At 46.7% G+C, this 127711-nt stretch overlaps 1 protein-coding gene across 1 annotated transcript; it reads left to right on the top strand.

The window, feature by feature from the left end:
• The first annotated feature begins 8501 nt into the window (after positions 1-8501).
• Positions 8502-60364, top strand: FGF18 (fibroblast growth factor 18). Its single transcript, XM_039910158.1, has 5 exons — positions 8502-8580; positions 11057-11280; positions 20440-20620; positions 44876-44982; positions 59993-60364. The coding sequence occupies exons 1-5, from the start codon at positions 8502-8504 to the stop codon at positions 60257-60259; spliced, it is 858 nt and encodes a 285-aa protein (XP_039766092.1). The 3' UTR covers positions 60260-60364.
• Positions 60365-127711: the final 67347 nt, after the last annotated feature.

Here is a 127711-nt window from a genome sequence, read left to right as displayed (position 1 = left end):
ACGCATATTGGGCATTTGTGTCATCTGGGACACCCTGGCATCCGAGGTCACGAATCCATCTGTTTGCATAGATGCTGACACTTTCTTGTTTCAAGTCTGATTCTCTTTCCAAGAACATAGGAAGCCTGGCCCAGAGGGTCTCTGGCCTATACTGGCCACAAACCCACCCTATAGGATCAGAGGTTTGAGGACCATTTTAAAGTCTGATGGCAACTTGTCCTCTCTAGACTGTAAGATGGTTGTGGGCAGGGAATGTATCTGTTTATTGTTATAGTGAACTCTCCCAAGCACATAGTACAGTGCTCTGCACGCAATAAGCTCTCAATAAATAGGATTGACTGACTGACTCTATTTGCCCACCCACCCATGGTCCCGTCAGGTGCCTGGGCCCACAGGAGTCCGCTGTTCCTGACTGCTGAATCTAGTCAGTCTTTCTCTGCTTGATTGGCAAGGGCCTGGTGCCAATGACCCAGTTTACCTCCTGACCATCCCCCCTCCAGATAGACGGGCCAGGGCCAACAGCCCGATGGCATCGCTCAGAGGCTCTTCGTTGGATTTGCCGTGGACTCTGAGGTAGCATCTCTGCCACTCCCTGGGTCACTTGTGCTTTATGACCGCGATCAGAGCACTGGAGGGTCATGCGTGCACTGATAGATTGGGCTGACCTGGTCAAGAGCTTCATTACATGTCACAACTCAAAATGCAAGAGAAAGAAGTGAGGGAAAGGGAGAGGGACAAAAAGTTCTTTTATTTTAATCTGTTTTCTTTATGTAACTGTCTTAGCTTCTCTTTCTCAGTCTCAGAGACTGAATCAGGAAAGAAACTGAGAGACAGAAAGTCTCTGGCCATTTTCAAGACCATCATCATCGTTGCTATTTACTAAGTGCTTGCTGTGCGCAGAGCACTGTACTAAACATTTGTGAGAGTACAAGATGAGTCTGCTATTTGAGGCTGTTTGTGAGTGTGAGATTTCCCAGCCAGACAGAGCAGCGGCTTTCCCCTCATGGGTTGCTGTTGAGGAGGGGTTGGTTCTGGAGGAAGTACCAAGTCTTCAGTGTGCTCCCAATGTGGGGTTAGAGCTGGTGGAGGTTCTTGGTCCTTGTTAGGGTAGCGAAGAGCGGCGGGGGACTGGCCTTTCACACATCGCTGTACTGTTGGGAGAACTCGGATTAGAAGTGAGCCATGAGCTCAGTTTCCATATCTGCAAAATGGGAACAAAATACCTATTCTCCCTCCTTCTTAGCATGAGGCCTCTTGTAGGACAGGGACTTGGTCTAATGTGATCGTTTTGTGCCTACTAGAGAAGCAGCATGCCTTAGTGGAGTCAGGGCTCATGAGTTCGAATCCCGGCTCGGCCACTTGTCAGCTGTGTGACTGTGGGCAAATCACTTAACTTCTCTGTGCCTCAGTTCCCTCATCTGTAAAATGGGGATTAAGACTGTGAGCCCCACGTGGGACAACCTGATTCCCCTGTGTTTACCCCAGCTCTTAGAACAGTGCTCTGCACATAGTAAGCGCTTAACAAATACCAACATTATTATTATTATTAGTGGAAAGAGCACGGGCTTAGGAGTCAGAGGTCATGAGCTCTGCCTCTAATCAGCTGTGTGATTTTGGGCAGGTAACTTAACTTCTCTGCTCCTCAGTTATCTCATCTGTAAAATGGGGATTAAGAGTGGGAGCCCCATGTGGGACAACCTGATTACCGTGTATCTACCCCGGCACTTAGAACAGTGCTTGGCACATAGTAAGTGCTTAACAAGTATCAACATTATTATTATTATTATTACTTTGGTGCTTAGGACAGTGCTTGGCACATAGTCAAGTGTGTAGTACTGTCATTATTACTGTGCTTTCAGGATGGGGGCCGTGATGAGGGGAGGCCGGGAAGCAGAAGCCCAAGATGGGCCCAGGGCAGGTGAAGTCACCTGGAAGACTCAGGAATTCCAGGATTTCCTCAGGGCAGTACCTGCCAACGGAGAAGTGCACTGTGGCCTTGTGGATAGAGCAGGGGCCTGTGAGTCAGAAGGACCTGGCTTTTAATAGTGGCTCCACCACTTATCTACTAACTGACCTTGGGCAAGTCACTTAACTTCTCTGTGCCTCAGTTACCTCATCTGTAAAATGGGGATTAAGACTGTGAGCCCTCTGTGGGACATGGACTGTGTCCAACCTGATTAGTTGTATCTACCCCAGCACTTAGTATTATGTCTGGCACATAGTAAGCTCTTAGCAAGTACCATTAAATTTCTTTTCAAAAGGGAGGTACCCTCAAGGGAGCCCCGCCAGCTCTGGTACTTGCTTCCACTTATGCTTTATTCTATCAGCCAAGGGACTTGGCAAGGGGCAAGTCTGATAACTTTGGGGTGTCCTTCACCCAAAGATAGCCAGGTGCCAAAGATTTCGGGCGTAGTTCAGCAGGACCGCTCTGAGCACTGCTTCAAACTCAAGGGATAGACATCCCTGGAAGGAAAGGGAAGGCTTTGTCTCTAGGGGGAAATGGGCACATGACAGGGAGGGAAAGAAAGAGAAACTGGATAGGGAAGCCAAGGGGGAGGTTGGAAGGAGAGGAATTGGGACGAGAGAAGAAGGAAGCTCGGAAGGTGAACCCAGGATGCCGGAACCTAATGAATGTGGAAACCAGCAGGTGTTGTGTGGGAAGGTGGCTGCCAACTGCCAAAGGCGGGGGCAGAGCAGAATGGGCTGAGCTTGGTATCTGCAGGGCGGCCTGCAGCCTGCGGGCAGGGGCAGGGAAAGCCCAGCTGGCCACAGCCTGTGCCGTGGGGCATACGGGACAGAGGGGCTATGCAGGCCATATAGTGCATATGGCCTCCTTCCCTGGAGTGTGGCATCGGCGGGAAGTTGTGCCCAGAGCCAGGGCTGCCCCCGGGAACTCAGTCCAGCTGCCTCACCTTATTTAACTCAGCTGCAGCCCCGACCCCAGCTCCAACTCCAGCCCCGACCCCAACCCTAACCCTCATCCCGGTCCCGGGGATGCCAAGCGAGGCTGACAGAATGACTTCAACTGACAGCCCACTTCAGTGAGTTGTTTACGATTTTGGTGTCAAGAAGGGCCCAGGCAAGGCCCAACCAGTGCGCGAGGGCCCTATCGAAGCAGGCTCTCATTGACAGCCCGAGTCCAACCGGCTTGGGTTTCTTCTCCCGCTGCCGAACCTTGCCGGTGGACAGCGGCTCCGACTGGGGCAGCGGTTTGGACAGAGACTCCGGTCAATGTCCCGGGAATTGGAGCCGCAGCAGCAGACTTGAGACTAACTTAGCCCTTCTGGCCTAGCGGCGCAGCCCTCGGAGCTGGGAAGCAATTTCCATAGGAAAATGGAACGCGGGGAGCCTGTGTTTGCACAATTAACAAGGCTCTCTCCTTCCCCAAGAGCAGAATAGTTTATTGATTTCTCTGGTGGGCCCACCCCCACCTATTCAGGAATAATGACCCTTCCATCCCACCTCTAAATCATCCCAGCCTGACTGGCCATTAAAGCCCCATAATCTTTAGAGGTTGTTGTGAGACTGGTTATGCTTGTGAAGCTTTAGGGTCTGTCAACACTGGATGCTGCTTGGCTTTATTTGTCCATAGGTGGCCCACACAGGGAGGGCCTCGATTACCATGTCTTCCTTAAGGGGCTTCAGTTAAGGTCACGTCAGCACTTCTAGTTTAATTTTGGCCGCATGGGTTCAGGGCTCTGAGGAAGAAATCCCCGGTGGGCTCCCAGCCCTGGGGCGGGCTGACCAGTCCAGCGTGGCCTCTCGGCATTATGAGACCAAAAATATCTCATTGTAAAGGGGAGGTTTTTCCCAGAGAAGCACCCAGCTTTAAACTGGCTTTAGATTTCTATGCGCTGGTGGAAGAAATGCAGTCAAATCTAGTGATATTGGAGTTTTGGGACTGCAAGCCACTCCGAAAATGCTTTATTTTTGAAGTTGTGTGCCTCTGTACTTCCCTGACTGAAGAAACAGCTTATCTGTGAAAAAGGGACCCATTCCTTCTTAATTTCCTCTCTCTCTCTCTATTCTCTCTGGTTCCATCCCTAAAATATGCCTGCTGTTGTCTATCTCCCTGGTTTCTATTGTGAAAGAGAAAGAACTCCATTCACGCTTTCTGAAAAATGTCTCATTTCCAAATACACCTGAGCACCGACCAGCTCTTGGGCTGCTGATTTGGTAATGTTCAGTTTCTCCAACACCCTGCTTAATTTGGCCCCTGTTAGTACTGCATGTAGTGATTGCAAGGGTTGTAATTAGAATCATGTCGTGCTGATAGAAGAGGGGATGAGAGAGATAGAGAGAGAGTGAGAGTGTGTAAGCGTGGAGGGGAGCGGGACCTGGGCAACAATGGCAGTGCTGCAGAGGAGGAAATTCTACATCCTAGCTAGAGTTCATAGTCTAGTTCTCATCCTCTATCCTGTCCTGTCCTTTCCTCTGGAGGCTTGGGAAGAGGCAGCCTCAGTCCTTAGGGAATGTTGTCCTATAAGAATAGGGAATATAATATACTAACAGGCTGTATGCAGATGCTCCAGGACTAGGATAATATTGGAGGGAGACTGAGAGTCTGGCCATATTTTAACACAAAACTCTGCAGGGTCACAATCTGTTCCCCACTCCCTCAGCACTGCGGGTGAAATTCAACCGTAAATCAGGGGGCCTAAACACCTGAGTCTAGCTGGGAAAAACTCCCACAATTCTTCCTGAGGAATCAGGTTGGACAGATTGAAGAGAGTCTGGGGAACTGGGGAAGAACAGTGTGAGGGAGAGATAGAAAGAGAATCTCTCCATCACACACAAAGAGGGACAGATTGTAGTAAGCAGAAAAAGTGGATGGAGAGTTTCACTGGGCCCTGGACAGTAACTGCTTCTGAGGGGCTTGGATATGAAGGAAAAGGGCATCTTGAAGAATGCTAGGGATTATCGCCTCTTGCATAGGTGCAAAGATTTAAGGACTCACTCCTCTGTGAAGAGGAAGTTTGAAGCCTAAGGTGAGGGGAGGGAATGTGTCTACCAAGTTTATTGTGTTGTACTCTCTCAAGCGCTTAGTACAGTGCTCTGCACACAGGAAGTGTTCAATAAATACCATTTCTTGATTGACAATGAACGATGCTTGAGTGAATGGGGAGAAAGGAACAAATTAATGATGAAGGTGCCTGGGGCACCTCCTGACAGTGGGGAAGGCAGAGAGGTTAAGGAAAATGTTGGATTCATAAAACACTTAGATGCTTCTTGTCTGTATTAAATAGGGGATGAGAGGAATTTCCCATTCTTGGTTTGGGATTGTCCGTGAGTCAAGGGGCTGGGTTCTAATCATAGCTCACCACTTTCCTGCTATGTGACCTTGGACAAGACACTTCACTTCTCTGTGTCTCAATTTCCTCATCTGAAAAATGGGGATTCAATAGATGTTTTCAGACTGTGAGCCCCATGTGAGGCAGGGCCTGGGACCCACCTGATGATCTGAAATCTGCCCCAGCACTTGGTGCAGTGCTTGGCACATAATAAGTGCTTAACAAATATTATTATTATTACTTTTACTATTATTAGTCTCCTTTAAATTTGTAGGGCAGGTGTACCTCTTACTCTAGTAACCTGGATTAGGTGTGGCCTCTTTGGGAAAAAAAGTGAAGGATTGATTCATTCAAAATTGAGACTGAAGGAGATAGCATAAGCAAGCATGTATCTGACTTCCAGTGTCCAGAGGTGTCTATTCTAGGAGCCAGTGAGGATTGTTGTCCATCTATGTTATCAGCTATGGTGGCAAAGCCATCATTTTTGCTCTTGCAAATTTTTTGAGCTGGACTAAGTAGGACTGAGAAGGCCCCGAGGTGTGGCTGAAAAGATCCCCAACTAGATCTATTCTTTTTTATCTTATGGCATTTGTTAAGCACTAGCAATGTGCCAAGCACTGGGGTAGATATAAGTTATTCAGGTTGGACACAGTCCATGTTCCATGTGGGGCACACAGTCTTGATTTCCATTTTACAGATAAGGTAACAAGTGCAGAGAAGTTTAGTCACTTGCCCGAGGTCACACAGCAGTCAAGTGGCAGAACCGGGATTAATACACAGGTCTTTCTGACTCCCAGACCCATGCTCTATCCACTAGACCACATTTCTTCTTTTGCCCCACTAGCTCTCAGAAGTCTGCCTGCCTCTCTCCAACCTCATTCTGCCTGTGCTCCCCTAACTCCTTCTTTCCCCATATTTATGTTATTCCCAGCATCCCCCAAACTCAAACTATTCCCAGCATCCCCCAAACTCAAACTTTCATGCCTTTGGAGCCATGAAAGTATTAGATCGAGAGGCAGGAAAGTGTGCAACCCAGGGGTTAGTAGAAATTCTCAGGATGATTTGGAAGTGTGTGTAAGTGCTGGTCCACACAGCGCTATGGGCTGACAAGAAGACTGAGAAAACCTTTTCCCTTGATCTTCTACAACATAGCATTTGGTCCTATTCTGCTAACTTATCCAGATTCTGCTATCTATGCAGTACATAATCCAATAATGCATAGATAGACAAGTGTGAGGTTCAAAAATGACACAAGTGATGGGGAGATTTAATCAGTTTACATGAGTGTGGCTGATGATTCTTTCCACCATGTGAGCATGTAAAAATAGCCCTTTCTATGTTGTCACATTTGATTCCTGCCTTTTCTGACTTAACTTTCATTTCTGTCTCTTAGTGTCACATTTCTTTTCAAAGACTCAGTTCTAAGAGAATCGCACTATTTCTAATTGCAGCACACCAGGCCGGTCTATCTTTGGCTGCTGTCTTCCCAGCTGCCCTCAGAGCTTTCACTTTGTCTGAAGTTTGCTTCATTATGTCTTTAAAATGTTACTTCTGTTCTCTTTGTTTACTGCTTCCTCCCCACCTCCCAACTTCAGTTCACGAAACAGCAGCTGTTTGGGGTTCCGGCTGTCACCAGCTCTCAGCCAGCTGTTTCCATCCAGAGGAGGTGTGATGTAACAAGTTTTGCTTCAGTGCTGGTGAACTGACTGCAATTGAAGAATTCATTACGATCCTGCCTTTCTCTTTGATGTTGAGTTTGGCATATAGGTGGCAATAGTGAAGGAGCTCCAGATAATAAGAGGTCATAAAATTAAGGTGTCACCGTGTTTGGAAACAGTTGCTCTCTAGATCTCAGATTCTGACTGAAGTTTGATGTCAGATTGGCACCACACCGTCTTTTGGTGTTCCAAAGGAGTTTTTTCTTTGGATTTCTACTTCTTTGTATGTTCTTAGGTCACTGGATAATGCTCTACTTAGGTAGCAGAATTAAACTCTGGATTGCCAGGTTTACCAGGGATAGAATACTGATTTTCTTCAGATTACTTGTTAGTCCATAGAACTTCAAAGATCTTGGAAAACATGTCTTCTTGGGTGTGTGTGTTTCTAGTTCACAGTTGAAAGAAATAGAAAAACTTAATCAAGAAAGTCTTTGGAGGTTGACAGACAGAGGTTGGTGATAACACAAGTATTGTGAGAATATATGGCCGTGTTCATACCACTATCATACGTGTGAAGAGTGAAGATACCTCTCAGTCTCATAATTGTTAAGAATCAGTCAATCAAATGTATTTATTGAGCATTTATTGGGTGCAGAACACTATAGTAAGAAGTTAACAATTAATGTGAGTGACTTGCCTAAGGTCACATAATAGACAAGTAGCAGAGCCGGGAATAGAACCCAGGTTCTTCTGACTCGCAGGCCCAAGCCCATGCTTTAACCACTAGGCCATGCTGCTTCTCTTTTCCCACTCCCTTTTGTGTTGACCTTTCATGTAGATTTGCCTCTTTTAGTCACCCCTTCTTCAGTCCCTCAAACCCACTTACATAGATATGAGTAAATTATTTTAATGCCTGTCTCCCCCTCTAGAATGTAAACTTGTGGGCAGGGAAAATGTTTACCAACTCCACTGTATTGTACTCTCCCAAGTGTTTAGTACAGTGCTCTGCAGAGAGTAAGTGCTCAATAAATATGATTGATCGATTGATCTAGAATCCTAGAGCCTGCTGTATGCACAAGACTGTGTCCTAGAGGCACATCCTCAAGAAGACATGGAAATTACTGTAAACTACTTCACTCAATCAGCTAAACACTACTAACTGACATCTAAAGAAAATTGAAATGATGTATCTGTCTGCACCAGGCAAATCATATACATAACCAAAATTTTATATTGGCAACGCAAAGCTAAAAGGTGTCACAGATTTATTTTAATAGTAGCATTAGATATTGCTACTTATTTACTCCTTCCTACATAGTCTGTGTCCACCCTGATTAATTTATAACTACCCCAGTGCTCAGAACAGGGTTTGGCACATAGTAAGCACTTAAGAAGTACCATAATTATTCATTTTTATTTTATTGAACTCCCATTAAATGCCATGCACTGTGCTAAGTTTTGGGCAGTACCCTGGCCAGTGAAGTGGTGATAAAAAAGCAAGAAGAAAAACAAGAAGGCCAGCACATCCTTTGGTATAATTGTCAAATAGGGCATGGAGCAATGTGGTTTCAGCCATCAGATCAAACTTAAAGTTTTCAGAACTGTGGTGCTGTCCAACCTCCTCCCTGGCTGTGAGACTTTGACTTCACACAGAGAGCAAACGATGGATTTTGTTGAGCACTCACTGTGGCCCGAGCACTGTACTTGGTGCTTGGGAGAAAACAATGCAGCAGAGTGGAAAGAACCATTCCACCACACCTCAAGCAGTTCCTTCAGCATCATTTATGGGCTATATCTAACATTAAATGGCAAGACAAGATCATAAAGTATGATGTTATGCAACCAAATTAGTCTCCTAACTAGACTCATCTCAACACAACACAGGGTGAGATACATGAGAATGAAAAACAGTAGGCTACTTGCCTTGAGAGCTGAAACTGGGAAACCAAAAGTTGGGAAGATAGGGGAAACATTTTAAGGATGTGGCAAAATAAAGCCTCAGATGACGTTGCATCCCAGCTAAAACCTGGGTGTCTATTGTTGAGGATAGACCAGCTTGGCATACTACTTTCAATATAAGATTGGCTCTTTTGTAGCAGAAACGTCATAAAAATGTGATGAGGCAAAAACTAAAACAGTGATGGGCCTTGCAAATATCAAACGTGATAACACAAGGGACAACCTTTTTGTGCACCCAGTGTGACCAGCTGTGGGTCCCAGTATTGGTCTTTTTAGTCACACACACACACACACACACACACACACAATAGGTAATCTTCATCATCAGAGTAAGCATTCAATAAATATGACTGAATGAATCAGAGGCATCCTCTTCAAATAAAAAGGACAACTAAATAGGTGACAGCAGAATATCAAGCTTCTTATAAAATTGAAAGGCTAAGACACTATGATAATGGATAATCTTCTAAATGGCTTTGACACTTAGATCTGCCAAAGAAGGCATATCTTGCTTCTCAAGCATTTTTAACAGTCACCTATGAACAAATCCAACATCAAATGGCACCAATGGTGAGGTTCTGGAATGTTGCCAATTCACCAGCACTGAGGCCAGGCTTGTTGCAATACAGCCTTGACGGGGGGACAAGCGGGAAGAATAGATGAGAAGGTAATCAATTGATTGATTGTTACCTAAGAAACTGCTGTTTGGTGAACTGAACTGGGGCACCTTCAGGCAGAGACCGCAGAAGACACGATAAATTGTGGTGCTGCAAAAGAGCCTAGGGATTTCTTTCCTTGAAAGAGGAATATAAAGAAGCCGATTTGGAAACACCAACAGATGCTGCAAGTAGCAGATGATCAGCACAGCAAGTGGCACATTATATAAATTAAATCACTGAATCAATGCATTGAACTAAGCACTTAGGAGAGTAGAATACAATTAATCGAGCACTTCCTGGATGTAGATGGACTAAACACTTGGGAAAGTGTTGTTAGACAAGTCCCCTGCTCACAAACAGCTTATAGTCTAGAGGGGAAGAATAGATTTAGTAGACATGATTCCTGCCCTCAAGGAGCTCACAGCCTAGTGAGGGAGGCAGACATTAAAATAAATTACAGATAGAGGAAATAGTATTCATTCATTCATTCAATAGTATTTATTGAGTGCTTACTATGTGCAGAGTACTGTACTAAGCGCTTGGAATGTACAAATCGGTAACAGATAGAGACAGTCCCTGCCCTCTGACTGGCTTACAGTCTAATCGGGGGAGATGGACAGACAAGAACAATGGCAATAAATAGATTCAAGGAGATGAACATCTCATTAAAACAATAGCAAATAAATAGAATTAAGGTGATTTACATTTCATTAACAAAATGAATAGGGTAATGAAAATATATATAGTTGAGCAGACAAGTACAGTGCTGAGGAGATGGGAAGGGAGAGGGGGAGGAGCAGAGGGAAATGGGAGGAAAAGAGGGTTTAGCTGCAGAGAGGTGAAAGGGGGTGGTAGAGGGAGAAGAGGGAGAAGGGGAGCTCAATCTGGGAAGGCCTCTTGGAGGAGGTGAGCTGTAAGTAGGGTTTGAAGAGGGGAAGAGAATGAGTTTGGCAGAGGTGAGGAGGGAGGGCGGTCCAGGACGGCGGGAGGACGTGGCCAGGGGTCGACGGTGGGATGGGCGAGAACGAGGGACGGTGAGGAGGTGGGTGGCAGAGGAGTGGAGCGTATGAGGTGGGCAGTAGAAAGAGAGAAGGGAGGAGAGGTAAGAAGGGGCAAGGTGATGGACAGCCTTGAAGCCTAGAGTGAGAAGATTTTGTTTTGCGCGGAGCTTGATAGGCAACCACTGGAGGTTTTTAAGAAGGAGAGTGACATGCCCAGAGAGTTTACAGTGTGGAATAGATTGTCAATTGGTCATTGAGGTTTTCAGAAACAATGTAGTGTCACCTTCAAACACCAAGGACAGCTAGGTATCTTCCAGTTCTACTCCTGAAAGAAGCAAAACTGAGGCTGTGATGAAGTAGCCTGGTGGACAGTCTCATGACAGCAAAGGCATCAGATTTGTCCGCTGCCCAGTGTTTGGTAGAGGAGAGGTAGATGTATTCAGGTGTCCCTTATCCCTTATCACACCCCTTATCCCTGTCCCTGATAGTCCACTGCTACAAGGAAGCTAGTTCTGAACCAATGAGAGAACTTGCAGGCGGGACTTTGCAAAGAGCTCACAATTTGCAGGTCATTAAGATCTCCCATTACAGTGCAAGGACCCATTTCTCTAGATTCTTTAAGGGTCAGGCATCCCGGGACACTTCAGAGAGAGGGAGTTATCTGTCAACCAAGATCATAACCCAACTGCATGAGATCCTCAAGAGTCAGGATGTCAGCACAAATGGATGCAGTCTCAGTGGATTCCAAAGATTTAGAGAAGGATGAAATGATGTGGGATGACTTATTTCTCCCCGAAGTCTCAAGCTGATGAGGAAGGTTGCCAGAGTGAAACACCTTGGGAAAAGATGAGAGAACAATGGATAAAAAGGTGAAAGAGACATGGAAGTAATGGAAACTCTACTAAAGTAGCTGTTGTCGAAAATGAAAAATCCATTGTTTATTTATTTATTGCATTATTGCATTTAGTTTTTAATTGTTCATTGTATTTGAGATCCCATGTTCTCTGTTTTCAAGATATTGTAGAGAAATGTGAATAATAATAATTTATTATTATTGTTATTATGGTATTTGTTAAGGGTCTATTATGGATAATCAGGTTGTCCCACATGGGGCTTGCAGTTTTAATTCCCATTTTACAGATGAGGGAACTGAGGCACAGAGAAGTTAAGTGACTTGCCCACAGTCACACAGCAGACAAGTGGCAGAGCCAGTGTTAGAACTCACATCCTCTGATTCTTAACCCCGTGCTCTTTCCACTAAAGCGCGCTGATTCTCTTAAGAGACTAAGGGACTAGAAACCCACACATACCATAACCCAATTCCCAGAAGGGAATCTGTATCTGTAAAGGAGACAGTGGAGTTATGAGCAGCAGGAAGAACAGAGGGTTGGCCAGGGGCAGAGTCTTCTGGGTAACTTTCTTTGGGGAGGAGCAGACGAAGGGAGCAGTATCCTTCTGAGAAATGCATTCAGGTTTGGTGCCTGAAATATCTAAATGGCACAGACTAGTCTGAGAAGAGTCATGCTGCTGGGGGGAGAACAAAGGGGAAGGGGCCAACTATTTCACTGTCATTGTGAGAGAAGAAGAGTTTTAAGATGGCCCAAGAGGACATCAGTAAGAGGAAGAGGATGAAGTTGAGGAAGGGGCTGTTCTGATGCTCAGGGAGCAGTCTCCCAAGGGGGTGGAGGTTGTACCAGAGCTTTGACCAGGTCACCAGGACCTGGATGATAACATCATTGTAACCATTATGATCATCATCACCTCAATATTTATTGGACACTTTCTGCATGCAGAGCACTTTACCAAATACTTGGGAACTTACTTTTGTAAGGTGTGGAATTTCCTTTCTGGGAGAATGTTAATAATGTGAGAGCCCCTCGTTTCTCTGGCTGTGGGTGGCACCATCCTGCTATATTGCTAAGATCCGGTGATTGGGTATGATGTGCAAATCTTAAAGTTACTGTGCCATCTTCCCTGGCAGAGAATCAGTGAGGTGCCTACTATGAATCTCAAGCAAGATAGGACTGAAGTGTAAGACACAGTCCTAGCTCTTTAGGGAATGTTAGTAGGATTCACTAGAGTGCTGTCCAGTCAAGACTCACGTATCTTATCACCAGGAAAACCATCCTGAGAAGTTCCTTAAGGGCCCAGTGCTGTTGCCCGGGGGGCTGGTGTCACTGATGGCTGAACAAAAGTAAACTCCTTGGAGGAAGGGAATGTATCACTTGCTTGTTTTGCACGTAGTACAGTACACTGAACCCAATGGGAGTCAATAAATACTATTATGAGCAAGGAATGTGTCTGTTATATTGTTGTCTCGTACTCTCCTAAGCACTTAGTACAGTGCTCTGCACACAGTAAGCATTCAGTAAATAAGTTTGACTGACGGACTGACTATGACCGATATTACTACTATTAGGACCCTGGAGAAAGCTTCAAAACCAGGGTGGGAGAGGAGCTGCCGGCCCAAGAAGGAGCCTGTGTGTGGTTTACATGTCTGCTTGGCAGAATGGAAAGTGCTCCTGATATGGCTGAATTGATCTGAAGAGTTAAAAAAAAGAAAAAAACAGTGTTGTGCCATTCAAATGGAAATCAGACATATCCCTCTCATACTTCATCAGGGTTTCCTTGGTGATATCCTGGGATGGGCAGGACAGTGACCACAGCCCTTCCTTCCTGTGGGGGGTTTCCTAATAAAGGAGATGGGAAAGAAGCAGACCCAACAAAGGAGAAATGGAGATGAAAAGAAATAGCCATTTTGGAGGGGTGAGGGGAAGGCTGGGGCAGTTCCCTCTGGGAGCTGTCTCCTGTCATTCCAAACCTCTCTTTAGAGGCCTGTGCCATCCTAGAAAGGGAAATACCATTCCCTTGTCCATGATTCTCTTAGCCTTGGGAAAGTTGCCAGCCCCAAGCCAGAGCCCTGGTGGGAGAGGTGAAGAATGTAGAAGACAGGGACACTTGACTGCCATGAATTTTTCTGGCCCTCCCCTAGGGCCAGGAGGTCAAGTAAGTGCATCTATCATTTACTCACCTCTCTGCTTCTTCTCCACCACAGCACCCTCCACTGTTGCATAATGCACTATACCATTGGCTTAAAAAGCAGCCAGAAGGATTTAGGGGAGACACAAGGAAGAGCTTTCTCACAGTTGTCAAAGATGTGGAATTTCCTTTTTGGGAGAATGTTAATAATATGAGAGCCCCTCATTTCTCTGGCTGTGGGTGGCACCATCCTGCTTCATTGCTAAGATCCTGCGATTGGGTGTGATGCCCAATCTGAAAGTTTCTGTGCCATCTTCCTAGCAGAGAATCAGTGAGGTGCCTACTATGAATCTTAAGCAGGACAGGACTGAAACTGAACACGGATTCAATTCTGGTGGTAAAGGGGAGAGGGGTTTCCAGGGTTCAACGCTGGCAGGTGAGGGCTCTGAATCCCAAAGGGTAGAGAACCCTGACTATGGCTATTAGGCTGTTCTAGATGGTGGACCATTCTACCCTATTAAATCTGCAATTTTCTACCCATCCAGGGGGCACCCCCAGCATTTAAAGTTTAATCTAGACTGCAAACTCTCTGTGGGAAGGGAACATGTCTACCAACTCTGTTATATTGTACTCTCTCAAGCACTTAGCACAGTGCTCTGCACACAGTAAGCACTCGATAAATATGATCAGCTCTTAAGTAACTTTGCCAGACCAACACTGGAACTTAATCCAATTCAAAGGAAATTGGACACTCACTGTTTTGCTCTCTTTCATTTTATCCTTCTTTATCTCTCCCTCTCTTCTTTTCTTTTAGCCATCTCTTTAACCATTTTCTTTCTTGAGTCTGAGAACAAAAGCATCTCTCTGAGAAAGATTAGTGCACTATTCCCACTGTATTTCACCTGGGAGCTCCGTTAACTGGGAATGCATTTGAACAGTTCGTTTTAACATGATATTTGATTTTGACTAAATCATTCATGCAATTGTATTTATTGAGTGCTTCCTGTGTGCAAAGCACTGTACTAAGCACTTGATTGCTAGTTGCACATAAATAACCACCCAAAGCAGCCCCAAACATTGAGACCATCAGTTTCAGAAGGCAGATTTACTTCGGGATACTTAATGGCCCTTGTGTGAGGTCTCCTGTTCCAAGTCTGAAAGGCAAGGAACCAGTCCTCCATAGAAGCTAGAATTTAAGTTATCCAGTTCAGTGAAGACAGGATCCAGAGAGAAGTGAATAAAAAGTTTAAGATTGATAAATGCAATTCTCTGTTAGCTGTTATCTCCTCTAGAGGTAGAGTTGACTAAGAAGAGTATTGAGGCACTATTTTATAGGTGTGAAGAGAAGAGCTCCTTTAGGGTCAAGGATGGTGGTTTTTGAGTTTGTTCTTGGCTGCAGGTAGAAACTGAAATGTCAGATGATCATTACTGCTGTTTGGTCTTGGGGAGGGCACTGTTCTGGTAAGAGTTCAGGCTGCCTGCAGACAAAGGACAGTGGGGCTCTGACTGACCTCGTGATCTCAAACCGCTTCCTGGTACCCTGCACCTATCACCTGAGGAGGCCATTTCTGTGCTAATCCATCACTAATCCACTCAGTCACTAAATCAGTCATTCAGGGAGACACCCTCCTATCCCTGTAGAGAGGGAAGGGGAGAGAAGAGAAAGGAAAAATTCAGCTAAGGCATTCAGAACTCTGGTCCCACACTCACTCCTTGGAGAATAATAATAATAATAACTGTGGCATTTGTTAAGTGCTTTCTGTGTGTCAGGCACTGTACTAAGTGTTGGGGTGCATACAAGGAAATCGGGTTGAACTTAGTCCCTGTTCCAGTTAGGGTTAACAGTTTTAATCCCAATTTATAGATGAAACTCAAAAGGTCCGCTGGTTCATGTCACCATATGTGCCGGAGGTGCCACTAAGGGTGTTCACAACAGGTGGGGTGAGGAGAGATAGCAAGCTGATATCTCCTCACTGCAGAGAGACCTAGAATCGGGGGCTGAGACCAGTTTGGTGCCCTTGCTCTCTGTCTCCCCAAACACCAGACTGAGGTGATCCAAATGGGTGAGTGCATAGCCTCCTCAGATACATTAAAGTGCCATTTCCAGGAGAACTTTATCGGATTTCAGCAACTACAGCAGCTTAAAATCCTTCAATCAATTTGTTTTTGAGCTTCTCAGAATGAATCAGCCTGTTCATGGGCTTGAGTGCATCAGAGCACAGAAGAGAATCCCCAGGAGATCCTGTCCATTGTAGGTGTGAGTGGCTCAGGAAGCTGTGAACCCCACTCTTGAAAGACTTCTGGGTTCTTTGATTAAGCAGAGTAATAATAATAATAATGGTGGTATTTGTTAAGCCCTTACTTTGTTCAGAGCACTGTTCTAAGTGCTGGGGTAGATACAGGGTAATCAGGTTGTCCCATTGAGGCTCACAGTCTTATTCCCCATTTTACAGACGAAGTAACTAAGGCACCGAGAAGTTAAGTGACTTGCCCACGGTCACACAGCTGACAAGTGGCGGAGTAGTTGTCCCAGGGTCATTTCTGGATGCTTGTATTTGTGTGTGAGTGTAAGTGTACTGTTTTGGGGACAGGATCAGGGCAAGCTTCCTCTGCTCTGGGCTAGGTCCCTTTGATTATCTGATGGAAACTTCTCTGAGAATGAAGGGATGGAGATGTGGGGGTTGGGAAGCCTGACTGGGACTGAAGAAAGTGTTCCTAAAGAACTGAGACCCTGATGTGTGTGTGTGTGTGTGCACATGTGTGCATGAATGTGTGGGGAGGTGTGCAAGGGAGGGCAGCTAGGCTCAGTCAACCATATCTTCCTTTCAGCCTGTTAGAAGAAAATCACGTTCCAAAAGGGCTGAGGAATAATTATATCACCCAACTTCCAAACTGCTCTCCAAATTACTATTTGGCCATTTGTTCATTGGGCCATATTGGGCCCAGCTTCAAAAGATTTCCATGTTTTTCTGGTACCTAAGAACTCAAAGAATCAAGTTGAGTTAGTGGGTAAAACAGGTGCCACAACCTGTTAAAACCCTCTCTGTTCATTTGTCTTGGCTTTGCGGCCGGGAAGGGAAGAGCGGTTTTACGGTAATTTTGTAACTACACTTGATCTAGAGGTGGTCTTTGCATTCTACTAATTTATTCAACCAAAGCAAATTTTGCCCAAACCAGAGAAGAAATAAGATTGATTGTTCCTTTTTATATTCTTAGGAAAGAACCATCAGTTACTCTCCTATTGACCTCACTGCATTAACTTTGTGTGTTTAGAAGGTCATGGAAAAAATCATTATTATGAGGTTGGGTAAAAGACTTAAAGGTAATAACTGTTGCCTGCTTATCTGAGTGGGTTTTTGAAGGGACTTTGGGTCACTTGATTTGTTTGGCCTTCAAAATCAATAAGTCCTTTTGTGAAAGGGAGCATTTTAGGTTGAACAAGGCCTGAAGACTCTGGGGGAATCTTTTTCATTGCTGTATTTTGAGGAAAAGATGTTATTACCATTCAAAGCAGAGACCCGAAAAATTCAAGGAAAACATGACTTTAATACAGTTTGTTAATATAATTGCATTTATTGTCATAGGAAATTACATAATATTGTAAATGAAATTTTGCCGTCAATGTATTTCAGTAAATTCAGATGGTAGATATCAATCAATCAATCAGTGGTATTTACTGAGCACTTACTATGTACAGAACACTGTACTTAGCATTTAGGAGAGGACAATACAACAGAGTCGGTAGACATTTTCTCTGCCCGCAGCGAGTTTACAGTTTAGATAACTTGCACTTAATTCTTCTCTCTTTGTCTGACTGCTCCCAGCTGCTTTTTCTCCAGCCTGATCTCTGAGGGAAGGCTTTTAGAGTTGTGAAATAGTCAGTTTGAGCTATAAAGAAAGGGAGGAAATTTTTTAGGAGAAAAATACCTGGAACCATAGTAGCAATTGCTTCTTGATCACTGTGAGACTTTAGGAATCCCATCTCTGAAGTTAAAAACTATCATTGAGAAACAATCTTCTAAAGTGTCCAAAGTGTGTAGACCAACAGTGGAATTCCAAGAAGTCCTTTTAAGGCTGGTGGAAAATTGACTTTTTTCTTCGTTTTTCCAAAAATTTGGTGAGTTGGCTCCTGAGCAGTGTCCCAAGGCTGATTTTGGGGGGTCATCTATGAATGGAAAGGAAACAGCAACGCTTGCATAGAACCTTTGTTTCTGTGATAACAGAGAAATAAATGGCCAGGACTAGTGAAATACAACAATAATAACTGTGATATTACCTAAGCACTTATTATGTGTCAAGCACTCTGTAAGTGGTGGGTTAGATAGAGATAATCCTGCCTGATGCAGTCCATGTCTCTCATGGTGCTCACAATCTAAGGGAGATGATGAGCAGATGTTTAATCCCCATTTTGCAAGTAAGGAAATTTACAGAGAAGTTAGGTGACTTACCCAAGGTCACACAGCAAGCAAGTGGTGGATCTGGGTTTGGAACCCAGGTCCTCTGAATTCCAGACCTATGCTCTTTCTATTAGACTATACTGCTCCTTGGTTGTAACCAAAGTCAAAGGTACAGGGAAGGAAATCCAGAAACGTGCCCTAGAAAATTGAATTGACTTCTCTACAATCTCTTGTTTCTGGGTCTCCCATGTAAGAAACCTGAGGTAGGGCTATGAAAGGGGAGTCTACAATTTGATGACTAGAGGCTTGGAAGGTGTGTGGTTTCATCTTGATTTTTGTTGCCATAAACTAGGTTGGAAATCATCTTGGAACATTCCTAATCAGAGTTAAAAGAGGCTAATATGCTCACCATTACCTTGACAGCTTTCATAGTAGGATCCCTGATTCACACTGGATTCCTAATAAAGGCAATAGGTAGAGCAGATATATTGTCCCCATTTTATGGATGAGGAAACTTGAAATCTAAATGGCAAGCCCCTTAAAGGCAGGTATCCTCTCTACGTACTCTATTGTATGGTACTTCCCCAAATTCTTTGTACAGTGAATGTTCTGCACACAGTAAGTGCCCAGTAAATATCATTTATTGATTGATAAAATCTTAAAACAGTGAAAGCAGGACTTGATTGGGAATTCCACCACTCTTGGCATTTTGCTCAGTTTCCTGATTTTTGGGAGGATATTTCCTTAGTGTTTTAATGTTCTTAAAAACAACACTAACAGAGAGCTCTCCTGTAGCAGCCCATTTAAGATTGGTGGCCATCCCTTTCATGGAATGACAGGTTAGAATGAAAGTGTCTAAGAATGTCAGAGGTGCAGTTTGTATTTTGAGCCTTTCCCGGCTATGCTTGGGGGATAAATCTCTGATTCTGTGTATGGAGAAACCCACCTCCTCCCCACTACCCTTCCTATAGATCTGTGGGTGAGAAATGGACTGGCTAATTTGGAGGGGTTCAGGCCCTGTTGTGAGGGAACTGTGAGAAAGGCAGTATTCACACTGCCATTTCTCTGTGAGTTTCAGGGTTGAGTGAACTTGAAGTTCAAAGAGAACTAAGCCAGTCTTGCTTGGTTTCCCCCCCAAAACCATTCTGCCTCCTTCTCTTCCACCCTGCCCCCTGTTTGGGGGGTTGGGGGAGGGGGTGAATAGGAGATGCTTTGAGGGAAGAGTTTGTCAGGCTTACACACACACACACACACACACACACACACACACACGTGAAGAAACATGGCTGAGGGAAATCTGAAGCCAAGACCAGTGCTTGTATGCTGCTCTTGCACCAAGATACTCCTGGCTGAGGTGATTGCCCCCAGCCCCCAGTGAACAACTAGACTGATTTCCTGGCTCCCTGCCCAGTGATTTGCAGTATTTCCTGAAATCCAGAGGGGAAAACCCTAAGGCAGTACTTTTCTTCTTAAAGTCCTTTCCATCTCCTGAATGTGTGAGCATGTGTGGGGGAGGGGGTAGGGAAGACTCCAAGTTTCTCTGGTCATGAAACCCACTTGAGGTAGTCCCTCCAACTGGAGCTAGGAAGAATTAGGAAACAAATGAGGAGCTCATCAACGATAGCATTGAGAGTCAATCCCGTTCTGCCTCCTACTTCAATCATTCATTCATTCAATCATTTTTATGGAGCGCTTACTTTGTGCAGAGCACTGTACTAAGTGCTTGAGAGAGTACAACAATAAACAGACACATTTAGAGACATAGAAACGAAAAACAAATATAAATTTAGACTGTGGGTCCCTTTAGGACAGAAGAAACTGTGTCCCCCTCTTCCCCTCCCCCAGTTAACTTACATCTACCTCAGTACTTAGTGGAGTGCTTGTCATATAGTAAGCCCTTAGCAAATACCACAGATACTATTATTATTATTGTTATTATTCCAGGCCGAGAAGTCCCTGTAAAGCAGCCTTATCCTGAGAGCTCTCTGGTTCTGGGGTGGGCAACATGGCTTCCCAATCTGGGGTACAGAGTCTGGATCTGGGCCCTCATCCTGGTTCTGACTTTGGGGAAGCCTTGAGTAGTGATTGCCCTCTCTTCCTGGGCCAGCTTCTTCCCTGTATTTTGAGGATAATACCGTTCCTTTGCCCCATCCTTGCTTGTTCTCTCTTCTTGGAGGCCTGTGAGAGTAAGGGTACAATAGTCTGTTGTTCCAGCCCTCGGACAGGTTGGAAAATCACCAGACCCAGAGAGTCAGTGGTGAGGCCATTTTGTATCAGGGACCCACCTGGGTACGCACTCAGGGAGACCTGGGTTTGAGCCCCCTGGGCAATAAGCCTCCAGGATGGATAGCCTCTGCACATTGCCCTTCGGCACAGGATCTGAAGGAGAACTCAGTGGGTCCTGGCTAGTCTTTCTGAAGGGGGCCTCATTCCAGGAATCACCTTGTTCATCCTCTCCCTCCTCCCCTCTCTCCTCCCCACCCCCGCCCCCTTAGGTGTTGGTGGCTGAGGAGAATGTGGACTTCCGGATACACGTGGAAAACCAGACTCGAGCGAGAGACGATGTGAGCAGGAAGCAGTTGCGGCTCTACCAGCTATACAGCAGGACAAGCGGGAAGCACATCCAGGTCCTGGGCAGGAGGATCAGTGCCAAAGGGGAGGACGGGGACAAATATGGTAAGAAGAGTCCCCGGGACAAGACTGAGACCCTGCCCACTCCACCCCTGGACCTAGCTGGACTGCCTGCTGAAGTGAGAGGAGAATGGCCGTGTGCTCAGGCAGCTGGGTGATCATGTTCAAATAGGCCAGAAGGCCATTGTTCCTGGTCATTGTCTCTCCAGCAGCCAGACTTTGTAACCGTGGATAAGGAGAGGAATCTCCTTGCTGTCCCCTTGAGCACTCAATTGGGTAGTAGCCCTGGCCATGGGAGCTGGAGAGGCGATATGTGGAGCTGGGAGGGAGACAGGCAAGCTGGGGAAATTTAAGGAGGCTACAGAGAGGTAAGAGGAAGGGAGAGGCTGGAAAGACAAGAAGTAGTGTCCTTACCTCAGGTCTTCCTCAAGCGGAAGGGACTGTAATGAATAGCTTGAGAGGAAATTGATTTAGGGTTCTTTGGAAGGAGCCTCAGGCAGGGGCCAGAATAGTGGCCAGTGATTGTCCTATGACTAGCTCAGAACAGAGCTTGCTCTTTCTGAAAGTTGGACTCATTGATCAATAGTTAAAAGGATGTGTTGAAATCAGTCAGTGGTATTTGAGTACTTACTGTGTGCAGAGCACTGTACTGAGCGATTGGGAAAGTACTGTGCAATAGAGTTGAATTCCCCAGAGAGAGATATTCTTGGGGAAAAAAGGGTAAGCACTTTTTTCGTGTGACTTGGAATAGCATGGAGAGATGACCCAAAGTTAGGGCTGAGGCTTGTGTCAGGAAATATAAAAACAGAGGGAAGAATTGAGTGCTAAGTAGGAGAAAATGATCATTGCATAGATTAAATGTCATATGAACTGCTGCAGAGAATGAAGGAGTTTGGTAAAGAAATGAACATCTTGACCAGCATTCCAGCAGGGAAGCGCTTACAAACTATTCACTCGCTACTCATTTTTATGCCTGATCAGTGGTTGGAAGAGGAACTGATATAGATCAAGTGTTTATATGCTGAAGGTTGAGGGGTAATTCCAACCATCCGTTCCTATACGGTTCAGGTGCAGATGGGGAAACTACCAGGATTGCAAAGTGGCCAAGCTCAGCCTCATATTTCTCAAGAAAGATTTGGTTCTTTGGGAAGGGAAACCTCTCCATGTCAGATGGAGATGAGGGAGTTGGTGACAGGATATCACAAGTAGTGGGTAAGCCAAGGAGCCTTGCCAGGGAGTAACGGAAGATGGGGCAGCGGAGAGCTTCTGAAATGAGTGCTTCCCAGTTACCAAGCAATGGGCTAGCCTGGAGGGGTATCCGGTAAGTCCTCTAGGCCCCTGGAAGGAAAACGTGGTGAAAGGCCTGAGGGTATATCAGGGGAGGTCTCTGGGCATTGTGCCCCTGGATCTCTCTGCCTCTCACATTGCATTTGGATCAGTTTTCCTGTTAGATGAGTGGTTACCAGGCAGTTCCAAAACTCCTTGACAGATTTTGGGATTTCGACAGAAGAGGAAATTGGTATGTTTGCCTTAAATCCTAGCATCACAGAATCAATCCTCCAGAGCTCACCTAGGCCACCTCCATGAAGAACGACCCTATCCAGGCTAGGCCCAAGGTGGCCTTTCATCCAATTTTATACCAGCTGGCTTTTATTCATTCAATAGTATTTATTGAGCGCTTACTATGTGCAGAGCACTGTACTAAACGCTTGGAATGAACAAGTCAGCAACAGATAGAGACAGTCCCTGCCGTTTGACGGGCTTACAGTCTAATTGGGGGAGACGGGCAGATGAGAACAGTGGCAATAAATAGAGTCGAGGGGAAGAACATCTCGTAAAAACAATGGCAACTAAATAGAATCGAGGCAATGTACATTTCATTAACAAAATAAATAGGGTAATGAAAATATATACAGTTGAGCAGACGAGTACGGTGCTGAGAGGATGGGAAGGTAGAGGGGGAGAAGCAGAGGGAAATGGGGGGAAAAAAGGGTTAAGCTGTGGAGAGGTGAAGGGGGGGCGGTAGAGGGAGTAGAGGGAGAAGAGGAGCTCAGTCTGGGAAGGCCTCTTGGAGGAGGTGAGTTTTAAGTAGGGTTTTGAAGAGGGGAAGAGAATTAGTTTGGCGGAGGTGAGGAGGGAGGGCGTTCCAGGACCACGGGAGGGCGTGGCCCGGGGGTCGACGGCAGAACAGGCGAGACCGAGGGACGGTGAGGAGGTGGGCGGCGGAGGAGCGGAGCGTGTGGGGTGGGCAGTAGAAAGAGAGAAGGGAGGAGAGGTAGGAAGGGGCAAGGTGATGTAGAGCCTTGTAGCCTAGAGTTAGGAGTTTTTGTTTGGAGCAGAGGTTGATAGGCAACCCCTGGAGGTGTTTAAGAAGGGGAGTGACATGCCCAGATCGTTTCTGCAGGAAGATGAGCCGGGCAGCGGAGTGAAGAATAGACTGGAGCGGGGCGAGAGAAGAGGAAGGGAGATCAGAGAGAAGGCTGACACAATAGTCTAGCCAGGATATAACAAGAGCCCATAGCAGTAAGGTAGCTGTTTGGGTGGAGAGGAAAGGGCGGATCTTGGCGATGTTGTAAAGGTGAAACCGGCAGGTCTTGGTAACGGATAGGATGCATGGGGTGAACGAGAGAGACGAGTCAAGGATGACACCGAGATCGCGGGCCCGAGAGACGGGAAGGATGGTCGTGCCATCCACGGTGATAGGGAAGTCTGGGAGAGGACCGGGCTTGGGAGGGAAGATGAGGAGCTCAGTCTTGCTCATGTCGAGTTTTAGGTGGCAGGCCGACATCCAGGTGGAGACATCCTGGAGGCAGGAGAAGATGCGAGCCTGAAGGGAGGGGGAGAGGACAGGGGCAGAGATGTAGATCTGCGTGTCATCTGCGTAGAGATGGTAGTCAAAGCCGTGAGAGCGAATGAGTCTCTCCGGAGTGGGTATGGAGCTGGAGATCTTTATGTCCACTCCTCTCTGCCTCCCTCCTGCTTCTGAGTTCTGAGTTCTGGATGTGGCAATGGGTTCAGGGGGACCTGGTGGGGAACGCGATAACTTTGGAGCAAGTGGGAGAGTTAGGTGTCTCTAGGTCCAGGACAGACTTGATATACTTCCTTAAAATGGCGCCTATGATGTTATCATGTTATTGTGCATGCCCAGCAAAATGAAGGCAATGGCATACATAGAGAAGCAGTGTGGCTCAGTGGAAAGAGCACGGGCTTAGGAGTCAGAGGTCATGGGTTCTAATCTCAGCTCCGCCACCTGTCAGCTTTGTGACTTTGGGCAAGACACTTAACTTCTCGATGCCTCAGTTACCGCATTTGTAAAATGGGGATTAAGACTGTGAGCCTCACCTGGGACAACATGATTACCCTGTGTCTACCACGGTGCTTATAACAGTGCTTGGCACATAGTAAGCACTTAACAAATGCCAACATTATTATTATTATTGTTATGTGCATCTCCATATCCAGTGTTTTTGAGTGCCATCAGGGCCACCCTAACCAGACCTTACTCCTCTACCTTGGCTGCAGAACCCTCACAAGATTTCATTTTTAGGTAGCTCTCTGTGGAAAAGGAAGGCCCACACAGCCATTTCAATTCCCTTAAGAGCTCTTCAGGAGAAAGAGCCTCTTGGGAATGGACTCCAGGTCTTAGCTTTGACAATATATTCTGTCATATTTCCTCTCCTTCTTTTTCTCCTCCCTCTCCCCAGTGCACTTAGGCAGAGAACAGGGGAGTTCCCGGGATAGAGGTCTCATAAAAGAAAGCTCTTTTTTTTTTCTGACAAAGGAAGCCTTCCCCAACCCTCTGAATGTTGGTGTGATCAGAAGCAGCACCTCGTGGGAGATTAGTGGAGTGGGCAAGAAAGATAAAGGGATTGAGGCCCACACGGCAGGGTCACCTCTCCCCTTTCTAAACAAGGGCCTGACCTCATCCTTCAGTGTTTGCTCACCCTGCCTGGCGATTTGATTCCAAACTGGCTTGATGGGGTGAGATTTCTGAGTGATGAAGTATCTCTACCCAGTGATAACTCTCCATTGCCGAAGGGCCTTTATGCGATGTGTGAGTTTCCACTGAAAATGGAGAAAGCAGGAGAAGTGCAGTATGTGCACACGTTAATATGAATGGAATGAACGTCTGGGCCACGCACACATGTGAGCATGTATTTACTTGTGTCTAGGTTGAATGATTGAGAGAGAGAAGCAGGCACCATGTGTCTCTTGCCACCCTCACCCTCTAAAAGCTAGGGCGCCATGACCCCGCATTTGGCTACGCAGCCCAGTGACCCGAGATGTAGTGATATGGGCAGGTACCTCCTGGCCCTCAGGGGTTACCCTGAGAGTTGCTTCCCAGGTTGAGACCAGTATGGTAACTTGCCTCCGAAACAAGGCCCAGTGAGGAGAGATAACAGGTCACCAAGCCAGCTGTGATCCTGAGGCTCCTTGCACTCATCCCACCGGTGACTCATATTCGTCTTCTCTCAGACTTTGGAAATGAGTCTCAGAACATGCCAACCTCCCGCCTCCTGTGGTCTCTGCAGGACAGTCGGCCTCTCCTGCAGGGGTCCCTGAGGAAACCTCTGAGTGAATGGGGCACCCCAACCCTGACCCCTCTAGCTTCTGGCACAGGTCCCTTAGGAGGAAGGTGGAGTGGATTACAGGAGGAGGTAAAAAGACGTCTCCCGGTAGGGACAGAGTTAGAAGCATTTCATCATTGCAGAGAGAGGAGCCAGCTGGTTTCTTGTGGCCATTTGGTCACTAGGCCCTACTCCACCCTGGTAACAACCTGCTTCCCAGGACCCAGATGTAGGTAGCAGGAGCAGCAGCAGCAGCAGCAACAGCAGAAGCAGCAGCAGGCGTGAGCATTCTGGGCCGGGAGCACAGGTGGGGGCTTTCTACTCTGGGATCTCTCCAGCTGAAGCAGCAGGGTGCTTTTTCCCATTACTCCGCACACACGCTGCCTGGCCCCGAGTCCCTGCCCATTACAGTTCTGACATGACAACAAGACAAATAATTTCTTGGACCTTTTATCTTCTAAACCATTTATTTTCACTCACTCAGCCCCGAGGCAGGGCTGACCTCATCCCAGAATCACTCAGTGTGGCAGCTGTACAGTCACTCGGGGCCAGCGAGTGGGCGAGCCACGGAAGCCTGCGCTGCCCAGCTGCTTACGCAGCGGGCTCTCTCTGCCTCTTCCCGAACGGGCTGTCTCTACGTCTCTGTTGCTACCCATCTCTGGCTCACGTTCTGAACCCGACCCCCATCCTGGGGCCCTGGAGGGAGTTTTCTCCCTCTGGACTATAAACTTGTTGTGGGCAGGGATCGTATCCACAGACTGTCCCAAGTGTTCAGTACAGCGCTCTGCAAACAGTAAGTACTCAGTAAATACGGTAATCTATTTGGTCTTGCTTTCAGCCCCTGCCATGTTTTTCACCCAGGTCAGCTCCCTCCCTCTCACATCCCTCGGCCGTCTGGTTTGGCTGCAGGCCACGTTTTCTTTTAGCAGACAGGAAGATATTGAGAATGACGAGGCAGCTGGAAGAACTAGATGTGTTGGGAGATGCTCATCTCTCTGTGAGCCCCTAAGAGGCAGGCTCTCCCTGGACCTTCCAGACTGTGCTGCTGCAGTTACCAAGCAAGCTCCATTCGCTTCACCTTGGATTCAGCTGGGAATTGATAGGCAGCCACTCAGGCACAAGGGTTAAGAATCTCTGTGGGAACCGTGAGTCTCACGTGAACCATCTATAGGTTTTATTTCTTGGCTGAGGTCTGAATTTCTGCTGAAGCGGGGAGACTGACAAGAATGAAACCTACCTATTCCAAAAGCCTCTTTGAAACTGGACTGATAACTTTTTTTCTTTTTTCCTTTTCTTTTGGAAAGTGTCACTTTCCTTTTTAAAGAGGTGTGGGGTCTGAAAACATGGCTGCTGTCATTTGAATGTCTCATTACAAATGCAGACGAGGAGATGGGATCCCATCTGTGAGCCCTGGAAGAGGAAGTGAGACAATGGAGTCAGTTGATGCTACAATTTAGATAATCAATACAAATATTATTAGTATTGTGATTTATGTTGCCAGGCATTTTATGAAAATGGGAATGCCGGGCTGTGAGACCAAGTCAATACTGCATTATGCATCTCTGTCTGTAGTGAGTCCCCTGATTGCCCTTTGCTGAGAAAGGGGGTCCCATCTGCCTGCTTCCTCCTCCTCCTCCTCCTCGCTGGGGCTCCCCTGCTCCTCGCTGTTGGTTCTCTGCTCCACGGCTGGGAGTGAGGAGCTGCCCTCCCCCCCAGCCCCCCGCCTCCCGTATTGTCTGGTAGGCGGTGTCCTTTCTCATCTGTGGTCATTTGCTCTCTAATCCTGATTGAAATTATTAATGTTTTTCAAGGAGAGCTCCATTCATGTGGCTGGGCTTTGGGAAAAAGAGACCCAGCACCTTGGGGTTTGGGGGATTTAAATGTGCATAAGGTCATCTGTAGGACGAGCAGATACAAGAAACTATTTGTATTTAGACATGTTTCTTTGACCTTTGGCTCCCCAAGCATTTGCATTTATGTTGTTTTGAACTTTCCAAAGCCTCTCTTCACATGAGACCATTTAATTCTCTACAGCACGATTCACAGTAGAAGACTGAAAGAACCATTTCTAGTGCCATTCACCACATGTGGTTTTCAAAAGTTGCACTTAAATTTTATTTTACTTCAGTGCAGGACATTTTTTTATCAAAATCTAAGTGGGGGTTGCCTCGTTAGCCAGTGTGTGGTCTCAGATGGGTCCCGATTAACCCACTTGGGAAGTCCATAAGATGCTTCCTGGAGAAAGTCCTCAGCTCAGAGACGTCCCCCGGAAGCCCTTGCTCTGCCGCACGGAGCTGACGGCAGCCACAGCATGAAAGGGAAATCAGGTTTTAGTGTTCCATGTCAAGGGCTGAGGCCATTCTATGTGAAATAAAAACCCATATGAACTTTTTCCTCTGGCAGACACAGGCCAGGCTTCCACCCTCTCACTCCTCCAGTTTTCTAAACCAGACCCACAGTGGGGTAGAGAATCATAATTATCTTAGCTAAACCTGTTATGCATCATGGCCAGTCTTCCTCTTCCCTCCCAGGGATTCTGATCTACTGCAGAACTCTGGCTAATAATAATAGTAATACTACTAATAACAGTAAGAGTAACTGGCATCTGTTAAGCACTTGCTATGTGCTAAGCCCTGTACTAAAAGCTGGAGTAGATCCAAGAGAATCTAATCAGACACAGTCCCTGTCCCACATGGAGTACATAGTCTAAGGGGAAGACAGATATTTCTTCCCCTTTTTACAGATGAGGAAACTGAGACACAGAGAAGTTAAGTGACTTGCCCAAGATGACCCAGCAGGCAAGCGGTGGACTTGGGATTAGAACCCAGCTCCCTGCACTCCCAGGCCCACATTCTTTCCTCTAGCCAACGATGGGTAAGTTCCCTTACCGAGCGGTGGTTTTTCAAGAAGGAAATGCTGTCTACTCCTAACCAAGCTGCCCAAACCATTACTGACCTGCAGCAGGGTGGGTTTCAAAGGCGGGGCAGGTGGATTTGTTACAGGATGGTCTTCCAAGCTGTGGCTACCACCCCCCCAAAGGATGGCTACTGCATCCAGGGAGGAAAGGGCGGCCCCCTGGGGTCAGCTAAGGACCGTGTGTTCCTGCCGTTAAAAGCATCACCTACTCTCTGGGAAAGAGCCATTTTTAGAAAGGACTGACCTGACAGAGCTTGCTACTCTTCTCTCCAGTATGAGTGACCCAGGAAGCAAGTCAGTCTGTGGCTACTGCAGTATCCTTCAGCTCCCCCTACAGGTCCTCTTAGAGAAGCAGCGTGGCCCAGTGGAAAGAGCCCTGGCTTTGGAGTCAGAGGTCATGGGTTCTAATTCCGCTCCACCATTTGTCAGCTGTGTGACTTTGGGCAAGTCACTTCGCTTCTCTGGGCCTCAGTTACCTCATTTGTAAAATGGGGATAAAGACTGTGAGCCCCACGTGGGGCAACCTGAATACTTGGTATCCCCCCCGCCCCAGTGCTTAGAACAGTGCTTTGCAACAGAGTAATACCACCATTCATTAATTAATTTCTGCTTTTTCCCTCCTTCCCAAGCTGCAGCAGAGGTGACTAAGGGAAGGGGAGGGGAGGTTCTGGGCCAGAGCCATCCTGGGGCAGACTGGAGGAGCTGAGAAGTGGTTGTGACAGTCAGAAACTCTGAGGATTCATGCATTCATTCAGTAGTGTTTACTAGTCAGTCAGTCAATCGGATTTATTGAGTGCTTACTGTGTGCAGAGCACTGTACTGAGCACTTGGGTACAATACAACAATAAACAGACCCATTCCCTGCACACAATGAGCTAAACAGTTCAATCTAAACACCTATTGGGTGCAGGGCACTGTACTAAATATTGGGGAAACAAACTACGTAGATGAGAATTAGACACCATCTCTGGCTCTCAATCTAAGAACCGGAGGGAAGGTTTACTGTGAGGGAAGGTTTGGCAGTGGACACATATGGAGAGATGAAATGAGTTCATGGTTCCTTTTTTTTCCCCTCCTCTGACTTATGACATCTTTACTGTGCCTTGGTATGGTTATAAACAGTAGAAGTGAAAAACAATTTGCACTGCCTTCTCCCACAGACTATGCTCATAGCAAGTGATTCCAGTGATGAACATCTTATGGAGCATCTTGATTTTCTGGCTTTATCCCCTTGAAGTAAACCTATAGATGACATTTGGGGACCCAGTTGCCTGGCTGAGGGAGAATTTGCCAAGGTCCATTTTACCTTCCCCAAGAAGTGGGGTTCGGTAGCCTGGGACTCAGAGATGTCAGAGCTACCCATCTCCTCCTCCTTCCCTTTTGGTTATCTAGGTCGTGTATCCTATGTTGCTACTCTACTAACCGACTTTAACATAATGGCAGCAATGGGGCTGAGAGATGGTGGGGCATCATGGGAGCATTTGAGGTCCCTCTGGATGATACTGCCCTTTGACTCTCCAGTAACTGACTCCTCTTGGGAGTTGCACTTGTATCTGGCTGTGCCAGGAAAAGGAGGCCTGGAGCTAGAGTTCTCATTTTTTCAGGAAGGCTGGAGAGCATTTGGCCAGAGCATTTTCCATGGATAGTTGCCATCAATTTTAGATTCAGTGGCCATGGATAATACCCTCTCAGGCAAATGCCCAATAGCAATTTCTGCCCCAGAAGTGTAGAAACTTAAGGTGTAGATCCACTCCTCTCCATCCTAGACCCCTGCAGATCAAACTTCTTCCCTCACTTCTCCTCCCACCCGCCCTCCCATCCCTCTGCTCCCTACTGAGTGAGGTAGGAACGTCTATAGATAGGATTCTGTTCTGAGGCCCGCCTCTTTTACCCTCCCTTCCCCACAGTTCGATGGGAGAGATGAGCCTGGTTGCCGCTTCCTACCACCAGCCCCAGTCTTCCTGCCTACTTCCAAAAAGTGAAATCACTTTCTGATTGGCGTGACTGTGGTAACCACTGAACCTGGGAATGCAATTACAAGCAGCTCAAGTGAGTCAGTGACCAGCGCTGGCCATATGCGTCAAGTTGGGATTCTTCTGTCACATCCTGCTGAGTTCAGCCGCAAAACCAGTGGCCGCGTCCAGAGCAGTCTCATTCCTAATACTGCCTACTGGCACGTATGCACACTTATGCTAGTTAAATGAGTAGGAATTGGAGAAGAGAGTCTCCTGAGTCTCCCCCTCTAGACTGTAAGCTCGTTGTGGGCAGGGAGTGGGTCTACTAACTGTTATATTGTACTCTCCCAAGTGCTTGGGACAGTGCTCTGCATGCAGTAAGTACTCCATAAATATGAGTGACTGACTGATTAGGGGTTGAACTGTAGGGCTTTTTTGGTTTGGAAATACACGAGTAGCATGCCTCCCAGTCAGTTAATCAATCAATATTTTGTGAGTGCCTAGTCGAAATATAATAATAATAATAATAGTATTTGTTAAATGCTTATTTTGTACCAATCACTGTACTAAGCTCTGGGGAAGATACAAGTTAATCATATTGGACATGGTCCCTCTCCCTATCACAGTTTAGAAGAGATTGAGAATGGGTATTGAATCCCCATTTTACAGGTGAGGAACTGAAGCACAGTGAAGTTAAGCGCCTTGCCCAAGGTCACATGGCAAGCAACTGGCAGAGCCAGGATTATAACTCAGATCCTCTGACTCCCAGGCCCACACTCTTTCCCCTAGGACATGCTGCTTCTCAAATATTCTCCAAATATTTATCTCACAGCTATAAACCTGGAGTCACCACCAAAGGTCAAGGTCTTTCACCAATAGGAAAGTGAGTTCAGCATTAAGAGGCATTTAGCTTTAGGACTTGTAGTGGAGTCTTCTTTCCATTTTTGGTAAACCCATCGCCAGACCTGGATCCTGGAGAAATAACAATCTTGACTGAGCTCTGAGGGGAGTTTTCCCCATTCTTTTTCACTATTTTTCTGCCCAAACCACTTCTTGACTTGGCTTCCTCAGTCAGTCGGTCAATCAGTAGTATTTATTGAGTGCTTACAGTGTGCAGAGTGCTATATTAAGCACTTGGGAAAATACAACAGTTGGTAGACAGACACTCTTCCTGCCCATAAAGAATTTACAGTCTATATACCACAAGTAGAATAGACAGCAGGCAAGGGGAAAATAGTAGAGCTACTCCGGGGCCGAGCACTTCTGCAAGGTCTTTGCCAAGAGGTGTTGACTCCAGGGGAATCATACTCTGGAGACTCACCTGCCCCCAGACACCTGTCTTCCTTCCTTCTCCTGCTCTTCTTCCCTCCTCCTTCTCCTGCTCTTCTTCCCTCCTCATCACCCCCAGGACCTTTCTCCATTGATTTGAAGGGGATTTGGGATCAGGCCTTGCTCTGTGGCTTGTCTCTCCTCATGAGTGTCTCCATGTTGTCTGCTCTGTGCTGGGATATAAACAGCAGGTTGGAGAGCAATGGCCCCTAGCCTGGTTCATTGTTTGGACCAGAGGCTGGGAGGAGGAGATTCGGTTGGCTTTGGATTTTGTGATGTGGGTGGCTGAAAGGCAGGGAACAGAGAGTTCTTGGTAAGGAGGCAGAAATATTGTGAGACAACTGCTTCCCCTCTCCCTTTTTAAAATTTTTTTATGGTATTCATGAAGCGCTTACTATGCTAGGCACTATGGTAGAGCAAGACCTGACCCCCATTCCCCTTCAACTCAATGGAGAAAGGTCAGGAAGAAAAAGAGAGGGAGAAGGAAGGAAAACAGGTGCCTGCCTACAGCTGTTTCTCACAGTTGCATAAGAAAATGATTACCCCGGAGTCAGCACCACCCAGTGAAGACTTTGCAGAAGAAGCTAACTAATCAGGTTGGACCCAGTCCCTTTCTCATGTGGGGCTCACATTTTTACTCCCCATTTTCCTCATGAGGTAACTGAGGCACAGAGAAGTTAAGCGACTTGCCCAAGATCACACAGCAGACTCTCTTCCCTAATTGGGGTCCTAAACAGATAAATAATCAAACAATTAATCAGTCAATAGTATTTATCGAGTGCTTACTATGTACAGAGCAATGTGCTAAATGCCTGGGAGAGCATAATGTAATAGAGCTGGTAGATAGGATTCCTTCCCAAAAAGATCTTATTGTCTAGAGGGGGAAGCATAGTAAAATGCATTACATGTTAAGGTGAGCAGAGCTTCCTTCGATGCTTGGAGACTGGTGGCTTTCTAGAACTTTCTTGTCCATGATCCTGTCTAGCTGTTGGATATTTAAGTAGAGCATCAGGAAAAGGTCTAGGAAACTGTCCCAGAGGTGGTTTAGTGGAAAGAGCATGGCGCTGGGAGGCAGGAGAGCTGGGAGACCTGAAGCCAGGCTAGATCCCACAGACTTAGCCTGTCACATGGACACCTAGAGCAGCAGTCTTTATTTTCATTGTCTCCTGGTCCTCAACAGCATGGGGACCTCGGAGATGATTTGACCGTACCGTGCCCATGACTCAGTTTCCCTTCGTCATTCCCTCCCCCCCCCAGGGTTCCCTTTCTGGCAAGTCACATAGCTTCTCTGTGCCTCAGTCTCCTCATCTGTAAAATGGGAATTAAAACTATGAGCACCAAGTGAGATAGGGACTGTGTCCAACCCAATTTGCTTGTACCCACCCCAGCGCTTAGTACAGTGCCTGGCACATAGTAAACATGTAACGAGTACTACAATTGTTCTTATTATTATTGTTCTTCACTTGAGGTTTAGAAAGGTGATTTTGGCCAAATGGTGACCTGTAAAGCTAGAGTTCTTCTCTTCGCTCCCCTTTTCAGAGCCGGGATGAAGGCAGCTTACCCCTTTTCATTGGGAGAGAGTTGGGTAGAGTCCTCAATCAGTCAGTGGTATTTATGGAGATCTTACTCTGGAAAGAACACTGAACTAAGCACTTGGGATGGCCCTCTCCACAGGACAGGGATTTCCATTGAACAGGAGGGTGGAGGAGTGGTTTACTGTGCTAAGTACAGTTCTCTGCAGTAAAAAAACATTCAGTAAACATCATTGATTGATGGATTGTGCAGCTTGAGAAGATTGTATCCCCATACTGGATCCCATTCATCTAGAGAAGCCCCTTGAGGGACTCAGGCTTGGATAGTCTAGCTCAATGGCAGATGCAATACTACTGATGGATGCTTAGGGCTTCAGACCAGTTCTCAGGGATCTGGGCTCAGAGGCTCTTAGCTGTTCTCAGAACTGCTCTGGACTCCTGTTGCTGCTACTGAGCACAGGCCTGGGAGTCGGAAGGTCGTGGGTTCAAATCCCAGCTCTGCCGCTTGTCGGTTGTGTGACCTTGGGCAAGTCACTTCTCTGTGTCTCAGTTACCTCATCTGTACAATGGGGATTGAGATTGTGAGTCTCACATAGGACAGGGACTGTGTTCAACCCTGTTTGCTTGTACCCATCCCAACGCTTAGTAGAATGCTTGGCACGTAGTAAGTGTTTAACAAATACTGTGATTATTATTATTATAAGCCTTGCTGGGGCAAATGAGACTTACAGCAGCAGCCCAGATGCACATCCACTCCCGAACCAAATAAAAGTTGACCCTTTGCAGGAAGTGACTAGGATATACAACCCATTTTGACTTTTGGGGTTAAATTGCTCCCAGCAAGTTTTGACTCCTGGGGCTAAATTGCTGAGCTCTTTAGCTGCAACCAACATTAAACTAATTGATGACTGGCTTTCAATCTAACCCCTCTGATCAATCACATTGATTGATTTTTTTTTCTCTCCTATTTTCTCAAGTGCTGAGCAGATCCCAGCCCGGCAACCTTGCTGAGGACTGTGAAGTGAAGGTGATCGAGTCAGGCCCTCAGAACCCTGGCTTGTTTTTGGGGTGGGAGAGGGAGCTGTGGGGCGGCTGTTGCTGAGGCTGCTAGCTGAGTGTGCATGTATAGCAATTATAGGGAAACAACAAGCACTAGAGGATAAATTTTCTCCACATGCCTTTGAAAGTACCTTGGCCAGCTTCAGAGAAGAGAGGCTATTGATTTTGCTTGACCTCCAAGCTCCCTGTGGTCAATGCAGTTTTTTCCCTATTGGAGACTGATGCATGAAAAGTGGGCTTAGACTACAATGTCAGCGTTTGTATTGTATCCGAGTGGGATCTGGGGCTCCCCACACTGTGTCTCATTAGGAATGACGTGTAGGGAAGTGGGCTGTTTGCAGTCCCCTAGACTGCTAGACCAAGTTCTTCTTCTCCGAATACCTTGGCCAGGTAGGGATTTAGGACAACACCCAGAAAAAATAGATCTGTTTTCCAACCCAGCCCTAAGGGGAGATTCTTGATTCTGCTCCAAGCCCTGCTCCACCCCTCCCTCCTTCTGTTTCCCACTCTTCCCCTTCTGCCCATTCCATTTTCCCCACAGTCTACTGGCGTGATTCTACCTCAACTACTTCTTTCTTACTGATCTCTCTAGGTTTATCTTTTTCATATATTTTCATATATATTAGAAGTAGCATGGCCTAGTGGAAAGAGCATAGGCTTAGGAGTCAGAGGACCTTGGTTCTAATCCCAGCTCCTCCACATGTCTGCTGTGTCACCTCGGGCAAGTCACTTAACTTCTCTATGACTCAGTTTCCTTATCTGTAAAGTGGGGATTAAGACTGTGAGCCCTGTGTCGGACAGGGACTGTGCCAATCCGCTTATCTTGTAACTACCCCAATGCTTAGTACAGTGCCTGGCACATATTAAACACTCAACAAATTCCACGATTATTATTATCATTACTATTATTATTATTAATATTTCCTCTCTCCCACAGCAGCAGTGTCTTTTCCCTCTTAGTCAAGGTCAGGGCCCCCAGCTCCCTCCCAAGACCCTCTGTGGAAGTGGCGCTAACATTTCTCTGAAGGACTTCTGGACCCTTCCCAGAACCTCAGAGGTGGGGCAACATCCCCCTCAAACCCTGCTTTTTTAGGATGGGATCTAGAAGTTTCTTCATTTTGAACTTCTGGCCTGAGAGAGGAGGTGCTGTTGGAGAGTTTGGGACTCCAGGGTGCACTATCAAACTGCCACTACGGCTCAGATAGGGTGTCTTGAGTTCACCGAGACATGACTGAAAGAGGTACTCCGCCTCCAAGCCAGTTCCCCACTGTCCTTCCAAACCTAATTTCAAAGAGATTGACCTTGTTGGGAATTTTGCATCTTTTCCCAGGACTTGGAGGACTCTAGTGTACTTTGGTGGAGGACCGACGTGGGTGATGGAGAGAGATTTACTGGAGGGCTGTGCCCCAGGGGGTTTTCATTATGTTCCACAGCCCTAGCTGGAATAGATGGGAGTTGGAATCAATTCCAAAATACACAGCTTGTAATTTAGAAAAATTAGTTGTCTTTGGTCCTGGGTCTCTCAGGCATGTACATTGAGTGACCTTTTCCCCTCTGGGAGGGGAAATCATTGAAAAGAGGGCTGAGTCCCCCTAACAGATATAAAATGGCAGACCCCTACCAATTAAATACTTAATTTTTCCATTCTGTAAAGCCCACATCTTCCTTGAAACAGAGGTGCATCACAGGTGTATTGGGTCTGTGCCAACACCATGAAGCTAGTTCGTTGCCCTTGGGAAAAGCTGGGATGTCAGAAGCCAGGGACTGTCATCAGTGTTATTTACTGAACACTTACTGTGTGCTGAACAATGTAGTAAGTGCTAGGGAAAGTATAATACAATAGAGTTGGTGGATGCGATCCCCTCTCACAAGGAGGAGAGGAGGAGACATACATTAAAATAAATTACAGATAGGAGAAATGCAGTGTAAGGAGATGTACATAAGTGCTGTGGGGCTGAGAGTGGAGTGACTATCAAGTGTTTAAAGGGTAGAGGAGATCCAAGTGCATAGGTGATACAGAAGGCAAGTAGGGGAAATGATGGCTTAGTGAAGGCCAATTGGAGGAGGTGTGATTTTAAGATGGCTTTGAAGGTGGGGAGAAGCCAGAACTGACTCTAGCCCATTTTGGGTTTCTCCAGGACATCTCTTAGTTCCACAGTGAGTAGCTCGGGATGAGGAGCCAGACAATGTGGGAGGGCCTGACCAGCTTTGCCCCCTAGAACTGAGAGTTAATGTGTGTGGTGAAGGATGAGCAAGAAATTCTTCCAGTTTGAAACAGATTCCGGTCTCCTCACAGAGACCGAGAAAAGAACAGGGAGGAGGGGGTGGTGGGTGAAACATAGGCATCCTAATGTGTGGTCAGGGAAATTGTGGGAAATCTTGGCTCAAGTGATTACTTTTCCTGAAGTAATGTGTGAGGTCTTCCAAGTTCTTACCGGCTTGCCCAGGGCATAGGTGTGTTCATTCAGGTAGAAACTGGATAGGTAACTATAGTATTCCTCTGGGCATTGCTCCTTCCCACATAGGCTTTTTCCCTCGGGGTATCCACTCTGGGCCCAGGCCCTCTGACTACCATGTCATCCAAGAATGGAGAGGAGCAGGATGGGGTGGAGGTGGTGGAAAGAATGATAATTGTGAGAGAAGCACTTAATTTAAACTCTGCTCACCATGTCTTGCTGCTGGCTTTGTCTCCGGTGTCTTTCTTTTCAAATGTGAGTTTCAAAAATAGCTGTTCTAACCTCCCCCCAAGTTTATTTGTTGAGCGGGGTACCAGACTATCAAAACCTGATCTCTAGTCTTGCTGATCCCCTTTCCTGGCCATCTCGAAGAGCAGTCCTGCCTTGTTGGCAGGAGGTTGGGCAATCCAGGGACTCTGGGAAACCTAGTCCAAGAAGGAAATGACTCTACCAACAGCTGAGCCATCCTGTGACAGTTTCCAGTAGCTTATGTTTGTTACTGGAAGCTGCATAGCTCCAAGCTTAGAGCCCAAACCTTCACTGTGGTTGAGCCCACACCCAAGGTCAGGACGATTAAGCAAGGAATGGAGGAAAGAGAAGACGGTAGGACAGAGAAGGGTGATGTCACTCCCACACTACTGATGGTGGAATCTCACACCTAACCCCATCTCTCCTCCTCTTCTTCCCCAACTCCCAAATCTTACCAGGTGATGTGACCTCTCAATCAGAAAAAAAAATCAGGTGAGGTTGCAGCACAGCTGCTAATTAACCTCTTGGCACTGGAAGTGGAGGCTTCTCGCCTGGCAGCACTAATGCAAGATGCATTAATAGCACTTAATGGATGAGGGGGTTGGGGGGACCCAGGGGTCAGTTTGCTCTCTAATGAAGAAGGCTGCTCTCCAAGGTCTGCCTGGGAAATGGCTGAAACTCAGGAAGCCCGAGATGGGTTGCTGGCTGTCTGTGGGGAGTGGTAACTCGCCCAGTTCTGCAGGAGAGGAAGGGAGAGAATCAATCAATCATATTTACTGAGCACTTCCCGTGTGCAGACCACTGTACGAAGTGCTTGGAAGAGTACACTACGACAACATAACAGAGTTGGTAGACATGTTCCTTGCAAGAAAAGGACTGTAAGCTCATTGTAGGCAGGGAACCTATCTACCAAATCTGTTATATTGTACTCTCCCAATCACTTAGTACAATCCTCTGCGCACAGGAAGTGCTCAATAAATACCATTGATGATGATGATGATGATGAGAACAGCACGATTGTGAGGTGAGGACTGGGAGTTTCTTAAGCTCATGGAGCTGGTCCCAGGGAGGAGCCATATATCTCCCTCGCAGCTTGCCTGGGAGGCCATTCCCAAGCCTGCGAGTATCTAGCCTGAGAGGTCTCTCACCAGCCACAAGAAATCTGTGAGGTCTGTACCAGCCTTGATCACCGATACATAGGTGACTCAATTTCTTTCTCTGGACATAAGCTTCCGCGTCATGGAGCAACTCTTCTGCGCACCCATATTCAGCTGCTCTGGGATGTAACACACACAGATGGCTAGCACTAATAATATAAATTAAGCACTGATTGTGTGCAGAGCACTGTATTAAGTGCTGGGAAAGTATACAGAGGTGGGAATTAGATACGGTCGGGGGAGGGGGACCCACCCCTCTAGACTGTAAACTTGTTGTGGGCAGAGTATGTGTCTACCAACACTGTTATTTTATACTCTCCCAAGGGCTTAGTACAGTGCTCTGCACACAGAAAGTACTTCAATAAATGCCACTGATTGAAGCAATAAAACACAGAAGTAGCATAAAAGACAAGGAATGTGCCCCAAAATAAAAATGAAAATCAGTAGGTGTTGTGGCTAAAGGAGAAGAATGTCAGGCTCTTTGTAGCTCAGAGCCCAAGGCACACTGTAGCCATGCAATTGCTGAAAGGATTTTTTGAGGGAAAAGCTTTAGTAAAGCTCCATTACATCTCATGGAAAGAGGGGTAGCCTCAGAGAAAACTGGAGTCTTTTACTCACGTAGTAGCCCAAGTCATGCAGGGGACCGATTTTTCTGGACTCCTGGGCAGTTTAACCCAGGGTCAGGATTTTGGTTTTGTCATCTTCTGGGGAGTCAATCTAACTGAAACACAAGGGGCAAGGTGGGTCTGAGCCCTTCTTGGGGAAATAGCAACACCAGACTTCTGCCACTCCTTTCTACTTTTTACTGGGCACAAGGAGTGGCACAGAACAACAACTGGCTCATTGAGAACCGCGGCCCGCAAAAGGAAAAGTCACAATTTCCTCATTCCGTTCATAGCTCCATCTCTTAGAGACTGAGACTTATTGCTCCCCAGCCACAGGCCAAGGTTCTCCCCTGAAGCAAATGCCTTGCAGTTTTCTGCACCACATCTTTGTTCAATAGAGAGGGCCACCTGAATCCTTGTTTTGTTGCCTGTCTACTTGTTTTGTTTTGTTGTCTGTCTCCCCCTTCTAGATTGTGAGCCCGCTGTTGGGTAGAGATTTTCTCTATCTGTTGCCAAATTGTACTTTCCAAGCACTTAGTACAGTGCTCTGCACACAGAGAGCGCTCAATAAATACGATTGAATGAATAAATGAATGAATGAACCCTTCTCCCCCACAGTCCGTGCCAGAAGCATGGACAACTTGTGAAATACAGAGACACGTTCTTAATTCCCCTGTTTCCCATTCACTCTCTAGATTTCAAGCTTCTCCAGGGAAGGGATCGTGTATACCAATTCTATTGTATTCTCTCAAGTGCTTACTATAGTGCTTGGCATTGATTCACTCAGCCTGCCCTCCTTGAAGAGCAGTGGCTCAGGTAGTTCAGTCATTCATTCAATAGTGTTTATTGAGCACTTATTTACACTTAATAGTGTTTGCAGAGCACTGTACCAAGCACTTGAGAGAATACAATACAATGATGAACTGAAACATTCCCTGCCCACAACAAACTTACAGTCTAGAGGGACTAGGGTAATTGCTATGGCACCCTGCCCCTGGGAAATGTTTCCTCTAGTGCTGATAAACTCTGAATGTTGGGCTGGAGGAGGAGAGCTCTTTAATCAATGAATTAGTCAATCATATTTATTGAGCACTTACTGTGGACAGAGCACTAAACTCTTGGGAAGTTACGATGTAAACTGAGTTGGTAGTCACGTTCTCTGCCCACAAGGAGTTTACATTCTAGAGGGGGAAAGCTCTAGGCTTCCCATCTGGGATGGTGAAGCTCAGAAAACGTGCAGAATTTCAAAAACGACCTCAGCCTGGGCTTGGTAGATTTGCTCTTGTTCTGAGCCCACGGCCGTTAGTACTCCCCAAAGACCTGACATCATTTTGGCCCGATTCCCTCTTCATTATGTCATAAACATGAAGTGGAGTCAAGGTCATTCCATCGCATGTTGTGGTCGTGTAATAGGATTCAACCTTCCCTGGCAGCCTGTGTTTGACTGGTTTTTAAATATCCTCAGGGTGGAGGGGTGTGAGTGCGGGGGCTGGGGTTTGCACTGGGATAAAGGGAGAGCGGGTTCCTGATTTGGGGAACAGATGCGACCTGGATCCACAGGCTGCCTCCTCCCTCGCCTCTAGGGAGAAGAATCAGGATCTTGGGCAAGTGGGCTATTCCCCCCAGCTAATCAGTATCATTTAGGCAAGACAATTTCCTTCCTGAATTTTCTCAATTGATGCTACAGATGGTTCCCCTGCTAATCACATCCGCCCCTCTTTCCTGGAGCCATGGAGACACTGCCATAAGTGGAGCATTTTGTCGAGAGGGCAGATGGGTCCCCAGCGCTCGCTGCCTCGATCGACCGAACTGGGAACAGATTGACCACCGAAGCCGTGGACATGTCCCAGACACCTCATCCTCACTGGGTCGATCAGACACCCGGATTTAGAGAAACCATCTTCCGTTGATCTGCCGGCCAAACTCTAGCAGCTCTGGGCCAGACGCCTCTTCAGGAAGCAGGGCTGGCTAAGGCCCTCGCACCTGTGCTCTCAGGACTGGCCGCCAGATCAGGACGGACAGTGTGTTTACAAGAACCCTGTCCGCCCTCCACCTTCCCTTCCCCACAGAGCTCACGTGCTTTCCGTCCCTCACCCAATTAAGCCAGATTCCAGACTGGGCCCTTTCTGCTGGTGCCTCCACACTCCATTTGCTATTTTAGACAAACTCCCCTTCCCCCTCTCACCATTTCAGTTCCCACCCTCTGGCTCGGGGGAGACATTTGAAAGGTAACTTGGCATAGGTTCTGCCACTTTCGTCCACTCTCCTGGCTCTGTGTTTTCTTAGCTGGATGACGACTTTTCTGCACTTAAACACAAAATCCTCTCCTCCTCGACGTTAGAGAAATTTCTTTGTCTTCCAGGGAGAGTCGGGGTAAATGGGCCAATGAGGTGAAAGTGGGCAGCAGCGAGAGATTTTTACCCTGGAAAGAAATGTTTTTTTATTTTATTTTTTCATCTTCTCTTTAGGAAAGCGTGTCTGACTATGTAGCTGTTAAGGAATTTAAACAATAATAGCTGAGTCAGCTGCGGTGCTGTCTGCCCAAAGCCAATTGCTTGCTTAGGGATATGCCTGGTCCCTTAAGCGAGCTGTGCTCGGAAAACCACCTTTTTAAAAAAATGGTATTTGTTAAGTGCTTTCTATGGGTCAAGCACTGTTTTAAGCGCTGTAATAGATACAAATTAAACAGGTTGGGCACAATTCCCATCCCACATGGGGCTCACAGTCTAAGTAAGAACGAGAATAGGTACTGAATGCCCATTTTGCTGTTGAGGAAACAGGCGCAGGGAAGTTAAGGGACTTACCCAAGGTCATCCAGGAGGCAAGTGGCGGAGCCGGAGCTCTTCTGATTCCCAGGCCTGAACCTCTTCCACTAGACCATGCTGCTTCCCTTGACCTGTAAGGAACAGTCCTACTTTAGTAATAATAATTGTGGTATTTGCTAAGAATTTACTGTTTACCAGGCACTGTGCTAAGGGAGAGAGAGACATTCAATTCTCATTTATTGATGAGGAAACTGAGGCCAAGAGACCGATGCGAGTGGCCCAAAGTTGCCCAGCAGGAGAAAGGCAGAGTTAGGATTAGAATCCAGATCTCCTGACTCCTAGTTCTGCACTCTTTCCAGTAGGTCCTGTTGGGATGGAGTGACCCTGACTCTGTCACCTTTGGGAAACCCAACATCAAATGCTAACTGGAGCTCTAGCTCGAGACTGGGGTGTGGCTGGAGACTGGAGGGAGAGCTATCCCATGAAGCATCGGGAGCTGAGGCTGGTGGTGGGCCTGGGTTCTTGAAGGTTTCTGGGCAAAGCCCCTAAGGATGTTGCGTCTGAAGTAAATGCAAGTAAAAGACAAAACAGATTAGGACTGACCTGAAACTTGCCTGGGGAGGTGGGAAGCTGTGTTGGGGGAGTTGGAAGGAGAGGAGGTATGCTGAGTTGGTTGGGGGTATGGACGGGCCTGTTCAGAATAAGAGAGTGGCAAGGTGCTTTGAGTTCGGTGCTTGGGGGGAGAGGCAGAGAATCAGAGGCCTGGGTCCCCTTGGGAGCTGGCGATTTCTCTGTGTCCATTAATGTGACGTTGGTTTTCACTGGGGTCTTGGGGCTGGGCCTAACCCCAGGAGGAAGAGTGTAGCAGAGTGAGAGCTTTTCTTGCTTTGGGAATTACTGAGACCTTATATGATCTTTACGTTTTATGTAAATTCTTCCATTGTGAAGGAGGGATATCATTTTAATTAGTAATGGTGTCAAAGGGGGGCTAGATTAATTATTGGAAATCACTAGCTCCAGATGGTTTTAATTTTCCCAGCAGGGTACTGGCATCTCTTAAGGTGTTTTTTTTTTATTAAAATCAGAAGGGATATTATTCATACATGTTGTATTTTAGAGGCAAAATGGTCTGTTTGCTCTGGATCCAAGGAAACAACACAGAGGAATGTGAATTAGTGATTTGTGTTACAAAGAAGCAAGTTGCTTATTATTAAAATGGGATTTATCTTTGCAAAGGAAATGGGGAAAGGGAAGAAGGAGGAGATAGGAAACAGGCGTAGGGACATGGCCATGGGCTATAAATAATAATAATAATAATGTTGGTATTTATTAAGCGCTTATTATGTGCCGAGCACTGTTCTAAGCGCTGGGGTAGATACAGGGTAATCAGGTTGTCCCACGTTGGCTGTCCCATGGTTGTCCCATTTTACAGATGAGGTAACTGAGGCACCGAGAAGTTAAGTGACTTGTCCAAAGTCACACAGCTGACAGGTGGAGGAGCCGGGATTAGAACCCATGACCTCTGACTCCTAAGCCCCTGCTCTTTCCACTGAGCCACACTGCTTCTCTAAATGCTTCTCTAGAAACTTCAGCTTTTCAATCTCCAGTTAAAGCTAATCTCTGAGAAGCAGAGTGACCAAGTGGAAAGAACACAGGCCTGGGAATCCACGGATCTGGGTTCTAATTCAGCCTCTGCCAATTACCTGCTGTGTGACCTTGGGCAAGTCACTTAGGTTCTCTGTGCCTCAGTTTCTCATCTGTAAAAAGGAAATTAAATATCTATTCTCCCCTTACTTAAACTGTGAGCCCCATGTGGGACAGGGACTGTGTCCAATATTAATTTGCATTTATCCCAACACTTGATACATAGTAAGCATTTAATATAATAGTACTACTAATGATGACTAATGTCTTGAATGTTTCCTGACCACCTCAGAATGGGATCCTCAAAGACTCCAGTCTCCTCCAGAGTGCCACCCCCTACTATTGTAAATTGGAATGGGGGCACTGGGCCCTGTCAGGGAGGAGCTGTGGTGTGAGAAGCCACAGGGTGGCTGAAAACACTGACCTCCCCAGCTACTCTGTCGCTACATCCAGACAAATATCCTCCTTTTCAATAATCAATCAAACCAGTGCTATTTATTGAGCACCTACTGTGTGCAGAACACTGTACTATCAGTGGTATTTATTGAGTGCTTACTGTGTACAGAGCACTATACTAAGCAGTTGGGAGAGCACAGTACGACAGAGATGGTAGGCACATTCCCTACCAACAGTGAGTTTATTGTCTAGCCGGGGAGGCAGACAATAATATAAATAAATGAATTACAGATATGTGAGGCTGAGGGTAGGATAAATACTAAGTGCTCAAAGGGTACAGAATCAAATGCAGAGACAACACAGCAGGGAAAGGGAGTCAGGGAAAAGAGAACTCGATCGATCGGGGAAGGCCTCTTGGAGGAGATGTGACTTTAATAATGCTTTGAAGGTGGGAGAGTGGTGGTCTGGTGGATATGGAGAGGGAGGGAGTACCAGGCCAGAGGGAGGAAGTAGGAAAGGGGGCAGTGGAAAGATAGACAAGACCGAAGCACAGTGTACCTGGGAGATTATCGTAGAGTTAAAGGCCAATATCCCTGCAGGTAAGAGACTTGCAATCTAACTGTTGGGAGATGACACAATTATTTACAAATAGGAGGAAAAAGAATGGAAAAATGGATAGGTGAATAAATGTTTACCTAATCTAGTACGCAAATTGATATGTGCACAAGAGCCATGGTAACTGAAGCGACTCTTGAGTGCCTAAGTGCTGAGATGGCGGTTGAGAGGTTGTGACCTGGAGAGAAGGAAATTAATTGGGGAAGGTCTTCTGGAGGAGGTGGGATGTCCGGAGGGATTTGCTCAGTAGTGACCGGGTTGGAGGGACGGAGCTGCTCTGAGGTGTTTTAGTTGTCAGCCTCAAGGGATCTGATTCAGAGCAGAGAGAACTGCAGGACGACCCCCCCAGGGGGGTCCACAGCCCTGTCACAGTCTCCTCCAGTCGTCATTGCCTCTTTTTCCTCTCCTCTACTTTCCATAATCACTCGCCTGGGGCCATTACCCACCTGCTGGGGGCTAGGGTTGGAGGGAACGGACTGAAAGGGCCAAGTTTTTTCAATCTGTCTCTGATTTAGCCACTGATTTTAGTTGTTTAGACTGGAGTTGGAGGGGATGGGGAAAGGGTTATGTGCACTCTGGCAGAAGGGGAGAGGGGATTCAGCCTCCTTCCTCTAGCTTCCCCAAGTCCTCTGCTTCAGTTTTCTCCGCTGCTAACTGCAGCTCCCACACAGGGGAAAGGGGGGTTGGGGTGGGGAGAGACGGGGAGAGAAAGAGGGAGGAGAAGGGCAACGGGAGGGGGAGAGGGGAGAGGAAGAGAGAGGTAGAGAAGGGGAGGAAGGGGGGATAGAGGAAGAGAAAGGGAGGGGGGATAGAGGAAACGAAGGGGGGTGGGTGGATGGGGGGCGAGAGAGGGAAAGGGAGGGAGGGGGGAGAGAGATGATCTCCCAAGTCAAAAGGCCAAATGGGAAGATGCTGGAAAGTCTGGCCCACGGGGTCTTGAGCGTGGAGGGATTGGGGGGAAGGGCCGGGGCCCAGGAGAGAAGGGCCAGGCTCATCTTCTGATATGTTGAGCTGCCGTTTGGTAACAATGCCTTTTCTCTTCTCCCTTTCCAAGCCCAGCTTCTAGTGGAAACAGACACATTTGGCAGTCAAGTCCGGATCAAAGGCAAAGAGACAGACTTTTACCTTTGCATGAACAGGAAAGGCAAGCTCGTGGGGAAGGTAAGTGTTTCCTATTAATTCATTTGTAATATGAGCGCTACCTTTAGGAGTGCCTGTGAAGCTGTAATGATGTGTTCAGAGCTCTGCCTGTCAGCCCCAAATGAAAAGCAGGACGGGTGGAATGTGGAATTCTTAAAGCCGTATGTCCCTTTATCACTGTCCTTCCTTCCCCACTTCTCACCAACCTCAAAGAACCATAAAACCAAGCACTTCAACGAGCCACCGGGATTTTATTATTGCTGTTTGGGGTAAGCGCAGGTTTCGGTTTTACAGTTGTGTAGGTTGATAAAAGGAGTATCCATTTTCCAAACAGTTGAATGCAACAGTGTATGACCTAACTCTCTTTCACCTTTGTGGTTAGAAATGGAGGAACTCACTAGTGTGTGTACTGCTTGTTTTAATAACGGTGATAGAATATATTGTAGCAAAGCTAATATTGGACTCTGAATGTCTTGTTGAGGCCTGGCCTCATGGTTCTAGCATTACCAAAGGATTCTATTACTTTGGATCCCTGCACAATAGGAGCATGTAACAAATTACAGCCAATGTGCCCATGATGGAGTTATGTTTTTTATGAATTCACTTGTTTTTGTAACTTACACCACTTCTCTGAGTTATTGGCCATTCCAGCATCTCCATGATTACACAGTAGACTATTCAGAATTAAATCACTTCCCCACGCACAATAGCCAAGAATTTCCCAACTCCGGGCTTGTTATCCTGGAGCAGAGCAAGATGGGCCGACCGAGTCTGGACAGACAGCAGGTGCCATACTCTGGAATGGTTAATGGCAGGGAGTTATTCTCAGCAAGATGAAGGTCATACCTCAAATCAGGGAAATGTGTCACTTGATCAGTGGTGCTCCTCTTAGTCATTATTTATTATTTATTATTGTTTATTGAGCAACTCGGGTGTGCAAAAACTCTATAATAATAATAATGGTATTTGTTAAGCACTATGTGCCAAAAACTGTTCTAAGCTCTGGGGTAGTTGCAAGGTAATCAGGTTGTCTCTTGTGGGGCTCACAGTCTGAATTCCCATTTTACAGATGAGGGAGCTGAGAGAAGTTAAGTAGCTTGCCCAAGGTCATGCAGGAGACAAATGGTGGAGCTGGGATGAGAACCCACGTCCTCTGACTCCCAACCCCGGGCTCTTTCCATTAAGGCATGTTCTATCAAGCCCTTGGGAGAGTTCAACAAAGAAAGAGGATGCGACCCCAGCCCAAGGACCTGCTTTCTAATCCCCACTCTGCCACTTGTCTGCTGTGTGACTTTGGGCAAGGCGCTTAACTTTTCTGTGGCTCTGTTTCCTCTTCTGTAAAATGGGGAATGTATCTGTTTATTGTTGTACTGTACTCGACCAGTGAAGTACTCTGCACACAGTAAACGCTCAGTAAATACAGTTGAATGAATGAATACCTGTTCTCCCTTTCACTTTGACTGTGAGCCCCATATGGGACCGGGACTGTGTCTGACTTGATTGTCTTGTTTCTACCCCAGCACTTAGTACAGTATGTAGCACAAAGTAATGCTTAATAAGGAGCATTATTATTACTACTACACCATTCTTCTTGTAATAGACACAGAAAAGTCTGTTTCATCTGTTTCAGCTCTCCCTCTCCTGCAGACTTCAGAGCTGCCTTCATGGACACCCCCACTCCCTCTCTGACCCCTTCCACCTGCCCCCACAAGTCTGTAACAGCATGTCAGGTTGTGGTGAACACAATCAAGAACCCTTTCCTGGGCAGGGGGAGAATTCATCTCTAACAGTCTCTGGAAGAAATAAGCTCCAGACACACTGTCCATATCAACAGCTTCTTGAGAGAGAGAAAAAAATAATAGTATGCCGTCTTGATGTTCAGAAGTGTGTTTTTAATTAGTCATTGGTTTCAGCTGTGCCTGTGGCCAGGCTTGTGGGAGGGAGCACTGTAGTGTTTTGCACCAAGCATGTTAGTGCTCAAACTGCAGTGTGCACCAGGCACTGGCCAACTCCCCTGTTGGCTCAGTCAACAAATCCAGAGAGATATTCCAGCAGCAGGCAACCATGGTCTCTTGGCAAGGGAGGACCCTGGGGCAGAAATGACTTCTTCCCAGCTCATTTTCTATTGCCTTTCGCTGTGGAATCCCTCACACCCCCAGCATATGCCATCCGGCTTTGTTCTCCTTCCCACTCGGCATTTTGGGACTCTTCCCAGTTGAAAACCTGCTTTGAATTTAGTGCTTTTTGTTTCCCATAATGACTTACAAAGAGCGGGACAAATCAGAGCAGGTTGTTTCTCTGCTCTCCCAGGGCGGCCAGGGACACTTGCCTTTGCAGATCCCAGCCCGCCTGCTCTCTCCACCTCCTTGGTCCTTGTCAGGTTCCTGCCCAAAGCGACCAATCTCCGAGGTCAAAAGAGCAGCCTCTCCCCCCGCCCCCATCTGGCCGGGCTGCTTTCAGGCCGATTCCTATGATTCAAACCTTCCACAGGAGCCGTCCTCAAGACTGTGAAGTCTCCTGTTTCCAAAATTCCTGCCCGCTCTCGTTCATTAATATTGGTGCGTTTACAGCTGGCTCTGGGGGAAGGCGATGAAGCATTGAAGCTTTTCCTCCTTCCTTTTTCAGATTCCCTCCTTCCCTGATCTCCCTACCCTCCTTGCCCTCCAACCTTTGAATTCTGATTCCCCCCCATCCCCTCCTAAGGGGCAGGAGGAGTAAGGGTATTTATAAGAGGTGGAGGAGTGAGGTATTTATTGAGAAGCTACAGAGTGCAAGTACTAAGGACTTGGAAAGAACACCAGATGCTCAAACACATTCTCTGCTCACAAATTTCCCCTCTACTCGGTGGAAATGGACATAGAAATAATGGAAAGGAATGGAATCAGAAAAAATTGACTTTTTCAAAAAATGTACATACCAAGGTGACTTGTACTTTTCCATTCCCATATCAGGAATTTATTTTCATGTCTGTCTCCTCCTCTAGACTGTGAGTGCCTTGAGGGCAGGGAACCTATCTGTCAACTCTACTGTGTTCTCCCCCAAGAGCCCAGTGCAGTGCTCAGCACACAGTAAGCACTCAGTACATACAAACAATTCATAAGGGCAATAGCTGGCTGAACGGTTGATGAGATTTAAGGTGCTGATGATTAATTATAGAAGCTTGTTGGAGGAAGTGGAGCTTTTAAGGGAGCTCTGAAGGTGGGGAGGTTTCAGGTCTGGAAGTTTGGCCGGGGGAAGAAACCCCAGGCTGTAGAGACGATGGGAGCTGGGGATTCAGAAGTGGGCGAGATGAGAGTGGGATACATCTAGAAGTCCCCTAGGGATGAGTGAAAAGTGCAAGCAGGGGAGTAGCGGGTGAGCAGAGGCAATATTGTGTAGAGGGCTCATAGAGAACATTTAAGTCAATGATAGTGGAATAATAAAAATAATACTAACTGGTATTTGTTAAGCCCTTACTATGTGCCAGGCTCTATACTAAGCACTGGGGTGGGTACAAGCAAATCAGGTTGAGCACAGTCCCTGTCCCACATTCATTCATTCATTCAATAGTATTGAGCGCTTAGTATGTGTAGAGCACTGTACCAAGCGCTTGGAAGGTACGATTCAACATCATAGAGAGACAATCCCTGCCCAGTGATGGGCTCACAGTCTAAACAGGGGTTCACATGCAGTTCACAGCCTGAATCCCTGTTTTACAGTTGAGGTGACTGAGGCACAGAGAAGTGAAGTGACTTGCCCAAGGTCATGCAGCAGGCAAGTAGTGGAGCTGGGATTAGAACTCAGGTCCTTCTGACTCCCTGGCCCGTGCTGTATCCAATAGGCCACGCTGCTTCTGGAAGGAGTGAGAGATGAGCAACCTATGGAGGGTTTAGAGGACAGGGAAAATGTGTGCTGAATGATGTTTCAGGAAGATGATCCAGGTAATGGTGTGGAGTAAAGACAAGAGGGGAGAGACTGAAAGCAGGGAGACCAGCGGGGAGGCCAATACAATAATCCAAACATATGATGGGTGCTTGAAACAAGTAGTGTCTGTTTGGGTGGAGAGGAAGGCAGATCTGTGAGTTGTCGAAGAAAAATTGGCAGTCTCTAGTAGAAGATTGGATGGTGGTGGTGTCAACAGAGATGGTGATATTGGGAGGAGGAGGGGGTATTGGAAGGAAATGAATTTGGATGGCCGGCCAGCTTCTTAAATTCAACTAGTGAAGATGTCCTGGAAGCAAGAGCAGTGGCGGGATTGGACAGCTGGGGAGAGTTCGGAACTTGAGAGGAGTGGGAGTCATCTGCATAGAGGTGGTAGCTGAAGCCATTCGAGTGGATGAGTTCCTCAGGAGAATGAGTGTAAAGGGAGAAGAGCAAGGGATGCAAGTCAGAGCCTTGAAGGACAAACACCCTTAGGGCTCTCTCATGCCACCTGTTCCTGGCACAAGCGTTGTGAGGAGCATGCCCCAGCTTCTGAAAAATCCATCTGTCCTGTGCCTTTTCCAGTGGCTTCTCCTGCTGCATCTGTGCTGCTGGGCCCACCTGCCACTCAGAATACTAGGTGCCACCTAGCTGAGCATCAGTGAAGAGAGTGCTTGGGGAGGGATGCTATGGCAAGAACTGTGTCCTCTCATGTCAAATATGCTCCTCCTCCCTCTCAGGAGGAGGCCTGAGGGTGCTCCACGCCCCTTCTCAGGGTGCCACTCAGACCACATTTACCATAGTTTGGCATGGCTATCCTTGTGAATGCACTTTCTCAATCTGTGCTTCCAGCCTGCAGACCTCCCCTGGTGGTTCTGTCCCTGCAGCAAACTCTCTCCTGCCTTCAGGTTTAGGGGGAGCCTAGGAGTGGCCCAGAGAGCTCCATGCTCCAAAGGGACCGAGAGGCAGCATCTGAACTAATCCTTAATTACCGCTGGCTGCAGTTCTGCCCCAAGAACTCTGGAGACTGAGGCCAGGGGCTCCCTCCCCTCTTATGGCAGCGTTTCCACTTCTCACTGAGTCAGGGGTATAGAATGCACCTAATTCTCCACTCCCGCCTGGGTGGTGGTCATCCCTTCCTGACAGTCGGGTGGATGGCATTCTGCCAGTGGTGTTCAAGTCTAGACCCTGGGTTTTGGGCTCCCCCCCGACCCTCCCATCGCCCCGGGCCTTGAGGCCCTCCCTTCCCAGGCAAGCTCATGGTCCGTGTCCAATCTCCACTCAGATTTCCTTGAAATTATTTTAATAAATTCACAAGGTAAAATCTGTCATTTCACACCAACTAGCATTCCTCATTTTTGTCTCCTTGCTCCTGGTTTTATTTAAAAACCACGAGGACTTGAAATCCACACTCTCCAGGAAATCACCTTAATATCTTCACCATTCCTGGAGATGCAATTGGAATTTGATGATTTTTCTTCTTTTGTGTCTTGGATAAGCAGCTCCGTTCTTACTCACTTTACAGAGTGGAGAACACCCAGGCAGCCAGCATAGGCTGGCCAGGAAGTCCCTGAACAATAAAACCAGATGAGATGAAGGCTCCCCTTCAGAAACAGATTTTCCTGGCCAACTTGGGTCCCGCCCGCTGGGCTGAGATGACTTAGTCTCCCTGACGGTGATTTCATCGACTTTTCAGAATCACAGACATAACTGTTGTCGTCTCCCCTGGCGCAGCTGGCACTCCTAGAGGGGAATGGAAGGCATTGGCACTGGGGGCTCTTGCTTTCTCTTCCCTCCGAGGTAGGACTATTCAAACCAAATGTCCAGATTCACATTAAGTGCCCTTAATCTGGGACATGAGGGAAAGAGCATGTCATGATGATGGTAAACCAAAGAATTGACAGCAATTCAATTCAGTCATTGAATGGTATTTACTAAGAGCTTAATGTGCAGAACACTGTATTATGTGCTTTGAAAAGTACAAAACAAAGTTGGTAGAAGCGATCCCTGCCGACAGAGAGCTTACAGTCTACAAGGAGAGAAGGACATTTAAATTTGATTAGGGATTGGGGAAATAGAGTATAATAATATTTGCATAAGTTCTGTGGGGCTGGGATGAGTATCACAGTATTTGAGTTCATAATCTCAGTCGACTCAGAGGGGAGGGCAGATGGAGAAATAAAGGGAATAGTCTAGGAAGACCTCTTGGAGGAGATGTGAAGGTGAAGAGAGAGGTATACTATGAGATATAAAGGGGGAGGAAGTTAGAGCCCTGAGGGAGGATGTGGGCAAGGAGTTGGCAGGTTAGAAGAAATCGAGGTACAGTGAATACGTTGACGTTAGAGGAGTGGAATGTGCGGGCTGGGTTATAGTAGGAAATCAGTGAGGTAAAATAAGAGGGGCCAAGGTGATTTGAGTGCTAAGGAGTTTCTGTTTAATGTGGAGGTAGATGGCAACCACTGGAGGTTCATGAGGGATGGGGAAACATGGATTGATTGGTTTTTTAGAAAAATGATCGGGACAGCAGAGTGAAGTATGAACTGGAATGGGGAAAAGCAGAGGGCAGGGAAGTCAGTAAGGAAGCTGATGCAGTAGTCGAAGTGGGAAGTGACGATTGCTTGGATCAGTGTTGTAGCAGTTTGGATGGAGAGGGAAGGACAGATTCTAGAGATGCTGTGAAGGTAGAACTGACAGAGTTTCATGGATTTGAATGTGTAGGCTGAAGGAGAGGGTTGAGTTGAGGAAATCAGGAACAACTCTTTTAACAAACTCTTTAACAAACTCTTTGTCAGGGAAAATGTTCCCCTGACAAAGAAACGGTGTACTTTAGTGGATAGAGCACGGGCGTGGGAGTCAGAAGGACCTGGGTTCTAATCCTGGTTCCGCCACTTGGGCAAGTCACTTCACTTCTCTTGCGCTCAATAAATAAGATTTGATTGACTGATTCTCTGTTTCTCAGTTACCTCATCTGTGAAATGGAGATTAAGACAGTAAACCCCACGTGGAACATGCCCAACCTGATTATCGTATATCTGCCCAGCTCCTAATAATGCCTGTCACGTAATAAACACTTAACAAATACCATTTTGAAAAAACGAAAAAGAAATAGCTCCACAAAAATCTAGTTGATAGGATTACACGACAGCTAGGTTAAAGGGTTCCAGCCCACATCTTCTAGCCAAGGAAAGATGCATTCCTCCTCTCCATCTAGGGCTTTCAGTTCCTAATCACCCAGTCTGGCTCCACTAGGCCTGTTCAGCCTTTCTGATCCTATGACCAGTCAGTCCCCCAGACCGCTCCAGGTTAGCTTCTAGCCTAGGTCCTGGCTTTAACAGGAGAGCAGTGGCCAGCTCCATCTGAAGATCCAACCAGGCTAAGTATTGCCATGACAATTTCCTTTGATAACCAGCCTAGCCCACTGTAATTCCACTAGTCACACTAGGTGTCCCAGCAACCTCAGGAGAGGTTCAACCTCTCTAGAAGTCTATGGATTTTTTTTCAGTTAATCAATGCTATTTATTGAGTGCTTATGTTCAGAGCACTGTAAATGCTCATCTAGCTGAGGCAGGTTCAGGCTTCCACTCTATATTTGGTTGGAACCAGCAAGCCTCTTCTAGTTCTGTAGTAAGTCCTCCCAGGGTCCCGCCTGGGATGCTAGAGTGCGGGCCGCTGCTGGGAACCTCCAGAGATGTTCAGTCAATCAGTCAATCAATAGTATTTGTTTGAGTGCTTATTATGCACAGAACACTGTATTAAGCATTTGGGAAACTACAAATACAATCCAGTGACAGAAATGTTCTTTGCCCAAAAGGAGCTTACAGTCTAGAAGGAAAGACAGACATTAAAATGAATTATGGTATGTACATAAATGCTGTGAGGCTGAAGTTGTGGTGACCCTCAAGTTCCTTTTAGTGTAGTGTCCTTACTGTGTGCTCTCAGCTCTGATTGAGGAGAGGGTTGGGAGGCAGGTTAATATTGCCAAAGAACTTATTGAGAAGCAGCGTGGCTGAACAGAAAGAGCCCAGGAATGGGAGTCAGAGGATGTGGGTTCTAATCCTGGCTCTGCCACTTGTCTGCTGTGTGACCTTGGGCAAGTCACTTAACTTCTCTGTGCCTCAGTTACCTCAACTGTAAAATGTGGATTAAGACAGTGAGCCCCAAGTGGGACAACCTGATTACTTTGTATCTGCCCAGTGCTTAGAACAGTGCTTGGCACATAGTAAACACTTCACAAATACCATAATTATTATTATTATCATTATTATTTAAGCCCATCTTCAGCATTCTTGTAACGTATGTCTATTCAATTGTGCATTCAATTATTTATTTTGACTACTCCTGTCATATTTTTTGTAGTTTGCCTCCCCCATTAGATTTAAATATATTGAGGGAAAAGAACTGTCTCTCCTTTATTCCATACTTCTCAAGTGCCCAATACAGTGTATGGCACCTGAGTGGGCCTTCAAAGACCACTTCTACTGCTCCCTCTGCTTCCTGGGGCTCATATTTTATGTCAGACTATTTCATAGTTAGGAAGTATCTCTGCCCTGGAAGCAAATTGCTAACTTGGGTGCATTGCAAATTTTTAAATCAAGTTCCTTGCATAGAGAAAGCAGGCCAGCCAGCGTTCATATCGTCATCATTATCATCAGCAGCATTCTTGAAGCATCTGATGGGTGCAGAGGAACATAACCAGGAAGAAAAAGAACATTGTCCTTGCCCTTAAGCTTCCAGCCAAACACACTCCCAATCTTCTGTCATTATTTTCTCAAATGTAGCCTGTGGTGAGTAGAGCAAGACCTTGTCTCCTTTTTTTATTGTATTTGCTAAGCACTTACTATGTGCCAGTCACTGAACTAGGCGGTAGGACAGATGCAAGCTTATCAGGTTGGACACAGTCCCTGTCCCACATGGGTCTCAGAGTATTAATCCCCATTTTACAAATGAGGTAATTGAGTTACAGAGAAGTGAAATGACTTAACCAAAGATTCACAGCATCAGTGGCAGACCTCAGATTAGAACCCAGGTCTTTCTGACTCCCAGCCAGTGCTCTATCTACTAGACCATGCTGCTTCTTGATATGTGGGATTCACAGTGGGCTATTGAGGCTTTCTGCTTTCCATCCCTATCCTCAGCTCTCCCCTGGGGAGGCTATGGGAACTTCCAGGTCGGCATCTTCATTCTGTGTTCTGTGACCTCATGTTTCCCTCTGGGGACTCCAGAGACTGGCTAGGATCAGAAAACTGGGAAATGCTCTGGGCAGTTGGATGAACAGTTAACATGCAGGGATGGAATTTGGGAGTTTGGTTCAGAGCTCTGAACAATATTTGAACTTGTGTTCCCCTGATACCTAATCTCACAGCAGTAGGAGCACTGAGTTGCAGTGGGCCCCTCCAAGGAAGAATGCATGCAGTCATCAGTAGTATTGATTGAACACCTACTGAGGGCAGAGCACTTACAAACTTAGGAGAGAGCAATAACGTTAGTAAATATAATTCCTGCCGTCAAGGAGGTTCTGGGGAAAATGGATACTAAAGTCAGAGTCCTTCCAAGGAGCCTGAGAGAAGGGCTTTCACCTGGGCCTTGACTGTGGCAACTGGCCAAGCCCAACTTCCCATGAACTGGAGTAGTCAAGAGGCCAGAATGCAGGGACACTACAGAGACTGCTTCTCAGATGGGATCCAGAGTAGGCAGGAGAGAATGATAATAATAATGGTATTCAATAAGTGCTTTCCATGTGCCAAGAACTGTACTAAGTGCTGGAATAGATACAATTGTAATAGGGTCCCAACTGATACTAAAAGTGGGAGGGAGAATAGGAAGCAAGTCACATCTCTTTGCCTCAGTTTCCTCATGTTTAAGATGAGAAAGAAAGCATTGTTCTACCTCCTGCTTAGACTGTGAGCTCCATGCAGGGCAGAGACTGTGTCTGACTGGATTATCGTGCACCTACTCCAGGGTTTAATACAGTGCTTGGCACATAGGGTTTAACAAACATTCTTATTATTGTCATTATCATTATTTTTATTGTGGGGTTCCCCAGAATCTTAGAGGGGGCACCTGCTTTTCCATCCCTTTCCCATGGAGTGGCTCAGGTGGCTTCTGCTCCAGCTGGTCGGGGGGTGGGAGTGGGGGAAGAGAGTGAGCAGTGTGTGCACCTGCCGAGCTCTGGACTCCGGAGCCGGCCGAGACCCCAGGAACCGCAAGCAGCAGCAGTAGCAGCAGGCTGTTCCCATCGTCTGCCTGTACCTTGGAGCTCCCTCGGTTACAACAAAGAGCTCTTTGATCCCTGGCCCTTTGGAGAACTTAAAACAAGAATGCACCAGGACAATGCGACCAATTTGGGCTGTAAATGGAGAGTGAAGGGGGGGAGGTGTGGAAACAGACAGCCCCCAAAGGGCCTGGGAGTGTAACGGAAGGAGAAGCCAGTGTTTTGGCACTTTAGAACTGCTTAGTGTCAGCTCAAGATGTTTCCTGGGACAGGAATACCGGGGGGGGGACAGTCACCAAATGTTCTGCAGACACAATAGGCTGTTGCTTTGCAGCAGTATGGGGGAGTGGAGAAAGCCTGGCCACTGCGGGGTGGATCTTTGCAAGGCAGGGAGGTGGACATTTCTGTTTCCAAGCAATCAGATGAAGACACAGCTACCATTCCGTGCCCTTCTGTTTCCCACTCTGGGACAGGAACATTTGGAGATAGGTACCAATTTGTCTTAAATTTAGTCTTTCAGCTCCAAAAGCCAGGTCTGTTCTCTCCCCTCCATGCCTCACTGAGAAGTATGGGAGAGGTGGTTCCTGAAAGTCCAAATGAGTAAGCAGATAAGTCCAGAGTTGATTTGGTTTAAGAAAGCAACAAAACCTTACCAAAGGATCACATTGGAACACCTGCCTCCTTAGTTTCTGTACAGGGATGGGCCTATATGAACCAAAAAGCAAAGAATTCCCCATGCTTCCAGCACAGGGGTGAGGACTTCCTCTTTGCCAGCTGGACTGGTGGGTGATTCAATTGTATTTACTGAGCACTTACCATGTGCAGAGCACTGTACTAAGTGCTTGGGAGAGTACAATATCACAATAAGCAGACACATTCCCTGCCCACAAGGAGCTTACATCCGTCTCTGATGTAGTAGACTACCGAGGAAAATCTGATTTCAGTGTCAGTGGGGGATCCACAAGACTGTAAATTCATCCTCTAGATTGTAAACTCATTGTGGGCAGGGACCACGTCTACCAACTCTGTTGTACTAACCCAAGCCCTTAAATTAGTACAATGCTATGTACACAGTAAGAGCTCAAGATTGATTGGCCAATCCCTGAGCTGAGAGAAGGTCTCAGTCGGTCAATCAGTAATTTTTATTGAGTCTCCTGGGTGGTTTTACTGGGTGGGGAGGAGGTGGGATCAAACGAGGAGCAACAGCAGCTCTGCTTCTCACTCCTGTTCCCTCTATCAGGGCTGCTGGGCTCTAAGGACTCTTAAGGGCTCTAGAGGAGTCTGTGCCCAGAGCACAGGTGTTGGTGGCGGAGATGTTTGCACAAAAAAGTCAAAGTCTTGACTGACCATTGAGCCATGGAGCTGGTCTCAAGTTTTGAATGGAGCTCGTTGGGTCAGGGAAACTGTCATTTCATCCATGACTGTTTTCAGAGTTCCTAACCTGCAGCACCACCTGTTTCTTTAGAGAAGATGACTCCTCCAGTCCCCTGCAGGGGTTTTTGAACTACTCCTCCAGGGTCTTTGTGATTTACTCAGCATTGGACTTTGGAGGCAATTGGGATTGTCCCTCTAGCCAGCCAGGACACTGAATTTTCCCCTTTTCTTCCCCTCCCACTACCCAGCCGGCACAGCCTCCTTCTACCTTTTGCTCTTGCCTGTGGCTCTGTCCCTCTACTATAAGAATTAGATTTTCTCTGAAAGTCTCTTCCCTGGTAGCCTTATCCCTCCTGCCTCCTCTCAGAATCACTCTCCTATAAATCCTGGTGCAACGTTTTTGGGAGGGATGAAGGAAGAATAAGGAAGGGAGGGATTGAAAAGCAGTAGGGCCTAGTGGAAAGCATCTGGAAGCCAGAGTATCTTTAATCCCGGTTCCCTCACTTGCCTGAGTATGGCCTTGGACAAGTCATTAGACTTTCCCAGCCAAGAAACAGATAATAATTATGGTATTTCTAAAGAGTTTATTAGGTGTCAAGCACTGTTATTCTTATGGTATTTATTAAATGCTTACTATGTATCTATCAGGCACTGTACTAAGCATTAGGGTAGATACAAGATAACTTCTCTGTGCCTCACTTTCCTCATCTGCTTCTCCTTCCTATTTAGACTGTGAGCCCCATGTGGCACAGGGACTGTGCTCAGTCTGCTTATGTTATAAAACCCCCAGCATTTAGTACAGTGTTGATACATAGTAAGTGCTTAATGAATCAGATAATCAATCAATTGTATTTGAGTGCTCACTGTGTCCAATACAACAGAGTTGGTAGACACATACCCTGACCACAACGAGCTACAATTCTTCCTCAGATGGATGACCCTAAAATCAGTCCAAAAGGTATAGCTTCACGTGAGGGTGACATCTGCTCCATTCCCTGATTTTTGCCTTTAATATCTTTTTACCAGGTGTCCATCCACCCAAGACCCTCAGATGACTAGACCCTCTAGACTGTGAGCTCGATATGGGCAGGGAATGTGTCTGTTGTTGCACTGGACTGTCCCAAGAGCTTAGTACAGTGCTTTGTACTCAGTAAGTGCTCAATAAATACTATTGAATGAATGACTATCATCCACAAGCCACATACTGGGCAATTTCCATTCAACTGTTTCCTTGTAGGAGGGTGTTTTATAACACCCTAGAGGCTGTCCTCTAGACTGTAAGCTCACTGTGGGCAGGGAACATGTCTACCAACTCTGTTTCATTGTAGTCTCCAAAGTGCTTAGTACAGTGTTCTGCACACAGTATGTGCTCAATAAATACCATTGATTGATCGATAGTATGTTCTTCTGTAGTGAGTTTACCTACTTGCTTCAACTCAGAGATATCTTTTAGATATCTTGACTCTATTTATTGCCATTGTTCTTGTCTGTCTGTCTCCCCCGATTAGACTGTAAGCCCGTCAAACGGCAGGGACTGTCTCTATCTGTTGCCGACTTGTTCATTCCAAGCGCTTAGTGCAGTGCTCTGATATAGTAAGTGCTCAATAAATACTATTGAATGAATGAATGAATGAAGGTGGAAGACTTGGGGAGAAATTCTGGGAGCTCTTGTAGCATTAAGAGAAATTGAAAGAGCAATATGCTTTTTTTGTCCACTTATAAGACTGGGACTCTAGTTTGTCTCAAAAAAACAGGAGATTTTGAGATTTTCAATTTGGCCAATAATTAAAACATGAAGAAAGAGTGTATTCTTGGTAAGTTTGGAAAAAAAAAGCATTGCACTCTGACCTCTAACTTTTTTCAATGTGGAGATTATGAGCAAACTCACCACCCAGAGTCATAGGCCCAGAATCATGTGACACTCTTGGGAGGGAAGTGATGGTACCATGTGACCTTCTGTGGTCAGGGCACTAGCTTTTCATCCTGTGTTGGGGGTGACTTTAGGTTGGAGTGATGAGGAGGTGGAGTTTTCAGAGGCAGAAGCACTCTTCTCTGTCCTCTCCCTTGTTCCTCAGTGGGGAGCATTGGAGCTTCTAATCAAGTTCTTGAGTTGGGCGGGGGAGAGCAAAAAGCCCTGGACAACTCAAGAGCCTGTTGGGGGGCAATAAGTCCCAGAGTTCAGGTTCCTGCGTTTACCATTGTTGAGAGATGCACCTGGCTCACCTCTGGAGGCTGGATGAGGCTAGCTCATCTCTCCCCCTCCTTACCTCTCACTCACATACAGAACCCCCTTAGGCTCTTGGATCCCCAGCCTGATAGCAGGGGACAAAATGAAGGAATCATCTTGGCTCTGCTTCATGCCTCCTTCTACTTTCTAGTAGCTGTGGTTGCCTGCCCTGCCCAAGCGCCGTGCTAAGTCCTTGAGATCGAAGGCAACCCCCAACACTAGTTACGCGACCCCCCGAGCCGAGGCCTTCCCAGACTGAGCTCCCCTTCTCCCTCTACTCCCTCTACCGCCCCCCCTTCACCTCTCCGCAGCTTAACCCTCTTTTCCCCCCATTTCCCTCTGCTCCTCCCCCTCTACCTTCCCATCCCCTCAGCACTGTACTCGCCGCTCAACTGTATATATTTTCATTACCCTATTTATTTTGTTAATGAAATGTACATCGCCTTGATTCTATTTAGTTGCCATTGTTTTTACGAGATGTTCTTCCCCTTGACTCTATTTATTGCCATTGTTCTCGTCTGCCCGTCTCCCCTGATTAGACTGTAAACCCGTTAAACGGCAGGGACTGTCTCTATCTGTTGCCGACTTGTTCATTCCAAGCGCTTAGTACAGTGCTCTGCACATAGCAAGCGCTCAATAAATACTATTGAATGAATGAATGAACTGGTGCCTAGTAAAGATTCCAGTTATTCAAATAAGATACAGACCCTAACGGGTCACAGTGAAGCAAAATTTCTGCATGAAGAGTTGGGATCGACTCAAAGATGAGATCCATTTAATTGCCTAGCCATCTGGGAAGAAAGCCTCGAAAGAATGGAACCCTCAGCTGGTGGGGCTTGGGGCAATTGGGATAGTGATTAGATGGTTGAAACCAAGGTCCTAGATCAGTAGCTGTTGACTGAGAGGAAGATGAGCAAGGCAGGCCCAACTTGTGGGTTTGGGACTTCAGCAGTACCAGGTCCCTGTCTATGTGCAAGAGAGAGAGAAGCCCTGGGAGCTAGGGAGAGAAGACAAGTGGTAGCTGGGAGGAGAAGCCTCTGGTTCCTGCATATAGAACCCTAGTTCCCTGAGCATGAGCAGAGCCAAACTGAGGAAACTTGGTGGTAGGGGAGGGCAGGGAACAGGACAAGATGGCGGGAGGTGAGTGGGAGTTCATTTAATTGCATTTACTGAGCGCTTACTGTGTGCAGAGCACTGTAGAGTTGTTCATCAGCCTTTGGCTTGTGCAGAGAGTTTGTGCTTTCAGCTGCGGTGTCAGCCAGGGGACAGACTCTTTACTCATTCAGTCTTTCTCCCTCTTCCTCTCCTCAATCCTTCAGCCCGACGGCACCAGCAAAGAGTGTGTCTTCATCGAAAAGGTGCTGGAGAACAACTACACGGCCCTGATGTCAGCCAAGTACTCTGGGTGGTACGTGGGCTTCACTAAGAAAGGGCGGCCCCGTAAGGGCCCCAAGACCCGCGAGAACCAGCAGGACGTACACTTCATGAAGAGGTACCCCAAGGGGCAGGTGGAACTGCAGAAACCCTTCAAGTACACCACGGTGACCAAGAGGACTAAACGCATACGACCCACCAACCCCAGTTAGGAAGGGAGACTCAAACCACAGAGACCGGAATTATGTCCCAACGAGAAACCACAAAGAACTGCATCAGAGGAATATTTTTACATTAAAAATAAGGAAGAAGCTCTATTTTTGTACATTGTGTTTAAAGAAACTGAACCAAACGCTGGGGGAAGCAGTCAGGATTTATTGTTGACTTGAAAAAAAAAAGACACTTCTCTAATTTAAACAGACTGGTGTTGCTGACACCCAGGTGCTCTTATGAAACAGACAACTTTCAGCAGATTCCCCAGAGGAAAACTTTAAAGCGAAAGCAAAAAAAAAAAAAAAACAAAACAAAAAAACAAAAAAAGAAAGAATAAAAAAAAACCAAAGAAAACCCAAGTTCTTTTCCAAAGTTCTGAAAAAAACAAAAATCTCTGGTTTGCAGTGATCTATTTATTGTCTGCTGCAAGCCGGCCCCTGACAAGATGGTGCACACCCCGAGACCCCTGGGTTTCCGGGGAGTTCTCAGCGCACTCACCTCCTCCTTCTACGTTTCTGACGACAGACGGCGTCGCGGCCCGTGACCCTGCAACGCTCTCAGTTCTGGAGAATGCTGCTAATTACCTTCAAGTGACTCAACCGATCTAGTACACCAATGATAAGGGAATATTTTAAAACCAGCTATATTATATATTATATATATATAAGCTATTTATTTCACCTCTCTGTATATTGCAGTTCCATGAACCAAGTATTACTGCCTCAACAATTAAAAAACAAATTATTTAAAACTCCCCCCCTCCCCGTGTGGTTACCAGCCCCTGGAGGGGATTAGGAGTGGTGTGTAGTTTGATTGGTGCTCCAGCCTGCTCAAGTGGGTCCTTACGAGGAAGAAGTGTCTAGGCCCTGTGGCGAAGGATAGTTTTGGGGTTCTGTAGGCTCCTGTTTCCCTGACCCTAAATCCCTAGAGTGCCCCTATAGGGGGAAGGTGAATTAGTGTCTAGTATCTAATTCTGCTCTTTCCCCCCTCATCCCTTCCATTAGCAGGGGAGCCTGGCCTTGAGCCTGAGCTCTTAGAATCAGAGAGTACGATGGGACTTCAGGAAACATTTCCTTTCAGGTTGGGGTAGAAGAATGGTCAGAGCCCCTCCTTTCTCTCTCCCATTCAGGTTTCTCTAGGGACCTTCCAGAATCCAGATCCTCCAAGCTGGGGAACATGCTGTGCTGAAGGATGTGGGAGATGGGGAGGGAGGAGAGGTGCCAGCCTTCTTAGGTAACACCCACCGTGATGTCTTTGCTTCCTTGTGTCTGAATCAAATCGATTTCCCATTCATCACCCTGGTCCTGTGGTCTCTATGGATCAGGAAGGAACTGTCTTTCTGTTAATGCTGCCATTGTCTCTTAGCTTCCCCAGGAAGCTATACCCACACTGTACCTTGCAGCCACAGCACTACAGCCCAGTTCCCCGGTATAGACATGGACCACTCTGAGGCAAGGTGGGCAGCCAAACTGGAGGCATTACATTCTGGAGATGCCCTGAGACTCCCAGGTTGCAGTGTGGGAGTCTAAAGGTGGCAGGTTCTAATCCTGGCTCTGCCACTTGTCTGCTCTGTGACTTTGGGAAAGTGACTTCACTTCTCTATGCCTCAGTTACTTCATCTGTAAAATGAGGATTGAGGCTATGAGCCCGATGTGAGCTGGGGACTGGGTCCAACGTGATTTGCTTGTATCCACCCCCAGAGTTTAGTACAGTACCTGGCACAGAGTAAGCACTTAACTAATACTACAGTTATTATTCCACTGGGAAGTTATTTGCCTAACAATGGATGGCTTCACTCCTCTCCCCTGATCTTCCTCTTGGACTGGCACACCTCAGCTCACCCCTACAAAATGGCCAGTCTGTAGTTTATCATATAAACATGATTTATAAAACAAACTGGAGCTCTTCTGGTAGGAAGATGATTGAATGAGTGAGCCCTGAGCCCACAGGGTTTCCCAGCTCTCAGCCAGGGCTCCAAGCTCTTCCTTCCTGTAGTGCAAGTGGAGAAGCAGCATGGCTCAGTGGAAAGAGCCTGGGCTTCGGAGTCAGAGGTCATGAGTTCGACTCCCGGCTCTGCCACTTGTCAGCTGTGTGACTGTGGGCATGTCACTTAACTTCTCTGTGCCTCAGTTCCCTCATCTGTAAAATGGGGATCAAAAGTATGTGAGCCCCACGTGGGACAACCTGATTACCCTGTTTCTCCTCCAGTGCTTAGAACAGTGCTCGGCACCTAGTAAGCGCTTAACAAATACCAACATTATTATTATTAAGTCCTTGGGATGAGGGCCAGACTCACTTTCTGGGCTCCTCATTCCCTGGGGGAAGGGACCAATGTGGGCTGAGAGCACCAGAATGTACCGGTTTGCTATCACTAAGGATTTTATCAGCCTGAAAGGCCCGTAAATGATGAAAATGATTTACCCTGGCTGAGGAAAGGCTGACAGAGGCTGACAGAGCCTAGCCAAATGGCCTCTGCTCAGCTAAGCGGCAAGCTGAAATAGCATGGTCTAGTGGAAAGAACATGGTACTGGGAGTCAGAGGACCTGAATTCTAATCCTGGCTCTGCCATACCAGCTGTGTGAGCTTGGACAAATCACTTAACTTCTCTGTGCCTCAGTTCCCTCATCTGTAAAATGGGGATTCAAACCTTAGAATGTGAGTCCCACTTGGGACCTGATTTCCTTGTATCCTCCCCGCTGCTTAGTACAGTGCTTGGTAGATAGTAAAGTTTAAATACTAGAATCAACCCATCAACCAGTGGTATTTATTGAGTGCCTATTGAGTGCTAGGCACTGTATGAAGTACTTAGGAGAGTCACAAGTCACATGTGCCCTGCTCTCAAGAAGCTTACAATTTAATGGAATAGGCAGAAATTAAGTGAAAGCAGCAGGATGGAGCAGCTATACAGATAAATGAATGTACAGGTCATTGTATAAATAGAACTGTGTCCATTTGTACGTGAACTTGAGGTCAGGAATAAAGTACATAAGGGCTAACGGTGGGTTTTGGCTGTTGTAAGTGTATGTTAGGAAATTTGTGGGGAAAGCTTCTTGGAGGAGATGGAGTTTTAATTATAATTGTAGTATTTGTTAAGAATTTCCCATGTAGCAAGCACTGTACTAAATGCTGGGCTATAGAACAGGTAATCTGTTGGACATGGTTCCTGACCCATATGGGGCTCACAATCTAGGGGAGAGGGAGAGCAGGTATTATCTCCACGGTTTACAGATTAGGAAACTGAAGCACAGAGAAGTTAAGAGACTTGCTCAAGGTCACACAGGAGGTAAATGGCCAAGTCGGCATTAGAATCCAAGTCCTCTGACTCCCAGGTCCATGTGCTTTCCAAAAGGCCACACTACATCTCAGGAAGGCACTGAAGAAGGAAAAAGATGTGGCCTGATGGATTTGGGTGGAGAAGGGGTTTCAGCCTTGGGAGACAGCCTGAGCAGGGTAAGGTGAGAGTGAGGAGAGTTCACAATAAGCTATAGTTGGAAAGTGAGCTTGGGTGGAGTGAAGAATGCTAGCTGGGAAATAGTGGGTGAAGAGAGCCAGTGTTTAAGGTGAAGAGAGCTGGTAGATAGCCAGTGGTAAAGAATTTTGCCTAGATGTGGTGGGGGTGGGCAGCATTGGAAGTGTTTTAAGAATGGGGCGATGTATGCTGAATTATACCGGAGGATGGTAATTTGTACAGCAGGTTAGAGTATAGACCGAGGGGGGGTGGAGGCTGGAGTCAGGGAGAAAGTGAGGAGGCCGAGATCATAGTCTGACTGTAGAACGGCAAGAGCTCGTACCAGGGTGGTGGCTTCTTGTGTAGAGATGGAGGGGAGGATCTGGTAGAAGTTATGAAAAGACGTTTTTCCCTGACCTTAACCTTAGCCTCACCCAGTTCAAGTTGCCAGCCCCTCCCAGGAAACCTGGATTCCGGACAACAAAGGAGGAGAAGGTAGGTCTGTTTCTGGATTCCCTGTTCAGGTTGACGGATGAACTTTGTTTCTGGACTGAGAGCCTGTATGGAGGAACTGTTAGTCCTAAGCATTGCTTAATGCTTGTGGTTTGCAAAGCGCCATTTGCACCCTCTCATCCCTGGCAGCCTTGTTCGCAGTGGAGCACAGAATGCCATGGGGAAGTAGGTGAGCAGGGGTGCAGCCAACTGTGAAGTGAATGCCAAAGTTTTGGTTTTTTTTTTAACTGGTGTTTATTAAGCACTTACTATGTGCCAGGCACTGTACTAAGAGCTACAGTAGATACAAGCCAATCTGGTTGGACACTGTCCATGTCCCACAAAGGGCTCAATAATCCCTACTTTACAGATGAGGTAGCTGAAGCCCTGAGAAGTTTAGTGAGCTGCAGTTTTTGATATGCAGAACATATTTAGAGTTGAAGTGAGCACAGCATAGTGCCAAGATCTGCCTTGGCACTATAACTTAAGAGGTGTTTGGCTGGATGGCTGCCTTCACTAGCCAACTGTCTCTCAGGATTCTTGCTGGGCCTGTCTACTTCGTGCAAAACCTTAGCAGTTCTTCTATTAGAAGCCTTCTCCACTGAGACAAAGCCCCAGCAGGGACAGCCAGGCTATTCATTCAATTATATTTATTGAGCACTTACTATGTGCAGGGCACCTAATTCTCCTGGTTCCCAGAACTCAAAGGAGGTGAGGTTAAGGCTCAGATTAGAATGAATGGAGTTCCATGGACTTAGTTTTGGGAATCTTCATCCTGTCAGCTCTGGGCTTACTCTGCACTCTCTCAGCTGGTGGTGTTCTCTGTGTGATACAGACAGGAATGGTTTGGGTTGGGTCCCAGATTTCTAGCTTTGGTACCTCCAGCTTTCAATCAGTCAGTCATATTTATTGGGTGCTTACTGTGTGCAGAACACTGAACTAGGATCTTGGGAGAGTATAGTGTTACAATATAATTGACACATTCCCTGCCAACAACCAACTTACAGTCTAGAGGGAAAGACAGACATGAATATAAATAAATATGATATGTACACAAGTGCTGTCAGGCTGGGATGGGGATGAATAAAGGGAGCAAATCTGGACAATGCAGAAGGAGGTAGAAGAAAAGGAAAAGAGGGCTTAGAAAAGGCCTCTTGGAGGAAAGGTCCCTTCAATAAGGCTTTGAAGTGGGGGAGAGTAATTGTTGGATATATGAGGAGAGGGTGTTACAGGCCAGAGTCAGGATGTGGGAGAGAGGTCAGTGGAGAGATAGATGAGATTGAGTAAGTTAGCATCAGAGGAATGAAGCCTGCAGACTGGGGTGTAAATAGGAGAATACTGAAATGAGGCAGGAGGGGGCAAGGTGGTTGAATGCTTTAAAGCCAATGGTAAGGAGTTTCTCTTTGATGCAGAGGTGGATGGGTAACCACTGGAAGTTTTTGAGGAGTGGGGAAATGCGGACTGAACATTTTTGTAGAAAAATAATCCAGGAATCCAACTGAAGTATGGACTGGAGGGGGAGAGACAGGAGACAGGGAGGTCAGCGAGGAAACTGATAAAGTAATCAAGACGGGAAAGAGTAAGTCCTTGTATTAATGTGGTAATAGTTTGGATGAAGAGGAAAGGGTGGATTTTAGCAATGTTATGAAGGTTGACCTGATTTTAGCAATGCTGTGAAGGTTGATCTGACAGAATTTAGTGATAGATTGAATATGTGGATTGAGTAAGACAGAGGAGTCAAAGATAATGCCTAGTTTATGGATTTGTGAGTCAGGAACGATGGTGGTGCTGTCTACCATGATGGGAAAGTTAGGGGAAGGACAGGATTTGGGTGGGAAGATAAGGAGTTCTGTTGTTGACATGTTAGGTTTGAGGTGACAGCAGGACATCCAAGTGGAGATGTTTGGAAGGTAGGAGGAAATGTGAGATTGCATTTCCAAGGGAGTGAAATTGGGGATGGAGATGTAGATTTGGGAATCATCTTCATAGAGGTGGTAGTTGGAGCCATGTGAATGAATGAGATCTCCAAGGGAGTGGGTGTAGATGGAGAATAAAAGGGGAACCAGAAATGAACCTTGAAGGACACCCACAGTTAGGGGGTGGGAAGCAAACGAGGAGCCCATGAAAGAGACTGAGAATGAGTGGCCAGAGAGAGATAGGAGGAGAACCAGGAGAGGACAATGTCAGTGAAGCCGAGTTTGGATAATGTTTCCAGAAGAAGGGGATGGTTGACAGTGTTGAAGGAAGCTAAATTGCCAAGGAGGATTAGGATAGAGTTAGAGGCTGTTGGATTTGGTAAGAAGGTGATCATCTGTGCCCTTGGAGAGGGCGGTTTCTGTGGAGTGAAGGGGACAGAAGCCAGATTGGAAGAAGTCAAGGAGAGAACTGGAGGAGAGGAACTTGAGATAGTGGGTGTAGACAAATTTGCTCAAGGAGTTAGGAGAGGAATCATAGGAGGGAGATGAGGTAAAAATTGGAAGGAGCTGGGGGTAAAGGACTTGGGCTCAAGTCACTTTACTTCTCTGTGCCTCAGTTACCTCATCTGTAAAATGGGGAATGAGACTGTGAGCCCCATGTGGGACAGGGTCTGTGTCCAAAATGAATAACCTGTATCTACCCCAGCACTTAGAACAGTGCTTGGCATATAATAAGCACTTAACCAGTACCTTAAAAATGATAATAATAATTATTATGATTATTTTAGGATAAAGGAGACATGGGCATGTTTGAAAGAAGTGGGGAAGAAGCCACTGGAGAGTGAACAGTTGAAGACGACAGGGAGAGAAGAAAGGAGGGGGCAAGTGGTTTGATAAAGTGTGAAAGGATGGTGACAGATCTGCAGGTGGAGGGGGTCGCTTTTGAGAGAAGGCAGGAGATCTTTTGAGATATTGCTGGGAAAGATAGGCAGGTTGAAAAAGGGCCAGGAGGAAGGAAGGACTGTGGGGGGTGGGGGGAAGGGGAGACAGGGGAGATTTTAGGGAAATTTTAGCTTTTCTATCTGATCCTCGGGATTGTTATGGGCTAGAGCTTTGCACCCTTAGGGTTAGGGTGTCCCTTGGTAAGGTGGGAACAAGAAAAGTCCTCTTGATCTGGGCCCATGGAGGGAGTTCATACATAGGTCAAACTTGGGACGTGGAGGGGAAGAGATGACAAGAGTTAAATATCTGTAAATTAGGTGAAAGTTGGGGAACAAGATCATTATCCCTCAATTTTATCTAGCACAAATGCATCCTTCACCCTCCTTATCCCAGGACAGATGTCACAGTGACTGGGGTGGCAGAAGGGAGAGGAGGAGATGTTACCATACAGCTCTCTTCACTCATTTCTTTCCTCCCACCCCGTGATGGTCTGGCCAAGTACCTGCCACGGAACTGGACTAGAAGTCCCCAAAATAATAATAATAATGATGGTATTTAAGCGCTTACTATGTGCCAAGCACTATTCTAAGCACTGGGGTAGATACAGGGTAATCAGGTTGTCCCAAGTGGGGCTCACACTTTTAATCCCCATTTTACAGTTGACTGAGGCAAAGAGAAGTTAAGTGATTTGCCCAAGGTCACACAGCAGACAAGTGGCAGACCTGGGATTAGAACCCATGTCCTTTGACTCCCAAGCCCATGCTCTTTCCACTAAGCTACGCTGCTTCTCAGAAACTCCCTTGCAGGGACTTTCAAAGTTGCCAGATTCCCCCAGGGCCACCTCTGGCAACCCCTGAAGAGAGAAGCTATTGGCACAGTCTAGGGCCCCAGGCCCTGCAGGTCTGAGCTCAGCTGGGCATCACAGGTAAGGAAACACTACAGCTGATCTTGGCCTGGGCACGTGATTCCACTGAGTCTAAGTGGCAAGAGTCCTGTTCACTTTCCAGGCAACATTCAGCCAACCAGACCTTGCCTCTGCCCAGCCCTAGTAGGCCCCAGACCAGAGGCTGGGTGGGAGGGGGTCATGGAAGAGGGAGAGGGACTGCCCACCTGAGTCTGATCCCTCCCTGGAAAGTGGTTCCTGGCTCTTCCTTCTGGAAGTTGAGGTTTCCCATGCCCAGATCCATCCCTCTGCCGCCTGCCTCCTCCCCCACTCCCTTACGTTCCAAGGTTCTCTGGCCTCCGTCCGGCTCCCTCACAGCCCCAGAGGAGTCGGTCTGGTCCTCCCTGGCTGTCCGCATCGAGTAGCTTTCTTGCATTTGGGCCCTCAGACCCTTGCTCAGGCCACCTCCGGTGCCCAAATCCGAGCCCTGTCAAGGGGCCAGATCCCTCTGGAGGGACAAGGCCGATTCACTGCTTCTTCTGCTACTGGAAGTCCCAAATTGACTTCTGCCAAGCTGACATCTGTGCCGCTTCCAGCAGCCACACATGGTGACGTTTTGTTGTCGGGTTCATTATTTTAAGGCCAAGACCAATGTGCCATCAATTTGGAAAAGGACACCACAGTATTTTGTTTACTATTAGGCCTTCCTGGAAATTTCCCAAGTTATGAGAAATATTTTAATTATAACCAGTTGCATATTCTAGTGGGAAGATTTCCCAGTTGTAAATGACATCCTATTAGTAATATAAACCCAGAGGAATTACTCCTGGGCCTAAGAGTTCAGCCGCTGCCATGAAGGGACTCACAATAGGTCCATTGAGCAGATGGATGCTCAGCGTGACAGAACTTGCCATGGTCCTCTTCCTGTCAACTCAGCCAATCATGGGCTTCCCTGGATGATGTTGGATTTAGGTGTCTTTCTTCCCAGGGAAGGCTTAGCTCTGGTCAGACACTGGTCATGTCCAGTCCTATGGCTTGCCAACTGACTGCCCCAAACCTTCTGAGGACTGTTTTTTTTCCCTCTGCTCCAGGTTCAGGGTCCTGTCCTGCTACAATCATTAACTCACTGACCCCTTCTCTGGGATTCTTGGGGTTCCAGGTAAAGGGGAACACTTCCAGGAAATATTTGGGAGGAAGTTTCCAATTCAAGACTCTCCAGAACTCTCTTCAGCTGCCCTAGAGAGGGGACTCAGAGGTTGGGAAAGGAGAGGACCCTCTGATATGGTGTCAGTCATCTGAGATGGAGGCTGGAGAGTGATCATTTCCAATCAGCTCTGGAGGCTTCTGGGGAATTTGCTTACTGATATGTTTGTTTCTTCTCAGAGCAAAGTGAAAAGGAAAGATATTGGTACTGAAATAGGCAGGATGACTCCTTCTTACCATTCTTCTCCAGCAGGTTTGAAGAAAAGCTAACCTGAAAGTCAGTGGGAAATTCCTGGTTGGGGTGAGGTGGCAGTGGAGTGCATTTTGACCTGTCACAGTCAGAGACCTCAGGAGGGATGAATGAAGTGTTTGTTGACCTTAATGTAATCAGGAATGCTGTTGCAGAGAACAGTGACACTCAGGTGTCTGCACCCTCACCCCTGACCTGCACCTCTCCCACCTCCCATGGCTTCACCATGCTACTCATTCTCCATCTCCATTCTAGCCACCCCTGATAGCCCATGGCCAGTCCAAGAAAGCTCTTTCCAAGGCTAGATTAGTGCCGAGCAGTGGGGGGGGCCCTGGTCTATCTGTTCTGTCTCAGTCAAGTCAAGGCTAAGATCTCCCCCTCTTGACTGTAAGCTCGTTGTGGGCAGGGAATGTGCCTGTTTATTGTTATATTGCACTCTCCCAAGTGCTTAGTACAGTGTTCTGCACAGTAAGTGCTCAACAAATACAAATGAATGAATTCATTAATTAATCTCCCCCTTTCCCATTATTGCTTTCTCCTGCATTTCCATCAACTCGCTGTAAGCTTCTGTCCTCAGCCCATATGTGACTGGATCTGAAAGCCCCACCCCCCAAACTACAGGGAGCTGCTATCTTTCTTCTTGAACACTTGCCTGGTTTGGGCAAAGAGCAGGGACAAATACTGCCCCTCTCTGCCCCCGATTATGCAGTCTTTTGGGCCCCTAAAGACATGGGTGATGGATGACATTTCTCCGGAGACGGGACTATGAATCAATGACCTAATCAATGAGATGCTAGTCTTTAGTCTTGGGTATATCTGTGATGAACAGTAGCGGTGCATTATTATGATTAACTTTTCAGTCCCTGAGGGCTGATGGCTTTTTTCCACATTTCAGTATTACTACCTATGTACAGGTTGAATTCCTCCTTGATGAGCAGATGGTCAGATTTTGGTGTAAAGTAACCTACTGAACATTGGACAGGGAGCGTGTCTATCAACTCTGTTGTATTGTTCTCTCCCAAGCTCTTAGTACAGTATACTCTGTACATAATAAGTGCTCAGTTAATACCACTGATGGATTTGTTACCTATGGGTCAGAAACAATCCAGCTCAGTATTGTCTCCGCCAGCGGCAGCAGGGATGCATGGAGATACTGTGTAATGATTGCCTTCTTCGACATCCATCCTAATGTTTAGGGACATCTAACATCTAATATGCTACCTAACATCCTCCTTTAGACCGTAAGCTCCCTCTAGACTGTAAGCTCCTTGTGGGCAGAGAATGTGTCAATCAACTCTATCATATTATACTCTCCAAGCACGTAGTAGAGTGCTCTGCATACAGAAAGCACTTAAACAAAATTGATTAAGTGATTGATTCCTAACTTTCCCTCTATATGGTTAACTTTTTTCTTTGAATAAGCCATTTGAGCTGCTCATCCGTGAATTAAACAAACCCCACTCAAATTTGCTATTTTCAGTCTGCACAACTTTTTTTTGTGGAAATGAATTCCATATGTTCACCACCCGTTGTGTGAAGAAGTGTTTCCTTTTGTTTATTTTGAACCTCCCACCTTCACGCTTCAGTGGGCATCCTTTCATCCTGCTGCTGTGGGATTTAGTGACCATAATTCTACGTTCCCCCTGACCATGCCCTTCATGATTTTGTGATTTTGTAGTCTGCAAACATGCCTCTTCTCAGCCTTCCTCTATCCAGCCTGAGTCATCACCCTCTCAGCCTATCTTCATACAGAAGTGACATCATTACACCCATTATTGAAGGATGGAGATTATGTCAGAAGGATCAGCTTTGCCTAGTGGAAAGAGCATGGGCTTGGGAGTCAGTGATCTGGGTTCTAATTCTGGCTTCACCTTGGGCAAATGAGGATTCAATCCCTTTTACTTAGACTGTGAGTCCCATGTGGGACCGAGACTATGTCTGACCTAATTAACGTATCTAACCCGTGCTTAGAGCAGTATTAACCTATAGCAAGAACTTAACAAATGCAATAATAATAATAATGATAATAATGATGATTATTATTATCATTATGTCTTCTAGTTCTTTTGTTCTCTTCCAAATGCTTAGTATGGTGCTCTGTACCCAGTTGATGCTCAATAAATACTATTGATTGATTGGTTAGATACTCTTCTCTGAAGCTTTCCCCACTCTCTTACAACCTTGCTATGAGGCAGTATTCAGAATTCCATTCAGCATTCCAGGTGCAGGCATGCCAGAGGTTTATAGGATGCAAACCTGTGCCTTGGTTTTGTTTCAAACCTTGCTGATGACCGTTGCAAAATGTTCCATTGTTCAGTTCTGCTTTGGGCAGATTTGGGTGATCCAAGAATGAGGAGACCCTCATTCCACTGGAGTAAGGAACCACAGCTTCAGCTACCAACAGGAAGAGGAAATCAGTCGATCGATCACATTTATTGAGCACTTACTGTGTGCAGAGCACTGTACTAAGCATTTGGGAGAGTACAATATGACAGAGTTAGTAGACAAATTCCTTGCCCTGCAATGTGCTTACAGTCCAGACATTAATGTAAATAGATACATTACAGATGGGCACATTAGTACTGTGGGGCTCAAGAAGGAATGAATAAAGGTTGCAAATCCAAGTGCAAGGATGACGCAGAAGGGATGGAAGAAGAGAAAATGAGGGCAGGAAGTCGCATTTCTTGAGATACTGCTTCACAGAGAGCCATCAAAACTGGGACTGGCAAGGTGCTTGATAAAAATGACTCAGATTAAAAATCTACTTGCAGCAAAGCAAGAAATACCTCATCCAAACCCTGCAACAGAGACTTACTTATGATTGTAATAAATGGGATATTCACAGAAATTGATGACATGCCATACAGATCATTCTAAGAAACACATATCATCAGTCACTCAAAAAGGTATGTGGCTGCCATAGAATCAGGGCAGGTAACTTCAGCTTTATCTCAGGCGTTCAATGGTGATGGCAACAACCCACAACCTGCCTAATCTTCTTCCTCCACCAAGGATGAGTTCCAACAAAACACAAAGAATCAATCAATCAATCAATCATTCAATCATATTTAATAATGATGATATTTGTTAAGCACTTACTATGTGCCAAGCACTGTTCTAAGCGCTGGGGGTGGGGGAGATACAAGGTGATCAGGTTGTCCCATTTGGGGCTCATAGTCTTAATCTCCATTTTACAGATGAGGTAACTGAGGCACAGAGAAGTGAAATGACCTACCCAGCTAACAAGTGGCAGAGCCGGGATTAGAACCCATGACTTCTGACTTCAAGCCCGGGCTCTTTCCATTGAGCCACGCTCCTTCTTAGTGAGGGCTTACTGTATGTAGAGCACTATATTAGGCGTTTGGGAGAATGCAATATAACAGAGCTAGTAGACACGTTCCCTGCCTCGAATGAGCTTACAGTCTGAGGTGGGTGGGAAGGGGAATGACCAAAATGTGAAGATGGGGCTTTGGCTCCAACCTCTGAGAAATTCACATTCTCAGTCAAAACTATGAAATGGAATGGCATAGCACCTGCATCGGATGGCATTCCTGAAGAAATCAACAAGCAAGAAAGAGACTTAATGCTTAGACCTCTGCCTGAGATTTTCCTCAACTTATGAAACACTGAAGAAATGCCATGCCAGAGGGCTTTAAAGCCAACATCATAATCACTGCCTTTAAGAAGAGAGACTCCTGGGGTGTCTCTGCTTTCCAATGCCAATAAGCTCCTCTCAGATCCCTTCTGGGCAGGCTACCAAAAGCATCATTAAGCATGCACGATTCTCTGCCTTCATGCTGAGAAATCCATCAGTCATATTTATTGAGCATTTACTGTGTGCAGAACACTGTTCAAGCGCTTGGGAGAGTGTACTGTAACAGAGTTGGTAGACATGTTTCTTGCCCACAAGGAGCTTACAGTCTAGAGGAATACTGGAGCTGGAGCCAGACTAGGCTTCCAATACATCAGGAAAACTTTGCACCTCAAATGGCTAAGCGCATAGTCGAACAACACAGCACAGCCTCCCACCCCTCTGGACCACTGAGTGAGGTCACCAGAACTGTTGCTCCCTCACTTTAACCTGGGCCACCTGGGGCCTGTCATTCATGCAGTCGTATTTATTGAGTGCTTACCGGGCTTACAGTCTAGAAGGGGTGAGACAGACAACAAAACACATCAATAGCATCAATATAAATAAATAGAATTATAGTTATAGACACATCAAAACAAGTAAACAGGCATTAATATAAAGAGATAGAATTATAGATATGTACATATATACACAAGTGCTGTGGAGCGGGGAGGAGGGGTATAGCAAAGGGAGTGAGTTGGGGTGATGGGGAGGGGAGCCATTACACCCAACTTGCCCTGCAACAGAGGAGGAGTGAAGATCTCAGGGTTTGTTTACTCCTCTTGAGGTCGGGACTAATCTAGTCCCAGACCAGGCCAGGCCCAAATCGTTAGTAAAGAGACTGAGTTCTGTCAGCTCAGGGAATGGAAAGTTAAGAGAGAAGACCCTTCCGATTCTGCCCCCTCTATCGTGTTTCCCCTATCAGATAACAGAGTTGGGGGGAGGTGAAGAGGAAAGGTAAGTCAGAGAGCAGTTAGCATGGCAAACTGGCTCCTGTTCCCAGCAGGCGAGTATCCCAATGGAACAATGTAATATTTTTAAGAATTGTAGTATTTGTTAAACACTTCTTATGTGCCAAACACTGTACCCAACTCTGGGTTACACAATATAATCAGGCCCTACACAGTCCATGTCCCACACGGGGCTCATGACTAGAGGAGAGGGTGAACAGGTATTTAGCTTCACTTTACAGATGAGTATCCTGAGGCACAGAGGAGTTAAGTGACTTGCCCAAGGTCACATCAGGTAAGTAGCAGAGCCAGGATTAGGACCCAGGTCCTCTGCTTTTCAGTCTTATATTCTTATAGAAGCTCCTACCATAATTCCAAAAGGAGCCAAACTAGAGGGAGAAAGAGAGAAAAAAAATCCCACAGGCCTCTAGTGCAGGACCAGATTGGCTTTGAAGCTATGTGATGCCTCCCACCCCCACTCCAGGCCCTTGGGGTCAGGGCCCTGGCCTCTAGTGGGTGTCCTCTTGTGTCTGCAGCCAACAGTCAATCAGCAGAACAAGTGAAAGGAAGTAAAAGTTGTAACCAATAAACCTCCCTACAATAGCCGTTAAAATGGGGGTAATTACATAATTAGCCCGGTAGTGGTAACTGGCCCAGCATGAGCCACGATAAAACAGACCCCATTTCCCTCACCCTGATCCTACCTGGGACCCTAACGAGACCTAGCTGAAACACACACAAAAACTTAAAAGCCACCATAAAACTGAAAAAGGAGGCACCAAAAGCCACAGGGAAGCAGCACTTTCAAAGAAACAATAGTAAATTAGGTGTTAAAGATATAAAAGCCTGTTCTCTAACTATTTAATTAGGTAGCATGTCTGTTACAAACATTATGCTGTGAGTTTTGAAACATATGGCCGGGCCTCACAGCTCTGAGCTCACACCAGTCCCCAGGGACACATTTTTATCAGGGGCTGATATTCCCGCTCTGCAGAGAAGAGGGATGGTAAATCCAGTGCAAACGGGCAGGTACAAAAACCTGCTCTCCCTCCCCAGGAAATGTCTCTGTTGAACAGGCCGGTAATTAAAGTGGAAGGCAGCCCACGTGTTGGGGGAAACGTCACGGTCTCAATTAGCACTTGCTAGGATTTCTCCCGAGCTGGTCCATTTGAAGAATAACGAGGAACTTTAATTCCATCACCTACTGCTCTGCCCACAGCGGGAGCTAGGGAGCCTAGTCAACACCCACAGCCACGCAGATGTGTCAGCCAAAGCAGGCTCGGACTAATTAAGGATGGAAGCTGCGCTGGGGTGGCAACCCAGTTGTCTTTCTTGGGGCTTTCACCCTTAGCAAACCTGAGGGGCTTTGTTCTCAGTGAGGTGCTCACTTCTCACAGAAATGACTTTTTTGAACTAGACCCTGAACACGACAGCCTCCGATATCCGCCTCACCACCTGGGCACACACCTGCCCACAGCGCAGAGTGCCTACAGCATAGGGCTTGGCCACCAGCCATGGATTTCTGGCTGCGAAGAAGAAAGCAGAGGAGCTGCGGAGCATGGACCCTGTCCCTAGAGCTAATTTTCTGAGCTGCAAGTCCAGAACTACCTTCATCCCCACCCTGGCCCTTCCCGATGGACACTAGACCTCCTTCTTCCCTCTCCCCCCTCAAAAAAGGCCTGGAAGTGGCTGGAAATTTGTTTCTACTTTGTGCCAGACAAGCTGATCATAGAAACTTGGTTCTCTTGGGATCCGAGCCCTCTCTCCTGAGCCCCAGTCAGCTTGATTTTGGGTTTGCCAAGCTTTCAGGCTTTTGTGTGGGGGGCAGGCTTCTCTGTGTTAGTGACATCCTTGAACAGGTAAGTTAGTTCGGTGACATGGCTGATTCAGTTTTTTAGTTTGGGGATTGATCTAACCCATGATCAATGGGAAGCAGTGTGGTCTAGTGGACAGAGCACAGGACTGAGAGTCAGAAGACCTCGGTGCTAATCCTGGCTCGACCACTTACCTGCTGAGTGACCTTGGGTAAATCACTTAACCTATCGGTGCCTCAGTTTCCTCATCTGTAAAGTGGGGTTTAAATATCTGTTTATGTGGTACTCGGACTGATCTGACTGTATTGTATTCACTCCAGTGGTTAGCATGACGCTTGGCATCTATAAGTGCTTAACAAATACAATTTACATTTGTGTCAACTCTTGGGGTAATTACTGACATGATGAGAAATTAAACCATCCAAAGAAACAAATGCACATACCACAAAAATCACTGGCCCACACCACACAGGTTCATACATACACACACGTGCATGAACAGTCTCACCTTATCACACAAACACACTCCTATGCTGTCACATACACAGGTGCATGCGGCCACACAAAACACACCCACACTCCTTTCTCTCACTGTGCCCTGGATGGTGAGCTCTTGTTGATGGAACTGTCCAGAGGAGATGGTACTGCATCAGAAAGACCTGTCGTACACCACGTTCCCTTTGTGAGTTTCTCCCCATCAGGTTTCTTGGAGGTGAGTAGAACATCTGAATCTCAAGGTAAGCAATCCGTCAATCAATCGTATTTACTGTTTGTGTGAAGTGCACTGCACTTGGGAGAGAGTACAATAAAATAGAAATGGTAGACATGTTCCCTGCCCACAAGGAGCTTACAGTCTGGATCTGGGCCAACTTTGAGCAGAAACTGAGCAAACCCTCAGATGAAAAATAAGGGTTTAGAAAACAACAGCAAAAAAACTCTCCCAGTATTTGTTAAGCACTTACTCTGTTCCAGGCTCTTTTCTATGAGCTGGGGTAGATACAAGTTAATCAGGTTAGATACAGTCCATATCTCATATGGGCAGCCAGAATCAATCTCCATTTTACAGATGAGGATTGATGCACAGAGAAGTGAGGTGACTTGCTTAAAATCACATAGCAGACAAGTGGAGGAGCTGGGATTAGGATCCAGGTCCTTCTGACTCTGAGGCCCATGCTCTTACCACTAACCCACACTGCTTCTGGAGTGCAGTCAGTTCCACTTTACCACGTGTTTTCATGGGTCAATTTGGACATATGAGAGAAGAATTAGGGTTTTTTTTTCCCTAGCTTCAGTGTGTTCTGGATGTAACACAACCCACAAAGTGGTTGAATAGAAGGAGTTGGTGCCTCTATGAGTGAGGCTTCTCTTCTCAGTGTTATAGTGCATTTTGTTTCTTTGTGTTTTTGCAGCTTAACAGCACTTAAGACTAATCAAGAGAAACCATGAGGGAGAAGGATGTAAAGCATTTGACTAGTGGCAGATGTACACTCACAGAAATTCATATCGAAAACTATCCATCATGGTGGTATCTGGATCCATCTCTCCCTTAAACCACTAATTCCCACTGAGACACTGGTCACCAAATTTTCCCACAACAAAAAGTCTCCCCTCCCCCTTTTTTTGGAATGGCATTTGTTAAGTGCTTAGTATGTACCAGGCCCTGGGGTACAAGATAATTAGGTTGGACACAGTCCATATCTCACATAGTGCTTACAATTTTATTCCTCATTTTACAGATGAAGTAAGTGAGACACAGGGAAGTTAAATGATTTACCCATGGTCACAAAGTGGGCAAGTGGCTGAGCCAGAATTAGAACCCAGGTCCTCTGACTCCCAGGTCTGTGCTCTTTCCAATAGGCCACTCTGTTTCTAGCCCACTTTACTCTCTTACTTTATAAGAGAAATGGATGTGTGGGCTGAAACTACGAGGCAGCGTCGGAGAGAAGAGATATATAGAGGGGCAGCTAGTGAGCATGATTCTTGGAGTAGCTTGCCTTGGCTCCTTCCGGCTCTGGCAGACCCCAGCGAGGGCAGAAGGTCACAGCAGGCTCCGTGGGGCCGTGCAGTGCCGGGGCCAGGGTGAGGTCAGGACTTGGGCCGTTCTGAGGATCCCATCCAGCCTGAGCTAAGATTGGCTTCTGTAATTCCTCGGGCTCCCGGGAGTCCTTAGGGAAGGCCCCGTGGAGCTGGAGATAGGCTCCCGGCGGTTTCCTGTGGTAGGAGTCAATGGCAGTTCTGGCACAAACAGATCATTACTCCCTTCCTAACCCCACCTCTCCTCCAACCCACTCTCTGGAAGCCCGGCCACGAGTGATATCATGATCTGTTTTGCAGATGCCTCTCACTCCCTCCATCCAAAATAGCAGGGGGAGGGCAGCAGGGCATGAGTGGGATGAATGTTGATGCCTTGAGCTACAGTCAGGGCCTTTCAGGCCCTTCCTCCCTTGTGAGAGGAAGAACATTAAACAATGGGAGTCTCCAAACACGTATGAGCATGTGTGGAATCTCTCTGACCGTGGTCATACAATCTAGGAGCTGGATGGCCCCTCCAGAAGCCACCCTGAACATTCCTCAGGCTCTGGGCTAGACTGAATAGCCCTTTCCAAGGAAGTAGTATCGCCTAATGGAAAAAGCACTGCCATGGGAGCCAGACGACCTGGGTTCTTATCCCCACTCTTTCACTTGCCTGCCGTGTGACCTTGGGCAAACTATACTTCTCTGTGCCTCAGTCCCCTCATCAGTAAAATGAGGATTCAGCACTTGTTCTTCCCCCTACTTAGACTGTGAACCCTACCTAATTGTATCCCACCTAATTGTCTTGTATCTATCCCACTGCTTAGAATAATCCTTGGCACAAAGTAAGCACTTAACAAATACCACCATTATTATCCAGATCACCTAGATAGGTGTGGTTCTTGTGATTCTTAGAAGAGGTAACTGCTTTTAGGGTTCTTCCTCTTGTTCACCTGACATGCTCACAAGTTGGTGAGTGGAAGTGTCTCGCTAGTTACCCCTGGGAGAACGAGGCCTAGTATTTTTAGGTTAAAAGGTCCTCCTGGGACATTCTCCCCAAGCAAATCTCTGCCCCAGGAGAGCTGGGCCACCCATTCCTACCTACAGTTCCAGCTGGGCTGGTCACCTTTGCCCCATCTTGTTCAACCAGGACCCCAAAATTCTGAGGACAGCACTCTTCATTTCAATTTGGGCTCCCCTTGCCAACTGAGCTCTGTCCAGAAAATTTCTGCATCTGTCTGGAGGCTAGAGTTAGGGGAGTTGGAGTTTCTGGAGCCTGAAAGCTATCTCCTTCCTTCATCTCTCCTAACCAAGCACCAGCCAGGGACAGAGAGAGAACAAGCAAGTATTCCAGCCTGAGGGAAGGAGGAGGAGGAAGAGTGTAAGCTTGTTGTGGGCAGGGAATATGTCTGTTATATTGTTATATTGTACTTTCCCAAGCATTTAGTAATTGCTCTGCACACTAGTAGAGTAGTGCTCAGTAAATACAATTGACTGAGTGAGAAGAAGGGATCTGAGTCGCTCTCTGAGTAGGCAGGCTGGAGAGGAGGAGGAGGTGATTAGTATATCTAATGGAAAGAACTTGGGGCTAAACTTGGGTTCTAAACTCAGCTATGTCACTGGCCTGATGCATGACCTTGGACAAGTCACCTAACCTCTCTGTGCCTCAATTTTCTCAACCACAAAATGGGCATAAAATAGTTGTTCCCCTTACTCCTTAAGATTGTGAGTGCTGTGTGGGACACGGCCTGTGTCTAATCTCATTATCTTGTATCTTTTCCAGTATTTGGCACATAGTAAGCACTTAATAAATTCCATAAGTGTATTATTATTATAAGACATGAGGCCAGGGCTTTTAGGGCTGGAGGGGATTATTCTCCATTTCCCTCGGTGCAGGTTTTCTATTGCCAAGATCAGAGGCCACACACGCCACAAGGAAATGGCCTGCCAGGCCTGGTGGGGAGGGAATGTTCAGGAGAAGAGTTTACAGTCTAGAAGCAAAAATCAGAGGCGGTGAGGACCACGTAGCCATGACAACCTGCCACAAGTCTTGGGAAGCACTGAGTGCCTAATCTAGCCCCCATAACTGCCTCCACACCCATACACACCAGTGATAATAATAATAATGGTATTTGTTTAGTGCTTCTGATGTGCCAAGCACTGTTCTAAGCTCTGAGCACTGTTTGTGGTATTTGTTAAGCATTTACTATGAGCCAAGCACTGTACTAAGCACTGGGATAGGCACATGTTAATATCAAGTGAGATGTAGTCCCTGTCCCACAAGAGGTTGATAGTCTAAATAGGAGGGGGATTAGGTATTGAACCCCTATTTTACAGATGGGGAGGCTGAGACACAGAAAAATCAACTGACTTGCCCAAGATCACAATCTGTTTCTGCTATCATCTGGGCCTCAAGTGGTTCTAGAGAACAGAGTCAAACCTAGGGAATGGCAGTTGCCCCCTGAATTAGGAGTTTCCAGGAGAGAGGAGCAAGGCTTTTGGATAAGAAGCTGCAACTCAGTCACTACCTCAAAAATACAAGCCTGAAAGTAGCCGAGCCAACCAGTTGGCTGGAGGGGAACTGGATTTCCTGCTTTGCCCTGTGCTAGGAGCCGGAGCCCAAGACTGTGGAATAACATTGCTTCTACTGTGGGATTAGCTTGGTCTCACCTCGCCCCACCTGGTTTTCCAGAGTTGAGGGATGATCTTTGAATAGGAGGATGGGGTGTGTTTGAGACTGGAAATGATGCAGTCAGTGATCAAGATGGAAGACCACAGATAAAGGGGCACTGGTAGATTTTGTGGGACTGAAAGGACACTTGCCTTGCAAAAAAAATGGGGTGTCTGTTTCCTTTCAGGTCCAGGGGTTAAGGGAAGGAAGTCAGAGGCTTTAAAATTCTGCCTCATGTCAAAGGAAGGAAGTTAATGGCTTTAAGATTATGCTCTATGCCATGGCCTAAAGAATCTCCTTCCCCAGAATGGGTGCTGGTTTCCATGGATTGGGGTGGGTGTGGGTTTTATATTGGGTCTTATATATGCTGTCTATTCATCCTGCAATGGCAGCATCAGAAAGAAGGTTAGACATTTGGGAGCACCCAATTCTTGAGTCCCGTGTTGGACCCCAAGCCTAGGCTGATTGAGCTGATGTTTTCCAACCACTACATCGAGAAATGAAACCTTGGCAGGAGGAGACTAGGAGACTAGGCTAGAGTACAGCCCAGAGATTTTGAGGATGGCAGTCATGTTGAGCATCCCAAAACAGAGTCAACCTTGGAGTTAGGTGGTGGGAGATAGTCTGGAGTGTTCAAAGTGCTTTAAGGTCATAAAGGTGTAAAAACCCAGGACTCAGTTTCACACTGTGGCTCTCTTGTCAGGTCCTAGAAAGTGGACTTAGGGCTTGGAGTCCAAGCAAGTGATCTGTGCAAGCTCAGAGTCTAAAGCTGGGTTCCTTGCATCATAACCCCCCCACAACCCTTGAGCCGTACACCTCCCCCTTCACTCACTGAGCCCTTTATTCCAGACTCTGTTTGTTAAGAGATGAGATGATTCAGCTGACTTCTAGGATCAATTTCTTATGTCAGGGGCTTAGCTGGGGGCGAAGCAGTGTGGCTCAGTGAAAAGAGCATGGGCTTTGGAATCAGAGGTCATGGGTTCGACTCCCGGCTCTGCCACTTGTCAGCTGTGTGACTATGGGCAAGTCACATAACTTCTCTGTGCCTCAGTTACCTCATCTGTAAAATGGGGATTATCTGTGAGCCTCACGTGGGACAAACTGATTACCCTGTATCTGCCCCAGCGCTTAGAACAGTGCTCTGCACATAGAAAGCGCTTTACAAATACCAATATTATCTATGGATTTTTTTTAATTTTTCTGGAATAAGCAACAAAGTAAAACAAAATGGTAAGGGCAAGGCCTGGCCTGCTCTAAATGGGTTGGGTTAGGAGGTGGAGGCAGGAGAAGGTACAAAATGACCTTCAGAAGGTGTCTCTAATTTGAATGACTCCTAAAAGGGCAGCCTTATCAGCCTCTCCTTCAATCAATCAATCAATCAGTGGTATTTATGGAGTATTTACTGTGTGCAGAGCTCTGTACCAAGAGCTTGATATATCCATAATTTTATTTATTTGTACTGATGTCTATCTCTCCCCCTCCCACCAACCTCCAGATTGTAAACTCATTTTGGATAGGGAATGTCACTGTTTTTTGTTGCATTGTAGTTTCCCTAGCACTTAGTACAGTGCTTTGCACACAGGAAGTGCTTAATAAATATAATTGAATGATTGAATAAATGCAACAGAATTAGTAGACACTATCTTTGCCCTCAGAGATCTTATAATATAGTTGGGGGAGACAGATTTTAAAATAAATTACAAGAGGGTGAAACATCCAAGTATATGCCATGTTGGGTGGGACAAGTCCCTTAACAAACTTCCCTGCTGTGCCTTATCGAAGGCAGATCTCCTCCAAGAGGCTGTCCCTGTCTAAGTCCTCCTTTCCTCTTCTCCCACACCCTTCTGCGTCTCCCCAGCGTGATCCCTTTATTCATTCCCCCTCCCAGCCCCACAGCATTTATGTGCATGTCTGTAGTTGATTCATTTATATTAATGTCTGTCTCCCCCTCTAGACCGTAAGCTCGTTGAGGGCAGGGAATGTATCTGTTTATTGTTATGTTGTACTCTCCCAAGTGCTTAGTTCAGTGGTCTGTACACAGTAAGTGTCTGATAAATATGATTGACTGACTGCTGGGGGCAGGGGAGAGAGTAGAACACCTAACATAGCAGGTGATTTCTTTCTTTTTATGAACACCTGGCCAGCTGGCCCAGGGCAAGGAATAGTGTGCCAAACCAATCAGAAATGCTGATGGCCCATTACATTTCCTGGTTTCCTCAAGGCCAATAGAGAGGGGCCATGTCGTATTGGCTGGCTGGTAGAATCAGGGTCCATACTGACCAGGCTGCATTAGCCAGGGGCCTTTCTAGAGAAAGGGCTGGCTACTTGATATGTTAGACTCCAAGCCCCAGGGCTTAGTACAGTCCTTGGCACATAGTTGGCACTCAACAAATACCATGATTATAATTATTATTCTCATTCTGTCCGTCTCTGGGATGTTCGAGGACCATCCGCTCCCTACTGAGTTCCTGAGCAGAAGGGCGGCAGATGGGAAGGTAATAGATCTACAAAAGAGTTACAAACTTTATTTTGGGATTTTTATAACCAAGTCAGGATTTTCAGCCTCTGTTTCCCTTTTATATCATCTGTCAGCAAATGTGATTCATAGTAAATGTTTGTCATAATTCATTGTCGTAATTAACCAAGTTAACTGTGGGGAAAAAAAAAACCCCAAGTAGTTGGGTCTAAATCTCCCAGGTCAAAATTTCCATGGGATATGAATGTTTTGGTAAGCTTCCATGGAGGCTATAATTGAGGGATTTATCTCATAAAGATACTCATATATTTATTCAATCATCGTGTTTACGTACTCCAGTATTCTCAGCAGATGATACATATGGCAAATACTGGCATGCCGGGCCTCAGCTGCTTCTGAGATCCAGCTGCTAATATCATTTCATAACTTGGCTTGTGCAGTTCAGCTCTGAACCCAAAAGTCCTGTTTTGAATTACCCTTCTATTTGATATTAATACCAAGCATACTCACAGCTGTCAAACATTGCGATTTCCACCCGTGGGCTTTGGTTCTCGGTCAGGGGACACTACACTTGTGTGTAAGCTGGGCAGAGTTGTCAACAAGAGGCAGGGGCTGGAGCATAATGACAACCAGAGCCGGGAGTCTTGACGGCAGCGCTTCCCAGCCAGCTGATCTGTGAGCAACAGTGAGTTCCCTGCTATGCCGGGAAAGTTTGTGCAGGGTGACATCATTCGGCCCAACTACCTGCCCCCAGGGGGTGGAGGTGATGCATGGGCACATGTGCACATCTCTGGGTGCATGGCCCTGCTCAACTGTAATACTAGCTATGGGATTTTATGAGGAGAGGGGAATATGGGCCTCTAGACTGCTCAGGGGATGGACGAGCCTTTTGTTTCATTCTGGGACAAAAGTGCATTGCAGATCTACTGGCTATTGATTAGTCTGTTCTTTGCCAGGTACCAAGGTGCCACCGGTCTCTCTTACAGTGGTATTTTAACTTCAAGCACCCAGTCACCCTTAGCTCCTGCTGCCAAGTTCCGTGTCTCAGAAGTGGCGCCCACGTTCATAGGGAACTGGAAGGGGATCACAATGGCTCCTGAGGAAGGGAGGAGAGGGGAGAGAGACAGGGTCTTCCCTGGAGAAACTCTTTTGGCTTGTATGGCCTCAGATGGACTTCTGCAAAATAGCATCTATGACATCACTATGTTATGCTTTGTGCCTGATGTCACGTATGTGACATCACCCGCTTCTTTCTGGCATCCACAAGGCCACCAGTGGTCATTGCAGCTGCAGAGTGTAAAGGGTAGGGAAGCACTGCCCTGTTTTGGGAAACTTCCCATGGTTCAGGAGCCTCACAGGAATAGACGCTCCCCTCAGAGAACAGATAGAAAGTCCAACAGAGCTACCTTTGAGTCCTCCCTGACCAGACCTGGAATGATCCAAAATTCTAAGTCTGAATGTACCTGCCGGCAAGGCTGGGAGAGAGTGAAAAAGCAGAGTTGGAAGAATGCTGTTCTAAACACACAGTACATGATGATAGCAATAATAATCAGGTATTTGTTAAGAGCTTACTATGTGTCAAGCACTGTACTAAGAACTGGGGTAGGTCCAGTATAAGCAGATCGGACCCTATCTTACTCACAGTCGAAAGGGGACAGGAACCTCATCTCCATTTTTACAGATGATGCCAAGAAGACTAGTGACTTGCCCATAGTCACCCAGTAAGCAAGTGGCAGACCGGGATTAGAACCCAGGACCTCTGACTCCCAGGCCTGTGCTCTTTTCACTGGATCATGTTGCTTCTCTTCAGTGTCTATCAAAGAAGTTTACCTTCCTGTAATTTGAATTGCCTCAGACTTGTGGGTGTTGATCCAGGCGTGTGTAAAATGTCTGCCAACCATTCTTCGACTGGAGACAGAGAGGATACATGGGAATGAGTAGAGATTGGGCTAACACTGGCCCGGATACATCTCCCTGAACTTTCCTAGGAGTGTCAGCCAGGCCAAAGAGCGTGCCGTGGTGGAGAGGTCCAGTTTCCTGGGCAGGAAAATTAATCTCTGGACAAACTGTGGGGGTGAACTGAGTAGGCTGGGAATGTCTCTTAGAGCCAAAGTCAGGATGGCCAAGTGGGAGAACTATTTTACAGTCCTCTCAGTGTTCATTCCATCCTCCAGGAGTGAAAGGAACATTAGCCCATTTTTCAGAGGAGAAGACAGCTGCAGTAGCTTGTCCACAGGGAGAAGTGGCCAGGACTAGGATTGTGGAGTCTCTTTGGCTTAGTGCCTCCAGACCTGAAAACTCACAACCAGAGGCAGAGGGAAAGTCTGGCCCATGGGTCATGTAGCCTATCCAGCTCTTCTGCCTGGTCCAAGCTCCTGGTCTGCACCACTGGCCCCAGATCTGAGCCCCACGGGGTTGAGGGAGGGAGGGAGGGAGTAGTTTGGGGTTCACCTAGCCCTGGCTCTGAGGCCCATGGTGTCAGGGAGGGCAGGAGTTTGGGGTACATCTATTTGTCCTCAACCACTCATCATTGCCTGCAAGCCAGCACAGGCTCAAAAGCAGCCTGCTTCCTGCCACCTTTTCCTTTGGTCCCCCAATGCAGGAGAGATGGAAAGACCAAGGCCACGTCCCTCTAGTCAAGCTTAGGCTGAACTTACCAGCAAATTCTCTGGCTAGAAGATGATGATGATGGTATTTGTTAAGTGCTTACTATGTGCAGAGCACTGTTCTAAGCGCTGGGGTAGATACAGGATAATCAGGATAACCCCATGTGGGGTTCACACTTTTAATCCCCATTTTACAGATGAGGTAACTGAGGCATAGAGAAGTGAAGTGATTTACCCAAGGTCACACAGCAGTCGAATGGTAGAGCCGGGATTAGAACCCATGTCCTCTGACACCCAAGCCCGTGCTCTTTCCACTAAGCCATGCTGCTACTGTATTAGCTTACTATAGGCCCCAGACTTCTGAATCCAACAGTCCTCTCTCCAAACCCTCAGGAGCAAAAAATCCTATCCTCTCCCTCCTTTCTTATGTTTAAAATGAGACATCCATTGCTTCTCTACTCCCCCAGGACCTCCACCGCACTGCCCAGCCCCCTGGAACTGTCCTGGCTCCCATCGTCACTAACAGGGCTTATTCCTCAGTTCTAAGAGTCACCAGGCAGCAGCTGCAGTGGCTTGCCCCACCTTGCCCTATAAACAGGCTCCCTGACCTCATAATCACCATTCTCCACCTTCTCTGAGTTGCCCAAAGGCAAGGAGAGGCTGCAGACAGAGTGAGATGCAGGCAGGGAACTGAGCACACATCACCCAATAGAACCTTGCATTTCCAAGCAGCGGATAAAATATTCCCACGTTCTCCCCATGTTTACCAGAATTTTTTTCCTTTCAGTAAATGACTTGGCAGTTTCCTGAAGTACGCAAACCCGCCGATTATCTGTGAGGAAATCCCAGCGTGTGGAACCTGGGTCGGTCTGGACAGGGGGCTGAAAAGGGAATCCTGGGGATCTAGAGGCTGGGGAGGGGAGAGCGCCACCCTTTACACTCCACCTGTGATCGGGGCTGGACGAGCCTGCAGGGATCCTGGGTATATCCTCCGGGGCCGGTACTAACCTTCTCGCTGTACCTTGATCTCGTCTATCTCGTCGCCAACCCCTTGTCCACATCCTGTCTCTGCCCTGGAACGTCCTCCCTCCTCAAATCTGACAGATAATTACCCTCCCCTCTTTCAAACTCTTTTGAAGGCATGTCTCTGACTTAGCCCTCCTTTCCTCTTCTCCCACTCCCTTCTGTGTCTCTCTGACTTGATCCCTTTATTCATTCCCCCTCCCAGCCCCACAGCACTTATGTACAGATATGTAATTTATTTATTTACATTAATGTCTGTCTCACCCTCTAGGCTGTAAGCTTACTGCAGGGAATGTGTCTATTTATTGTTATATTGTACTAACCCGAGCTCTTAGTACAGTGCTCTGCACACAGTAAGTGCTCAAAAAATATGATTGAATGAATGAAATGAAAGGTGTCTTTGTTGGCCCATGTGGGCCCCAGTTGAGACCATCAGGGGCTGAGGGTAAGCAGGAAGCAGAAGTTGAGGAGATTCTGTTTCTCAAGCTGTTCCCTCCTTTCCTTACCTTGGATGGCATTTGTTAAGTGCTTACTATGTGCCAGTGCTTACTAAGCACTGGGGCAAGTACCAGTTAATTATGTCAGATACGGTTCCTGTCCCTCACGAGGCTTACAGTCTAAGTAGGAGGGAGATCGGGTATTAAAGCCTATTTTACAGTTGAGGAAACTGAGGCACAGAGAAGTTAAGTGACTTGCCCCAGGTCATGCAACAAGCAATCGACAGAGCCAGAATTAGAACCCAGGTCCTCCTACTCCCAGGCCTGTGCTCCTTCCACTACACCATGCTGCTTCTCCCTGACACAGCTTTAAGTCCACCCTTTGAAACCTGGGGCTCTGAAGGTTGGGAGCCTGGGTCACCCGGCAGTCTCCACTTTCCCCTTCCCCTCCCCCAGTCACCCAATTCTCAATTGGCATCGGTCCGGGGCATGAACTTGGGGATTAGGAAAACAGGTGTTTTTTGGGTAGGACCTGGTGGGTTGAATATATGGGGCTGGCTGGGCCTCTGGGGCTTGTGAGGGTTTCTGGATAGGCCCAGGCAGGGCAGGAGCCAGGAGCTTGGGAAAGAAAGGAGAAACTTTCAGAATGAGGTTTAATGCCACTAGCCAGGGCCAGGGCTAGGATGGGTCAAGGACCAAATGTCTGGGGTGCCACTGCTGCCTCCATGATACCCAGGATACCCATGATGAATGGAGCATCCTTAGAACTCCCAGCGGTCTACCCGGACTATACACTGCTGTTTTCCATGTGGCTCTCAGGTCCACAGCTCCGAGGCCTGGTTTCTGCCCCAGTCCCGCCCCCACCTCTTCCTCAGCCAGCTGACAGATCAGGCCCAGAAGAAACAGGATTCCTCCGTGGGCTGCACTGCCCTGTGATCCCAGCCAAACTCAGGTTCACTCTTCCGTCAGAAGCTTTCTTCTCCGCCCGTGAGAGCCGTAGCTGGGCCCAGGGCAGGCCCTGCCACAGGCTTGGCACGGCCCCTCCAGGTTTGTTGCATTTGGATCTAGGCCTTTCCTTGACCCCAGAAGTCACCATAAAATGCCAGAAGTATTTTCTTTACTTGCTGAAGGAAACCAGGAGAGTTCAGTCACTGGGAGTGGTTTGGGGTTCCGGTGAGCCGCCCCCCAATCCCTGCAGGGGGAGTCAGGCTGCTGTTGTTTCGCTTGGGTCTGGGGGTAGGGAGTGGTGATGGTGGAGGAGGAGCATTATGCCTCTTTGTCCTCAAAATAGAAGCAAGTTCCACTATTGCTCCCAAGGCAAACAATTCCCTGGGCCACACATCCTTCAGGGCTTGACAACCAGGGAAATCCAAAGCCCAGGGGCAGGGCCAGGCCCTCATACCCAGAGGCCATGCCAGCTTCAGACATTCCGCTATCCTGCGGTAAGGCCCCGAGGGCTGCCCTGCCCTCTCGTGTCACGCCCGGTACCATTCTGCCACCTCACATGAGCTCACGTGACATGAGGCCATCATATGCAACAGTTGGCAAAAGGGCATTTTTTCATTCCTCCATGGCCCCCGCCACCACTATCATCTGGGTCCACTGGGCATCTCAACTCTGAGACTCTGATTAATGAATCACCTCCATCCTGCCAGGGATGGTCTGAGACCCTAACGGCTCATTTTCATTCCACTGCCAACTTGGGAAGGTCCTGCTCAGGCTCTCCCATCACACAGCTGCTTGAGCTGACAGCGACCTTGCCTATCTATAATAACCCTGCCCACAATGTGTCCCCTTCACTGCTTCGTCCTTTATCCCTTCTGTGCCATCTGAGTACTTGTGACCTTACAACCTCTCCTAGCACTTAATGCTCATAGATTACATACCTTCTTACTTAAACAGTAGCTCATGAGCCCAGCCCCTTTTTCTCCTTCCTTCTACCTCTAAATTATTTTAGTGATCGTATACATTGTAAAGATCCTGAAGTCTGGGATCCTAATGATTGCAAGTCACTTAACTTCTCTGGGCCTCAATTCCCTCATCTGTAAAATGGGGATTAACTGTGAACCTCACGTGGGACAACCTGATTACCCTGTATCTACCCCAGCGCTTAGAACAGTGCTCTGCACATAGTAAGTGCTTAACAAATACCAACAATATAAAAACAGAAATAACAATAATAGTAATACAAAAATTGTGGTATTTGTTAAGCACTTATTCTGGGCCAAGCCCTGTAAGAAGTTCTGGGGTAAATGTAAGATAATACAATTTTGTACCAGCCCTGTCCCACATAGAGGTTACGGTCTAAGGGGGAGGGAGAACAGATAATGAATCCCCATTTTACAGAAGAGGAAACTGAGGCATAGAGAAGTCCAGCGACTTGCCCAAAGTCACACAGCAGCGGCAGAGCTTGGATTAGAACTGAAGTCCTCTGAGTCTGCATCACATAGAAACTCCTTACCATTGGCTTTAAAACACTCAATCACCTTGTCCCCTCCTACCAGAAGAGACCATTCTCTCAATATGTTATTGAAGCAGAGAAAACAGCTCAAGTAACTGAGCATCTCAGGAGAAGATCATTTCAAAGGTGATTTGGGAGTGGGGTGGGTAAAATTTCCTCTCCCTCTTGCCCAGTTGGAATTGCTCTAGGAAGGGTCTTGGTGGTTGGTAATACTGTTTTGCTAGAATTGGCCATTCCCAGTTTATTTGGGTAATGACGGTTGGGGGATGAAAAATAATCTTGCAAATGTAAAAGGGGAAAATCAGAACTTCATGGTAGCCATCTGCATAGAGAAGTGGCCTAGTGGGAAGAGTACAGGACTGGAAGTCGAGAGACCCGAGTTCTAATCCCAGCTCCACCACTTCATTCAATCATTATTTGAGTGTTTACTGTGTGCAGAGCACTGTACTAAGTGCTCGGAAAGTACAATTCAGCACTAACGAGAGACAATTCCTGCCCACATGGGACTCACAGTCTAGAAACCTCTTGCCTATTGTGTGATCTTGGGCAAGTTACTTGGGAAAATTCCTTTTGTTTCAGTTTTCTCACCTGTATAATGGAGATTAAATATCTCTTTCTCCCTTAGACTATGAACCCCACGTGGAAAAGGGGCTTTGTTTAATGTGGTTAATGACCTCAGTGCTTAGCACAGTGCCTGGCATATAGGAGGAGCTTAACAAATACCACAGTTACCATTCTAATATGCTTTATCTAGTATGTGTCAGCAGTCATGGTACTCGACCAAGGATGTCTTCATTTGTGAACCCTGAGGCTTGTTGAGCCTTGTATTTTCCCAAGCATTTAGTATAGTGCTCTGCACATAGTAGTAAGCACTCAATAAATATTTATTGATTGATTTCTGTGGGGTCAGGTGGGCAGGCCAGGCTCTTCTGGGGAGCAGACATCCAGGGTCCCTTTTCTCCTCAACCTGTGAGTTTCTTATCGACAGTCTTGAATCTGACTCCATAGGAGTTGATGCTCAGGAGGAATGCTTCAGGCTTGCAGGTTTATAGCCAACATGAGTAGGTCTTGGATGCCAGAAAAAAGTTGGATCAAAGTGATCAAGACCTAGGAAGCTGAGCCGGGCTAGACACTGTCTCCTGGTGCTCTTGAGAGGGAAGGGCTCATGACAATGACTAGCTGGGATGCCAGGAGGGATTTCCAGGCATAGCACCAGAGAATAGCTCAAAGAGGCCAGACCCACTTTGGCTAGAGTTTGTAGCCCTGCAGTATCCCTCCAAATGATGTGTGACATAGTACCTGAGTTCCTGGTTTCTGTTTGTTTCCCCAGGCCTAGAAGAGAGGCTTTTCTCAGCACCCCAGGATGAAGCTGCAGGAAAATTTTCTGTTTGTAATCACAGAAAAAAGTGCTAACACCTTGGACAAAAGCTGTAGGTGTAGTAAATAAACCATGTTGCCAACTGAGACTCATTCATTCAGTCCTATTTATTGAGCACTTACTACGTGCAGGGCACTGTACTAAGTGCTTGGAGTGTACAATTCAGTCCAGCAGTTATTTGAGAGTTGAATCCTAGGAAATCTCGGGGACAGTAGAACACAGACTCTAGCCTTCTGCTGAATGTGGGCAAGGAATGTGTCTACCAACATTGCTATATTGTACTCTACCAAGCACTTAGTACAGTGTTCTGCACATAGTAAGTATTCAATAAATACAACTGATTGCCTTGCTGCTCTCCCACTAAAACCCAGACTTTACTCTTCGTTCCTGTAATGCCAACCTACTCACGACAACTCAATCTCATCTATCTTGCCACCAACCTCTCACCCACATCCTACCGCTGGCCTGGTATGCCCTCCCACTTCATATCCGACAATCATTCTTCCCATCTTCAAAATGCACATCTCCTCCAAGAGGTCTTCCCTGACTAAGCCCTCATTTCCTATTCTCCCACTCCCTTCTGTGTCACCCTTGCACTTGGATTTACTGAAGTGACTGAATGGAAGGCATGATCAGGAAGGAGGGTGGACTAGTGGAGCTGTTTCTCCTAGGGGAAGGAGACATTTCAGAAGGGCTTTGAAGGAAGGAAGGGATGTGGTTTGGTGAAGCTGAGGGAGGGGAGTTGTTCCAGCTGCGGGGAATAGGCATGAGCAGTAAATCAGGGGCTGGAGAGGCAACAGTATTATTTTTATTTATTATTATAATAATTATTATTATTATGAAGCACTATATGTCAAGCGCTATTCTTAGTGCTGGGGGAAACATAAATTAACCAGATTGGACACAGTCCCTGTCCCATATGGAGTTCACAGTCTAAGAAGAAGAGAGAACAGGTATTGACTCACCATTTTACGGATGAGGAAACAAGCACAGAGAAGTTAAATGATTTGTCTAAGATCACACAGAAGGTAATTGACAGAGCTGGGATTAGAGCACAGGTCCTCTGACTCTCAGGCCCATCCTCTTTCCACTAGGCCATCCTGCTTCTCTAGAATAAGAGACGATTAGGAGGTCTGCTTGGGACAAGCACAGGTTGAGATTTAATGTGGAAGAAGAGAGCAGAGAGGTAAGCGGAAGCTGTAATTTTGGTCCCATTTCCTCTGTCGTCATGGTGAACAATTGGTGTATGTCCTTTTGAAAACCTATCTGTATTTAAAGACAGTTGTTCTTTTCTTCTCCCAGTCTTCTTTTCTCCAGACTAAACATTCCCAGTTTCTTTCATCTTTTTGCATGGTTCCCATTTTCCAATCTTTTTTTTTTCTTCTCATCTCATTTTCCGTACCCTTTGTACCAAGAGGAGCTTATGCAGAGCCTAAAGCTCTAATAAGGTTCAGACCAATATCGAGTTTAGTTGAGAGATTAGTTTCCGAATCTTGCCTGCCATGCTCCAGTTCATTGATATTACATCATGTTGGCCTGTGTATCGGCGCTACATGGTCAGAAATGTTTTTCTTTCCCCACTCGACATCTCCTACCTGCCTCCAAGTTCACTGCAGATTCAGTCTAAAATGCCTCCGCTTATGACTCCTCTCATGCTCAGATCGGTCACAGATTTAGCAAAAGCAGAGTTGGATGCTGTAAATCTCAAATGAGACCACCTAATCAGGACAACTCTGTTGCACTGTACTCTCCCGAGAGTTTATTACAGTGCTCTGAACACAGTAAGCACTCAATATATGCCACTGATAGGTTTGTTGTGAGCACAGTACTCTGCGTACAGTAAACCCTCCATGGATACCATTGGTTGATTGATGTGGTTAGGACTGAAGGCCCTGTATGGTCCTTTCAGTCCCAAACACATCTAAAGGTGTAACTTTATGTCAGCAGTGTCTTCTTTGAATACAGAGAGCATCTATTTATCCTCCCCGGTAGTCCTCGAGGAGGTTGAGCACTGAGTTGCATGTGATGAGCCTTATGTGGCACTGGGTACAGAGTGTAGTGTGCGATGACTACTTTATTATTATAAATTGTACATTAATTTATAAATTATACATTAATCTATATATTTAAAATTATATTTATACAGTAGAAATTATTTTATATATTATAAATGATTTATATTAATGTCTTTATCCCCCTCTAGACTGTTAGCTCATTGTGTGCAGGGAAGGTTTCTTCTAACTCCTGTCTTGTACTCTGTAAAGCATTCAGTACAATGCTCTGCACACAGGTAGTCCTCAATAAATACCATAGATGTTGATGACGATGACGCCCTACCAGCCATTTTGTGCAAGTGGGATTTGTCAGCGGACAGAAGCTGGGCTTTTCAAATAATAATAATAATGTTGGTATTTGTTAAGCGCTTACTATGTGCAGAGCAGTGTTCTCAGCGCTGAGGTAGATACAGGGTAATCAGGTGGTCCCACACAAGGCTCACAGTTAATCCCCATTTTACCGATGAGGTAACTGAGGCACAGAGAAGTTAAGTGACTTGCCCATAGTCACACAACTGACAAGTGGCAGAGCCGGGCTTCGAACCTATGACCTCTGACTCCCAAGCCCGGGCTCTTTCCACTGAGCCACTCTGCTGAAATGAGAACATCAGACGTGAGGCTATCCATAGATGTCCCCCTGTTGGACAGGGAACTGCCAGGTGAAAACCAGAGGATGGGGTATGAAACTGAACAAATGTCCACCCTTGAATTGCTACTGTGCTTGCCTCTTGCCTCTGGCTTGTCTCAGAGCCAGAGAAGGTCGTCAGTCTCTGTGTAGTTTTAAACCCTCCTCAGCTTCTGCCTGTTCTTAGTAGGATCGCGTCTACTAACTCTGTTGACCTCTCCCAAGCACTTCGTACTGTGCTCTGCACACAGTACGCGCTTAATAAAAACCATTGAGAAGGAGCATGGATTAGTGGAAAGAGCCCGGGCTTAGGAGTCAGAGGTAGTGGGTTCTTATCCCGGCTCTGCCACTTATCAGTTGTGTGACTTTGGCAAGTCGCTTTAACTTCTCTGTGCCTCAGTTACCTCATCTGTAAAATGGGGATTAAGACTGTGAGCTCCACGTGGGACAACCTGATTACCCTGTATCTACCCCAGCACTTAGAACAGTGCTTGGCACACAGTAAGAGCTTAACAAATATCATCATCATCAACTATGAAGGGAGAGTCCCCAGAAATTCCTGTATTGGTTCTCTGGGGCCAGGTTTTGGATACTCCCTGCCAGGAAATCTCTCCCACTCTTGGAAGAGGCATCCAATGTCCAGCAGACTTGGTGCCAGAAAACATCCCAGGCTGGACCTAGCTTCAACTATTGCCCCTTCCCCATAGTCAAAGCAGCCTCCCCTTATCCCCCCCTGCCCTGAACTTGCTGCTGAGGAGAGATGGGGCCCTGGATGCTAATTCTATTATACTGTACTCTCACAAATGCTTAGTACAGTGCTCTGCACCTAGTAAGTGCTCAATAAATGTGATTGATTGATTGGTTGATTGATTGGGTGGCACATGGAGCTATAAAGTGTTGGAAAGAGAGGTGGAGAAGAGGGCAGGCAGGTTGGAGCCTTTTGTTCTCTTCCTCCCTTAGAGGGAGCTGCAAGGTCGCAAACTTTGTCTGGGGTACCTGGCTCAAATTTTCTCCATGTCTCCCCCTTAGATTGGAAACCCCTTGAGGGCAGGCACTGTGTCTCATCTTTTCCAAGTAACTTCTCCAGTGGCCATTCCATGACTCTGAACAATTTAAGGGTTCAGTCATTACAGTGCTATCACGGTGGATGATGATGATAATGGTAAGTCCCCCTCAGCTAATGTCTGTCTCCCACTCTAGGCTGCAAGCTCCTTGTGGGCAGGGAACGTGTTTGTTGTACTGTACTCTCCCAAGTGAGAAATACAGTGCTCAGCACACAGTAAGCACTCAATAAATACCATCGATTGACTGACTATGTATTAGGCATGTCAAAGATGCCAAGCATGGTGCCAAATGGTGAGATAGATACAAGATCATCAGAGCAGACCCAATCCCTGTCCCTCAGAATCTAGGAAGAGTAGACATCTCATTCCCATTACACCAGTGAGGACGTTGAGGCCCAGAAGTGACTTGCCCAAGGTCACTAAGTTCAGCACTGACAGAGCTGGAATTAGAACCTCTGACTCCTGACTCCTAGTTCTTTGTTCTTTCTATTAGGCCGTGCTGCCTCCTGGAGGCTGAGGGTGGTGATGAGGCCTGGGAAATTGATAAGGGACCTTTGGACATTTGATATTCACCCCTTCCCCAACCCAACAGCATTTATGTACTTTTATGGTATTTGTTAAGGGCTTACTATGTGTCAGGCCCCGTACTAAGTGCTAGGATGGATAAAAGGAAATTGGGTTGGACACATTCCCTGTCCCATGTAAGGCTCACAGTCTCAATCCCCATTTTACAGAGGAGGTAACTGAGGCATAAAGAAGTGAAGTGACTTGCCCAAGTTCACACAACAGCTACGTGGCAGAGTTGGGATTAGAACCCAGGTCCTTGTGACTCTCAGGCCGGTGCTCTATCCATTAAGCCATGCTGCATCCCTGATGAATAGCACATATCTGTTACTAATTTATTAATATTAGTGTCTGTCTCCTCCTCTGGACTGTAAAATCGTTGTGGGCAGAGAACGTGTCTATCAACTCTGTTGCCTTGTAGTCTCCCAAGAACTTAGTACAGTGCTCTGCTCATGGTAAGGGTTAAATAAATAACAGTGATTGATTGATTGACCTGCTCTCCTGGGGAGTTCTCAGTCATGTCAGCATCTCATTTGTACTTCTTGCAGTGTCCCCATGTCTGCCTATAATGGATCTATCCACCCAGCAAAGAGAGGAGACACCATCTTAGGAGCCAAAAATTAGGAGCTTCCTACATACTTGCCCCGATCCCATCTCCCACCATTGTTTTCCCAGCCTGTCATTCTCAGCCATGCCAGAGACTTGCTGGACTCTTCTGAGGTCTCCCTGGGCTCAACTAACTCCTGGTCTTCTAATGAGACCAGTGAGAATACAGCCTCTACGTACCCTCACTTTTGCTGGGGACAAAATGGATTTCAGGGTCTGGCACAGTGTCATGAAGCTAGAAGTGGGAGGGGCTATCTGTTGAGATCTCAAGCCTATACAGGTGGTCCAGACCCCACACAGCAGACAAATGATAGAGCCAGAGTTAGAACACAGGCCCTTCTAACTCCCAGGTCCGAGCTCTATTCATTAGGCCACACTCCTTTCCCAATCCATTAATGGTACTTCTGGAATGTTTTCTGTGTGCAGAGCACTGTACTAAACACTTGGGAAAGTAGAATACAGTGAACAACTTCAAGGTCTCTTCTTTGTATTTATAGATCATACGAAGACATTTGACTCCAGTGGACTAGTCCTCTGAAAATGACTGAACTAATTTGCCTGAAAAGTCCATCCAGATGCAAGGATAATTTGCAGCGATATAGCCTGGTTTGTCTCACCCTTTCTCTGTGGTCAGGGGTGAAAAGCAGGGTTGTTGTGTAATGGTCCAGTCTTTTCCAACCTAGTCTATGTGGTTGTTTTTGAAGATAAAACAAGATCTGGAAGTCTTAAAAATCAATACCAGGACTTTAGGAAATTTGCCCAATTGAATAGGCTTAGAGCATCACTGTAAGTCCTTGAATCATATGACCAGGTTTTGCAGACATACATAGTAATAGGAGTAATGGCATTTATTAAGGACTGTACTAAGCTCTGGGGAAGAATACACATGGAAATAGACACGGTCCCTGTCCCTCAGGGGACTCACAGTCCATTAAAGGAAGAAATGCAGATGTTTATGGAAAACTCTTCAGGATCAGCCAAGCCCTGTGGACTACCCATTAGCCTGAAGAAAGCCACAGCCCAACTCACAGCCAAGGATCTCTGTCAGTGACATGAAGTTGAATGTTACAGAATTCTGCTATGGAGATAGCACATCGTCCAATGATGTAAGGACAGACAAAAGCAGCAAACCAAACTTGAGAAGAAATCCGGTCCACCATAGCTTTTGGAAGACTAACAAGCAGATGTGCTACCATGTGGCATCAAGCTGCAGACCAAACTCAAAATCTACTGACCAAGTTACTGTTCACCTTTCTCTATGACTGTGAAATCTGGACTTCCCGCAGTTCCATCAGCACCACATACACCCTTAGTACAGACCAGTGCTTAGCACAGGTCAGCGCTTAGTACAGTCCTGCATTTAGTACAGTGCCTGGCACATAGTAAGCACTTAAAAATACTAACATTATTAAATGGCAAGGCAGGATCACAAATAATGAGGTCTTGGAACACAGTTCACCAGCATCAAAGCAAAGCTTGTCACTTCCACACCTTTGCTGAGCGGTACATGTGAGGAGAATGGATAATGACAAGATATCCAAAGTTGCCATTGGAGTCCTGAAGGGGGGAAAACCATAAACAAAGAGGATGGAAGAAATATTTCAAAGTCTCAGTGAGGCATAACTTCAGCAGGTGGACCATCTTGGGGTAGAGCAATTAGAAATGGGATGATTCCCTTACTGCAGATGCTTCAGCAGATCAGGAAACCAAGTGGTAGGGATCAAAACAATGTTCAGATACGGGTAACATGATACAGACTTTGCTGAACTGCATTTGGTTGTACCCTTCTTTGATCGGACTCCATCCAGTTGAAGGGATTCATTTGTGGCACACTCAAGGGCCAATTGCAGACAGGAACTGTTTGGTTTGGAACACTTGCCCATCTTCTGACACAATATGCTGCACATAGGGGGCAAAAACCTGCCTCCTGAAGCAAGCCCCTACTGGGTAATTGAAATGATTAACATTATGCATGTCTGCTCCAGTTTATCAGGTAGGGCTTGGGGAGAAGGTAGGGGAGGGGACTCCAGGGTCTGGTGGGGAGGGCAGGTACCAAGACAACCCCATGGCCAACTCCAGACACTCACCGTCCTGATTCAAGCTCCAACAGTCATTGCAAACCGGGTCCAACCCATCTTGGAGTGGAAGCCTCTGAAGAAAACATTTCTGCAGTGTCCTGGTAGTGGGCAACTCTGAAACTCAATCTATAACCTGACACATCACCTGGAAAGATAGAATGATAGCCCATTAGCTTTGAAACTATGCTCCATTATTCGAGAATACGTAAGTAAATTATCTGAAGTGATTTTGAGGGGTTTTTGTTGGCTGAGGATTTCTTGGGTACAGATGAAGTCGTCTCTATGTGTATCTGTGGCAGGGCAAGTCAGGCCGGAGCATGCCAGAGTAGAAACCCTCCCTCCTTTTTCCTGAGTTCAGAATTAACCCCCTTTCCTCTTCCCCTTGATTCAGCCCCTCTTCTGCTCCTCAACCAAAATTCACCAATTAACTTTTTTTTTGGAGTCAGAGTTCTTTCCCATCTAACAATGGCAGGGGAGGTCTGTAGTCATGGAAATTGCCCCCAGGGAGGCACTTACAACTACACTGTGTGGGGGCGGAGAGAGTTAGAGAAGGTAGAATAGGGTAGGGAGTTGAGGGGTTTAATGTGATTTTGAGAGGAGAGAGACACAGGCTTCCCGAAGGCTTATTAAAATCTCCTCATCTCCAAGGTAATAGTGAGATAATAGTGGGACCCAGTCACTGATGAAAGTCCGAGAGAAGGTTTTTGAAAAACCAAAATTAGAATCTGTCTCCTAACTGACTGCCGCTACCTTCATCTCCTCCTGTCAGGGAGCCTCGCAGTCCCCTTCCATAATAATAATAATAATGAAATTTGTTAAGTGCTTATTATGTGCAGGCACTGTCCTAAACACTGGGGTGGATACAAGCAAATCGAGTTGGACACAGTCCCTGTCCCACATGGGGTTCACTATCTCAAATCCCCTTTTTACAGATGAGATAACAGAGAAATGGAGTGATCTACCCAAGGTCACACAGCAGACAAGTGGTGGAGCCAGGATTAGAATCCATGACCTTCTGACTCCCAGGTCTATGTGCTATCTACTATGCCATGCTGCTTCTCAAAAATATGGGGCCCAGGTCACTGCCACTCTGGACAGACAGGAGGGGCAGGAAAACCTGAGGTGGCTTCTGGAGGTCTGGAAGTGGGGCTTACCAGAATGTCCCATCCTCCCTCCTTGGCTCTGCTCTCTACCTAGTGACTAATGAAGTTGGACAGTGGTTGAGTTGGTGAGGTACTGCGACAGTTAAACAGATTATCTTGGAAGACTTTGCAAGGTCATAGTTCATAAAGACAGTACTCCTGTAGGGAATCCCAGGCATTGCTGGACACAAAGGCAGTGTAGGACAATCGTTTCCTGCACATGATGTAGAAGAGGCTATCAATTATGTATTGACTTTATGAATCACAATTACACATCCAGTGCTGATAAAATCTCACCATTAGAGGTGTCATCTTCCAACCTCAAAGGAAAGCTCTATCTAGGCTCCCAAAACTCTCCATCTTTAATACTTTTCAAATAAATAAATAAATAAATGAGGACGTGGCTCAATGGGAAGGGACGCTAGGTCCCAGTACCTTGGGAGCATGTCTTTCAGATTAGCAGGGCTTGTTGACATTTCCCAAATTTCCTATTCCCGCCTCTTACCTTTCCTTGCCAACCTTCTGTGCCTGCCCAAATATTCATATTTTCTTTGCTCTATTTTCCTACGACTGGCTAAGATTATATGGTGAATTCAGCTTCTCAGCATGGTCATCACTGATAATGCCTTAATGCTCTTCTCTTTAGTGGAGGTCTTTTCCTTTCAAACGTTCATTTTTTGACAATATGGAAATAGAAGTGCTCCTCATTTTCTGGATCCTGGTGGGAAAGCATTCTGATTCCAATCTCCCCCCCATCCCCAAGAGTTATTAAACACAACAAAACCACCGCATCTACCTCAGACACAGGACCACAGCTACCAACCGTCACCTCTCAGGGTTTCTATGAATCCTCTGAGAGATTGGGTAAATCCAGGATTTGACTCTATTTTACCGGTGAAGAGGTTGAGAGAGAAGGGAAGGGAAGATTAGAATTCAGGTCTTGGGACTCTGAGGACACTGCCCTATCTGCTAGGCTACACTACTATTCTAAAAGCTGTTTAATTATCACCCTCTTCCCTTTCCTTCTCCCCACTCCACCCTTGCCTTTCTTTTCTGCTTTCTGGAAGGGCTTGGCTTTTGTGAGGTGGTGCAGGACTTCCACCCAGCAATTGATTGTTCTTTCAGCACAGGTTTTGGCTAAAATAACCTCCGAGCATCGTGGCTCAGTGGAAAGAGCCCGGGCTTGGGAGTCAGAGGTCATGGGTTCGAATCCCCACTCTGCCACTTGTCAGCTGTGTGACTGTGGGCAAGCCACTTCACTTTGTGCCTCAGTGACCTCATCTGGAAAATGAGGATGAAGACTGTCACGTGGGACAACCTGATTACCCTGTATCTACCCCAGCACTTAGAACAGTGCTCTGCACATAGTAAGCGCTTAACACATACCAACATTATTATGATTCCTGAAACAGTCGGGAAGTTGGGCCTTGGGGCCATTCATTAACTTCCCAATTTTCTTTCTCCTAGGAGTCTCTGGTCCAGGATTCTGGGTTCCAGAAGCTGCAGAGGCTCCCCTGGGGCTGAGCCTCTGGTTGGGATGGATTTGTGGAAAGGCGCAGATCCTACACACAGACACAGACACACAGAGAGAAACACACACACACACGCTGCTGGCCCCCCCAGCCTCCGGATGGCCCCCCCCCCCAACAGAGCTGCCTATCTGGGGCTGCCTCTTCCCCCTTCACCAGGCTTTTTGCCGGTGGTTCACCACAAGAGGGAGCCCCGAGTTCCCAGAGAATATAATCCCAAAGTGATGGAGTTGATCCAAAGTCATACGCCCAATTCCAGGCACCGGCTCTGAGACATTGGATGGAGGAGAGGCAGAGCCCAGAGTTGGAGGTGGGAACTGGGCGGGAGCGGGTGGTTGAGAGGACACGCCACAGGCATCATGGGAGCACCAATCCAGGAGGGGCTGGGAGCCCTGGTGGGCAAGTCACTTAACTTCTCCGTGCCTCAGTTCCCTCATCTGTAAAATGGGGATTAAGACTGTGAGCCCCACGTGGGACAACCTGATTCCCCTATGTCTACCCCAGCGCTTAGAACAGTGCTCGGCACATAGTAAGCGCTTAACAAATACCAACATTATTATTATTAGTGGGATGGAGGTGGGTGGGAGGGAATGGGAGAGAAGATATTCGGACTAGGGCGAAAAGCCACCAACAAGCACCGAAGACAAGAGAGGAGGAAAGGGGCCGCTCGATTCTCAAGGCAGGCCTGAGGATGAGGTGACACAGGTTTGTACACATGTCCACAGGGGAGCTGGGTTCATCCTTTACCTTGGGGATGAAAGAAGCAAGGAAGGAAGGTAAAAAAGGTGAAATCGAGACGGGTCGAACAAATGAGAAAGAAAGAAATGAGAAAGAAAGAAGGAGAAGGAGGAGAGAAGGCAGGAGGGCAGGGTAGAAAGAAAGGAGGAAAGACATTCTTTCCCCAGACTCCCTGGGGAGCGCTCTCTTGCAGAAGCTGGGCCTACACAAGTTTCAGGGCATCTCCTGAGCAGCTAACAGGCACTTCCTGATGTCAGGTGTATCTGATGAAAGATTTTTGGGGGAAAGTAGTTTCCCCCTTTACCTCCAGGATTGCCCTGTGGTTATGAGAGAGGGCCAATCACTCAAGGGACATATCTGGAAGGGTTTGGCACAGAGATTCCCTTAGAAGATGACTTCTTTGACTTTGCCTCAGGTCATTTTTGTGTCTTTTTGTAAACTCTTGTAAGAGATATTTAGATGGCACTGACATGGGATGCTGTTTCCATCAGAATTGTTAAGAGAGTTGTGCTAATACTTCATACTTCAGAACGCACCAACCTGAATAGGTGTCTAGGGCCTCTTGATTGGTACCATGTTGTTCCCTCACTTTGGTTCGAAGCTCAGCACCCAAATGAAGCAGAGAAAGTGTCATTGGTTGTATTGCTGAGGATACAGTGTTGACCCAGTCAGGTGATATTTGGAAAGACTAGGGCAGGTGAGAGCTGATGACCGGTGATTTGTTTTGCAATTTTTTTCATTGATGCTTCTGTAAACTTACTTAGACTGTTAGTTCCTTGAGGGCAGAGATCACGTCTACCAACCTATTGTACACTCCCTTAGTATAGTGCTCTGCTCACAGGAAGTGCTCTATAAATGCCATTGATTGACTGATTGATTGATAGATCGGTCCACATTCCCCGCTTCCTGTTCCTTAGGCCCTAACTGGGGCAAAGAAGCTGGGAGGAGGCAGGGATGATGTGTGTGAGAGAGTCTCTGTGAGTGTGTGTATGTATTTAGCTGTGAAAGAGATGGGGAAGTGCCCTTGCCACTAGACCAAGACGGGTGGCTGACATAAGATAAAATGAAATCATAACAGTGCACAAATAACACTCAAGGCAAAGACAAGGATAAGTACCCAAATTAAAAATGAAAAGAGCAATAGGGCACTGTGGCTAGAGGAGCAGAGTTTAGAGCTCCTGTTGGCTCAGAGTCCAGCAGCCACGTCCACAGCCACGACCACCGTCTGCTACAAAATGTGTAGAGTCTGGGCTGCCACTGCTGGTGTATCTCCCGCTCTGCTGGCACAAGGAAGGTCTGGGCAAGGCCCCAAGGTGATGGGGTCAAGGAGCTGTCTGAGAAGCAGCTGAGAGAGCCGGTGGGTTGAGCAGAGCCACTCGCCACTCGCCACCGCTACTGCTGCTGCCTCTTCTGCAAGGCCACAAGACTTCAATTTCCTCAATATCTAGCTCCAAGGAGCTTACAGTCTAGTGACTCTTGACTGCCGTTGGGCGCCCTTTCAGGATTCAGGGCCGGCCTATAGGGCTTCCATGCTAATCGTAATTATAACTGCGGTATCTGTTAAGCACTTATGATGTCCCAAGCACTTTACTAAGCTTTGGGGTTCGATAAAAGATAATATGTTGGACACTGTCCCATCCTACTTGGGACTCACAGTCTGAGTAGGGAGGAGGACAGGTATTTGATCCCCATTTTACAGATGAGGAAAGCAAGGCCCAGAGAAGTTGCCCAAGATGGCAGGAGAGTAGCAGAGCTGAGATTAGAACCCAGGACTCCTGTCTCCCATTCCTGTGCTCCTTCTTCAGGTGTTATTGGGGTTTTCTGAGTGTCGGTGTCCAGTTTTGGGGTCACCACAGGGTCACCACAGTCCATCTTCTCCTCTTCTTTACAACCAAGGGCAGTCCACAATCACACAGCCATTTCCACACCCATCCTCCAAAGGGTCAGCCTTCATCTCTTTTCTCCTGATACCCTGATCCTTCTGCCACTCCAAGGTGTTTCATTTAGAAGGAGCGGGACCAAAATGTCAGCAGCTTAGCCACAAGAAATAGGAGAAGCACAATGACTTCTCCACAACTTGTTCCTTTCCGGGTGGGCAGCAGGTCTGAGGTGGAGAATTCCCTGTTGTGCCCAGGCTCCCTTGATGCTTCTCAGCTTCCTTTTGAGGTGAGGGGAAGGTGGCAGGAAAGGCTTGGAGGTGGGAGAGGGGAGAAGTGACTTTTTTCTTGAGGACATCAGACTTGACACTCTGGACTCCTGGGCAAATGTGGAGCTCCCGGCGAACACATTTTATAATTCTCTTTTTCATCTTGTCCACTTTATCATTTCTTGACTTACCACAAGGATCATAAAATTGCTTTATGATATTTTCCCATCTTTTCTCTTCCCTTTGTACGCTAGGAGACTTCACCCAAGGTGGTACAAAACACCCCCAATTTGTAGCTTTCTTAAAATTGGGCTGGGGTCTTTGAGCGGGCATTAGGCTGAGCAAACTGGTCTTCAAAATGTGACTGTTGGCAGTTTCCCCTCTCCTTTTTTATTTTTAGATTGTGATCCCCTTGGGGGACAAGGAGTGTGTCTGATTCCTACCTGTGCATTCTTTCCCAGTGTTTAGTACAGTGCTGTGCACATAGTAAGCCCTTAATAAATATTATTCCTAGTATTATTACCGGTCAGACCCTGACAATCACCACACTCATCTCTGCAATATGCAGTGACTGCGGCAGCTTCAGTGACAAGAATAATAATAATTATGATTCTAACTAAGTGCTTACTATGTGCCATGCACTTTACTAAACGCTGAGGTAAATGCAAGATAATCATGTCAGACATAGTCCCCGTCCCACATGGAGCTCTAAGTAGGAGGGAGTAGGATTGAATCCCCACTTTACAGATGAGGAAACTGAGAGAAGTTAAGTGACTTGACCAAGATCGTAGAGTGGCAGAGCCGACTTTAGAATCCTGGTCCTCTGACTCCCAGGTCTTTCCCTTAGGCCACACTACTTCTCCAGAACTTTCCCTGCTCCCCAAGGATGATACCATTGTAAACAGACCTAAATCCCAAAGTAATTCCCTGTACCATCAGTGTTTTAGTCCCAAACTCTGCCTTAGCCTCCTTTTCTGCCCCTATATCAGATTTCATGGAATCCCTTAGGGACTGCTCCAACTCAACTCCCTATCCTCGCTTGTCTTCCTCAGTGGAGGAAATGGAGACACTGAATCCACGAGATTGTCCCACCCCATCCAGGACTCTGCACCCTGTGGTGGTTCTCCCTCTGGCCTATCCTCCAGGAACTCTGAGTATAAATTCTGTCTCTCCTAAGGGCTCTACATTCACAACCTTTCCTCTCATTATCACAACAGGGTGATGGAGGTGTCCATCCACCTCTGCATCCCAGGGCCATCATAGAGGACTCCAGAATGGCCATGACATTTTAGAGGTGTTAGTGTCAATAGGCGAGAAGTATAGAATTTCTGGCTTCAGGCCCAAGAAAGGATGAAACTTGGCTCAATGGAAAGAGCTTCGACTGGGGGTGTAACTAGCATTCTATTAAGTGTTGGGAAAGAATATCTGGGTGGGAATTAGACATGGTCTCTGTGTCTCAGGGTTCTTGCAATCTAAAAATAAAAAGGGAGAGAAGGGACTCCTGACAGACACATTTTGAGGACCATTTTGCAAAGCCTACGCAGGTTAGTGAGGCAAGTCACTAACCTCTCTGTGTATTAGATTCATCATCTGTGAAGTGGGGATAAAATCTACCTGCCCATTAGACTGTTACCCCCATGTGGCACTGAGTCTGATCATGCTATTTTGTGTCCTTCCCAAAACTTGGCACAGTGTTTGGGTAGATAGTAAACATTTAACAAATTCTATAATTAATGTAATTAACAATTTACTGTGTTTAGCACCCGACACCTAGAAAACTCCACTCTGCTAGTTATAATAATAATAGTTGGGTTATTACCAACTATTAAACATTAAATATTTGTTAAACACTTACTATGGGCCAGGCACTGGGGTATATACAAGGTAATCGGGTTGGACTTAGTCCCTATCCCACATGGGGCTCACAGTCTTAGTCCCCATTTTACAGATGAGGTAACTGAGGCCCAGAGAAGTGAAATGACTTGCCCAAGTTTACACAGCAGACAAGTGGAGGAGCTGGGAATAGAACCCAGGTCCTTTGACTCCCAGGCCTGTGCTCTTCCTATTAGAACATGCTGTCCTGGCTGTCTCTCCTTTTTAGGAGGCTCCTCTAAAATGGTTTAGATCCCAAAGGGATCCCTAGTTCACTAAAATAAGGGATAAAGTCTGGTTTCCAATTGAAGGGATTCTTTAAAAAGAATTTAAATCATGCAACTTTGGAGAGTCACGCCAGTCCGTGCTCTCTCCGCAACAGCCCCAGTCTTTGACCATTCCTCTGTTCCTTCTCACCGGTGACATGAAGCCACCCCAGACCTGTGCAAAGTCAGAGTTGGGAGTGTCTATGCTGTGGGCAGGTTTCAAGGTGGCTGCTTTAATTGCACAAATTATTCTGATTAAATCCTTTATTTAACTAAAAGGTATTCTTTACACTGTCTAATTTGATTATCTCATGTCTACCTCAGTGCTTAATATAGTGTTGGCCCATAGTAAGCATTTAGAAGATACAACAATTCTTATTATTATCCTTCTTCCTGGACAGTCTATCCAGGGTGACTTTTCAAAGACCCTGGGCGATATCAAAGTGTCACGTGGTCAACCCCGTGTGCAAGCGGGGGCTCCTCTGTGGAGTCGGCTGGGGTCAGAAAAAGCTCAGGAGCCCAAATCTGGGTCAGAAAGTAGGTCAGCTGCACCCTGTCTCGCCAGCAGAGGTAGTTAAAAATAGCCTGATCCCTGCTCCAAAACCTGACTTGGGATTTTTCCGAGATTTCTCAGGAACTGGATCAGACAGTGGGGAAGTTTGCCAGATGGGGACTTCCACAACACAGTTACCCTAGAGAGAGACAGAACCCCAAGAGAACTTTCTTTCTGATTCAGGTTCAAGCGAACAGCTGATATACCAATGCCAAGAACCTGCTAATTGCCTCCTCCGAGAACAGCAACACCTGTAGCACCTGATCCCTCTCCTTTGCCACTCCCTATTCTCCTTCCACTGAGAGAGCTGTTGTTGGTCATAGACTGGGGTCGGGATGCTTATACCTACTACAAAAGTTGTGGATTTAAAATACTTTTTCTTCTCTAATTGTTTCAAGGAGGTGGTATGGGTTGAAACTGCCAGGTTGGGGAAGAGATGAGAAACATAGCAAAATATTTCTATCTGGGCTGAAGTGCATTGAGCTCATCATCATCAACCACTCTCCTTCTAGCTCAAAGGAGAGAGCTGCTTGCAATCTTTCACCTGGTTTTGTTTTCCCCCATGCACAGCAATAAAAACCCCCGATCTGCTTATTCTCTACCTCTAGGCAAACGTCTTCAGTTACCTATGGGAAGGGTCTCTTTATTTCTTTTCCCCTGTCTGCTGCTCCTTCTCCTCCCTTCTGGCCATCTCTTTGCCTTGGCTGCTTGAATGTTTGCTCTCTCACTGTGCTGGCTCTCCACCTTTCCCCCCTGGGACATTTCTTTTGGCTTGGTTTCCCTTTAGAGAATCATAACATGTAGCTTCCGTTCCTGACTTTGCAGCTCCTGGTTACTCAGCTTCTGTGGTGCAGTGTCTATCTGTGAATGACCCTCCTCCCTTCTTCCCTGGCCTTTTCAACTCCCCTGTGTGAATCACCCTGACTGAGGAGGGGGGGAGAAAGGAAGACCTTGGCATTACTAACCCTGTAAGTGGGGGTGCCTTCCTGGGCTGCACTGAATCACAATAGGGACATAGTGCTTAGTATAGAGTTTTGCACCCAGTAAGTGTGCAATAAATATGATTGATTGAACTACTGAATGAACATAGCCCTTTGACCTTGGAGAAATGGGGTTCAGAAGCCCCCTGGAGCCATTGGGTACAGGACCAGTTCCTGAAAGCTCAGGGGAGGTGGGGGCATTGATGCCAAGGAAGAGGTTCTCTCCTTGCCTTAGTTTGTGTTCCTGCAGAGCTACTGCGCTCTGGGAATACAGTGGAATCCCAGGCAGTAGTAAAAGAAAGATCCTTTACAACTCACACTCTGGCTTCTGGGAGGGGTGGACTACTATCTTCTGGAACAGGGCAAGGGGAAGAGGTCAGAAATTTGACTCTTGAGAGTTCCCAAGAGGCCTATTCACACTCAGTCTTGTCCCCTGATGGCCTCTCCCACACCTGGGCTAGATTCTCCCTTTCTGCCCTATTTTGGGTGCATTTATCCCTCATTTTTTCTCCCCCAGCACCATCTTCTCCATGTTTCCAGCTGTAAAGACCCTCTGTCCGGGGGGGGGGGGGCTCTTCTGACAGCTGACACTTGGGATTGCTAGTGGACACACCTTGTGTTTGTATTTTGCATGAGTGCATGTGTGCATCCATGTCACTTCTATTCTTGGACCATGGTGCAGTCTCTTTGTCTCTTCCTGAATGGTTGCATACCTCTAACTGGGGGCTGCATGGACCTGAAGTTATGGAGAATGTCACCATTATCCCAACCCAGTGGTGAGAGGATGAAGATCCAGTCATCTGGCGAGTCAGGATCCAATCAGCTAAGTACGCCAAAAAATTTTCATTGTTAAATACATAAATATTTGGTTTAAACAGACATATACAGGTGATTCATGGCGTGATCAGGGGCTGTGGGAATTGGTAGATGAAGCCTCCTGGAGGTGGTATCTTCTAAAGAAGGCCTTGCAGAAAGGCCTTGCAGATGGTGAGGGTTTGGTGGATTTGAGAGGGGAGGAAGTTTCGTGAAGTGGGGAGGGTCTGTGCAATAGGACAGACACAAGAGCAGAGTGGAAAGAGAGAATTATTAGATGAGCTTGGGACTGGGAATTCTAAAGCTCTGGTTCTAGTCCCATCTCTACTGCTGTGTGACCTATTGGGGATCTCAGGCCTTGCTGTCTCAGTTTCCTCATCTGTATAATGGGAATTAAATACCTGTTCTCTCTTCTTTAGGCTGCGATCCCATTTGGAGCAGCAACTCTCCGATCTGATCTTAAATCTACCCCAGTGCTTAGTGCCACTTGTCTGCTGTGTGACCTTGGGCAAGTCACTTAACTTCTCTGTGCCGCAGTTACTTCCTCTGTAAAATGGAGATTGAGACTGAGCTCCACCCGTATGGGATAGGGACTATGTCCAACCCTATTTACTTGTATCCATCCCAGTGCTTAGTATAGTGCCTGACACATAGTAAGCACTTAAAAAATATCATTATTATTACTACTACTTTGCTTAGAACACTGTAAGCACTTATCAGATAACACAGTGATTGTTGCATACAGTGGTCAAGAGTATTACTTGTCTTGAGAGGTAGTTAGACATTGGAGAGTGTTTTGGAGTGGAATGTGTTGGGTCTAGTAAGAGTCCTGCTACTGTGGCCTGGACAGTGGTAATGACAGGTGTGTTTGTGTCTTATAATAATAATAATGTTGGTATTTGTTAAGCACTTACTATGTGCAGAGCACTGTTCTAAGCGTTGGGGTAGATACAGGGTAATCAGGTTGTCCCACATGAGGCTCACAATCTTCATCCCCATTTTACAGATGAGGTAACTGAGGCACAGAGAAGTGAAGTGACTTGACCACAGTCAGACAGCTGACAAGTGGCAGAGCCAGGATTCGAACCCATGACCTCTGACTCCCAAGCCCATGCTCTTTCCACTAAGCCACGCTGCTTCTCTTATGTAGGTGCTGGGCAGCCCAGGGCATTGTGTGGTGTCTAATCCTTGTGGGGAAGAAGGGAGCTATGATCCCAAGATAACTGGGGAAACCAAGGCATGAAGGGATTCAGATAGCTGTCAAACATCAGAAGTGTCATGAAAATTTCCTGAGTTCTGGGCTCTGTGCATTCTCCACCTGTCTCCCATCTCCAGTCCTGTGGTCTGGGATCTCCCTGTTTTCCTCCTTCACCCCGACGCCCCTCCAACAACATGCTTCTTACATAAGGTCTGTGAGGGGCTTGCAGACCTCCCTAGTAACTTCCTGAAGCTTTGCAGGATGTTCAGAGAGCTCTGAATTTAGTGCCTCCCCACCTCTGCCAAAAAAAAAAAAAATCACTCGTTCTAGCCTCAGTGAATCCGAATCTAGGTTGACTGTATATTTCTCTGAGCTGTTGAAGCAAATAGAATATTGACCAATCTTGTCTGAATAGACACATGCATCCATACAGTCAGTGAATGGTATTTAGCAAGAGCTTACTTTGTGCACAGCACTTCACTAGGTGCTTGGGAGAGTATAATACATCCTAGCTCAATCCTCGGGTCAGAGACTTTGAAACGAGCTCACGATGTGGTTACATTATTTTTTAACTGTCCCGGATCCAATGCAAGGCTGGGGCAGGGGGAGAGGTTGGGAAACCCCAGGCCTCTTGGAAACCTTAGCAAGCCAGATGAGGCCTGGGCAGGTGCTGCTCTACTCCCTACACTCAGTGAGCTTAACTAAACCTGACCTGAGGGAGGAACTGAGCGAGGGGCTGGGTTTGCATGCTGATTTATTTGCTCTGAGCAGAATCTGCCAGCACGAAGACCCGAAGCCAAATGGGTGGTGGTTTTTCAATGCAAAGTCGCGAAACCACAAAACACATTGTTACCAGTGACCGATTGCAGGTCCCCCTGCCTGGTCACTTCAGTTGGAGCTGAGTCCAAATCCCAGAAGTCTCCGTTCTGGCTCCTCATCTGACCAGTGGCGGGAGTGACCCTCAGTGTGGACCCTCAAATGGAGTGATCTTCCCCTGCTGACACTGGCATTTTGTCCCTTTAACTGCATAGCTTCTCTTGTGTACACCTGTTTACCCACCTTTCTTCTTGCACCCACTTGCACACTAGTACCCTCCCTCTTGCACACTCGATCACACATCTCTGGCACATTCATTTGCCCACATCTTCTCTTCTTGCACATTCTTAAATCTCCTCTTTTATACACACACCCACACACCCACCCATCCCCTTTGCCCCCCCCCCCCCAACATAAGGACCAACTGATCCCTGTCCTCTCTGCTTCCACTGAGACTGCACTTGGCTAAGTTTTGGGAAGATGGACTAGAAGGGATTGAGCAGTACCACGTCTGAGTGTCCGGCTTTGAACCTGGAGTCTCAGAGACTCTCCCCAGCTCAGAGCAAAATTTATAGGTCCGTGGGGCTCCCTGCTGAGGTCAGATTTTACTGCTCTATGAGAGGCAGTTCAGTAACCCCTTATCGTCTATTCATTCATTCAGTTCATTCAATCTTATTTATTGAGTTCTTATTGTTTGCAGAGCACTGTACTAAGTTCTTGGAAAGTACAATTCAGCAACAAATAGAGACAATCCCTGCCCACAACGGGCTCACAGTCTAGAAGAGGGGTGACAGACATCAAAACAAGTGAATACGCAAGCTAGGATTCTTGGTTTTCACCTAGGCAGGCCGAGTTTGACTTCTGGTGTGAGAACAGATGAACATTTGAAGCAGCATGGCCTAGTGGCTAGAGCATGGGCCTGAGTGTCAGAAGGTTCTTGGTTCTAATTCCAGCTCTGCCACTTGTCTGCTGTGTGACTTTGGACAAATCACTTAACTTCTCTATGCCTTAGTTTACCTCATCTTTAAAACAGGAATTAAGAGTGTGAGCCCCATGTGGGTCGGGGACTGTTTATCAGCCTGATTAGCTTGTTTCTACCTCAGTGCTTAGTACAGTATCTGGCATGTAGTAAGCGCTTCACAAATATCATTAATCATTACAAAATTTAGAAGGAAGCAGAAAGTAGATTGGGCTCACTGTTCAGGAGTTCAGATTCAAGGTTTCAGCAGTGGATGGCTCAGTTTGCCAGAGTTTCCAGGTTGCTTTAGAGGAAGAGGCATGAGATGTGGTTGGTTAAGGCACAGGCTGGGGATGGGTTTCCCGTCTTGGCCACTCCGTCCCCCACTAAAGTTGATCCCACACATGAGTCTTGCAGGGGAAAATTGAATTGTTTGATTTGGTTGTACTTTTTGATTGTACTCAAATTGGCCTTTAAAGAAGGAGCAGTATAGCCTGGTGGAAAGAACATGAGCCTGGGAGATCGAGGACCTGAGTGAGCCCACCACATGTTTGCTGTGGGATCTTGGGCAAGTCACTTCTCTGGGCCTCAGTTTCCTCATTGGTAAAATGAGGATTTAATACTTAATCTTCCTCTTCCTACTACTTTAAACTGTGAGCCCTATGTGAGAGGGGTTTTATCTGACCTGATTAACTAACTTGTATCTAGCCCAGTCCTTAGTGCAGTGCTTGGAGCATAGCACTTAGTAAATTATTAATAATTTATTATTATTGGAATATCTAGTCTGGATTGAGTTCATGTCAGTGACAGGTTGAGCAGGGAGTCTGGAAGCCCCAAAGAGCATGCAAGCCCTGGTGTCTCCCTGGTGCCAAACTGGGAATGGTCCAGGAATTAGAAAAGCAGGAAGAATAGGGGCAGATAAAGGGGTCTTGACTTTTGTGGTGTGAATCAGCGTGGCCTAAAAGAAAAGACATAGACCTGGAAGTCAGAGGACTTGAGTTCGAATCCCTGCTCCACTACTTGTCTACTGTGATCTTGGGCAAGTCACTTCACTTCTCTGGACCTCAGTTACCTAATCTATAAAATGGGGATTAAGACTGTGAGCCTCATGTGGGAAATAGATTGTGTCCCATCTGATTAGCTTGTATCTACCCCAGCTCTTAGTACAGTACCTGGAACATAGTAAGTGCTTAACATATGCCATTAAAAAAAAAAAAAGGGATCAATCCTCCTCACTTGCAGATGGAGCCAGACTGCATAGCTTCTTTCTGACTAGACTTGCTAGCTGGCTCAAATCTGCACAAAAAATAAGCTAGTTTATTTATGTTTTTGGTAAGACATAAGGGCCAAATAGGAATCATTTCTGCAAGTCTCTGAGAACCTGAGATTGTTCTCCTCTGGGAAAGCCTGATCAGTGAGTGACATTTCTCCCCACCTCCTGAGCCAGGCAGGCCCTGGGCTTTGCTGAGTGCTCCATCCATCGCAGGGAAATGATGGCTTGCTTTGAAGCCTCAGGAGAGGAGTAGACCAAAGGGGACATCCCAAGAAACCAAAGATTTGCTCACAAAAAGGCTAGAAACTAAGTCAATGTTTATTTTTCCCCCCTCTTTTACACTTGGGACAGTAACTATCTCAACTGAAGGCAGTACAAGTGGTTAGATTTCATGGAATGTAAATAAACATTTATTGGTAAATACATTTTGTGTGGTCTGCTTGTTAGAAACCATGTCAGAAAAACTACAGGGAGCTGGCAGGAGTTCAGACATCTTCCAGAAATGCAGAAAGCAGCCATATTTTACTAATTATAGCTAAGGAAAACACTCTGAGATTACAGTTAAATTACATTAAAACATCACTTGTTGGCAGAGACTGTACATATAATGTCTCCTCACCCATATCTCTCTGTCTCAGGTTTCCATGCAGGGCAGGGATATGAGGTAACCTTGGCCCAGGTATTTGAACAGTTGGACAGCTATGCTGCTCACGCTTCCTTCTCCGCCACCATTTGCTCTCACGGAGAGTAAGGTGGGGTGGCGGGAGGGCTAGGAGAGGTGGGTGGTGCTCCTGCCACCGAGAGGCCATTTACTGGCCCTGACATAAACAGGGAGTAACTTGCAGAGATCAGAATGGCTTCCAGTTACAATGCCCAAACATTTTCGTCTTAAATCTGAGATGCAGTGTTCTCTAGTGGAAAGAACACAAGCTTGAGAGTTAGGGGACCTAGGTTCTAATCCCCACCACCCCTTGCCTGCTGTGTGACCTTGGAGAAATCACTCAAGGTCTTTGTGCCTCAGTTTCCTCAACTAAAAAAGAACTCAATATCTATTCCCCTTTCTACTTAGACGGTGAGTCCCATGTGGGTTGGGGACTCTATCCGACCTGATTAACTTGTATCTACTCCAGAGTTTAGAACAACACTTGTTGTATAATAAGCTTAACAAATACCATAAAAAACACTTTGAGTGACCAGAGAATCAGTCAGGCAGTCACCATTCTACACAGAATATCCACTGGATAGGATTAGTATTTTGAGAAGTCATAGGAAGAACATAAAAAAATCAATCTGCTCCTTCCATTGATAAACTCTGTCTAATATTTGGAGAAAGGGCAAACACAGATACCCAGATGTAGAAAGTGGCAGGAAGTCATAGATGGAGTACACACAAAAGATGCATTTTCTTCATTTTCAAACTGAACCTGATCCTATCCATGCAAGTGAGGGCTGCTGGAAAGTGACATGCAACTGCTACTTTTTCGTTGCATGCAGTAAAGATAGTTGTTCTCTCTACTAATGATTTCACATCATGCAGGGTCTGTCTTGAGCTTCAAGCCTGCCCTAATTATGATATTTAAGTGCTTACTATATATCAAGCACTGATCTAAGTGCAGGGATAGATACTAGCTAATCAGGTTGGACACAGTCCTTTTCCCACATGGCACTCAGTCTTAATCTCCATTTTACAGATGAGGGAACTGAGGTACAGAGGGGTACACTGATTTGCCCAAGGTCACAGCAGAGAAGGGGTGGAACCGAGTAGAACCCAGGTCCTTCTAACTCCCAAGCCAGTGCTCTATCCACTAGGCCATGCTGCTACTCCAAGCTCCCTCCCTGGTATTCTGATCTGTACAGTGCTTTTCACCCATTTGCTGGTCCCTGTCTGCTGCAAGAATTGCCAAAATCCCACTGCTCTACAGCAACGTTGAGACCATCCTTCAATATAACTTTCAATCAACAAGAAGCAGTCTGGCCTAGTGGATAGAGCCCGGGCTTGGGAGTCAGGATGACCTGGGTTCTAATCCTGTCTGCTGTGACCTTGGGCAAGTCACTTAACATCTCTGTGCCTGTTACCTTATCTATTAAAAAAGAAGCTTAAGATTGTGAGCCCCACATAGGTCATGGATTGAGTCCAACTTGACTAGCTTGTATCTACCCCAGGGCTTAGTGCACCCTGCTTATCAGTCATTCTTTTCACATGTCCAGTCCAGGAAAGTTGTGACAATTACTTCGATGCTCGTGAGCATCCAGGACTTCATTCTTGGTAATAGCATCCTGCCATCTGATGTTGAGTCTGTGTGGTAGGTGATGTGGGTTAAACTGCCCTAGGAACTGGATGGCTCTTCTGAAGTAGGTTCAGGTCACTGGGCCACATGAAGAATGGTCACCACTGCATCTTTGCAGACTTGGTAATATTATGGATTACCTTTTGTTGATCAAATCTGCCAGCCAATCTCCCAAATTTCCCTGTCCCACATGGGGCTCACAGTCGCAATCCCCCTTTTACAGATGAGGTAACTGAGGCCCAGAGAAGTTAAATGACTTGCCCAAAGTCACAAAGCTTACAAGTGCAGAGTGAGGATTAGAACCCATGACCTCTGACTCCTAAACCCAGGCTCTTCCACTTAGCCACACTGCTTCTCAAAATGCTAACCAGGCCAGGAGAGAAATTAGTATTTGGGACTCTGACTGCTACAAGATGACTACATTTTAAAAATTCTTGAAGTTTTTCAAACCGGATTATTAGTATGCAAGCAGTTTTAGTCTAGATTAAACAAAACAAAAGAAATGGGTTACTAAACCGAACTCCAGTCTACGGGGTAGAATTTGGTGACAGCATGAAGTTTTGGTAGTGTGAAGGGCCTCGGAGATATAGACTGATTCATAGCCTTGGTTTTCTTCAAATTTATCATCTTCTCAAGCTTATCATCATGCCTTGTTGAATCAGGACTGGAGTTCAAAGTCTTTTGTTTTATGTTTCAAGAGCACACCTCGCCAGCATGCAGCAGTTCCGGGTGACTATCTTGCAGGCTTTTGATGTTTGTTAGCCTGGAATAATAGCTTGTAGAAAGCAGTGTTGCCTAGTGGTAGAAACAGGCCTGGGAGTCAGAAGGTTCTAGGTTCTAATTCCAGCTCTGCCACTTGACTGCTGTATGACCTTGGGCAAGTTACTTAACTTCTCTGTGCCTGTTACCTCATCTGTAAAATGGGGATTAATACCATGAGTCCTATGTGGGACAGGGAGTAGGTTCAACCTGATGAGCTTGTATCTACCCCGGAGGTTAATACAGTGCCTCTCACATAGTAAGGGCTTAATAAATACCATTTTAAAAAATTGTAAGGGTTTCTTGATGGATTGAAAACTTGTTCTGACTTGAGCTTTCAAGTCCCTTGTTGTGTCCTTAAGCATGGTGACATAGAAAAGGTGGAGGTTGGGGGTGGTTGAAGCTTTAGACAGATACCTCCAAACCACATTCAGCCTATCTATTGATGGGAAGATTCCTTGGAATCTTAGTAAGCTTCTCAGGAAAACCCAATTGGCTTAGCAATTGCAAGAGCACTGTTCTATTGATAGTCAAATTCTTTTGTAAGATTTACAAAAGCAGTAGAGATGTAGAGGGCTTGGGTTTCCTTCCTGTACTCTCCTGTCTTTTTTTTTTTTTTGTGCTACAAAGACCATAGCTGGAGTGCTGTGCTTCTAACTCTGCTAGTGAAATGTTGTCTTTCTGCCAGCATAGGAAAGGAGAGAGATTGCTCTCTAGACTGTAAACTCATTGTGGACAGAGAACTTATTTACTAACTCTGTGTTATGCTCTGCCAAGAACTTGGTACACTTTTCTGATCACAGTAAGTTCTCAATAAATAAGATTGATTGCTGGGTGGCTGATTTCCACAGTTGGCATGCATGTTCGTGTTTTCTCTCTCTCTCTCTCTCTCTCTCTCTCTTCTTGATTATGATGCTTTTGGTGGCCACTTTGAAGTCTTGTAGCATCACCTCAGTGCTTCATATGTGGACTAAGGACTGTTGCCAAGTCAGAATATTACTTCTCTTTTGCATGTAGATTTCTGCAGGAAAGCCTCAGCTCCCACTGCTTTTCCATTTTTCATAGCTTGATGGAAGTTCCTCAAAAGTGGGAGCTAAGGCCATGCCTTCTCATTTTGGCCAGTTAAGAACACAAAAACCAGAAACATATTCATATATTTTATAGAGCAATTTGTAGGGGGTAACTGGAGAGTTTGGAGTGACTAGAGTCCAGAGGGGCTAATTTTGGGAAAACTTCAGATTGGAGGTGTGTTTCAGTTGAGTTTGAAGGGGAAAAGAACGTGGTTTGGCAAGGAAGAGAGGGGAGGGCATTCCAGGTGGGGTAGTCCAGGGGGAATGGCTTATGCAATGGCTCAGAAGTGGGAGAGTGTATATGTGGGGTGGGGGTGGGGTGGAGAAGAGGGGCTGATGGTGAGCGGGTTTTAGAGAATCCTAGAGATTATCAAGGCCAACTAACTCCCCATGTCCAGTCACCTGAAAAGACTTAACCATCCAAGAAAAATAGACAGCTATTCTTTCCTTGAAAATTCTCCAGCTTTCCTTGGGAACTCATGTCTTACCAACCCTCTTCATCAACAAGTTTGTTCATATGTCCCACTGAAACCCCTCCTGCTTCAATTGCTAATACAGGGCTCTGCACACAGTAAGTGCTCAATAAATATGATGGAATGAATAATAACTGTAGCGTTTGTAAAACATTTACTATTATGCCAAAGCCTTGTAGTAAGCGCTGACATAATAAAAGGCAGTCCAATATAGTCCCTCAAGCACCTGTGGCTCACAGTCTAAGGGGGACAGCTATCATATCCCTACTTTTAAAGAGGCACAGAGAAGATGTGACTCTCCCAAGGTCACCCAGTCAACATGTGGCAGAGCCAGGATTAGAACCCAGTTCGCCTGACTCCTTGTCCTGTGCTTTTTCCTCTATGCCATCCTACTTCTCAATTGATGCCAATTTCCTCTCGTTCAGGCTGCAGTGGATATGAAGAATAATGGCCAGCATTCTCCCCATTAAACCCTCTTTTGTCTTTAAACAATTTTTGTCTTTCCTCATTTTCTTGCCTTTACTTCCTGCCCCTTACTCCCATCTCTACCACCCCGTAACAATCTTTCCCCACCCTGCCGAGACTGTAGATTCAGGGGCTCTAGGTCTAAAGTCAAGAGTTCTCTTTTTATTTTTGGTTTTATTGTTTCTGTTATGGTGATTGACAATTGGAAGCCACACTATGCTTCTAAGCAGCGGTGTGAATGCAGTGCAATTCTAGCTTTCATGTTTGGCTCAACTTTGGCAAAGTGTGGGAGGACCAAGAAGGAAATCATTGCAGTAATCCAGACATGAAAGTAATTAACAGTCCAAGGAGAGAGTCTGTCCCTTCTGCCTTCTCACCATCATCTTATTGCCCCCTCTTCTGCAACAACTAGGGTCCAAACCTTTTCAAGTTCAGAAATAGATCTTTGTGTTTCATTTAACCCTTCATTACTCCATCGTCAGCTTTCTGCCTCATTCCTGGTCCACTTTTTTTCCCATTTAGAGTGAAAGAAACCACTTGCTTGTTTTTGAATCAGTCCCAATTTCCATTGTTGACAAGCCTAACCAGTGATGCTCTCTGTGAGAGCGACTGCCTGCTACCCTGGGTGAAGATTGAAAGGGATCAGCACACTGCAAGATGCTGCTCTGGTGACACAGGCCCAGCCCTGTCTGTCAGGAGAGGGATGACTTTGTGGGTATTTTGGACTCTTTTTCTTTAAATGGTATGTGTTAAGCACTTACTTTATGCCATGCACTGTTTTAAGCTTGGGATAGAAAAAAATTAATCAGGTCAGACACAGTCCTCCTCACGGTCTAAGTAAGAGGGAGAACAAGTATTGAATCCCTATTTTAAAGTTGAGAAAACTGAAGCCCAGAGAAGTGATGTGACTTGCCCCAAGTCACACAATAGACAAGTAGTGGAGCTGACCCGTAGGCCTGTGCTCTTGTTCATTAGGCCCCGCGGTTTCCCACTGTGGTGCGGGGTCATTATATGAAGCATTCCGAATGCCCATCTAGTGCCACCAAGGGCCAGGCACTGAGGCCTTTAGGCAGTGCTTTAGTAATGTTGGTGATCAGCTCTTCCCAAGGAGACATTCCTTGGTTCCCACCTGAAAACCCACACTCCGAAAAGAAGGGGTCCAAGGAATCCTACGCAGGTGGAAGTCAGGAATTTTTATTCATCAACAGGAGCTTGTGATCGATGAGAATGAAAACTCATTGAATTCTGGAATCATTAAGCTGCTCAGCCCCTTCTTGGGCAACAGGGCATAGCTCCCTCAGCCTCCTTGTCTGGACTGTTTAGAAGAGCTTCTTTAAGGAAAATGTGCTCCCTCTTAAGGTACAAATAGTTGCTAAGCAGCCCCACATTTCCAAGCATTGAAACAACATGGCCTAGAGAATAGATCACAGACCCGGGAGTCAGAAGGACCTGGATTCTAATCCCGCTCTGCAGTTGCCTGCTCTTTGACCTTGGGCAAGTCACTTCACTTCTCTGTGCCTCAATTAACCTCATCTGTAAAAGTGGGGAAATGTGAGCCTTATGTGGGACAGTCTGCCAGTCTACTTGTTTTGTTGCCTGTCTACTTATTGGGTTTTGTTGTCTCTTCCCCCACCCCTTTCTAGACTGTGAGTCCGTTGTTGGATAGGGATTGCCTCTGTTACTGAATTGTACTTTCCAAGCTCTTAATTCAGTGCTCTGCACACAATAAGTGCTCAGTAAATACGTTTGAATGAATGAATGACAGGAACTGTGTCCAACTGGATTATTATCTTGTATCTACCCAAGCACTTAGTACAGTGCCTGGCACTTAGTAAGCAGTTAACACATACCATAAACAAAAAACGAGCAAGTGCATCGCCCCCCACTCCCCCCACCCCCCGACACACAGTCTCTCAGATCTGCTTACCCATCTCCCTCTGGCCCCCAAGGAAGTTAATAAATGATTACCTGGGGACAAAGGCTTGACTGGAATATTCCCCCTCCTCCCAACTCTCCTTTATCCATATACAACCCTTCCAAAATACCCGTGACCTTGACAATCCCCATCTAGAGTCTATGGCCGGCAGATGTGGACAAAGGCTTGTTTGTTCTCATGTTTACAATTCAACCTTTTCATTATTTGATGTTCTATTTGGTCTGAATCATATTCTATCTTCACAGACTGAGACCTTGCATCAGGTGAAAGACAGATATATCTCTGTGACAGACCCTTCATTCCCCTCCAATTTCCTTTTCCTCCCTTCTTTTAAAAGAGGAGGGAGAGTTAGAAAACAGGGAAGCATATAGTGGTCAGAGGGTAGAGACAGGAGCAGAGACAGAGGACCAACAGGTAAAGTTCCTCTAGACTCTGTGGCAGAGAATGTCTACCAACTCTGTTATGTTGTACTTTCCCAAGTGCTTAGTACAGTGCTCTGCATGCAGTAAGCATTCAATAAACATGATGGAGCTAGAGATGTTGGAATGCTGTTGCATTTGTTTCCTATCTTTTAGAAAAGCCATTGCAACTTAGGCCCATTTTATCTAGCAGTGGAGAGAGAGGACCCTGAACAGAGTTAAGGAACTACCCTGGGGACAAATTTGGGAAGTCCCAGGGAACCTCACAGTGAAATGAGGAATGGAGGACAGACACCCGAGTCAGAAATGCATGCTGAGACCATGGCCCAAGTTTGTGCAGTGGGTCCAGAAGATTTCCCAGCCTGCTTCCCTACCAGCCTGCCTTCCAGGACTTACTCTGTGATCCTCAGAAAATCCAGCTGTCACACTGGCCACAGGCATGGGCTTGGGTCTGGGCTCTCTGTTGAGGCTGAAGCTCCTGGACCCTGAAGCTCCTGGACCCTGGACCCGGATTCTGTAAGCCCGTCAAAGGGCAGGGACTGTCTCTATCTGTTGCCGATTTGTACATTCCAAGCGCTAAGTACAGTGCTCTGCACATAGTAAGCGCTCAATAAATACTATTGAATGAATGATTGCACCCATCTATGGATGAATTGGTGCAGAACCCCACCTGAATGGAGAGGCCCAAGGAGCTAGTGGTAGTGGGAGAAGGAAAGAAGTGTTCAGAGGATTTCAATGGATGGACTGGGGTGGCTGTGTGGTGGAGGGTCCCTTCGTTAGTTAACTTTTGTTGTTGGGTAGGGGATAATTGTTAAGCACTTACTATGTGCCAGGAACTGTACTAAGCATTGGGAAAGATGCAAAATAATCCTGTTGGGGGACAGTCCCTGTCCCACATGGGACTCCCCATTTTACAGATGAGGTAACTGAGGCACAGAGAAATGAAGTGACTTGCCCAAGGTCACACAGCAGACCAGTAGAGGTGGGATTAGAGCCCAGATCCTTCTGATTCCCAGGACCGGGTTCTATCCACTAGGCCATGCTTCTCATGCAGCCAATCCTGTGGGGAGGGTTCACCCAGGAAGAACACCATGATCTCAGGGGACAGAAGGGAAGGGATAAAACCAGGTGCCAAAGAGGACAAGAAGTTAGAAAAACTGCAGTGAGTGGAGTGAACACTCTTGCAAACTTTGTGTCAGACTAGGAGTGGACTTTGGGGCTGAGTGGAAAATGAATCCTTATATATATATATATATCCACACACACACACACACACACACAGCCCTTTTCCCCCTGCAACTTAGAGCTGGCTTTATGGATGATGTGGACTCTGGGCTTCACATCACAACAGGGTGGAGTGTTTGGGAGAAGACAGGCAGGACCCGGGCTACTCCCTGTGAGAACCAGAGGGAATTGTCCGTGGGTCAGGACCGTTCATGATCTTGATCACCGGGCTATTGGGCTGGCTACTGCCAGGGAGTCCTGATTGGGTGGTCTGATTACAGTGGCATGACTGGGAACAGATCACAGATTCTAGCATATTTGACCCAGGTGAAAATCTGCAATTTCTGCAGGAAATGTCACCCTCCTGGCAGCAGGGATCCCTCTTGACTGGAACTTGCCTCTCGTTTCTGTGGAAAAAAGCAACGAGCTCCAGCCAAACCACAACATACTTTGCCTTTTAATGAACCCAGAAGCTTTGGGTATGTGGAGCACAGCCCCTCTGCTCTCCCCCCTCCCCGCAGTTTAGAGCAAACCACGCCGGGGACAGGTGTCTGGCTCATGGAACCTGCTTGGCCAGGCCAGCCTCGCTGAGGCAAACTTAGGGGGAGCCAGCGGGAGTGGGACTCTGGTGTTGGCATCTTGGAGGGCAAGAAGGGACAGTGTAGAGTGATTTTTGGGCCTTCAGCTATCCATGTTCCCAGACAGAAAGGATTTCACTCTGGGGTCGCTGTCTACCTCTCCCTCATGAGGAGAAAGCTTCCTGGAGCCCCATCCCCACTAACTAGGTCATATTGGCACCCGATATCTAGAGGTGCTTTGGAAAAGTGTAGGGGGAGAGGTGGAGGGCCTGCTGCCATGCACCTCTGGATTTGACACATCTGGGATCGGAACCAGATGTTAACGAGGCTCCGACACCGAGTCTGCCATTCACGCGGCGATTCCAATAGAGAGTCAATTTTGGAAACTCTTCCATATTCCTAGTGCCCGTGCACTGTCCTCCGTACAGATGCAGTTGCTTTTATAGAAATGGGATCACATACTGCAAAAGAAAGTTTAAATTTTGTCGTTCTCAGGAGCTGGGGTTCTGGGATTGGGGTGGAGTCTGTGTTTGTGTGTATGTGTGTGCGTGCATGCCTGCTCAGGAATCAGAGACCCCAGTGGACCTGGGGATTAGCACTAGGGAACTTTGGATGCTGGTCCAGACATTATCCAGATGAGCCAAATCTTTTACGGAAGGATGGAAATGGCTACAGTACTCTCCCCGGGGGAATATATGACGTGTCTGGCTGCGGGCCAGGTCCCAGGCTGGAAGATTCAGACCCCCAACGACTCAAGTTCAGGGTCGGCATTGAGGGGGTGGCTGTAGAGTGAGACTCTCATTGACGTTGCTCTGCTCCTTCCTCTGGAGTTGCTCAAATCTTTCAGAATTGGGGGCTCAGTTTGGTGTTGGCCTCGCTGGTGAACTGAGGCGGGTGGGAGAGCTGAGTTCAGCCGACACAGAGTAAAGAAGAGAAATGCAGCACGGGCTAATGGGTAGAGCATGGGCCTGGGAGTCAGAAGGTAATAGGTTCTAAACCCGGCTCCCTCTCTTGTCTGTTGTGTGACCTTGGGCAAATCACTTCACTTCTCTGGGCCTGAGTTACCTCATCTGTAAAATGGGGATTGACTGTGAGACTGTGGAAAAGGGGCTGTCTGACCTGATTTGCTTGTATTTACCCACCCCTCACCCCCACCCCTCCCCCACCCCATGCCACTAGTGTTTAGTACAGTGCCTGGCACATAGTAAGTGCTTAACAAATGCCACAATTATAATTATTATTATTATTATTATATGACAGTCCCTTCTATCCATCCATAGGGCAGATGGAGGCTTTGAGAACTGTTGGGTCCTACTGGGCTTAGGCCTGAGGAGGAAGGGGGGAATGACTGTGTCTCCTTCATTCAAACTGGACCTATCTTGTCTGTGAGTCTCCAGCTGGAGTTCCCTCCCCAGACGGAAGAGAAATGAATCACTTGAGATCATAGTTACTACCTCACCCAACCCTCACCCCTGTCAGACTTCAGTGTGCCGTGATCCTTGCCTCCAATACATTAGAAGGGTCTTGCATTAAGAAGATGGATTTTTTTTTTTTACTCTCCTAAACTCTCCTGAATTTCCCTAGATCTTTGCCTTGTGGAAAAGCAGTGAGAGCTAAATACATCAACCCCATTGGAGGGGTTCCTGATCGCTGCATTCTTGAGGGGAGAAAAGAAAAGGGGATGTGGAGATGTCTTCTCCCCTACCCACCACACCAACCTCAAATCTCTGTCACACAGCTCAGGAACACATAATGTGCTGGATTCAAGAACCTTTGTAGCCTGGCAGGAAACTTGGGGTGGAGGTGGGGAGCAAGAGGGATAGACATCTCCAGCCTCTAATGCCCCCCGCCCCCAAAATAGGGTTATTAACCTCTCATGGACAGAAGCTTCTCTAGCACCTTGAAAGAAGATTTTTTTTTTTCCAGCCACATCCTTGCCCTGTTTAAACCTTGAATGTGGCTCTCCTCACTCTAAACTACTCTGATCAGTCATCTTGTTCCTTCCTCAGAGGGGTGTCCATTGCTAATTCAAAGAGAATTTAAACTTTGTTTTTATCTCTCCTTTCCCGAAATTGCACGTGGCTAAAAATAGCCCTGTTTGTAATCCCAGCTATTAAAGACTTCATCTGTTCTAGGGAAATCTGGTCTCTGAGCTTTTAGAGCTTTATGCATTTCTTTCTATTTGACAACATTATATTTAATTAACATCTGTCAGTTCAGTTACATAGTTTACTTGCTGTTTGTGCTGCATTTAGTGCCCCCCTCCCATTTTTGTTGTCAGCTGTTTCCAATAGCAGGCCCCCTCTGAGTGGGTCATTTATGTTAGATTTGAAACAGGAGAAATCCTCAGTGCTCAGCACATGGGAATCGATGCTGCACTCCCTGGCTCGGTATGCTTTCTCGCAAGCCGCTCTGTGCCTGCACTGAGGGAATCTGTGTCTGGGTCCTGTTCTCACAGTGGGGGCGGAGTTGAAGTGAGGCAGAGGCCCTACCGCGAACCCCGACTCTGGAGGCCACCTGTGAGTGACGGGGGGCCAGATGGGCCAAGTCAAGGCCGGGCTGGACGGAGACTGGAGGGAGGCCCATCAGGTCTCTACAGTGCCCTTCCCCAACCTTGCCATCCACCCATATCACCAGGGAAGTGGGTAAATCAACAACCCTGATCCAACCCCACCGTCAGTGATAATTGTGTCATTGTTTTTAAGAGCTTACTATGTACCAAGCACTGTACTAAGCATTTCGGTAGGTGAAGCAAGAGAATCCAGTTGGGCACAATCCCTGCCTACATGGGGTTTCCAGTCCAAAGGAAGGAGAACAGGATTTAACCCCCATTTAACAGGTGAGGAAACCAAGGCATCACAAAGTTATGTGACTGTTCAAGGTCACACAACAGGCAAGTGGCAGAACTGATATGAAAACCCAAACCTTTGACTCCCAAGCTCCTTTTTCTATTCCAGTCAGCGTCTGTGTAAGTGAGTCCTGGTGATATTCTCAGTGAGAGTGAGGAGGTTGTCGGACCTGACAAATACCCACTCCAGCCCACGAAGTACATCTGGTGGAGCGATGGTGAAGAAGTTGCTTCAAAGACCTGGCCCATCTATCCCACCTCACTGGGTTCTAGAGGTCTTGAACTCTGGACTCCTATAAAAAATAGAGTTGAGGGAAGGGTATGAGTTATGAAGGCTTGGGGGCAAGTTTCAGGCTCTAGAATGCCTCCTAGAAACCTGATCCAGTTACCAAATCCTCTACTCCAGGGCCAAGTTGCCAGGCCCCTCTGAACTGGAGGCCAATCAACTAATCACTAGTATTAAGTGCTGCACTAAGTGCTTGGGGGACACAATATTTAGTAGACATGATCCTAACCCTCAAAGAGCTTTCCATCCCTAGTTCACTTCCCTCCCTTGCCATGCTCAGTGCAGGTGTAGAGGCTTGTGTCCAAGCCAATTAAAAATTAATTTTGCAAGTGAAACTTAGGGTTGCCATGTTAACTGTGCCACTGAAGCCAAACTAGCTGCTGTCTCCCTCAGTCCGCCATTAATAGAATCAGGCAGATCAGGATCCAGCTTTGGCTTCCTAGTCTTCAGAATTTACTCCTCACTTTGTTGGGCACATCACAGTTGTTCCCACGGTTACCCCGACTTGATGTAAACTCCTCAAGGACAGGAAAGAGTGGCATCTACTTTTATCCTATTAAATGAGTGCTTGCTGCATGCAGAGCCCTAGTCTAAGAGCTTGGGAGAGGTTAGTACAGCAGAATTGATAGGTGTATTCTCACCCTCAACAAGTTTACAGTTCTAGAGCTTTGTATTTTATGTTCCCAAGAACCCAGTACCAGGCTCTGCATACAGTAGTCAGTCAATACGTTCTGAGAGAAGAATGGTCTTCCTTCAGAGAACAGGTTTGCCTAGTGTATGGCCTGAGAGTCAAAAGGACCTGGGTAATCTCAGTTCTGCCATTTGCTGGGTGACCTTGGGCAAGTCATTTCTCGGTGACTGTTACCTCATCTGTAAAATATGGTTTAAGACTGGGGGTCCCATGTGAGATATGGACTATATCCAACCAGATTAGCTTTTATCTACCCCAGTGCTTAGTACCATACCTGGCATATAGTAAATGATGAATAAATACCGTTAAAAAATGGTCAGTGTCTATCTCTGCTGCTTATTTCCCAAGTCAGAGCTTATCGCAGACACAGATAATGCTGTCTTAGCTGTTTGAGGCACCTACTGATCCTATCTTTAGACCAGATTTTCTCCAGGATGCTGGATTTAGTTCCATTAAGGGTCATACCATTAATCAGTTGATAATGAGATTGGAGCTTGCCAAAATTGGACATCTCCACCTCTTCTGACAATAATAATAATAATTATGGGATTCAAGTGCTTGCTATGTGACAGGCATTATACTAAGCAGTGGGGTAGAAACAAGATAATCCAGGCAGACACAGTCCCTGTCCCACATGGGGTTCACAGTTTTAATCTCCATTTTACAGGTGAGGGAACTGAGGCCCAGAGAAATTAAGTTACTTACCCAATGTCACACAGCAGACCTGGTGGAACTGGGATTAGAGCCCATGTCTTCTGACCTCCAGGCCAGTGCTCTTTCCACTAGGCCATGCTGCTTCTCTAGAGCTGTGCTCTCCAAATCATTGTAAGAAGAAACTGCCTGGCATGAGGGGTGAGGTGATTATTCCCTTCCCATCTAGGAAACCCCCTTTTTCCCTTCCTCATCTCTCCCTACCTTGGCAAGGCCTGATTCTGGTCACTTCAGTCCATGGTCACAGTGTGTTCATGCCCCCTCTCATAATAATAATGGTGGTATTTGTTAAGCACTCACTAGGAGCCAAATATTGTACTAAGCACTGGAATAGGTTCAGTATAATAGTGTCGGTCACACTCCCTGTCCCACACGTGGTGCTCAGTCTAAATAGTTACTCAATCCCCATTTTACAGATGAGGAAAGTGAGGCACAGGGAAATTGTGACTTGGCGCCCAAGGTGACATAGACAAGTGGCAGAGCCCGGATCAGAACCCAGCTCTAGCTGTGATTCCCCTTCTGACGGCTGCTCCGCATCTGCTGAAGGGATTGTTGAGGGGGATGAAGCCACGGGAGCAGCTCCATGTGGCATGGTTCAGCTGTTGTCTGCCCCTGGTCCCAGAAGCTCAGTAGGGAACACAGAGTGATGCGTGTTAACAGCATTGCATGTCTGGGAAAATCAAAACCATGAGTGCTCTCAATGCCGGCCTGATTAGAAGATGGAGCTGTGCCCAATGCTTAGCGAAGCCCACATGGACCCAGACCAGCTCCGAGGTGGGGAGAGAGCAGGCAAATAGACCCACGTTCCTGGACCCCTGAGATTCTCTCCAGCCCAGTCTCTTTTTGGCCCAGGACCGGTTCTTGACACAGAGTGCTGCCTTCGTGAGCAGTTTATTACCCAGAGTGGGAGTTTGTTCAGCCTGTAAAATAGGCTGAATCCCCACTAGGGACTTTCTCAGTTGCAAAGGGCAGTGCTGCCTTGGTGAGCAGTTCATTCTGGCTCAGATTCCCTTCCCCAGAATTAGACTTCTCGCTGCATCTTGGGGGCCGACTCTTTCCTGATCTGATGGGTGACCTATTGTCTACCTCCTACCTCAGGGCTAGAACTCCCTTCCCCTTCACATCCAACAGTCCACTGCTCTTTCTCTTTTCAAAATCCTTCTCAGATCACATTTTCCCTAAGCCCTTATTCCTTTGTCCGCCCTTCCCTCTGCATCATCTGTGCGCTTGGCTGTACAGCCCTTAAATACTTTTTTACTCATCACAGCCCCACAGCATTTAATGTAAATATCCCTATATTCTAGGTCCTCTATCTATAACTTCTTATAACGTCTGTGGCCAGCTGTGTACCCTAAGCTCCTTGTGGGTAGGGATCATGTCTACCAACTCTATTGCATTCTACTTTCCCATATGCTTTGTACAGCACTTTGCAACTGCCACCTACTCACACTCAGCTGCCTTCGACACTGTGAACCAGCTCCTTCTCCTGGAAAAATTATCCAACCTTGACTTCACTGACATTGTCCTCTCCTGGTTCTCCTCTTATCTCGCTGGCCACTCCTTCTCAGTCTTTTTCGTGGGCTCCTCCTATGAATCTCATCTTCTAACTGTAGGAGTCCCTCAAAGCTCAGTGCTGGGTCCCCTCCTATTCTCCATCTACACCCACTCCTTTGGAGAACTCAATCACTCTCATAGCTTCAACTATCTCTGTGTAGATCTCTCTCCTCTGCAGTATATTTCCTCCTGCCTTCAAGGCACCTCTACTTGGACATCCTGCTGACACTTCAAACTTAACATGTCCAAAACCGAATTCCTTGTTTTCCCACCCAAACCC

Source organism: Ornithorhynchus anatinus, chromosome X1 (genome assembly GCF_004115215.2).
Source record: "Ornithorhynchus anatinus isolate Pmale09 chromosome X1, mOrnAna1.pri.v4, whole genome shotgun sequence".
NCBI classification, from domain to species: Eukaryota; Metazoa; Chordata; class Mammalia; order Monotremata; family Ornithorhynchidae; genus Ornithorhynchus; species Ornithorhynchus anatinus.
The sequence above is the reverse complement of the archived record's forward strand: the minus strand, read 5'-3'. Positions and strand labels throughout refer to the sequence as shown.

Excerpts from the sequence above, each read along its gene's own strand:
- FGF18 (XM_039910158.1), top strand. The coding sequence starts at position 8,502 with ATGGAGCAATGTGGTTTCAGCCATCAGATCAAACTTAAAGTTTTCAGA. Across the intron at positions 8,581-11,056 it reads GTCCAACCTCCTCCCTGGCT|TCCACTGCTACAAGGAAGCT; the intron begins GTGAGACTTTGA and ends TGTCCCTGATAG. Across the intron at positions 20,621-44,875 it reads GGAGGACGGGGACAAATATG|CCCAGCTTCTAGTGGAAACA; the intron begins GTAAGAAGAGTC and ends TCCCTTTCCAAG.